Genomic DNA, 144179 nt, shown 5'->3' on the forward strand with positions numbered 1-144179 from the left:
CCTTTAATTTCACTCTCTCTCTGCTATTATTCATCTCTGCAATTTTAGACCGCTCTCAAGCATTTTTAGAGATAGTTATTATAGAAAATATTATACAAAATAAAAACTAAATCATATAAAAAGCACCTGCTTATAATCAATTGTGGCTACAATAATTACACACAGGGCTACATCTACCCACAGATGAAACACTGTTTCAGATGAATTCTGCCTTGATCAGATCCAATTGACTACCGCATGCTGAACAGAATAGAAGTTGTGCATATGCACTTGAGGACAGAATTTTTCCTTTAAACTTGTTTTCACAAGAAGTGTTCCCCTCCCCCCTTTCACCACCTTAATCAACATTAAAGACGCTTTTCCCCACCCTATTACTTCAGCTCCTACTTGTTCCCCTTTGTGCATGTGTCAAAATAGATTGACTTTAAAGCCAATCATAATGCAATCAGCTACAAAAAACAGTTACTCACCTGATCGTAACTGTGGTTCTTCGCGGTGTGTTGCTCTTATCCATTCCAATTAGGTGTGTGTGTGCCGCATGCACAGTCATCGAAAAGTTTTTCCCCTAGGGGATCAGCGTGAGGATCAACATCAACTTCACTCCACCGGTGGTGCTGAGTGACGGAGCATTGCCGCTTTGCCTCGGGACAGTGCCACACTTTGCGGTACCAGAGGCTTGACTTGTAGGACCGGGGACCACGGTGCCGTCATGGCGATGAGGTCCCTCGCCGCCTCAAAGGTGTCTGGGGTGGATGGCAATTCCACCTCCTCAATGACTTGGCTCAGGGAGTCAAATGGCACCGGACTCGATGGTCCCAGCTCCAAAGTTTTCAGCCCTGGGTGCTCCTCTCTGGGATGCACCCCATTGGCTGGCTCCAAAGGGGTGGGTCTCTGGGTCAGAGATCCACTCCTCTCCTGATTCCAGTGCCACTTCTGCGCTGGGTAATGGGACCGGTGCCAGCTTGATCCTGCTGGTTTCGGCGCTGGAGCCGTGGGTCTCTTCCAGAGTCTTTCCACAGTGCCGTTTCTACCACTGCCGCCAGGGTGCTGTGCACCAATGGGCTCGGTGCCGGGTCTTGCTGCATTGATGTGGGTTGCGGTCTAGGTGCCGCCTCCATAAGGAGCTGCTTGAGGCAAAAGCCTCACTCCCTTTTTTGTCCTGGGGCGAAATCCTTTAACAATCCTGCACGTGTCCATTTGGTGCGTTCCCCCAGACATTTTAAGCAAGCGTTGTGGGGGTCGCCCGTTGGCATGGGCTTGTTGCAGGACTTGCAGGGCTTGAACCCCTGGGACTTAGGTATGTAAGTCCCCCAAGGAGAACGCAGTCAGGGTGGAGGGTAAACCCCCCAGCCCAACAGCTAACTAACTACTAACTAGAACTACAATAACTAAGAACTACACAACTACACAATACAAACAGTCCAAGTAGAAGCTAGGGAAATGTGGCAAGACGCCACAGTTCCGATGACTGTCACTGGCGGTAAGAAGGAACTGAGGAGGGGCCGGGTTGGCAGGGTCGTATATTGAGCGCCATGAAGGCACCACTCCAGGAGGCTCCACAGCCGACCCAACGGGTGCTGCTACGGGAAAAACTTTCAGATGACTGTGCACGTGGTGTGCACGCACCAAATTGGAATCGATCTGAGCAATCACTCGAAGAAGAATGTGAGATTTCCCTGATCTGAAGATTTCCCAACTTTCTTTTAAAGGCCATCTCTCCCTGCAGATATCACTACAGCTGAATCAGTCACCTCTGTACACTGGCACAGTTTAGGACAAACTATACCAGAAAGGTTTGGTTGCTAAGTCAAACTTTCCCGATGAAAAGTTCGATAATTATTAATAGTACACAGCACCTACAATATATATGGGATTGAGTCGTGCCAGAGGCCCCACTGCCTTGGCACACCGCGGCTTAAGAAGATGCTTGTTTGGAAGGTAAGAACAGTGAGTTAAGTCCTCCAGGGACTGCCTAGAGAGACCTCCTCTGATCAGCTGTAGACCCAGTGAGTTGGTCCTCTTGTCCCCAGAAGGGCTAGGTGCAGGTGAAGGCCAATCGATCCAGCAGGCCAGATAAAAAGAGCAGGCTGCTTTTACGAGGGATAGCAGGGCAAGTTATGGGTAAAGCCAGGTGCTAAGAAACAGCAAAATTATATCATTTTTGAAAAACAGTGCTGACACAGAATATGGTTTTTTTCCGTCTTCCCCATTCATACCGTACAATTGGTCACAGCCTTTTACATACCATATAAAACAAAGTATCTGTGTATATGTAACCCACACACTTCCTGGGTGTGGTATTCGGTCTCCTCTAATGGCACCGAGACCACTTAGAGAGGGAGTTAAAGGAGTCTGCTCTACTGCTTTAGCGAAGAGTCAGTTGGCTTTTACCTCTTGTGTTAGAGGCTCAAGCTCCAGAGGTCCCAGGTTCGATGCTCCTGACCAGGGTCTGTCTGTGTTACATATATATGCACAAAACTATAAACACATACACAGAGCAATTCATTACTTTGAAGACATTGGTAATAATTCTATAGTTAAACTTGTGTTGAGACTGGAACTTAAAGCAGTGCTAAATACCCTTTGTTTCAGAGTTTAAGTATTGAGTTTAGTCTCCAGATTTTGCACTGTGACTTTATAGAACAACTGATTTCAGAGTAGCAGCCGTGTTAGTCTGTATTCGCAAAAAGAAAAGGAGGACTAGTAGCACCTTAGAGACTAACCAATTTATTTGAGCATAAACTTTCGTGAGCTACAGCTCACTTCATCGGATGCAATTTTTCTGGGGGAAAATATGGAGTAGCTTTTGCAGTGGAAACATTTTTAAATGCTCCCTTTCTGAAATTTTGCACGGCTTTCCTCATAATCTCTTTAGAACATGTCAGTGTTGCAAAGGCTTCGCATTTCACCCAGTGAGTCGTCTTTACTATCTCTCAAACACTGGCTACTGGTAGGTATATGAACATGAAAATCACATTTAAAAGTTATAGCTATAATCTGTCACGGCCAAAATGAGTTTTGCCATGACATGTGAAATCTGGGCCTCAAAGTTAATGAGAGTTTTGCTATTGACTTTGGTGGGGGAAAGTGGGGCGGGGCAGGAAGAGGAGGGCATTATTTCACACCAGAAGTTTAGTTCAGTATTAATATTCTCCAATGCCACTAGCTGGAGTAGTTCTGCAGTCTTACAAAACTTTACTGTTACATCGGACTGTTTTAACTAGTGTTGGTGGTAAGATTATTTCTTATGCGTATGATTACAGGAGAACAATGTGGGGTGTGTGTGGGGGGGGGTCACATGCTGAAATAGTTCAGTTTTCTCGCAACAAAGTAGGAAGGGGCTGTTGACAGTTCGTCAGGAATGTGAATCTTCCTGTCCTAGGAAATGAGAAGTCTACGTAAATGTGACCATATATACAAAGGTGTAAGTTCCACTGCTAGGCTAGGAACAGAGAGAGCACGAAGAGACACACATCAGATATTTCTAAAAACAATTTTAATATGGAGTACGGATTTTAAAAGGCAAATGGAAGACGTGTCACAGAGTAATATGAACCAAACCCCAAAGCTATGAACATTAATGCATTAGTGTCTGTCTGCTGTTAATTACAAGAACATAACAGTAAAAAGTAATAGCAGAAACATTTATGTAGGGTCCTTTGATTCTTTAATTTCATCTGAACAGTATCACGGTAACCACCTTTTGACTTAAAATAGCAACTGGCAGAACTATATTAGATAAGAGCTCCTGGACTTTCAGTAGTCTGCTGGTCCCTGTGGTAGTGGGATGTATTATGGATACAGGCAGACAATTACTCAGGCATATAATAAAACAATAATTCTCTGTTCCCTCTAAATAGATACTTCCTATTCTTTGCTGTAACTTCCAGAAGTTACTAGGCTAACATTCTCTGTATTGTCTCTGCTGTGCCACAGGGATGATTCTGATGTTGTAGCCACACTTTCTAATCTGACTTCATTTGGATGCAGCCCCTTCCTCGATCAGATCCACTTGCCTCATTATCTTTTCTTTCTTCTGAGTTTGGTGCAAATTTAACTCGACCCCTGAACGTTATCCACCAATGTCCAAATGCCACTAATTTTAAAGCATATTTTTCGCAAGCATCAAAACCCCGCTTATTTGTCAACTTCTATGTAGTCTGCAAACCTAGCTACATAGATTTGCACAAAGCAAACATTACATCGTTATTTTACCAAATTATACAACTGCTTCAGAACAAATATAGAACACCGAGCCAAGAATGTTAAAGATCACAGTATTATAGAAAAATAACTTCACATGTTTTTATACTGATGAGAAAAAAAAATCAAAGAGCTTAGCACCAATATTCTTCTTTCTTTAATGCCCGCTGTCAGCGTTAACAATGCGCATTTGCGGGAGAGAGTCACAGAAGACGCATGTGTGTTGTGACAGTGACAGTTGAGTATACCTAAGACAGATAACAGATGTAATGTGAAGGTAGCAGGAGGAGGAACTTAACGGGTGATCTCCTTGATTTTTTTTTAGAAATGATATTCCCTGTAACAGTTCCTCCCAATTTCCAACTCCCTTGCCTGCACTCCACCATTAATCGCTCGCTGCCGGGAGTGTCATGTCATAATTCTAAGCCTCTGAGCAGCTTCAAACAGCTGCCATTTTAAAAAAATACGCCTGCCCCCCCCCTTCTCCCTCCTCACCTCTGGCATGGAATGTCTTCCCAGTTCACACTGATCCAAGGTTCTGGGTTGAGCATCATTCAGTTGTGGACTCGTGACAGGTTTATGGTCCAATATATTGCAATCTAAGAGAACTAGAAAGCCAATCCTTGTAAAGTGTGATATCTCAGACCTTGTTATTGGGACACCATCAAATATTTTAGGCCATTTTTTAAACAGGGACTTCTAAAATGTATGGGTTACATTAAGGCCTGTGCAGTTGCACTCCTGGGAGGAGCTGGGCTTTAGATTTGGGAGTAGCAGAGGAGGACAGTCATTCCAACAACATTTTTAAAAAATTCTACACATTTTTATATAGGTTTCAAGTGAAATGTCACACAAACAAGAAACAAATGCCATAGGTATTTTTTTTTAATTCACATTTGGGATGACTTCCATACCTAGCTCATGAGTAACGCAACCAGCCCCAATCCATACTAGTAACATTTTGTATCCCACACCACAGCATTATGAATTCTCTCTCTACATTGGAGTCACTCTCAAACCAGTCATTTTATCCATAGGCTGAAACTTGCCATCACTTAGTCCAACACCTCAGAAAGCACTCATTGAATTAACTCACCAAAGGAATAACTATATTATTCTGCATTGTACTCCAATAGACGCAACAGACATCCAGTAACTTCAAATGCAGAGTGGTTTTCTTTCACAATCCTCTTATCTGTTAGAGCAACAGAAGTTTGAGTGGCATTCCTGGTTTCCATTCCATCTTTTAGAAGCAGTCATTCCCGAGGCTGTTAGATTCCTTCTCTCGCATTTAGACCTGTTTGTTTTTCACTTCTTGGGCTCTGAGAATCCTAACTACTAGAAGAAGGTCACTTAATAGCTACTCTGTGACAGTACAATCATCCCAGTATTTGCCTAATTTTTCATACAGATTTTTGTTGAGCTGGTTACAAGAAACCTTCCTTCTCAATATGGAGCACTGATTAATGCTTAGCGCATGGGAGCAAGGAGTTCTGTGATCTATTTCCAGGTCTTCCACTGAGTGATCTTGGCAGCTGAACGTGGCTGTGACTTTCCCTCATCTGTATGATGGGAATAATACCTACTTCCCAGGGGATCAGTTAATTAGTATCGATAAAATGCTTTAAGAGCTTCCTGGGAAAGTCATTATATAAATCCAAAAACATTTATCCTACATCTTTTTTTGTGTTGTGCTATTGTTGTGTTGTGGTAGTGTTTTGTTTTTTGTTTTGTTAATTAATGGTCAGGAAAATATCAAGGATTTTTCTGGACTCTCCTGGGCTTCTGTCTAGACCTGGTATGGGTACAGCTATTTTGTCTCCCCTCTTTAACATGACCGGCATTTTCAATCTGAGGTTACGCCATAATTCTTTCCGCTTGCTCTTGCTCAGCACATGCGAGATTTCGGTGTGTGGGGTTAGAGAGGTAAGCACCTCTGTACCCAAATGCCAAACACAATTAGATGGAAAAGCACCAAAACTGCCAGAAGGCCTCTCCGGGTACAGTATTGTTGTTCTTTGTCCAAAAGAAGAAATTGGTAAAGGAAAGGTTTAAACAAAAAAACCCACGGGGCCTTGTTTTAATTTTTTAAGCTGATTTGGCCTCAGTCCAATCTTCTTTGGCAAGGAGTTCCACAGCTGAGATCACACTTTTCCCTGCACCTGAGAGTCTTTACACCCTGGGCCTGTCTCACTCCATTTCTCTCTGGGAAGCATAGCAGATGGTTGTGTTTTGAAATAGCCTGTTTTCAATACATCAATGACATCTCAGATTAGACCAGCACTTTGAATAGTCTGGAAATGAATGGGGAGCAAGCGGAGTTTGGTGAGCACCCATCTAATGAGCTCACAGGGAGCTGTCTGGTGCATAAGATGAGCTGATGAGTGGTGTCCCAGATACAGTCTCTATTTGGTGGTTTACATTCAACCACAAGTAGGATGATTAGCAGGAGTCCAGTCTGGAGGTGACAAAAGTATGAGTGACAGTCCATGTCTCGGAGGAAAGGGTGCAGTCTCCTGGCCAGACAAAGTTTGAAGCCAGCTTTCCTCTTCTGTTTGTCCAGGAGCAGTGAGGAATTCAGCATGAGCCCTGGGCTTTATACCATTTTGACACTCTGTGGTCTGATGCTGTTGGATGATGGGGAGGTTAGAATATGGCCACGGTCCTCTAAGCATTTCCCCTTCCTCACCAATATCACTCCTATCTTTCCCGGACTGAACACGAGCCAACTGCTTTTCAGCGATCTGCTCACGCCATCCAGGTATTGGGGAATCTTAGCGACAGCAGAGGCTGCATTAGCAGGGAGCGATGGGTAGTTGAGTGTGATCTGCATACTGATGGTGCAGGGATACATGGCATTTCATGATTTCTGAATGGATAGATCAGCATTGAAGAAGGATGAGTACTGAGCCCTAGGGAACGGCACAGGACAGGGATTTAGATGCAGCCATAGGAAATCTCTTGGATCTATCTGAAGGGAATGATCCTCTCAGGATCAAATGGATCATTTTATAATACAAGTATTGGGGGTAGCCATGTTAGTCTGTATCCACAAAAATAACAAGGAGGCTGGTGGCACCTTAAAGATTAGCAGATTTATTTGGGCATAAGCTTTCGTGGATAAAAAAACCCCACCTCTTCAGATGCATGGAGTGAAAATTACAGATGCAGGCATTATGTAATGACACACGAAGAGAAGGGAGTTACCTCACAAGTGGAGAACCAGTGTTGACAGGGCCAATTCGATCAGGGTGGATGTAGTCCACTCCCAATAATAGATGAGGAGGTGTCAATTCCAGGAGCAGCAAAGCTGCTTTTGTATTGAGCCAGCCACTCCCAGTCCTTATTCAAGCCCAAGTTAAGGGTGTTAAATTTGCAAACGAATTTTAGTTCTGCTGTTTCTCTTTGAAGTCTGTTTCTGAAGTTTTTTGTTGAAGGATGGCTACTTTTAAATCTGTTATAGAACGTCCAGAAAGATTGAAGTGTTCTCCCACTGGCTTTCATGTGTTACCGTTCCTGATGTCCGATTTGTGTCCATTTATTCTTTTACGTAGGGATTGTCCAGTTTGGCAAATGTACGTGGCCGAGGGGCATTGCTGGCACATGGCATATAGCATATATCACATTAGTAGATGTGCAGGTGAATGAGTCTCTGATAGTGTGGCTGAGGTGGGTTGGGTCCTCTGATGGAGGATAGAATAGGTATGGGGACAGAATAGGCAGTGAGGTTTGCTACAGGGATTGGTTCCTGGGTTAGTGTTTCTGTGGTGTTGTATGTAGTTGCTGGTGAGTATTTGCTTCAGGTTGTGAGGCTGTCTGTAAGCGAGGACTGGCCTGCCCCCCCTCTCCCTCCCCCAAGGTCTGTGAGAGTAAGGGATCGTTTTCCAGGATAGGTTGTAGATAGTTGATAATGTGTTGGAGAGGTTTTAGTTGGGGGCTGTATGTGATGGCCTATGGGCGTTCTGTTATTTTTCTTGTTGGGCCTGTCCTGTAGTAGGTGATTTCTGGGTACCTGTCTCGCTCTGTCAATCTGTTTCCTCACTTCCCCAGGTGGGTATTGTAGTTTTAAGAACGCTTGATAAAGATCTTGTAGGTGTTTGTCTCTGTCTGAGGGATTGGAGCAAATTCGGTTGTATTTTAGGGCTTGGCTGTAGACAATGGATCATGTGATGTGTCCTGGGTGGAAGCTGGAGGCATGTAGGTTAGTATAGTGGTCAGTAGGTTTCCGGTATTGAAACCTCCTCATCTATTATTGGGAGTGGACTACATCCACCCTGATCGAATTGGCCCTGTCAACACTGGTTCTCCACTTATGAGGTAACTCCCTTCTCTTCATGTGTCATTATATAATGCCTGCATCTGTAATTTTCACTCCATGTATCTGAAGAAGTGGTTTTTTACCCACAAAAGCTTATGCCCAAATGAATCTGTTAGTCTTTAAGGTGCCACCGGACTCCTTATTGTTTTTATAATACAAGAATCACTACTCTGTAGTTTGACCAATTGCCCAATTTCATATATAGCTGTTGAGGCACCCTGGTTTTAATCACAATCTTATTCAGTCACTTGCCCTCCAAAGTTAAATAGTCATTTGATTAGCTGGACATTTCAACCATTTGATCAAATGGCTTGTTTGAGAAAACTGCTAACCTGTATATGCACACACAATTGCATTCAATGAGATCTTGTTCTGCTTCTTTCCCTACTCCAGTTCGCCACCTAAAGGAAACATCTCTATATACATTCCACCGCCACTGATGCTTGAAGAAAACAGATGTAATCAGACGTTTTCTAGGTGCCCCTAAATGCCATCAGTGGCCACACAAATATATTGCTGAAGTGATATTCATGTGATTGGGGGTAGGGGAAGGACTCGAAAGAAAGACTATCCACCTAATGTACATTAATCTGAATTGGAGCTGTTGCCTGTACACAATACACTTCCATTCCAACCGCTTTATTTTTCTGCATTATTAAATGAAAGACTTTCCTTTTGGAGTAGGTGGCCGAACGCATCCTCTGAGTTGCTAATGAGCAATTTAGAAGATCACGGATTAAACCTGAAACTTCTTCAGCGGAAAGGAGGAGCGAACAGTCCATGCCACCTTCTGTTTAAATACCGACAGCTATCTACTAACCATGGCTTTTTACAAAATAATTTGCCTGGAAAGACAATTATATGTACAATTGTTGGGCTGCTATTGGCAAGTGTTTCAATTAGTCACATCTAATTATTATGAATTTGTAACAAATTGATGGTTTCTCTCCTACTGTACATTGCTCCCAGACCTAACAGCGAATACTATGCTATTCTATTCAGGTTTTGACACCACGCTCATTACCAGAGTATCTGAGTGCTTTCCAGTAGTGCATTCATGTGACTAAACACTTGCCACACGTTGTTTCTCATCCTCTCTCCAGTGGGAGAAAAGTGTGCAGTGGAATGTCCTGTGCTGGTAATTTTTTTAAAAACATACCTGTTGCTGTATACTCATGCTAGAGAAGGCAAGGTCAAAGAAATGCACCTTCTTCTTGGAAGGGAAAATGGTGAGGTTTGTAACGGCCTTCTGTGCATTGCACAGCATCTGTGTCCTCCTTGCGAGTGTCTTGAGGAACTTTCCACCTCTTTTTGCAAAAAGGGAACATTGTCTACCCACTGATCAACCTGGAAGGATTTTACCTCTCTACTTATGTGGTCCCACAAATGTTTGTCTCTGCCTGAGCTGCATTGCCTGCTCCTCTTAACGCTCACTTCCAATGTCGTATTTAGCGCCATTCTCTTGGGAGTAATGCAGTTTTTAGAAAACACAAAATAGGTGAGTAGTGTATGCTCAGAGAAGGTCAACAATCCATAAGAAACATGCCACAACAGAAAATTTGAGACTTGTTTGAAAAAAAAAGAATGGGAAGACACCTGTAAAATTGAATATGTCACATGAACGTAGACCTCACTGGCCCACATGTACATTGGATTGCTGGCCTGAGTAGTGATGCAAGGATCTGAGCTGTGGTATTCCATTATTACAACACAAACATCCCAGATGAGAAAGATCACCCAGAATCCAGGTGAGTTTGTGGGGCTTGCAGTTAGAAAAATCACCTTTTTACTTACAAATGGAGCAAATGGAATACAGAAAATCAGCCACACACAGTGACTATAGTACCTCACAATCTGTTTTTTCAATCACTTTTTAGGGTAGAACCACACTAAGTAAGAGGGGCTTCTGTATGGGAACTGACCCTGAGTTAGAAGAAGTCTGCGGCTACTAATTTATTGCCATTAATGCACAAATGTTAGATATGAGCTCCTGTGAACTTCAAAGGCCTGAAAACCAGAATCCGTTGGAAGCAATATGAAATCTAGTTGTGCGCACGCGCGTGTGTGTATGCGCGTGTGTGTGTATGTGTATATATCTGGGCCATTGCTCTCAACTAGCTGAAATTATTTTGTGGTTGTCACTTTCTAGTGGTTGACTCTCAAAGAACATTAACCCACTGTGACGGAGCTGGTCAAAAGCTGAACAAAATTATTAGTGAAATTGCATCATTATTTCCGATTCTTCCAGGGTTAGAAATTGACCCGTTTTTCATTTTTTTCAAAATTAGAGTCTTTTTAGAACAACTATTTTTGAAAAAAAAAATCCATGAAAAAAGTTTGAAAAAATTCAGCCAGTTTTAGTGCTGTAACTAAAGCTCGGAGCTTTCCTTTAGCTCCGAGTGGTTGAAGTTGGGGTTTGGAAGAGAGGGTCCCCAAGTTCTATCCATGCTGATGATTGAAGCCTATGTTACTACAATTTAAAGATCTCTGATATTTCCTTAGAATCAAAAAAAAAATTCTAATGTTCTTTCCAGAGTTTACATTTGTTTCCTTTTTGTATGGTCTCAGCTTGGAAAGTGAAGCCAGTCCTGTTTACTCAGTTTCACTTTCTGGGTTTCATATAGACGCACCAGGCTGTTGTGCTGGGATTTCCAACACTGCAAGGGAATACTTTAAAAGTTTTATTTAAAACATTTGTTTTAAGATTTTGTAAATCTATTAACCAAACAAATTGGAGCCTAATTACTTGACTGTCTCTTTAAGCAACCAGGAAAAATTTCACTAACCTATAAATGGTGTTTCTCCAGTGAAGCAAGCTCAGTCCACAACTTAATGTGTTTTTGCTTAAGTCATACTTGACCAGGCACATGCAGCAAATGAAATGGCAGAATTACTCAGCTGTCCTCTGCCATCTCAAGTGCCCAGACATAGCATTCAATTAGCACACTTACAATTTGTGAAGGAGACAAAACGCCTGGATGAACATTAAAGATCAGCCAAGGAAGAACTCTACCCTAAGCAAACAAGCACAAAAGTGAGCATTATACGTCATAGTAAGCAGGGACACATATACATATAAAGAATAAAGCTGAAACTAGGAAAAGTAAAATAGATGTATGTGCTTATGTGGGTCCCTCCACCAGAGTATCTTAGCACTTTAAAAATATTAATGCATTTATCTTCTGAGGTAGTTGGCTTTGTCCTGTTTCAGATAGGAAATTGGTGCTCAGAGAGATTAAGGCCCAGATCTTCCAAGTATTTAGGTGCCTAACTCTCACTGAAGAGAATGGAGCATCTGGGCTTAAGTGACTAACCCAAGATCACATAAAAATTCTGTGGTGAGCTAGGAACTGGATCCCATAACCACAAGTCCCAGTCCAGTGGCGTAACCAGAAATCTATCCTTCCTGTCTGCAAATAAATCAGTGATGTGCTACCAATATCCTACATGGAATCTCCACAATGTTTTTCTGCATTAGCCTGTGATAAAGTCAAGGTCCCAGGGCTGCTCTTGTTGCAAAGAGGAAGGCAGAGGCTATTACATTGTCTTTGCATTTCAGCAAAATCTCTCAACCCATAGCTAAGGTGGAAACCAGTACTACTTGACACATTTGCAGGAAATGTTTATAATTTGCTCCCCAAATCATATTGAGTATTGCTAGCATAGAAAAGTTTGGGAAATCTGAAGTACAGGCTGGGGAGTGAGGCACTTGGGGTGTTGGGTACATCCTCTACGCCAGTGGTCTCCAAACGTTTTGGCTCGTGCACCCCCAGGGTGACCTGCTGCAGACGTGCCGCCGACAGAAGACCTGCCGCAGGCGGGCCGCCGGAGGGGAACACCAGCCCAGGCCGTGCAGAGTTGCCGCCGAAGAAAAAAAACAGTGGAGTGCCGTCCTGCCGCGCTACTGCTGCCGCGCACCCCCTGGGGTCATCTCGTGCACCCCCTGGGGTGCACACCCCCCCGTTTGGAGACCACTGCTCTAGGCCAGGGGTGGACAAACTTTTTGGCCCGAGGGTCACATCTGGGAATAGAAATTGTATGGCGGGCCCTGAATGCTCACAAAATTGGGGTTGGGGTGCAGGTGGGGGTGAGGGCTCTGGTTGGGGGTGCAGGCTCCAGGTCGGGGCCAGAAATGAGTTCAGGGTGCGGAAGGGGGCTCCAGCCTGGGATTGTGGGGGTGAGGGCTCTGGGGGGGATGGGGTGGGGCTGAGGAATTTGGGGTGTAGGAGGGTGCTCTGGGCTGGGACCAAGGGGTTTGGAGGGTGGGAGGGGGATGAGGGCTTTGGGGTACAGGAGGATACTCTGGGCTGGGACCGAGGGGTTCGGAGGATGGGAGAGGGATCGGGCTGGGGCGGGAGTGGGGGTGAGGGCTCCAGCTGGAGGTGCAGGTTCTGGGGTGGAGCTGGGGATGAGAGGTTTGGGGTGCAGGAGGGTGCTCTGGGCTTGGATCAAGGGGTTTGGAGGGTGTCAGGGGGTTGGAACACGAGGGGAGGCACAGCCAGGAGGCTCTGCATGCTGCCCCATCCACAGGCACCGCCCCTGCAGCTCCCATTGGGCACGGTTCCCGGCCAATGGGAGCTGTGGGGGCAGTGCTTGGGGCAGGAGCAGCATGCAGAGTGGAGCCCCCTGACTACCCCTACGTGGAGGAGGGCCATGCTGCTGCTTCCGGGAGCTGCATAGAGCAACCCCGGACCCCGCTCCCCAGCAGGAGATCAAGGGCTGCATTAAAACAGCTGTCAAGCTGTAGTTTTCCCACCCCTGTTCTAGGCTCTGAAAACAACCATCCTTCCACTGTTATCAACTGGTCCATGCCAAAACCCAAATGTGCTCTTCAGCAGTATTTGATGAGCCACAGGGATAAGTCCTCTCTGAAAAAGGAATGCTTCAACAGTAGCCAAAGGAAGGAGTAAACGCCATCCAGTATGAGGCAAATTACTCGAGAGCTCCCATCCATTTAGTGATAAGATTTTCAACCAGAGGCTCCTGGGAGCAGCCAAAAGATTCCTCCAGCTCATACCTGAACTATGTTTTTTGTCACCATTGCAACTGTGCATTCGATTTCACTAGCCTCCTCCTAGGCTTTAGCTGCTACAAAGATTAGAGAGCTAGCATGCTTGGAAAAGTTAACAGAAAAGCAGGAAGAACAGGAGCCCCTAAGGCAACTGCACCTCAGGTATCATCTTGGCCTACTTACCACAGGCAAACTAAAAAGGCGTGCTCCCTCATAAAACCATGTGCTGGAGAGAAGCCAGCCTTTTCACTACCTCAGACCACTAAGGATGGCAGTTCAGAGGTATGGCATAGTAGGTGAAGATGGCAGAGAACTAGAGTTGTATTGCCTTGCCACTACAGGAACATCTGAGTTTTCCTCCTGGCTTTTTCACATTTGTCAGCAAATAGTCTTCATGATACTTCTCCAAAACCACCTCCCCCTCTGGAGGCCCCCTGGGAGAATTTAACCTAGAGCAATCTCTGAAACAAGAAGAGAAAGCTCAGTGCCATACAAGGGGACGGGGACGGACGGACGGGGAGAAGACAGGTGGTTAGGCCACCTGGTGTGCTGCGAAGCTTCTGTGATTTCATTGGTCATTCGAGCTGAAGTGGGTAAAGAGGACCACCTGTTGGGCAGCGGCCTGTGCTGTCTCACTTGGATAAAGTTATTTAGTCCATAGCTTTGCCAAGGACTGCGCAAATCAAATAATCGTGGGAATAATGTTGGTTCCAGAACCATCAGGTGTTCGTCTCACTCTATTCAAATCATTCAAAAGTTTTGGGGAAGAAAAAAAAAATCTTTTCTGCACTCTAAAAACTGCCCCTCAAGTCATTTTCACAGAGCATGTCAAACACTAGCACATACGCCAGACTTCTAAAAAGAATGTTTTGATCTGCAACTAGTTAAAGGAGTAGGAGAAGATGCCAAGAGCCACAGCTGAATATTTCAAGAGAGGAATGGCAGTGCTGCGTTAGGAGAAAAACAGTAAGAGGCAACATTTCACAAGCACTCAACGCTCAGACTTCACACACACAGGGATAACACACCCCATGGCTGGCTTCAGTCAGCTGACTCAGGCTTGCAGGATCTGGGGCTGAAAAAATTCTGTAGTTGTTTGGGCTCAGGTGGAACCCAAGTTCTGGGACCCTGCCAGGGTAGGGGGGCCTGAGCCCCAACATCTACGCAGAAATGTTTAGCTCCACAGTCTGAGCCCAGTGTGCAAAAGGGGCAGCAGGCCCCGGCAATTTAAAAGGGCCCGTGGCAGCAGCTGAAGCCATGGGCCCTTTAAATTGCCGCCGGAGCCCTGGGTGGCGCAGGCCAGGCAGCGCAGAAGGGCTGGCTGGGGGAGGCTGATGCCCGTCCCCGGTACATCTTCTATGTTACTTTCACCCCTGAATATTTCACATGGGAAACAACTAGGCAGAGCAATCAATTACCTAGGATGCATAACTAAAGACCTTGGACATCAAAGAAGATTTCTATATTGGATTGCTTAATTTATCAGTTGAAGATATGGGAGGGAACCACAAATTTGTAACCTAGTTATTCCCAGATTCAGACCCAGGAAGTTTTTCTAATTAGATTAAATACAACTGGATAAAATTAAAGTATTAACTAATAGCACAGGCCACGTCATATACTGCAACAAAACTTGCAGCTATAAACAAACATCTACCAGCCCTTCCAACACAATTCCCTCCCACCTCCCAGTTTGATAGATTTATTTAGCTGGATGTTGAGTAAGATTCCCAGACTTAAGTTTAGGAGAAGGCTGGTTGTAAGTTCAAATCTAAATTTTAAACCAAATGATTTTATAAGTTAAAAAAATCAATTAAAATAAACAATCTGAATAAAAACCAGTTTTTAAAAGCTGTTTTACAATGAATAAAGAGCCAAACACTTTAGCCACTGATGGGATCTGCTGACTTCTTATAAAGAATGGGGAAAATATTATGAAAAGCTATCTAGTGTTCAGAATTCCTCAATAATACTTTATTATATTGTTTCTGAGTAAGTGTGGCAAAAGTTAATGGCATGCCAATCAGTAAAACAAGATGCGTGTCCAGTGCCACAAAAAACCTGCTCTATTTTAAACGAGTTTACTTGTTCTGAAGTTGTTAGTAAATAAAATGGATAGTTTTAATATAAACTAAATAATTCAAAATATTACAATGTATTTAATGAAAAGCCACATCTAGTACTAGATACTGAAGAAATTTGCTCCTGATAGGCAAAGAAGAATATCAGCATATGGTGTACCAGACTAGAATCTCCAACTTTTGGTCAAACCATACCCATTTTGGGAAAGTTGCAGGACAAGTTTAGACACATGTATTAACCCATATTTTTGGAAAGATAGCAATTGGAACTGGTTGAAAATTTTCCAGTGGAACAGTTTTCTTTTGGAAAATGCTGATTTGACAGATTGAAGAGCTTTGTTTCATCTTTATAATGTAGTCAACACAAAACACTTCAATACGTTTGTTTTATCATTTCCTAAATGATTTTTGCACAAATTTCATTTTTGCGGGATATGATTTTCTTTCCGATTTGGGACAAAAGGAAATGTTCAAATGTTGGAATTTCCCAGCAGCTGACTAGCTTTAAGAGCAATATTCAAACAGAGCAACAGTCAAAGTTACTAGTCCTCTATAATTCAGATTATTCTTTTTTTTTTTTTTTTTTTTGGCAATACACACATCAGAAGAGGCTCATGTTCTACAAAAAGTGTGTCTTGGGGGAAAAATTGGGACAGCATGAAGAAGCTTTACATGTATTACAATACAAAGGGTCTTGCAATTCAGATTGCTTAAAGGAAAGCTACACCCATTTTGCAGAGAACAGGATTCTAAATGTTAACATTGCAAGAAGTCACGTGTCATGTTCAAAGTGAACGATAAAAATAACTCAAATTCAAATGGATTCTTGAGCCCTGTTCTGGGTGTGGCTATCTGAGCGAGTGCCACTGACACCAAGAAAAGGGGAATCCTGTGCAAAACCAAACTGGAATAGAAGGCAAAATGACTACTGGATAATACAAGTGACCTTTGTGCAAGCAATTAACATGGATAAATAAAAATTTATTAAATCAATACAATAAACTGGAAATTGGTTTACCAGTCTCATTGCTGGCTACACATGTTCATTTTCAGTAAAATGCATGGAAGTCAAATTGGAGGCAAAAGGTCAGTTGTAATTAAACCATTTGCAAATACATTTCAGTGTGTGTGTCATGAGTTTTCTAATCATTCTGGTTAAGAGGAATGCAGTAGTCAGAATGTCACATGAAAAAATACTCTTAGTGAGGCTCTGCAGCTAACAATGGAAAACTTCTTATCCCAAATCAGGACTAAAATCATTTCACAGTAACGTGTCTGGTTAAGCAAACTGTCTTTAGGATTCTCTTCCCTCATTAAAAAAGTCCCTTCAGGTAACAACTGTTTCCTGCAATGTAGAATAATTTGGGAAATATGCTGCCATTGTTTTTGTTTTTTTTTAAATGTCAACACAAATCTTTCAATTCTTTTGCTTCTATAATGGCAAATAAAGCTTAGTACACTCTCCTGTGTAAAGTTCAAGCATTTTACAAGCTACATGCCACCTTCCCAGCTACCAAGTTCAGTTTTCAGTTTGACTTGCTTACATTTTTAACAAACAGAGGAGAAATCCCAGAGGCTACAGCCATCTCATAGTACCATTAATAACCATGAACACTTCAAACTTCTGGATGGAGTAATGGAGACATACCCATGGAAAATATCAGAAAAGGTGTCTGAACACCTTACTATTTTGGACCATACAAAAAATGCATGACAAGTTGGTGCCCTCTTCTGGATAAGAAGCTTTTAGTTTGCAGTTTCAGGGCACAATCAATCACGTATAGTACTCAGCAACCTAAATGTGATTTATTAGGTCAATAACCCACAGATTGAATGCACTTGTCCACCCCTTAAACTGGGAACCTGATATCTAGACAGACTAAATGCAAAGTTAATTTTTATATCTAAGCATGGTTACACTGAAATATTTCCCATAGTGAGTACTTTGTTATGCAATTCCTTGAAAGCGTATCACACATCAGCAGGTTACATCACAACATTGTTTATTATGTGACTTTTTACAATACAAACAAAAATACAGAAATGCAGTATATGAATACAGCTAAATGCAAAATGGTGACTTTTTCTCAAGAGGCCATGATTCCCCTTTCTAGTAAAATAATGAAAGACTGCACACAGGTAGAAACAGGTTGGTAGTTAACTCCACAATTTTGCCTAAAAATGACCTATAAATGCATTTTCCTGCTACTTACCATAAAATGTAAAAAGGGAGTTAAAGGAAAGATTTACTCACTGGTTCCTACCATATGAAAGAAGCTACATTCTATTTAGCAGGGCCAATATATGGAAAAATATCTAAATTAAATGTTATTACAAAAATGAAGCAGTAATGAAATTCTTCTGGCTAAAGAAGTTAGTAAATGAGGATAGTATATATTTAAAGAATCCAAAACAAAGAAGGGTTGTTATAAAAAGCATTAGGTGCACTGTAAGCCTATAAGTTTGTTTTTCCATGTGTATTTTTAAACAATGGAAGTGTCAAAAAATAGGGTCAACTGTGTTAGACTAAATTACATTATTGTATATGCTGCACTGAATGGAATTCTTGTATTATAATAGAGAAGCATAGTTTGTATCATATTATGGCAATTTATCCTCACTGAAAACCTTCCAGAGTCCTTGTATTTTGGAATATACTGTAAACAAAAAACCACCAGAACATGATTGTACAACAGTAAAATGTTCTCTTTTGCGTTAAATGACATCTGTTTTAAAAAGAAAAAAAGGAAAGGGTACTTAGAGCTGTTATTTTTCCAAGTACACAACATCCTAGACAATTCAAGGCATCTCAATCTCCATCAAAATTAACAAAAAATTTGTCATGCTGTTAAATCCATCGTTATGGATACAACTGGTGCAAAATTGGTCAAACGGATCCAACGAACACTGATGTCCAGGCTGGCATATTGGCAACTAATACAGAACTGGTGGTCAATAGATGTATTTAAAAGATCTTCCCTTTCTTCTTGTTCTTTTCCAAGGTTCTGAGAAAATAAAAACATTTTAAAATAAAAACATTTTATGGACGAACAATTCAGCACATTATGTATATATTTTTAAAATATGCAATTTTCAGCTGTCCTAGTTTAGACACAGGAAGGAATTTTCCTTGGCATACTATGCGCACAGCACTGACATAGCGATAATTTTGTCATTACACTCCTACTTCCAGGAAATGGAAGATCTGATCGCTTTCAGTCAGATGTTTGTGTTCCCAGCCCTTAAATAAAAGCCGAAGAAATGTAAGTAAAATTAAATCAGCCTTCAAATTCTAATAAAGTTTTCCTACAGTGATGAATGGTACCTGTTGAGGTTAGTTGTATTTAGGAAGTACTGAACATGTGTGCCTGCTATGGAAGCCAGGGTTCTCCCCGTTTCCAAAATATGCTCATATATACCAAAAAGCAGCGTGACATTTTGAGCTGGCCAAGCAAAAATGTTGATGGTCAAGCTGTGTAGAGATGTATTAAGATGATCAAATTTTCTTTTAATAATTATTATTACAGAACATGTGGAACATTAGATACAAACAACTTTAGCAAAAATCCTACTTACCTGGAAGAATTCTGTTGTTCCAAAATACGCTGTTGAGTTTCCCAGTTTGCTTTCTCATCCTCAAACTGGCGGCGCTTTTCCTCTAATTCTTTGTGCTGCGCCTCCAAATTCTTTTTCATTTGCTCATGGCGTCGTTGGAGCTAAGAAATTGAGGCACAGTACATAGTCAAAAACTGCACAAACACTGCAACATTAGAAACAAGATTAGGAGTTGTACTGTACAGTGTGCCACATCAGCTACTGTCACAAAGTGAGGACCCAGGTTAGAGACCAAAACTGTTGATTCCACTCTTTACCACTTCTAACCCATCTTCCCTCCAAACTTCTTGAGCACGTGGACTCTACCTCCTGCCTTTATAATCTATAATGCTCTAATGCCTCAAAGCCACAATCCCATTATACAATCATAAAAGTGATGGTCCCTGGCACAGAGAGTTTACAATCCAAGCAGAAGACTAGAAACAAACAGCTGGAGACAACAGACAGGAGGAGCACAACGCAACAAGAGGATTAGAACAGCATTAAGCATTGATCATAGCCAACCAGCCACCTAGCCAATCACAATCAATAGAAGAGTCTCTTCAGTTTCATGCTAGATCTACAGCTTTTGAAGCAGACCACTCCCCTCCTCAGGATTTTCTGACTGATCACCTGTTCTATAATGTCTCTCTGGAGGTGGGGAAAGCATAGGGTCAAGGTGTTAAAACCTCTCTACTAGCTGCCATGTGGTATTTAAAAACCATGTTAAAATGTGTTAGCTAACATGTTGTAAAACACCACTTTTCCACCTAGTTTAAATAGGGCCTAAATGACTGACATCCTCTAGACACGTCACTGGCAATAGCTATTCATCTTCCCTTTCCCTCCACTCCCCTCTCAATTAAAAAGTCCACCATACACCCCCGCATACTAACCCCACAGTGCAGACTGAGCCTACACGCAAAACAGGGGTTTCTCCATCGCTGTAGAAACTCCACCTCCTCCAGTGACATTGGCTATGTCAACAAACATTTTTCCATTCACCTAGCTGTGTTTACACTGGGGACTAGGTTGGCAAAGCTATGGGTCTCAGAGGTGAGAATTTTTCACACCTCTGAGCACTGTAGCTATGTTAACCTAAATAATAAGTGTAGACCAGGCCTGACTCCCTTCACTGGTTTCCGCTCCCCTTTGGTATCAGATACAAGCTTTTAATTCTTACTTTCAAAGCTGTGCACAACCCAATCTATATTTACATTGCTGCTCTTATTTTCTCCTACCCTTCACCTGCTGTCTGCGCTCCTCTCAAGCCTTCTTCCCGAATGCCCCTTGCATTTGTCTCGTCTTGCCTTCACACTTGATTTCACTTCAGAACTCCCTTCCTCTATTTGTTTGCCAAACAATCTCTCAGCATTCAATCTCACTGAAAACAGAGGCGCTTCAGAACTTCATTTAAATAAAGCATTGCAGCCTTGATCTTTAAGCTATATTATATCCCACATACAACACTTGAACAAAGTTATGGTTGCTAATGTACTATCAACAGAGCCATCTAGAGTGCACACGCCTCTCACAATTCACAATCTTTAAGTTAAGATATCTTTGCTGACCGAATGTAACAGCATATCTAAGTACATAACATGAATTCTTCCCAAACTGAAATAAAAGTTAAGGTTAAGGTTGTGTTTTGAATAGGCCTATTAGGAATTAGACACGTGTGTTGTGGGCAGCTGTATGTAAAACAGAGGCCAAGAACATCTGGATATTATGGTATAGGTGGTAAAATGCAAACTGTGGTTGGTTTACATATCAATACTGATGTAACAGGTGATTTTCTTGATTCTACATGACAAGCAACCATAACTATGTTAAAAATGTTGTGGGGGGGGGGGGGGATTTCCAGGACTATTAGCAAAAGTTAAAATATAACTGTGATATAATAATATATGTTCTGATAAGGCCTTTGAAAGTCCAACATAGTAAAACAGCCAATCTCTGCAGGGCTCTCTCCTCTGAAGACTTTGTGGTGATCTGTAGGTGGGTCTGTGCTTTTATCCATGTTGAAAGTGTAACAATGTGTGAAAAGTTTAACATGAATAAAGCATACACCCCTTGTCACTCTTATGTTTGTCTCCTTTTAAGTCAGCTCATGTTCTCTGTAACCCTCCAACCTCTTCCACACATGTCCAGTACAGTTTTCTTCATGCTCCAGTTCTTCTACACCCCTTCCCTCCATGACCTGTGTCCTGAAAGACATATTTTCATGCACCAGACCCATAGCACACTCATCCTAAAGTACTCAGACATACTCCCTGAACCCAATTCAAATCTCCCCGTCTATACCCCCTCTGCTGTCTTTGAACTTGTACAACTTAATTTTGTAGATGTTTACAACTTCAATAGGGAGCAGAAAGCATACACTGGGAAGGCAATATGGTTCAAGAGAGGTTATGGAAGCAGACTTTAGTGGACTGGTTATGTAATAGAAGAGAGTTTAGGTAATGGGGGAGAGCAGCAGGGCTGGACAGTGAAGAGTAGCAGGGTATCACTGTTCACTTCTCTCCCATTGTCCCGCCTGCCTCCATGGCTCCTCCCAGAGTGACTGGCAGGGGTTCTGTTAGTGCTTCTATTATTCCAAGCTTCCTGTAGGTGTGCAAAGATTTTTTTAATTTGCAGCCATGGTTGTTGCACCAGGCCTCTTTTGAGAAGCTGCCTCCCTAGCAGAGCTACAAAATCCACTTGTTTGATTTGTTTTACAATTGTGCCCATAGGTCCCAACAAGGATCAGAACCCCACTGTGTTAAAAACTGTATAAACTGTAATGGCCCAGGTCTACACTACAAAGTTTTGCCAGCATAGCTGTGTCAGTAAGCTGTGTGGTTAAAAAAAACATGCCCCCTAACAGACAGATAGCTATATCGGCAAAAACATCTGTGTAGGCACAGCTTATACTGGCAAAACAGTCAGTATGCCAATATATGCTGTGTCTCCAGGAGCTGGATTTGCTGGTATAGCTATATTGGCAAAGCCGCTGTACGACAGACTAGCCCAACCTGCTCTGAAGAGTTTACAATCCAAGACAACTGACATACAAAGGGACATGAGAGGTGAGTCAAATTATACAATTTTTATAGAGATTTGCAATTTTTAAAAGTTACAAAACTTGAAACAGTTGCAAGCCATACCTGTCTACTCCTTAAGCTAACCATCATGAACTGGTTGATTTGTTACAGGCATTACAGGCAGAGTAGTTGAAGGATTTCAAGAAAGGGCTTTATTATTGTTAACAGATTCACATTAGCTAATTTATGCACTATATAAAGTCTAAAGCAGTGGTTCCCAAACTTTAGCAGCCCATGAAGCCCTTTCACTAAATTGTGAAATCTCGTGAACCCCCTCCTAAAAATGAATATTTCCAGGGATTTAAGTTTAAATTTCCTCCGCACTCTATGGGGCTCCTGCTGCTGGACCCTGTTGATTGCCCTGGTCAACTGAGCTCGGGCTGCAGGTCCCGCTGACTGCCGGGGCTCAGGCTGCCAGCCCCAACTGCCTGGCCCCACTCTCCCTGGGGCTTGGGCTGCCAGCTCCCCTGCTCACAGGGACAGGTCTCGGGCTGCCAGCCCCAACTGCCCGGCCCTACTCTCCCTGGGGCTCGGACTGTCTGCCCTGCAACCGGGTCCACCTGCTGCCTCCAATGCCCGGGGTCCTCTGGCGCCATTAGTGACATTTTTCTGGCGAACCCCCTGTAACGTTCTGCGAACCCCCAGGGGTTCGGGAACCCCAGTTTGGGAACCACGGGTCTAAAGTAACATTTTAGGGCATCAAAGAAAGACATGAGACTAGAATAGAGATTTTTAGCATGCTATGATTACGGAAGTAAAATTAGGGGACGTTTAAATGTGAAAGTTACTTTGAAAATACATGCTTGCCTCCTTTATTTAAATAGTGTAACTTGGGTAATTATTAGTGAGAGTTTCATTTAAATTCTAATGTAAGGTTATATTCTTAACTATGGAGCCATGAGGGAACCTCCAGAACACGTGTATGTTACAGTGTCCTTGAGGAAAGGACTCCCTCCCCATTGGTCAGCACTGAGCACATTATTGGCACTTAATACACATTTTGGTTACCTCAGCTTCAGAGTCCTTCAGTTTCTGAACTTTTTCTTTGACCTTCATCTCAAAGACCTGCTCCATTTCCATCTCCATTTTTTTCATTTTGGCCACATGCTCTCTTCTCTCTTCTTCCATCTGTGCCAGAGGGCTCCTGCCATAAACCCAGAGCAGGTTAATCAATCTTTTTTGCAATACAAGATGACACTGAAAAGCAAGGCAAGCCAAAAAAAAAAAAAAAAAGGGACCGATGTGTCTGCACGTGCCTTTATCTTACGTTAAATTTTCATAATTTCAGAAAACTGCTTCTGTTCGATCAAACCAATGTTAAACTATGGAAAGAGAATTTATTTCATAGTGTAAACATCTTACATTTTTTATATTTAAATTTAAGTTAAATATAATGCAGTCATATGTTGAGAATTCTTTACTTTCTACCTTGAACAGAACCGCTAGGGCAGTGATTCTAAACCTGTGGGCCACGGGCTGCTTTCGGCCCAATCAGCACAGAGCTGCGGCCCATGTGACATCTTCAGGGCAACAGAGGTAGTATTGGATGCAGCCCACAGTGGTAAATAGGTTGAGAACCACAGTGTTTGGGGAAAGTCAAAATATGGAAAATTCAGTAACGAAAACTCAAAAATAAAAGTGGCATTTTCCTTGTGATCTTCCAACACTACAGCCCGTCCAATCACCAAAATACTTGTGCACACAAAAATGGAAAGATGGCCTTAAACTAGAACAGAGCAAGAGAAAAAGAAAGTGTTGCAGGTAGAGAGAGAAACTGATTTTTAAATATTAATTTCTAAGGGAATTATCAAATAAATCTAAGTTCATAATTTCAGCTTTGTGGTAAATACAATCTTTTCCTGTGCTGATTCTTTTGAACACACAGCAGTTTTGAGAGGTTTTTGAGCAGCTGGACTTCAGATATAGTTGTGAAAGTGTTATTAGCATGGGATATTTTGCTTTGTAAAATGTTCCTAATTCAAATAAATGTTTTTAATTTTTTCCAGACACTTTCAGGCAACTGATTTACTAATCTTGCTACTCAGTTTAAAATATCATTTTAGAAATGTTATAGTCTTCGATGTTCTGCAAAATCCAGCATAGACTCATCATATATCCCACTCATTTTACTCTTTTATGGTTAATGGTTAGATAATGTATACAGTCAGTCCCTTGAAAGAGTAATTTTTTTGGTACTCAAACATTAAGAACAACTGGAACAAATTAATTTCAGTCTGAACGTGTAAGTTTTTCAAAAACATTTGAAAAAAAATGAGCTCTAACTAGCATATGGATGTAATAATGCAAACAGATGTATGTATATATTTATTATATCATCACTCTCGGATATTTACATCACACACAAAACAAAAATGATAAACGAGCAGGGAATGTCTATCCATCTAAGATGGTCCAGCCTTCATCTAAGAAAGCAAACTATTTGGAGTTGCTAGGTGTGATTACATCAAAAATAAAGTATTTGCTTTTTGTGCTTGAATGTGTTTTATGCTTTCAGAATTCTCCTAAAAGTATCTGAGGTAGAGTAAAGCATTTCTAATATGCAGTGCCCCTTTCAATTGAAAACTTGCAACTCATTCTTTTAGAAGAGGGAAACCGGGTTTAAAATGTGTAGTCAGTGCAATGGAGTGTGTGTCAAATATGTCAGAATTGCTTTGACTATTCATAGCTCATTTTATACATATAACTCAGCTATATGAAATTGCCACTAATGAAGTGAAAATGAAATGCATCCTATGAAATCAAGGCCAACTGAACAGTTTTTATATTCCATTATTTTCAAATATGTGCTTCAAAAGGTGACAATTTTAGGTATTTTTGAGATGTATCTGAACTGATTTGCAAAATTTAGAGCAGCAGACCAAATGTTAGCAGAATACTAGATTTCAAATGGAAACTGATCCTACTCTAAATGCAGGATTTACTTTTACTGTGCAAAGGTTGATTGTTAGCATCTGTACCTTTTGTTGATGAAAATAGCATGTAAGTTGGTGTATTGTTCGATTACAAGCCCAGTACCATAATACATAAAACCAATTTATGAGAGGAGTGTGCAACATCAGTTGTAATGTTTTAGAGAATTTGAGTAGTAGTGTTTCTGTGTAAATAAACATTGTCAAAACATTACAAAATTTAACTTCCTGAAGATATTAATATACCTCTCTTTGAGAGATATGCAAAGTTTTAAAGTGTCAATTCTATGTAAAGAACTATTGACCTAGAGGCCTAGGTCCTACTGCCACTGAAGTCACTGCCAAGACCCCCATTGACTTCAAATGGGAACAGAACTGGCTCCCCAACAGCACCAGAACCTAAGAATTTAGATAGGTCTACCAAGTCATATTTTCAAGGAAATTATTCAGATTTCCCCCAAAATGTCAAGTTTTAGCTTCCCTGGAGAGTTCAGTAAGTTAGCAGGCTAATATCCACTACGGAGTTCTTTACGAGTGGATCAGTACACAGTTCTCATTCTGATAAGCAATGTCTAGAGAAATCAATGAGGTTTAAGCACGAAGGAAAAGGGAAGTCCAAGAAAGCATCAGGAACACTCCCACTCTCCCCATATAAAATAATATACATGTGTAATGTTAAGCTCTCTCTAAACCTTAGAGTTATGTTATTCTATGTATACAAAAAGTAGAACCTCTGCAAGCCATTTGTATGATAAAACCATAGTCAAATGAATTTGACTACGCTAACAAGTTTGCCAGTTTAACCCCTCCTTAAACAGCTGTAAATCTAGAGACAAAGTTATGAAAATTCCACAAATTCTCAATAAGCACTAATATAACTATTACTCTGAAACTAAAGAGAAACTGCAGAGCCAATCTGGGTGAATTACATAATTTACATATATCTTCAACCATTATAGTGCTCTTGTAGTCTTTGTTATTCTCATGGAATTTGACCAAAATCTTTCAAAAGTAAGTGGGAGTGTTCTATGAAGAATATTTGTCACTGAAAATATTTATAACTTTTAATCTAAAATGTTAGAGCAGTTTTAGAACAAAAAGCACTAAAGTAAAAACAGATGCCAGAAGCTGAACAACAGGAAAACTTAAATTTTGAAACACTTAACATTAAAGGTCTTATGTGTTTTGTCTGAAGTCTTTGGAAAAATTTAAACAACCACTTACATGCCTTCAACTGTGTCAAATCTAAAAAACAAAAAATACAGAGGCTTAGCATGCTTAAATAAAACCACAAAAACTAAAAAGCAGTAATTAAAAAAGCAAATTCATTATAGATTCCTAAAGCTAATTAAAATTTGTTTCCCCCCCCCCCCCAAAAAAACAAATTTTCCACAGTAAAATGAAAGACTGTTAGTTAAAGCTGGTTATGTTTATTTCAAAACTCAGTTAGTAAATCACTACACCATGTAAATATTAATGCAGATTTGATGTGCAGAGATATTTCAAAGACAGTTTTTACCTACAGTGGTGTGACTAAAGTACGCATGCTTTTAAAGTGATTTTACATATTTTAGTGACATTAACTTTACTTGCTCTAAGTAAGCTTTCTGAAACCAAACCAATCCATCTCGAGGCTTATTTGCCTTATAAAATTTGTCACCTAATGAAGGTCATTATATTCAAAGTGAATGACGGATGTTATATTTAAAGAGAAAGACTGTTCAGGTGCTATAGAAACAGCACTTAACTTTACTGGCCAGCAGAGGTCTCACAGGAGGCTATGCTCAACAGCACTAAAAAGCATACAATGTAATTAAGTTTACATGGAGTATGGCATCTTAATTTGAGCTTGTGTTGTGTTAGCATCTCACTGACAGTAGTAAAATCAGAAGAAAAGATCAGCCTTCAGGAACTGGTATTTTTACATTAAATAATTTGCAACAAAGTATGAAGCCATTCATACTATTAGGACTGCTCCCTAGAATTTCCTGTTCTGTCTATAGGAAGCGTAGAATCTTGAGTGTGTGGCAAGGTTATTAACATCCTAGGAACACAGTCAAAAGGAGTTAGAAGCAGTCTATGCTAAGAAGCAGTTAAAAGGATCTACACGTTGCATATTTTGTTACTCTGTGTGACAGTTTATTGAACATATCTGCAGCCAGATAAGGCTTATCTTTATGTCATTTATACAAATATATACCTTTTGATAATAAAAACATGGTTTATTTTTAACCTCACTGAAAATGTTTATTTCACATCAAAAAGTGAATATAGGACTTCTCAAATTAAGAATTTTTGGTTTCAATTTTAATATATGCCACACAGTGCACGTGTACAGTTACACTATTTGCATAGTGTGAAGAGACAAGTTATCCATATACCTGAAGGTTACCCTTTGACATAATATTTTTTAGAGATGGGATGATGTTGAAAATGTGAAGGAATCAGACACTAAACCTAAAATACAAAAAGGCTACGTAATCATGGAAAAAACATGCTTTGGATTTCTCTTAAGCTAATGTGTTATTTGTAGAACAGCTGATTATAATATCAGCCAAGCAAGGAAGGAATTCAAGGGAGTCAAAAGGCAAGAAAAATTGTTTTGTTTTGGTGCATTTGGACAATACAGAATATATCTTGTAGCACACATTACTAATTCTGTTTTCATAGTCAATCACTGTATTTTGTTCAAAGAAATGAGCTAACATTTACTCAAGGAACAGAGCTGCAAAGGTTAATTAATATGTTGACATTACCACCAGGAGGAGGGGGGGGGGAGAGAGAGAGAGAGAGTGTGTGTGTGTCCCGAATAAACAACATTTAATACAAAATATTTGACATCTGCTAACAGAGTAAGAGGTTAGTGTGCAATATGGATATAGAACATACATTTTGGTCAGCTAGTAAAATGCAAGAGAAAATGGTCAAACAAAATGTTGCAAACCCACTCTCTTTCTCTTGGAGCACATTTAAATGTTTTTGGACAAACTTGTCTACCTAAAACAGAGCCCGAATCAGAGGCTAACTACATTCCCACCTTACCAGGCTCAATCATGGCAACTTAGACAATGTTTTCCCTCCTCACTTACTTGGTCCTACAGGAAAGATGACATTCACTATGCAAGATTTTCCTGCTCTTTAGGAGTTCCCTCTTGAGCCCTGCTGTGGGACTGGGATCCCATGGGTCCTGCAGGACCTGCTGTCATAATAGCGGGAGTAGGTGTGGGTATTGGAGGATGAGACAGGAGCAAGATTAAAAATAGTCCCGCATAGGGCTCTAGTTCCCTTGTCTATTTCTCCAGTTTGATTCTCCCTAATCTGAGAGAAATCCATTAGCCTACTCTAACTTGCTCAAACAGACAAGCTTCTTGTCAAGACCAGAGCTTAGTAAGGCAGAAATCGCTGTGGTCTTCAAAGCCACAGAAGAGAGATTAGACAGTAAATGAGAATAAAATGCCTATGACTCAGAATGCAGCTTCACATGCTGAATTCTGTATAGTAGTAGCCTATGAGAAGACTGTCTAGGGAGGAAGAACAAGATACTCTAGGATCCTGAAAGAGAGGGAAGAGATAGAAGGAGAACTTCTCACTATCTTATGGAAGCACTGCTCTCAGCAGCTTACTGTCAAAGGCTGCATTCACAGACACCTGCACATTTAACTGACATAGCATGTAAAAGAGTGCAGGGAATGCCATGTGGAAACTTTGCAAAGCATGCCAACTGACATCTCCTTGACCCAGGCCAGGAGTTAGCCATGCTGTAGTTGAGAGAGCATTAAGTCTCAATGAATGGGCAACCTGAGGCTTCGTATGCTTCCTGGACACAGAACCTGATAATTTGGTCAGGACAAAAATCCCTTCCAGTGCATCACAGTCTGGGTCAGGTCACCCTATTGGAGATGCCTAAATTCATGACTGCCCTAAGGTAAACCAATTATGGACCACATGGGAGTCTCGAGGCATTACTGGGCCCTGCTGACGGTGGTCTTGATTTTAACAGAGGAATTGTTAGCACTTGGGCGAGCATCAGCAGGTCTGTATGCCTCCTATCATCTTGCCCAATCAGAGCAATTAACACTAAAAGTGTCTTATGGAGAGCAGTTTTTTTTCTTTCAGACCCTCCATATGAGGGGGAGGAAATGATAAAGCCATTGAAACGTGTATGGTACACACAACATTAATAGGTCTAGGTACCTGCTCCCCAAAACAGGAAACTTAATTTTGTGTTGGACAAGTCTACAGTGAGGATTCCCCAATTCTTGAAGAATCTGCTGGAATACATCTGCTTTTTCAACTCTCTCCTGGAAGAATCCAATTGGCTTAATCAACTGTATTTTAACCAAAAGTACCATCTGTACTTTAAGATGATCTGAATACGTTTCTTGTGCCACCCTGGTGGTTCAAGTATACAACTACCACTATGCCATCATATTTAGGATGGGCTTTTCCCAAATGTGTCCTCTGAATGCTAAATTGGCTAATCAGATGGCCCACAGTTTCCTGGGTGCTTATGTGAACTTTACTTTCCCTTGTGGACTAAGTTCTTTGAGCTGGGAAGGCATCTATATGAGTGCCCCACCCTGGCAGACTTGAATACATATGAGTTCTGGAGATGGAATTAGAGTGCTTTTATGACTCTATATGGTTCTCTTCAATCTAGTGAATCTAACAAGTGTTTCCCATACCACTTGGGTGCCTGGTGCTGAGAGTATGCCCAAGCAAACCAGCTGTCCAAAGAAATCACCACCAAATTTTGGAAGCCTCCTGCCGTGACCATTTATATAAATGGGTACAGCAGCCCTCCAAAGTGTGTGTGTAACTATTATTTCTGTTTCTATCTACCTATCTATATAAATGAAATGAGAACACATGCTAGCCTTAGGATAGAGGCCAGGCCAAATTGACAGCTGTCAAATATGACCCATAGGTACTTTTGATAGAGAGCATGCTCCATTGATGTCAGTAAATCTCTGATTAATCACTAGCAAGGTGAATGCAAGGTTTCTGAAGTTTTATGAATGGGCTCACCCACTTCAAGTCCTTCCCTAGACAGCCACAAAAGTTCTGAAGTAAGCCAGAACCACAAACTTTAAGTGTCAGACACTTTGCAGAAAGAAGGGACTGCTTTTGTTGGTCACAGCAGAAGAAAAATGGCTCAAGCATTGCCTCAGTCCACTCCTGCCTTTACCTTCACAGGTGAGCTATTATCCCACCCTTAAGAAATCTGAAAGGTTGGTTTTGTCTGTCACAGCCCCAGAAATCACATCAGCCACAGAGAGTAGAGGTTTCTTGGTGAGAGCAAAAATAAGTCAGACTCCTGAGGGGAGGCACAAATGAAGTGTATTTGTTTTCTTTCCCCCCTTTCTATGAAAGAATACACATGGCAGCCAGATGTGGCTACAGAGATCATCTTCCTACATGTTGCTCTAAATCTGGCAGGAATCAAAACTAGAGAAGCACAGTGAGGCAGCTCTAGAGTGGGCGAATGTGGGTGGTGACCGGTTATCCTGCCTGTGAGAATGAGCAAGGAATCCAATGTCTGCGCTGTCAGAGTCAAACAGGAGTTATGCTGTAAACCCAAGTAGCTCCAGAAAGTTAATCTGCATTAAACAGCTGTGTTGCATTAATTACATTCTTTTCAAATCAGTCCCTTGGAATGTATGGTTACTGCTCTAACCTACAAATCTATACATCTTGTACTCTTATTGATGACTGTCCATAATTCTAAAAGTGCCCCAAAATAAAGGAATACACTCTATTAAAACTGTTACTGAAGTGTACAGTTTCATAAAAACTGTATATAATTTGACTCCATTCTCTTTGCTCTTCTTTTCCTTTATTAAAGAGTTATTGGATACAAATATAGACCCTTAAAGATGGTCAGTGTCTCAATTTGTAGCATGACAATACTTATAACACAGATGCTGTGGCTCAAAAGTTCATATGGTTGAGGCAACTGTTCAGTGAGAACAGTGACAGCCGATTTTTAATTAATATAAAAATCTGAAATGTTTGTGTTTTTCAAAAAGGGGCAAGGTAAGAATTTACAACAGGAGCAAACAATTTGACGCGAAGTAGTGGTGTGTGTGTACTTATAAGATACTGGAGAGGTCGGAGGCAAAATGACAGTAAGCAAACTCAGTTTTCTCTATTTGAAAAAGGAGGCAGGAATCTGAGTGAGACTAAAACTTAATAAGGAAGGAACTGGGGTGCTGAAAGGTTATGGGCCTCTAGTCTAGGATCTCGGTTCAATCATTAGTTCTTTCAAAATCTGCAAGAAAATCTTTTTGGTTGTCTCCAAGGACCGAATCAGATATTTGTAGATAACAGTAGCTCCATGATGAATGGAACTGAGGGCTCAAGCTGCCAACTAGCATATAAATTTACTCTTTATTTACCTCAGCTATGCACTAATGAAGTGCTATGATTCTTAACAGGATCCTAAACTGAAGAGATTTCCTACAGAGAAATATGTTCAGAAGGGCATCTTTTACTTTAATAAATACATCCAGCCCCAAAGGCCAAACCAGGTGGGACTGTAGTAAAGTTACTGGGATGGTTTTGGTGGCAGGAGGTAAAATAATGAGCTATGCTTCTGAAAGAGAAGACCATAACATCAGTTCTAATCCAGACACTCATGAGAACTAAAAGCATAGGCAACACTTGCTCTGAATACAAAAGTCTTAGTGATAAATAAGGCTATGTTTTAGTCATGGGTATTTTTAGTAAAAAAAGTCATGGACAGGTCATGGGCAGTAAACAAAAATTCACGGCCTGCGACCAGCCCATGACTTGTTACTATATACCCCTGACTAAAACTTGGGTGCTGGGGGGTGCGTGTGTGCGCGCACCTGGGACCCCTGCTGCTTCTGGGAGGGAGGGGGCAGCTGGCAGGCTCCTTACCTGGCTTTGTGCGGTTCCCAGAAGCAGCTGGCACGTCCCCCCGGAGATAAGCGCTGCCCAGAGCCATCACCCCATCCCGTACCCCAACCCCCTGCCTCAGCCCTGAGCCCCCTCCCACACTCAAACTCCTGCTGCTGCTGGGGGTGGTGGCCTGAGACTGCCCCAGCTGCACCTGCCACTGTAGAAGTCCTGGAAAGTCACGGAATTCGCAACAGACTCGCAGCCTTAGTGATAAATGATAAGTGCAGGAAATGTAACATTGGTTTTGGAACCTCTGAATATTGTACACAAAATCGGTAGCAAGCAGCACACAAAAAAGTTTTCAATATTAAGAACAAAGAATGCAATTGTATATTGCATTTTAAGTATTTACAGTGTTCGGACTACATAACATATGAAAGAGTTTGGGTTTGGAGGCACAGACAAGTAGAAATCTGCTGATGAGGGACAAAACTGAAGTAAGGGTAAAGGTGTGAGATCAACAAAAGTAAAACTTTGGAAGTCAAAGCACATGTAGTGTTTTCCCCTTACTTGACCCTTATTGTAAAAGCAATGGTATTAACTCCAAAATTACGTAACAAAATAAGTGTGATCAGTTTCTTTTGTTTTTGTTGCAACTTTACATGTCATCCACAATCTAACGAGCTTTATAAATCCCATGGAGAAGGCAGAAACTTATCAGTCCAGGATATTATTACCACTTCAAAGAGAAAGCACCCTCAAGGTTTTGCACTTAACTATATTCTTTTCTCCTCTCACCCTGCTACATGCCCAATTCAAATATCAAATCAAACTTTTACATCTCTCCCTTCTTCCCCAATTCTCTTCATAATCACTCTACCCCATAAGGTATTTTCTCACTAAAATTACCTGAGGGATCTGAGGGATGAGAAGAGGAGGTATTATTGGACTCTTGTCTGCTCAATCAACCATGCTATGCTATTGTCAGCAATGCAGAGAAACTTTAAAAAGAAATTTTAAATCTCTCTCTGTGAGCACTCAAGAGCCTCAAAGGATGTGGAGCAGGATGTTGTGACAACAGGTTGGGCAAGGTGAGAAACTCTGTCGTGTGTGTAACAACGTGACTAGTCAAAGTACAGATGCGGTTCTACTTTGGAATTCTCTTCACTCCAAAATTTTACTGTGTTTGAACTTGGTTGTGAAAAGCTGATTTGGTGACATGATTCTATTACATGGCAGTCAATGTAGCAGGGGGCACAAGTTTAGCATTGTGCCAGCTAACTCATTCCTTCAGAACCATATTCAAACAGTAAAAATTTTTAGTGTGGACAAGCCCTTAGTGTGAAACAGCCATACAAATCAGACTGCGACCTGCCCCTGCCAGAGATCAGGGATACCCCTCGCTGAGAAATAGCTGTACAATTGCGAGACAGTCACTGTATAGCACCCCTGCACTCGGATAATATATTGGAATGCTATTCTCAGTCTATCAAGGAAATAATTATACCATTCATGACTAACTTGCCTCAAGAATAATTTTTTAAAACAAATACCTGAAATAATTTGACACTAGCTCCCTCAGACACATTATGTCTTCACTATTACATAGATGAATATACAAAATTTTAAAATGTGTACTGATATCTAACAATTCTTGAAAATAGCCAACTTATGTGTTATATAAACAGAATAGGAAGAACAAACAGAATTTATATTTTATGCTTCCATAATTTAAAATTAACTAGAATAGCATGCAAAGTGCAACCATAAAAGGGACCAAAGTTTTTAGTTCTTTGTTCCTGCACCAGTTGGGGTTGAAATACTGCCCTAGCAGCTTCCCTCTCACAAAGGTATGGAGATGGAAAGATTGCTATGTGTTACTAACAAGCTTTCTACCACGATGAGAGGCTTTGAAAAATACTGAGCAGAGTCCACTGAAGATGGGGAAGAGAATGTGTGATTTTATTCTTAAAGTTACTAAACACAAAGATAATTAAATCCACTCTTCCGCAAAAACAAAGCACTGAGCACCATCAGCAAGAGAAACCACAAAAGCCAAGAGCAAGTTGTGCCCAGAAATAGAAACCTTGATGTCCAAAAACTCTCAAAATGATTAATATGCTTTGAAGAATCACAATGAACATTAAACTTCTTGCTTGTTTACACACAGCAATTGTATAGGTTTAGCAAACATGTTGACTAAATAATTTTAGTGCTCTATTGTGTTTAGATGAGGCCTTCATAACTTGAGGTAAATGACTGAAATTAAGTAGAAAATATAGAATGGTGACATCAAATGTTGATACAAATTTAACAAGCACTTACTTAGTTAGCTGCCCTTTGTTTTTGTTGTTGTCAACTCCATTGTACGTAACAGCTGCCAGTTTTCTGCTCCTGTAGTTCTCATAGTGTACGTTGTTAGTGACATCCTTCAGGTCCTGCATGTGAGTTCTGTCAATAGAAGTACAGGCTATCAGCAGAGTTCATTCTTCATGAATATCAAACATCATCTGAAAATCAGATTAGATCACCTTCATTTTGCAGATTTAATAATCCAATCAAATTTATTCTGTCCTATCGAAACAATGAGAATTGGAGAACTTTTTTTTTTTTTTTAATATTCTTGTTCCTGGGAGCAACAATATAAATGCCTTCATTTCAAACTTAATGAATGATGGCAGGGTCACAGAAAGGACAGCATATTTTGCACAGAATAGCATTTCAAAATCGAGAGCTTACTCACCTGCTAAAGTAACTAGAGTTCTTCGAAATGCATCACCTGATAGGTGCTCCAGTTCTGGTGTGCCTGTGCCTTTGAATATAGATTTTTGATAGCAGAGATTTTGGGCCAGCAGCAGCAGTTTGGGTGTGTGGTAGGGTGCTCAGGGCTAGGGGCAGGGGATTGGGGGTGCTTACCTTGGGGTGGGGGGCTCCCACTAGCATGGTCCTGCAGCTCCTAGGCGGTGGAGGAGTCGGGGAGGCTCCGCCGTGAGCTACCCACAGGCTCCGCCCCTGCAGCTCCCATTGGCTGCGGTTCTGTGGGGAGCACGAGGATGTGTGGGGCACATGTGCAGGCTGGACACTTCTACCAAAAATCTCCAATCAAAGGCACTGGCACACCTGAAGTGGAGCACCCACAGGAACACTACTCCAAGAACTGCAGCATTCCAAACGTTAATATTACAAGTTTTACAAATATAATATATTTTGTAGGTGAACTTGTAAATGAGGAGGACCAATATGAAATATAGCTCTATAGTCTTGTAATAATGCTACATTAGTCCCATCTAAACATTTGTCAGGCAATAAGTTAGAGTTCCAAGCACAAACTTGACTTGAGCTTCCACATTTCAAGCTTAGAAGTAGTGCTTCTTGTGTGTCCAAGGTAAAGGTCAAGTACCAACTATTCACAATATCCATTCAGCAGCTCAAAGAAAATCCTCTGGAGTGAAGCTAAGCTGCCAAACAGCAATTGTTATAAGAGATTGGGAAATAAATCTAAAATTGCCCATGATAAAAAAGGCAGAGAGACTCAATCACCTTTTAACACAGGGAATACATCAAATCCTACTTTGGAAAACACCCATCCTGGAAGTAGGAAACTAAATGCCTAGACAGTATTACATCAGTACGAACAGAACTTCAATTGTCTGTTGCTTTATCAATTTTCAGGAAAAAATAACCACACACAGAGTGGGCAGGCAATACATCAACATTGCCACTTGCTCAGGATTTGTTTAAACAAAATTATGCCCAAGAGTATGTCTATGTATGTTACATACAATAAAAACAAACAAACAAACAAAAAAAACAAAAACAAAAAACCACACCCCACAGGAATTAGAAAAAACTACCTAATCCAGCCCTCTCCATTACAAGATCTTTGTGTTAAATGTAGCTAATACTTTGCCAAGCCTTTTTGAGTTGATCCCTTTACATATCTTCCATTATTTCCCCTGAAAATTTTATAATCAGTCTTTGATTTACTGTCAAGTCTAAATTTTCCTTTGCTCAACTTCATGCTAATTAAACTTTGTTCTTCTAGGACAGCATGGTTGAATTTGTATTGTACTGGGTTTTGTTGGGTTAGAAGAAATTTGGGAGTGGCCTACTTTTTTTAATTATTCCTTATCATATTGCATGACTAAGGTTTTACTTTGGAACAAAGGACTAATATGTTAAAAAGCAACCAGTTTATTCCACAAGTACTCTCTGTAGTAAGACAGTATAGAAGTATTAAGCAATTATCAAACTCTTGTTCAAGCCTAACTTACTATGATTCAAAGTCTGCCCTCACACACATCCACAATTTCTAGTAACTTCAGCAGGAGTTGCATATTTTGAGTCACAGGTGACAGAACTTAGGCCTTGTACTTGAATTGGGAAAAAAACTGAAAAGCAATAGAAAAGCTTGCTTTTAATCCAAATTTCCCTTACTGCCATTCTTTCCCATAGGCTTGTTACATTTTAGCAAACTTTTAAAAAGTTGAAAGGTATTATGTACTAAGAGGGCTTCATTTCTGCATTTCTGTTTTCATTTCCTGCATATTTCACTGTCACTGATGTTAGGATAGAAACAAGGTTATTGGTCCAGCAAGTTCTAATCCACACTATTTAATGTCAGGAGCACTAGCTGCTCAATCTTGACCTATTCAAATAATCTTATAAATATTTAAGGGACAAAGACAAAACTTCCATTGCCAATTAGAGAGGAAAAAATATATTCTGGAGGCTGTGTCAGATAGCCGCATTTCATTGATCGTGATTGATGAACAAGTTATGACATGTTATGAGACTATTATTCTTGTATAATGAAGCAAGAGGTCTTGGAATTATAAAGTAAATATTCTGCACTTTTACTTGAAGTAGAAAGCAGATCAATATTCAACATTTGCAGAGGAGTGAAAGATGTCCTTAAAAAAGAATATACAATATAAGGAGGTAGAGAACATAAGTTTCCTTCTCTTATATTCAACTGAACTCCTTTCACAATAGGTGTGCAATGTTCCACATAAACTACTTACCTTATCAACATGTTCCTTAGAATTGTGAAGTCACAGTGTTCACCATTTTCAACTGTGGGGAAGAAGGTAAAATGTAAGTTAAGACAGTGTAACCAAAACTTGTGCCATACATAAGGTAGAGGGAGATGTTGAGATTGAATATATTTGAGTATTAATGTTTTCCTATGTATAAACCTCCTGTTTCTCTACATGTGCCCCCATATTTTTTTCCCAGAGCGAATTTTATACTTTTCATTCCAGATTACATAAAAAAGCTTAACAGACACATATGCAAAACATATCACTCAACCTACCACTGAAATGTAGTAGCTGTTGGACAGTACATAATAATTCAAAAGCTCAGGGCACAGAGTGAAGAATAATTTCCAAATGAAACAGGTGAATTTAAAGTGTGTTAATTTTTTCAACTATATTGTTACAAATAGCATCTACGATTACTATAACAAAGACGAGAGAGTTCTAAATTTTAGTGTACACTCAAATGAAACTAACTAAAAAATGGCTGTTTAATGTACTGCTTCCTCTACATGGCGAAGTCTCCCAACTTGTGTAAGTCTCAGTGCAACAGAGAGAAAAACATTTAAGATATATCATAAGAAAATATGATTGTAAAATAAATTGGTAGGGGAATTCAGGGACAAATGTAGTACTTTAAATTACACTTAAAAAGCTGATTAGATTTCAAGTTGACAGTGTCTCCATGCAACTAGAAAGCAATAATCCCAATTGCATTTAATCATGATTCTGGAAGAGACATCCATATATATGTTTGCAAAGAGCCACTGAACTCTATACTATGTATCTGAGACAAATTCCATATAGAATATGTTATAAATTTTGGATTGCCATGTTACCACATAAAAATAAAAAATCAATTTTACAAGTGAAGTGACATCAAATTTGGTACCAGGTAAATTCTACCAATTGAACAGATACAGTAGTTAATTTTTGGAAGCTAAAATACCTGAACTTCATAGTACTGGAAGCAGACACAAATGAACAGTTTTATTCATCACTTTTAAAATATTTACATACGAGTAAAGGTATTTGAACAATCCAGGAACTTTAAGACTATATGTTGATTTCGCCAGAGAGCAAGGGTAAGGCAATCAGCACATAACTGACTAAACTCATTTTCCTAGTCCCCAGTGTCCTGATTTGCCAACTTCTTCCCCAAATAAGGCTCCATCACACCCACCAAGTTAGCTCTCCTGAGAACAAAGTCTACCAGGATCAGGAAAATCCTGTTTTTAAAATGTTGGGTGTATTATGTATATTTACTTCAGAAAGACCAAATCAATTTTTAATTACACCCAATTAATCAAAAGTTCTTAAATTAAAAAGGAACTATGTAATCGGACAAAGAATCCTACAGTAAAAGAAAAATGTAGTATAATATATTGACAGCAAATCCCCTTTCAAAAATTTGCCAGTTTACTAAAATCCCAAATATACCAATGCACTCCTGATTTCCAAAGAGAAATTAAATCAAAGTACACAAATACCCACTGAATTTCATGCTAAAATTGATGGTTCTATTTTAATTGCTAATTTACACAGAGTTTGAAAATCAGGAGCCTGTTAACTATTTATAGACATTTATATAGATGAACACTAACCCAGAAGATGTAGGCCATTACATCACTGCTCAAGTGTACGAGACTGATAAGTGACTAAAATGGAAATTACATGTAGTTCTTTGCTTGTGAATCTGAAGTGTAGCTTTATTTACAGAATACAATATCTGGTGAGTTTGTGTTTATAGATGGGATGGCAATGTAAACCATGGGAGAATTCCAACAGGACTGGAATTCCAGCAGATCTACATAACGACCTTAGTGTCCACTGTTAATGGTCCCAGAATCATTAGCAAACACTGAATCAGATCAGAGTTGTTATTGATGCTCACCCTCTTCCCCCCACCCCCCAAACCACCACTCGGATCTGCACATTTAATGGATTCAGGTTAATTCTACACTTGCACTGTGGTCAGACTAACTGAGCAGACAATATCATCAAAGACCAGGACATAAACATAACTTTACTGAGAACAGTTCACTGCAAAAGAATATTCTGCAAAATTGCACCCCACTGATTATCTTTGTAAGACATCAGGTTCCTTGTTTCACCTTTATTTAGTATGTATTTAAATACACAGTGGCTGAGCAAATTGAGGCCATGCACTCGACCCAATGTATTTGCTTATAGATCAAAGAACTGTGAAAGACACTGTGAATGATTTCTCCACCAGACTGAAAGATAAGTAGTAAGAATAGTAGGAGGAATGGGGGAAGAATGGGAGACAATGGTATGGAGAAGGGGACATGGGAGACAGAGCCCCTGGCATATGGGGAGACAAAGACTCTGGCATATGGGAAAGGGGATCACAGAGTCCTGGCATTGGGAGGATGTGAACAGGGAGCTTGCGGAGGGGAATGGAGGAATGCAAGGAGCCCCTGGTGTGTGCTATCTAAGCTCAGTCTAGAAAAGCAACAAGGCTTGTGACCCTCTAATACAAATTCATGCAACATCTATACTCTGCAGTTATTTTACTCCAAATAATTTTAATTTCTGCTTTGACATTCCATTTATATAACATGTGAAATCATACTCCCAATAAAGTATGATTTCTCTGATCATTCTATCAATAGGTGGTATATTCTCATGAGATAGATCAAGGAGACAAGTCTCAAATGAGAGTTATAAAAGTTTGTTTTTAAAGTAAAAACGGTAGCACCATTTAATATTTCAAATGTCTAAACCAAGAGCCTGCCCCCTGCCCCCTCCCCCCTCCCAATGTTCTACTGCAGCTGCTTTATACTCTACACCAAAACCCATTTCCTGTCAGACATGCACTTCAAAGAAGTGCAGCACTTCCTTTAACATATTTGTAAAATATGCTGTTTTGTTTAGTGTTGCATTAACTTGGTTCACAGTTAAGCTGCTTTAAAAAAAATTTGCTTCATAAAGTTTATAGATCAGAATTATTGTGGTAAACACAATGTACAACAATCTATGGTGGTCACTCCAACGTATGTTGCAGTTGGGTGCATACATATGCAAACCAAAGACAGAATAAAACTTCACTTCGCAAAGGCAGCTGTTGAAGGCTCGGTGTTTGGGTTTTCATGTACCATATTTATCACGCATGCAAAGAGGGAATGAATGGTATGTAGCAGGCAAATAATATTAAATAATAATCGTTCTCATAAAAACAGTTATCTTCAAATCTATACTAAAGCAGCAAACTATACCTATTTCCACTTACAACGGGTACAAAAAGCAAATATCAAACTTTAATTAGACTTTACATAGCGGAGAATGGCATTTGGGTTGTTAAATGAAAATGTATCTTTGAACTCAATGCGAGACGAAAACTTTCAGTATGCTCAACTCTAGGGTCAATGGCTTTAGGAAAAACAACAATTTATTATAGTCTAGTGAAAATAAGATGATCTCCCAGGAATTTTAAATTGTATTTATTCTAGCCTAGATGATCAAACAAACATCCCTAATGCGAAAGCCCCTGGAAACAAGAGACTAGGAAACTGATCATTTATGTAATAAACCATATGGACATTTCTGCAACACTGAAGTGGAAATATTATGAGCACTAGTAAACAGCTGAACATCAAGCATAATCTTGTTTATGTAATGAAGTATGAACTGAAATTAAAGTAAGATACTGCAGTTTAATTACAGTTCACTGGAAGATACCTCCATGGGTCTTGAACAGATGATTCACAAGCAAAAAAACTTAAGTATATCTTTTATAGAACATTTAACGTTGGCAAGACTGCATTTGTTCTGAGGCTGGAAAAAGGATGATTTACACAAATTGTAGCATTGCTGAACAAAATCTGCAGGTTTTATTAAGTTTTCAGTTGCAAATACTTTAATGTAAGTTAAAATGTTTGAAGCAAAGACTGCAGATTTATTCATAACCCAATGCACTTACATTACAATAGAAAAGCTACAAATACTGAAAAAAAGTTTACCTTCTGCAACACCCCAAGGATATTGCCTTCCTCTGACTCTCTTGCCATTGACTTCAATGATCGTATTACTTCCTACCACAGCAAGAGGTAAACGGTCCTAAAAGATAAAAAAACAGTATGATTTTTCAATACCAATGTGTGTCTTCTGCCTAAAGATATTGAAATAAAGCATAAGTATAAACTTAATACAAAACAAAGTAGGGTTTTATTATTCTGTAATCCAGCTCACCAAAAGTTCAGGGAAGCTTGTACTATTACTGATATGTACCAGTTACAGGAGATTTATCCAGCTTTGAAATTCCCTGTATTCTGACTGGTCTGTAAGTCTGATTTAAAAATAACCACACAGTTATTTTATAGGCCACAGAGCATGCAAACCATGTACTGATTAACAAGGATTGTCAGCCAGTCTGAGTACAGGCTTTTGATCACTGGTTATTTCTCAACCTTTACAGTGATTATGCAATTCACTATTCTTAATGGCTACTATAATGTTTGCTTTGACTGAATCTTGTACTCATAACTTTTGAGTTTATTGCCATCAAAAATGGCTGCCTTGGCTGATGCAGAACTCAAATTTACACACAAGAAAAGCTGTCAATTACTTGAAAGCAACATCTTACAAAGTTAACCCCATCTCTCCCCTATCTCTATTCTGCTTTTCGTTCTACAGCAGAGGTGGGCAAACTACAGCCCGCAGGCCACTTCCGGCCTGCGGGACTGTCCTGCCTGGCCCCTGAGCTCCCAACTGGGGAGGCTTGCCCCTGCTGTTCCCCTCCCGTGTAGCCTCACCTTGCCATGCCACCAGCGCTCTGGCCCGCCACTCCTGCCGGGCAGTGCGGCGGTGTGGCTGCAAGCTCCTGCTGCTCTGAGTGGCATGGTAAAGGGGCGGGGTGTAGTTGGATAGACGTGGGAGTCCCGGGGGGGGGGGGATGGGTTGGGGGGGATGGGGGTGCAGTTAGGGGACAGGGAATGGGGGGGTTGGATAGGGGTGGGAGTCCCGAGGGGCCTGTCGGGGGGCAGGGGGGTGGATAGGGGTCGGAGCAGTCAGGGGACAGGGAGCAGGGGAGACTGGATAGGAGGCAGGGTCCCAGGGGGCAGTTAGGGGCGGGGGGTCCCAGGAGGGGGCCGGCAGGGGACAAGGAGCGGGGGGGGGGGGGGGGATTGGATGGGTCGGGAGTTCTGAGGGGGGCAATCAGGGGGCAGGAAGTGGGAGGGGACAGATGGGGGCGGGGGCCAGGCTGTTTGGGGAGGCACAGCCTTCCCTTTCCTGCTCTCCATACAGTTTTGGAATCCCGATGTAGCCCTTGGGCCAAAAAGTTTGCCTACCCCTGCTCTACAGGCTAGCAAGATTCATCACCAGATCAACTCCTATATCTGTTTGTGTTTATCCTGGGAGAACCCTAGGTCTTCCCCATTCCAATTCTTTTCAATACACAACGCAAACAAAAATATTACATCTTTTCTAGGAAGAAGAACCTTGTTAAACCATTGGGAATAAAAAGAAATACAGCTGGGGAAAGTGACTGAGGGAAACAAAATATGATGGAATGACGTATGAGAGAAGGACCAAGGGTTTTCAATTGTTTAAAAGTTTGAGCTTTTCACACTTTGAGGGCCCTTTTCGGTTTTCTGCTGCTTTTCTCCTCAATTGCAGTTTTAGCATACCAATCACGAGAGGGTGCTTCTATTTAACTCTGTAGTAAGCATACCCTGTGCTGTTGCATACCTATGCTTCGGGCCTCCAAGTTTATTCCTTATTTAAAAAAAACAAAACCCTATCAATTATTCTATAGCACTGGTTCAAAACACAAGAGTGTTACTGAAGTGTTCTCTACCACTGATTAATATTTTTAAAGAAGGGATTGAGCACAGGATATAGTTACTACATTCTATAGGAAATTCTTTTAAATAAATTATTTGTATTATAGCAGCACTCAGGACCCCCAAACAAAGTTCAAGGACCCACTATGCTACGCACAGTACAGACAAGATAGAATACAGCCATAGTTCACAAATGTACAGGTGGATGAAATGAACAATGGTGACAGATTGGAAGGATAAGGAGGTAATAAACCATCATATAAGAGTTAAATGTATATTGACTATAGTTTTCATTCTAAAATTTATTTTTAAGTAGGGTTGTTGATTAATCGCAGTAACTCACGCGATTAACTAAAAAATTAATCGCGATTAAAAAAATTACTCATGATGAATTGCTGTTTTAATTACACTGTTAAAGAATAGAATACCAATTGAAATTTATTAAATATTTTGAATGTTTTTCTACATTTTCAAATATATTGATTTCAATTACAACACAGAATAGAAAGTGTACAGTCACTTTATATTATTATTAAAATATTTGCACTGTAAAAGTTAAACAAAACAGTATTTTTCAATTCACCTCATAAAAGTACTGTAGTGCAATCTCTTTATTGTGAAAGTGCAAATGTAGATTTTTTTTGGGTTACATAACTGCACTCAAAAACAAAACAATGTAAAACTTTAGAGCCTACAAGTCCACTCAGTCCTACTTCTTTTTCAGCCAATCGCTAAGACAAACAAGTCTGTTTACATTTCCATGCTGATGATGCTCGTTAAAAAAATAATGCGTCAATTAAATTTGTGACTGAACTCCTTGGGGGAGAACTGTATGTCCCCTGCTCTGTGTTTTACCCACATTCTGCCATATATTTCATCTTAAAGCAGTCTTGGATGATGACCCAGCATGTTGTTTGTTTGAAGAACACTTTCACTGCAGATTTGACAAAATGCAAAGAATGTACTAATGTGAGATTTCTGAAGATAGTTGCAGCACTTGACCCAAGGTTTAAGAATCGGAAGTGCCTTCCAAACTCTGAGAGGGACGAGGTGTGAAGCATGCTTTCAGAAGTCTTAAAAGAGCAACAGTCCAATGCAGGAACTACAGAACCCGAACCACCAAAACAGAAAATCAACTTTCTGCTGGTGACAGCTGACTCAGATGGAGAAAATGAACATGCGTCAGTCTGAACCATTTTGGATGGTTATCGAGCAGAACCCATCATCATCATGGATGCATGTCCTCTGGAATGGTGGTTGAAGCATGAAGGGACATACAAATCTTTAGCGCATCTGGCATGTAAATATCTTGCGACACCGGCTCCAACAGTGCCATGAGAACATTTGTTCTCACTTTCAGGTGACATTGTAAACAAGAAGCGGGCAGCATTGTTTCCAGCACATGTAAACAAACTTGTTTGAGCGACTGGCTAAACACGAAATAGGACTGAGTGGACATGTAGGTTCTAAAGTTTGACGTTTTATTTTTGAACGCAGTAATTTTTGTGCATAATTCTAAATTTGTAAGTTCAACTTTCATTATAAAGAGATTGCACTACAGTACTCATATTAAGTGAATTGAAAAATACTGTTTTATTTTTACAGTGCAAATATTTAAAAATAAAGTGAGCACTGTGCACTTTGTATTCTGCACTGAAATTGAAATCAATATATTTGAAAATGTGGAAAACATCCAAAAAATTTTAAATAAATGGTATTCTATTATAGTTTAACAGCACGATTAATTTTTTTAATCACTTGACAGCCCTACTTTTAAGCAGGGTGTTAGATTATTCAAAAGCTCATTAAAATGGTCTCCAAAAAAAAGGAAAAAGTCATTAATTCCCACAAAATTGCCATCTGCAGGATTGAGTGAAGTTTCTGTGTGGTCTATTTGGGGAGGATGGGGCCTGAGTTTAGTGGCCTGCTAAGCAAGGGTAAGAGCTTCCTAACAAGGCTCTAGCCAGCCATCCTTCGTTCCCTACTACCTTTAGCATCCCTTGACAAGGAGGTGGGTCTAATTTAGGGAGAACAGAAGTTTAAAAAGTCAGCTCGCAAGCAGAGGAGCTAGGGAACAGGAGCAGCAAACAGGGGAGTTCAGTGAGGGAGTTCTCCAGGTGAAGGAGGAGTGAGTACGTGATCCTTGGGGTGAGTTTGTTGTGTGCTTGCTTGCCATATGCCTGCTTGATTGAAGTTTATAGTTTGGGCTGTGTGTTGAGCCTAGGCTGAGAGTTTCCTAAAAAGTTTCTAGCCTGCCATCCTTTTATACTTAGAATCTCTTGAGAAGGGGGCAGGGCTAACTCAAGGAGAACAGGGGTTTAAAAAGCCAGCTTGTAATTGACCAGATGAGCTAGTGAACAGGGGACTTTTGCGAGAGAGTTCAGAGAGGGAGCGAGAGAGCCAGAGACGCCTAATAAATATTCTCTAACTTAGGCCAATAATCACCCCACTCAAAAAAAAATATACATACAGAGAACAAAAACAACCCTGCAAAATTAAAAATAATCAAGGCAGAAGTCGAGCAACAGAGTCGGGGGCTATCCAGTTTATTGCACTGAATGCAGCATGTATGTTTACCTGCCTTGTGGGGAGGTGGCATGTTTGTGCATTTGGTGCAAGCAACTCATGGCCCTCAGAGACAGAGTACAGGCTCTTGAAACCAGAGTGACTGAACTGGAGACAGAGAGAGACAAAGTGGTAGACAGACGAGACTTTCCGGGACACAGCAGAACAGTCCCATCCCAGTCTGACAGCCTTTATGCTGCTGAGGAGGATGAAAGTCTTGAGGAAGGAGAACATCAAGCTGGAGTGGAGAGAAATGATCCCTTAGTTGGAACCCTTCTTCCAGATGATGCCATGGCATCCTCTCGCACTGAGGATACCTCTCCAGGGGAGGGGATCCCTGTTATTAGGAAGGGACAGGCAATAGTAATGGGGGATTTGATTATTATAAACATATAGTTGGGTTTATGATGTCCAGGAGAAGTGCATGGTGAATTGCCTGATGAGCGTGAAGGTTATAGATCTCAAGACATTTAGACAGACTTATGTGCAGTACTGGGGAGGAGCTGGTGGTCGTGGTACATGTAGGTGGTACACTCGTTGAGGGTGGATTAAATTATGTTGACAGGAGGGCTCTCTCCTGTCAGCACAGAGCAGCTATACAAGAGATCTTACAGTGGTGCAGCTGCATCAGTACAGATGTGACACCGTATGCTCTCTAGTGTAGACATAGCCTTAGGCTTCTTGGTAGCAGTCTCGGAAACGCCTTCAGTTCCACACGCAGAGACAGACAGACAGGCTGAACTGCAGGGTATCAATGAACGGATGAGATGGTGTTCAGAGGAGGGGTTTAGGTTTATCAGGAACTGGGGAACCTTTTGGGAAAGGAGGAGCCTACATAGGAAAGATGGGCTACACCTAAACCACCACAGAACCAGACTTTTTAAAGCATATAAAATTTAAAAAGTCACAGGGGAGTTTTTAAACTAAGGATCGGAGGAATGATCACAGGTGCAGAAAAGCACATGGTTCAGACAGACACATCCTGTAGTGGAGGATTTATTAAAGGGGATACTCTATATTCTAATAAAGAGGAGAGGATATAACTTACTAAATACAGGTAGGAACTGAAGAGAAGCAGTCAAACAAAGAAGTCCCATTCCATCACATCACATGAAGGCAGACAACTAAAGACTGACAAATTTATAAGTGCTATGGTTGAAGTCTAAATACTAAGATAGGTGAACTTGAATGCCTGGTATTAAATGAGAATATTGATATAACAGGCAACACAGGAACTTGGTGCAATGATGATAACCAATGGGACACAGTAATACCAGGCTACAAAATATACAGGAATGGCAGAGTAGGTCGGGGAGTGGCAGTATACATGTAAGTCAGCAGAGTAAATATCTTAAATGAATCAAACAGTATCACAGAATTTCTATGGATAGAAATTCCACGATTGAATAATAAGAGTATAGCAGTAGGAGTACGCTACCAGTCACTATACTGGTCACTGTGAAATGCTCAGGGAAATTAGAGAGGCTACAAAAACAGAAAACCTAATAATAATGGTGACTTTCAGCTATCCCCATGTTGTCTGAGAACATGTGGGCTCAGGATGGGATGCAGAGAGAAAATTCCTAGACACCATTAATGACTGCTTCTTGGAGCAGCTAGTCCTGGAGCCCTCTAAAAGGGCAAGATCTTCCCTTGCCCCTAAAATGAAATTATCTAGTGGTGAACAATATGTTGCAAAACGCAAAAATTATCTACCTTTATCTTTTTAACCAGCTTATTCTCTTCTTCATCATCTGTTTCTGGAAATTCGTATATTTTAATTTTGTGCTCTTGGATTTCTTTCATAATCTAAAAGAGAAAACATTGAGTTACTAACAGTCAAACAATCAGTAAAATTATTACTGAAGCATGCATTATTTACTTGCTGTTACCTGGTCATTCTACTCCCTCCATTTGGCATTGGGGAATTCTCTTTTTTAAACTGACTTCTGCAATGAAGTTAATGCCTCAGATGACTGCTAGTGTATGTGAAAGATAGGTGTAGTATGCTCAGCAAATCCCCCAATAATCTAATTTTTGGAAACTTGCCTGAAATTTAACCTTGGAATTTTCCATTTATTGCACATAATCTAAACAAACTGTTCTTTCAATAAAACTTTTTTTTTTTCACAAAAGTTTGAATGATTTTCAAGCATAGCTAAATAATACAAGTTCCTACTGTAGTTACTGTTGTCACTCCTACTTCTGTTCACCTCCAGCTCAGCTGAATTGGCACTGCTTGAAGCAGTGTCACCTGCCTGTCCCTCCCAGCAGAATTTGAGGCAGGTGGACTGACTCCAGTGGCAAGCATAGAACAAAAATGAAAATGTTAGTGAAAATTTAAGAGCAGCTGAGTGTCTTAAAAAATTAAGACACTCACTCTCCTAATTTCTAAATTACCTATTTGCAAGTTATTTTTAATAAATCTGATTTCAGTTGTCCAGAATTTTGGAATAGGAAAGGGCTATACCATTTAAAGACAGACATTGCTGTGGCTAGAGGATGTAGTGTTTGGTATATCATTTTGCAGCTTGAGAGAGGTTTCTAGTATGCAACTCTAGTGCAAGGTTTTATTTTCAAGAGAAATTGAAGAATGGCAACAAAAATATACAACATATTAAACAAGTTGCATACTTATTACCAATAAGCAACAACATTCTGCTACCTTCCTCCTATCCTTGTACATGAAGTTTTACATCAGAAAAATATCACAAAATGGAATTCATGTCTGCTCTCCCATCGAGACCAGGAGTTGCATTCCCTATATAGTCCCAAACCCAATTTTTTCACCATGCTGTCTACCTAACTTATATTACAACTGTCTTTTCAGAAGCTGGATCCTCTAGAAACTTGCACTAGAAACAGTACCAAAAAAAACCCAAAAGCTTGCCTCTTCACTTTCCCATCCTGTCTCCCCACACTCCCCCAAAAAGAACAAATTATGCCACTGCGATTATTCACTCTGTAGCCACTGAGGAGATGAATCTTAAGCCCACTCTACAAATCTAATGCATTTAGAATAATTTTGCAGCCACACCTATATTACAATATCACTACCTTTAAAATTTAAATACTGGAGTTCTGATAAGAAGCTTAAGACTAACTGTCACATATAATGTCCTTTAGCTAGCTACTTGCTCTTTAGTCTTGATGGTTTCATGCACTTAATTTGTTACCATTTCCATACAACTAATGAGACTGGTAAAACAGGCATTATTTCACACTTCGTTCTATAACCCTCTCAACTTTGAAAGCTCTCTTTCATGCTGTCACTGTTAAAAGACACAGATTCAGTGAACATATTTCACTCATCAAGAATCCCACAGCACTTAATATTTCTCCCCCAAGGATAAGATCATTCCACCAATATATTCAAAACTAGTGGTATATGTTACTCAGTTTTGCAGCTTTGAGGTACTGCTTCGGGGTTTAATCTTAACTGTATGAAAAATTAAAACTAGCCACATGGAAACCAAAGCGCTAAATCAGGCTATGTTGTAAACATAGATGAGTCTTTCAACTCACCTGTTTTTTAAATTGTTGGCATTCCTCAGGTGTAAGTGTGTCTGCTTTGGCAATAAGTGGAATAATATTGACTTTTTCATGCAGGCGCTTCATAAACTCAATATCCAAAGGCTTAAGTCTGAAAAACAACATTAAGGTCTTGTAATTTAAATTCTTTAAGCACTGAACATTAGATCCCCTAAAAAAATATGCTGTTTTCCACAGCATTTATCAAACTTAAGACTGTAAGAACAGCCATACTGGGTCAGACAAAAGGTCCATCTAGTCCAGTATCCTGTCTTCCGACAGTGGCCAATGCCAGGTGCCCCAGAGGGAATGAACAGAACAGGTATTCATCAAGTGATCCATCCCCCGTCGCCCATTCTTTTGAAAACTCCCCTCCTTGAGGAAAACGCAACCAATTTTAATCCACTTCAACTCTCATGTAGTGTTTAAGGCTAAACTCTTTCAATGTACAGCTCATATGCGCCCGACAGGCAGTCCTGCCTGCGCTTTGGAAACGCTGACTTACTGGAAGTAAAATGGATGAGTGCACTTGTTACTGCATAAGTCTCTTTAATAGTAGCAATAGGATATTGTTCACTTTAATGATATGATGCTTGAAAGAAAGTTCTGGAGACAAGAAGAAGGTGGAATACCACTGAACATTTATATAATGTGGGCTATAGGTTTCTTGATAATGCTACAGGAGAGTGATTAACTGGAGCATGAACTCCAGGTCTGTCAATTTTAAAGTGTTCAATTTTATTCTTTGCAAAATAATTTTCAAGTTATTTCTTCTGACAGACTGAGAAGCCACAGGACTGACTAAAATAAAAAGCAAGCTTCCTTACATAGCACTACCAAAAATCTTCAGATGTGACATTCAGAAATACCCTTGTTTATTCCAAGCCTGGGCCCCTCAAACAGGGAGACCACCAACTATGGTTATGTAATATGGACAAGTATCCACTAGGATGATATCAAACTCATTTTCATTTGTTTCTCCATGCCTGATGGTAAGACCATCATCAAGACTACAATCATGGGAAGAGATGATCTTGTTAGTGATGGACATGGGACACTTCAGACATGATTCACAACTTTGTCTAGCATTTCTGTCTGCTCAGGGTAAAGCAGTTCTATTGTACAAAAGCTGTAAGTTTTTCCTCAGAGCTCTAAAAACTGGCAGTGTCCCTACACTTTATTCTCGTGCATTTTTTCCTAATTTTATCATGGCAGGAATTCATTAATGCCATCCACCATTCTTTAAACCAAAAGACCTAAATACTCAAACTTCTTAAACCTTGCCTACCATAAGGATGCACAATTAGATAATTTGCTGTATAGTGCTAAACCTTCCATCAATCCTATGAAACAACCGGACGTTCCCAATACAGTTTGTTGTAAAAGCACTTAAGTAGTGTTCTGAACCACCATAATGTGAGAGAAATTCAGATGCAGCTGACCCGTGAAGCAGCTAACCTTGTTAAGCACACTTTTCCAACTTCCTAAGCCCTGAGATTATGACTCTCCATGCAGTAAATCAGCCTTTGTGGTTGCCACATCTCAAAAAAGATATATTGGAATTGGAAAGGTTCAAAAAAAGAAACAAAAATAATTAGGGATTTGGAACAGCTTCCATATTAGGAGAGATTAATAAGACTAGGACTTTTCAGCTTGGAAAAGAGATGACTAAGGGGGGATATGACAGAGGTCTATAAAATCATGACTGGTATGGAGGAAGTAAATAAGGAAGTGTTATTTATTCCTTCTCATAACACAAGAACTAGGGGTCACCAAATGAAATTAATAGGCAGCACGTTTAAAACAAAGGCAAGTATTTCTTCACACAACACACAGTCAAAAAAGGACTACATAAATTCATGGAGGATAGCTCCGACAATGGCTATTAGCCAGGATGGGCAGGGATGGTGTCCCTAGCCTCTGATTGCCAGAAGCTCAGAATGGGCAACGGACTGGATCACTTGATGATTACCTGTTCTTTTCATTCCCTCTGGTGTTGGCCACTGTCAGAAGATAGGATATTGGGCTAGATGGACCTTTGGTCTGACCCAGTATGGCCACTCTTATGTTGATATGATCCATCAAGAACATGATTTGAAAAGAAAGCCAATTCCTATCTCTATACAAATAAACTTCATGGTGCAGCAGTTTCCCATGGAGCTGACCTCTGTTCAGAACTTGTCAAGGCCACCCCTATAGTCTAAGGCAGTGGTTCCCAAAATTTTCGGGGTCATGCCCCCCCTTACCCTTGTTCGACCCTCCCCCACCGAAGCTGGAGTCAGGAGCAGGGTGGGCGGCTCCTGGGGGATGGGTAGGAGAACATGGACAAGGTTAAAGGGGGGCAAGGCTGGGGCCACAGCTGTGGCCAGGGGCTGGGACCAGGGCCTCAATGAGGCCGCAATCAGGGACCGAGGCTGGTTATGGAGCTGTGGTCAGGGGCCAAGGCTGGGGCCAGTTGCAGAGCCAGGGCCATGGCCAGAGCAGAGCGGGGCTGGGTTGTGCTCCCTCCCTGTCCCCCATGAGGGCTAGCTCGGGCCCCCCCAAATGTTCCTCCACACTCCCCATAGTTTGGGGACCTCTGGTGTAAGGGCTAAGTTTGATAAGAAAGCAACAGAAGTGAATCTATCTCCCCTTTGACAAGAGATACTTAGCAGTGCGGTCAACCCCCTTTCACTTAGAGAATAATAGCTCAAATTCAGAGTCTGTTCTCTTGCCTGCCAATAACAACACTAGGCCACTTGAATGGTTCTCTCCTCTTATTTATTTGGAACAGAGCACAAATTGCAAGATTTAATTAAAATGTACTCTACAGTTACAACTGTTTCCCAGTTTAAACTGAAACTGACCTACATTTAATTCAATATTCTGAAAAGAGCGAAGAACTTTGAGTGTCAAATGTCAACAGTACAGTGGCACATTCTTCACCTAGATGATTGTTCGAAAAAGTAGAATAACCATTTGGGTATCAATAGGGAATAAAGTTTGTTACTTTCATTTATTTCTTAGATTCTGTGCTTTGATATTCTAATATTTTAAATGTAAGATGTATTAGACAAATATAGAGTTGAGGCATTATGACAAAACAGCTAGACCTCCAAGACTAATAGTCCAGGAATGTATCTTGGAAACGTGCTACTCTGATATAACATGTACAGATATGACTTCAATAAAAAGCTACATTATAAAAAAAAGTTTATACTGGGATTAGATCAGGCCACTGTCAACAGATTTGACTTTGTTTATATTTATACTAGCTTCTCATTTAAATTTCTCCCCCACACTTGAATTTAGCACAGGACTGTTCAGGCCAGATGGCCAGAACTGGAGGTTTTTCGCCTTCCTCTGTAGCATGGGTCACGGGTCACTTGCTGGAGGATTCTCTTCTCCTTGAAGTCTTTAAACCATGATTTGAGGACTTCAATAGCTCAGATATAGGTGAGAGGTTTATCGCAGGAATGGGTGGGTGAGATTCTGTGGCCTGCATTATGCAGGAGGTCAGACTAGATGATCATATTAAGGTCAGAAGGGACCATTATCTATGAATGGATACTACATTTGCAGGGGCAACACAAGCTTCCGCATTCCACCAAAATAACCTACTCCTGGTCTAAAGGACAAACCCTATGGCTGAGAATTCTGTTCAGCTTCCATGCTGATTAAGTTATCTGAAGGGCCAAGACAGTTAACAAGACTGGCAATTGCATGAAGAGGTCCACCATGAGTGGATTTATTCAGTTTATTTCACTTAAGCAGCTGGGAAACTGGATTCAAATCAGCAAAAGGCGGTGTACACTTCAACTCATCTTGTACTTTTAAAATCTGTGAGAAATAGAGATTGTTTGTTCCCATAGACAAATACTGGAATCTTATTTATTCAGTGCTATCGAACCCAGACGGGCTGGCAAAGGCTAAAATTTTCTAAAATGCTACATGCACCTGAATTTCTTTAAATAATATTTATAAGGATTCAAAGCTGTAATCCAATAAACTCTTGTGGAAAGATACTTAATTCCACATATACAGTAGCTAGTGGTAAGTGTTAACTTTTCAACTATAGTTAAAAATCAAAACTTCCATTAAGCATCAAAAACAATGCATATTAAATTTGTTAAGAAAATCTATTTGGCGATGTGATCCCATTTTACCATGTCCAGGCCAAAAGCTTCAAAAATTAACACAAATCGGAGGGGGGGAAATACTGAAGCAGAGAAGTATTTCACAATGTCATCTGCTGTTGTAAACAGAAGTACTGGAGCTAACAGCCTCATAAATAAAAAGGGAGGGGATAATGCCAGGGAGTTTTCCATGAGAGATCCAATCCTGGAACTCAATCCCAATTCTGGGTGACTACAACCCAGTTTGTTAATCTACTGGGCATGCTATCAGGTTCACTTAATTTCTCAAGCTATTGCTGAGGGTGTGCGTGGTCTTCAGTGGAAAGGAGTTTGCTGTCCTTATGTGTATTTTTCAGTGGTTGGGGCGGTCTTTCTGGATTTAATGTGATTATTTTTCATGAACATACAAGTGCTAACACTTCAGTTCAGTTTTATTTTATGAAAATATTTAAGAATTTTACAACCAAGAGGGCAAAGAAAAGACACCTACTCTACACATATTTTTGCCCATTGTAAATGGAGTTTTATTTTATTCAGAATAGAGAGAAAGATGTGTTTCACTTGACAATGACAATTATATAGGCCACAGTGAGCCCCGGACACAAGATCAGACCATGTAACACCATAAAAAACAGGTAGGAAATGAGTAATATTCTTTACAGATAAGGCAACATCTTTAAAAGAAAAAAAAATGAAAAAATGGTAACTAGGCCTCGGTCACTTTATGTTCCCTGAGTACACTTAAGTGTTCGTGATTCAATGGTATTTTGGGGCAGTGTCACATTCTGGGGTGCGATCCAGACCAGCAAAGGGCTGTGTCGTAACCCTGCCCCATAACCATGGGTGCCTCACAATGCTTTGCTATTGGAGCTTCCAATCTAAGGTACTCACAACTAGCCTGCCAGTATGCAAGTCACACCCTGAGTATCTGTGTGCTAGACAACACTGGTTCAGCAGTTCTGACTTCAGCAGCCTATCTACAGCCCCACCCTGGCTTCCACCAGCCTTGGTTACTACTTTGCAGGGTGGCCCTTGCTTTCCATTTCTAGTTTTTAAGGTACAAATGTAACAAGCAGAGAAAGTCACTCACAAATTAATCAAAGTTGTAATACCACAATAAATTGCTGTACACCTCCAATATCAGATCAACATGGCCCAAGATCAAGTACTTCAAAAGTGCAATTTTCTGTCTCCCCCACTAGAGAGAAGTCTGACCAAGTTAAAAGTGAGATGGAGTGGAAAGTGGAAAGTTTGCATAATAGTGAAATCTGTGAATTAAAGTAGAATTTCAGTATCAGGAGTTTTCAATTCACTGAACAAAAGCCATGCTAAGTTCCAATATGAATTTATGGCAAATGAGCTACTTAAATATATAGGTACATTTCCCCTCCCTTTTGAGTTATCATTTGAGTTCAAAGAAAGTTTAAAATTTGTTGGCTGAGTTCTGGGAGCATCTTCTACAGTTCAAATTTTTAATAAATTGCGTGATAATTAATACAGAAGTGGCATTAGGGGAATGAAAGACATACGAATGTTCACAAATGGGATAAACTGACAATTTTTTTCTTGGTAACTAATCCTATTTCTTGGTATTCTGATTTATTACAGGTCTGGTTTGTTAGTGTTTGAGAAGCCAAATTAAATTATCCCATGAAATTAACCATAGCCTGAGTCTATATGTTGAATAATCCTGACCTGGAATTTTGCATATTTTAGGAATGCAAAAGTTTGAAGGTGCATTTGAGATAGAATTAGGGGGGAAAGGCACATTAAAGTATTAAGATACTAACCCATGTCCTGAAGGAGCAATGAAGTATAAACAACACTGCACCCTATTATCTGGCATCTGACGTCGATTCACACGAGATTCTGCATTCAGGTAGTCTTCAAACTTACTGTCAATGTAGTCAATAACAGGCTGCCAACTACAGAGTGTACATAAATAAAAACCCGTAAGACCAGTTATACATATCATATATGCATTAAACATCAATTTATGAGATACACATACTGTTTGTCTGTTTTCAGCAGTCAGTGTATGTACAGTATTGCTAGAGTATCTAGTTTAAAAATACTGAGATATTTAAATGTAGGAGGAGAGATGAACAAATTATAGTCTAAACCACTTAAAATAACAAAACTATTTTTAACTTGAAATGTTAACCAATACATTCCTAAATCCTAGAAACTTAGATTAAGAGCTGCTCTTATAGTCAACAGAATTTTGAACTGTAATTATGTGCATTGCAAGTACATATGAATTGTTATTACAATATAAACTCAAATATGCTAAGTAGTGCACAAAGTAAAAGGGAAAGAATAAAGGATTAAATGTTAAAAAAAGACAAATAGCACCATAGCTTTAAGACAACAGTCCACATGCCCACTGAAAAGCCCTTTAAACACAACTATCCACTGTAATGGTATTAAACTGAACTCTTACGAACAGTAACTAAAGGAATACTCTTTGCAGGATATCAAAGGATTCTAATCCTGTGATATCATAGAAATAATTAGTTTCAGCTTCTTGGGAGCAATGATAATGCACAAAAGGCTAAAGATTCTGTTCACATTCGAGCTAGTTAGAGAGAAGCTGAAAGCATTTTAACCAAATTAAAATAGCAATAGGCAAATCAGCTTTTAAAATAAAATTTCTGGCTAATAGAGAAATATTGCCCATACAAATGTATAAAAGTTTAAGAAGTAAACCTTATGATTTAGAAGAAAAACTGGCATCTTTAAAAATGAGTTTTGATACTAAATGATCACAAGGACAATATTATTCAAATTTACTTTGGGAGATCATAAGAAAGTAATTTCTTACCAATTGCTATTATCCACTGCATCTCCAAATCCTGGTGTGTCAACTATTGTGAGTAGTAACTGAACACCACCTTCTTTGATTAAAACTTTTGACTGTTCAACCTATAAGATTAAAAGGATTTAAATTCTCATATAGTAATTATAAAAACAACAATGATTTTATGTCACTTATTTCAATGCAAAAAACCCACAGACTCAATGTGTCTACATAGCCATTAGAATACAAATTATACATCAACAATTACAGACTTGGGGAACTTCACAGTTCAGAATGGAAGCTGCAAAGACTCATTCTGCCTATGTCATCTGACTTTTTATTTAAGCTTTAAGACAAAGTGAGGAAAACTGGATACTATCAATGTTAGAAAATCTATTTGTAAAGTATGTGGAGAGGAGCTTAATATTTTCAATAGCTGATAGTACTATCTAATATTTTCACTGGTTGGCAGCATTATTTTAATAAGTTCCAATTTTATGCAGTTTTAGAACTCACTTATTTAGAAAAACAAAGTGACCAATACTGATAGAAATTTAGCAAAAAGATCCCAACGCTTGCACAGTCCATGCAACAAGATGTAGTAAGTCAGTATACATATTCCTATATCCATACATGTCGAAGATCATACTAAGAAATTACTCCACTTTATTCCCTTTAAAGGAAGTGACTATCCTTTTTAAAAAAACTGAATAAAGCCTATGATCCCTACTATTTCTATACATTTTGTTTAAAAGTATAATTGTTTTAGAAAATTTAGTGTTTGGTAAAAATCAGTCCCAGAACGCAAAGTCTTCCACTATAAGTGTTTAGGATTTTATTTCTCAGTTTTAAAAGCAAATAAGCTTCCCCGCTTTCCTTTCCCTAAACATATATTGATCCTTATGAATAGTTAGCAACATTAGTGTTGGTTTCTTGGGCAGAGACAACATATAGCTTTTTAAAAACCCAACTGGAGCTAGTTTTGCCAATATCTGTACTACATCATCATCCAATCAGGTTTTGGTTATGTACGCAAAGTCCCTCATCCCACCACGACGTTATCTGTACTAGCCACCAACTTTGCATTAAATTTGAAGCTAAAATGTGGACCCCCTTTTTCATGAAGGCTTATCACGGTTAGACAAAACCAAAGGAAACAAGATTATTAATTTTGGCTTTTGTCTCTGTCTTTTGCAGTAGTCTATGCAGATTGTTTTTATACCCTATGGTAGAATGAGAGGCTCAAGTCCTCACAACCACCTTTCCTTGGGGCATCAATCATATTCCAAGAATGCAGCAGCACTGTTCAATCCTCTGCCACCTTAAGGTGGCAACTGAAGGAATGCACATAATATGCACAGCACTTTCCAAAGAGTAATGTTCCCTACTTCATGGAGTAGCATGGCTAGCAGGACTTTGCTCCAGGACTTATTTAGCTATGTAACATCAGTGACTAACTATAGGAATGAAAGCTTTTTCACGCACATTAACTCTTTAGCCTCTCAAAGTGCCAAGAAGTTTGGTGGTGGTTTTCCTGATGTTGACTAAGACAACCAATTAAGATCTAGCAAGTTAAATGATCACTGTTTCCTAGACCTAGACTCAAAGAGATGTCCTAACGTTAAGAAGCTCAGTACCTTATTACTAATCTTGTAAACCATGCAGTCCTCCAGTCATGTTCATCTGAGTGAGCACACAAAGGCTACAGTTTTAGAACACTATTCCTATATATCTGTTTTCTGTATAAAATACTCCCCAGTCTGGGGCCCTTTCAATTTTAGTTCTTATGACAACTTTCAAGTGGAGTACCACTTTCACAAAAGCCTCAATGACAGACATGACTAAAAGCCCTAACTTTTACAAACAATTTCAGTTATTTGGATGGACTTCCTGACCAATCACATGATATAATACAATTTTGCTATTTTAGGGTACAGAGTATGTCAGTGATACAAAGCTGTTTCTTACACATACATAGCTAATTGCAGAACACAGTGAAATCACCACACTTGAAGTCAGCTGCAAGACACTTGCAACCATTTGCCACATGATCCAACTTAAAGTGAGTCACTAACAAATGGATAAGCACCTTTAATAAAACAATAAATCTAGAATATAAACTTTGTAGAAATAATGAGAAAATGAAACAGTCTTGCTGAGACAAGACACTGAACGTCATTCAAATAAGAGCAAAGAAAGCCAAGTTGCTGAGGAAGATTCAATGTTTAATCCTAAGAATGACTTTTTAGTCTCCTCTGCACCTTCAAAAATATCAGGAAAAAAGTGTGAATTAATGTATGCAATAAACAACCTTCTCCACACCTGAATCATATTGGCTACCAAAAGGACGGATTTTAGATACCCTCACTTGTGCCTAAACAGAAAAAAATATCACTGGCATGGCTAGGCTTAAGTGCAAGCAACAAACACTATTGCTTGGAACCTTACATAGATTCCACAATGTGTGGTCTGATACCCTGACAAATGAATTAAGAGAGGAGGTACACAAGCCTGGATTCTCCCACCCCACCCTCCAAAGGTGGAACCAGACAACGCCCAATCACCGCGTGCTTGCTTAGGACCCTGCAGACTGTGCACATATTTTGCAAATGGTTCTGGATTAGTTGGGATTTATCTTCAGAACACTATTAAATGTTACATGAAAATCAGTGTACAACCGTTCACTCTTCACTTGTCTGAGGTTTCCTGTTGCTTAAAAAGAGTAGCTTCTGTTGATGGGGTGAAATATACATTTCCCTTCCAATACTGAAAAGGATTTTCAAACTAAAATCCTGAGTAGGCTTAACAAACATCTTTGCAAACATGATGAGTGGCCCTAACAATATCCACAGTGCTTAAGTTACCTATTTTCCAAATCCACTTCTGCAGCAGCCAGTGCCTATCCAAAAGTAAATTTTACACTTACTACTAGTATATAAGCCTTCCGAGTTCTATTTAGAAATTGGACGTGTGGATCTTTTGTACATCCTGCCTTACACAATTTTCGAAACCTTGGAATATTGAAATTCTATACACAGGTGGGATACTCAAACCTTGTCCTCCACAGCACAATAAATCAGATTACTTTTCTTAATGTCAATTAGAGATCGATATTAAGAACTTGTGCCATGCAGCCTGTTTAAGTTATTTTTCTTTTGTGAACTAAGTGAATTTGTGTCCATACATGGCCAAAATCTCAGAACGCAGCTACATTTGGAACCGATCCAGACAACTGTAAACTAGTGTCATTCACAGTTAGAATCCAACTGTATCCTATCATCTGGTTTTACAAGTATTCCCGAGAGATTCACGGAAAACAAATTAGTTCAAGTCCTGGAATTTAAAACTTTTCTTAACAAATCCATTCCAAATGACCATTTTCCCATGCACTTTAGTTAAGCAGGTCAGATTGGTCTATTTTACATTATTACACTGGATCCTATCAAACTGAGTACAAGTCTTAGTCTCACTACAGTAGATGCTTATTTGCGGCAACACTTTGTAAGAGCAACCACTGCTTACGAGAAGCATTTGCCCTGGGAACACTTTCCCTACTGTGAATTGTCAACACTCCCCATAACAGCAACAGCCACTGAGGCCTGGTTTACGCTGTGTGTGTGTGTGTGTGTGTGTGTGTGTGTGGGGGGGGGGGGGGGGGGAGAAATCACTCTAAGAAACGCAACTTCAGCTACGAGAATAGCATAGCTGAAGTCGACGTATCTTAGATAGACTTAGAACCACTTACTTAGCGTCCTTGCAGCGTGGGATCCACGGCCGCTGCTCCCCCGTCGACTCCGCTGCCGCCTCTCACCCTGGTGGAGTTCTGGAGTCGACAGCAGAGCGATCGGGGATTGATCGCTACCCGCCAATCCGGTGGGTATTGTAGACGTGGTCTTAAGAGCAACATAGCAAAAGGGCACTGATATGTTGCTACTAATGAGCGTCTACTGTTTTACTATTGGATCAAGCATTCCTATATTATACACACCATTTAAAATATTTAACTGATGATCAAATGAAGTGTATTTCACATAAGATCACTTACTTTATAGCTTCTTTTGAATTCACCTACCTGAAAACACTCTGCATAATCTTTGAAAAACATTGCCAAAGTCCTGACTGATGTAAGTTGCAAAGTGGAAACTGGAAATCTTTGTGTTTGTTTAAAAGAATCCTTAGAATGAAACTTATTTTTCATTTTTTTTAAATAAAACTATCACCCATAATCTGCCTTATGATTATCAAGCACTGCCAAAATTACAGTTCATACTTATGCAGTTAAACTTCTCTATTTTAATCACCTTAACTCCTACTCAATAAATGTTTTTTACATGATACAGAGGAGCAGGAAAAAAAGTATAATTTCTATTAAGAATGTTTCAATCCACATGAACGAGGCTCAGGTATAGGTATTAACTGGGAATGATAAACCATAGAGCCCCTAAACATGCTGAATTTCAATTCACTATTTAAATCTGCCCCAAGAGCACCCAACATAAGCATGAATATGGACACATGCTGGTGACATGATATTAATAGATCAAGAACCTTCTCTACCTAGATATAATATTTGAATTGGAATCACAATTAAATATCAGCCACAGGAGTCTCTAATACATAGAACATTCAAGGTTACAATTCTAATATTTTCCACTATTTACCTACATGACATTTGAATTAAGAGACAATACTTGTTGATTTTTCAGCCATCACAAGATAGTTGTACATGAAAAAGCAGACTGCCAGATAAGGGTAGCAATGACTCCTAAATGGATGAATGCCCTTCATACCATTACAATATAAATTTGTCATCCTAATGACTCCTAATTTAAATGTATGAACAGAGACTGAACAAAGTTAAACAAGTGTGGTACTGTAGTGAGGAGGACTAATTACTTCCAATTTCCATTTGTGTTTCAATTTGTATGAACATAAATCAAGTTAGAACCCTCTTCAACCACAAGATACTTGATTTCACTGAATTCTTATTGGTGGAGCAAGGAAGCAGCATAGTTTTCATGTATAAGGTTAGCAGATTTTAAGGCCAAAAGGGACCATTTTGATAATCTAGTCTGACCTCCTGCATAACAGGACAAAAGAACCTCATCCAGTAATTTCTGTATCAAGCCCATAAATTCTGTTTTGCGCTACAGCACATCTTTTAGAAAGATATCCAATCTTGATTTAAAGACTTGAAGTGATTGAGAATCCACCTGGCCACGTTCCAATAGTTAATTACCCTCACTGTTACAAATTTGCACCTTATTTTGTCTGAATTTATCTAGCTTCAGCTTCCAACCACAGGATTTCATTATAATTTGTTCTGCTAGATTAAAAGAGCCATATACGAAAATCTGTACTCCATGTATGTACTTGTAGACAGTGACAAAATCATCTTAATCTTCTCTTGAAAAAAATAAAATTGGACTTCAGTCTCATTATAAATATATGTTTTCCAGATCCTGAATCATTCTTTTTTAAACCCTTTCCAGTGTGTCAACATCCTTTATGAAGCACGAATACCAGACCGGGCCATTGTATTCCAATAACTGTCTCACTAATGCTGTATTCAGAGGTAATACCACCTCCCTACCCATCCTTCATATTCCTCTGTTTATACATTCAAGGATTGTGTTTGCCCTCTTAGGTACAGCTCTGCAATGGGAGCTCGTGTTCAGTTGACTATCCATGATTAACTCAGAGTCCTTTTCATTGCCACTGCATTCCAGCATACTGTTTCCCATCTTGTAAGCATAACCTATTTTGGTTCCTAAATGCATGACATTGCATTTGGCTGTACAGGTGAGTCGCATCATAAGTGCATTTAACTTACGCAAATTCAACTATACACGCTTGGCAAAAAACACCACCACCACCACCTGTAAATAGTGAGGGTGATTCCGCCGACAATTCCACTCAATGAGTGTGAGTGAGTGTGAGATGGGAGACGTGAATCTGCTGTTCTCTCAGTTGGTCTCAGTTCCCGTGTGCCTCTCACAGTGTGAGCATCTCGCTGTGCTGAGTGCGATTCTAGTGTTTAAAGATAAGTATTTTTCGTACAACATGGCCCCTAAACGCAAGCCAACTACTTCATCTGGTGCTTAACAGAAGAAACAGTGATCTGTTCCAACGCTGGAGGAAAAACTGGCTGTGTTGGACTTGAGAGATGGTATGTCGGTCTCCAACGTGGCGCGTAAATATGGCCGCAACGAATCTAGCATCAGTGCCATCAAGATTCGAGAGAGAGAAATTCGTCAAGCTGTGGTATTAAGTGCTCCAATAACTGCTAAGGGTGACGAGCCAGATGCATGATAAGATTTTAGTGAAGACTGAAAAGGCATTAAATTTATGGCTGGAAGACATGAACCGTAAACGTGTGCCTATCTATGGCAACACACTGCGAGAAAAGGCTCTTAGCCTCTATGCGCTGTTCAAACCTCCCACCGAAGAGGGACAGCCTTCTGATGAGAAGGAATTCAAAGCCAGCCAAGGTTGGCTTAACAGTTTAAGAAACAGTTGTTTTGTGGCAATGCGGCTGGGCATTTAATAAAGCTGGGCTTGCTCTACAGGGCTGCAAATCCCCGAGCCCTAAAAGGAAAGAACAAAAATCTCCTGCCTGTGTTCTGGCAATCAAAAACGCTTGGGTGACAGCAGCATTATTTCTGGATTGGTTCCACAAGTGTTTTATTCCAGAGGTCAAGCGATACCTTGAAGAGAAAGGACTTGACTTTAAAGTGTTGCTGATTGTAGACAATGCTCCTGGCCACGCCAAGGCACTCCGGTTTGCGCATAATGACAGTGAAGCCTTCTTTCCCCCACTCAATACCACCTCCATCCTCCAACCTCTCGACCAAGGTGTGATTCACTGTTTCAAGGCCACGTACACGAGGCTTACGTTCTCACGGATATGTAGCGCTATGGATGCTGATCCCAATCTTAATGTGATCGAGTGTTGGAAGTCCTTCAACATTGCTGATTGCATCACTTATATCATTGGATGCAAACAAGCCTGAAACAGTCAATGCATTTTGACGAAACCTATGGAAAGAATGTGTGAATGATTTTAAGGGTTTCCCAACCATTGACAAAGAAGTGAAACGTATTGTTCAGGTGGCCAGGCAAGTAGGTGGTGATGGCTTCGTCGACATCCTTAAGGAAGAAATTGAACATTTAATTGAGAGCCATAGAGAACATTGACTAACGAAGTGTTAGAGGAACTGATAAAATAGTCTACAGAAGACGAAGATGACGAAGACGAACAGGAAGAGCTAGCAAGTTGGAATCTTCATAAATTTGCTGAAGTGTTCCAAGCAGCGAAACACCTGAATGATTTAATTTCTGAATATGATCCCTCTATGGAACGAGGTCTCAAAATCACACATAGTATTACGGACGATTTGAGACCGTATCAATAAATGTTTGCGCAGCTCAAGAGACAACAGTGACAGTTGCCAATCACCATGTTTTTCAAGGAAAAACAAGCAGCAGCAGATGAGCCTTTGCAATCAACTTCCTGAGCTGAACCAGAGCCAACCACTTAGTCTATGACTCGCTCTCCATCACCCAAGCTCTGTCACCTCCGTCTCCTGGATCAATATCAAGCCCTGACGACCCCCTGTAATTACCCCCATAATTAAAAATACAGTACTGTAAAATTATATTTTACATATATACTCTATTATATACTGTACATTACTGTATATATTAATACATATTACTGTACAGGGTTGTACAGTGTACACAAAACCATGTATAGTATACTGTACTTTAAGGGCAATTTAAGGGATTTTCAACAGTAATTTGGACTATATGAGATTTTCGCTTTACACTCTGACTTTAGAACCTAACCCCCACATAAGATGCGACTCCATTGTATTAACATGTACACTGTTCAAGTGAGCCCACTTTACCAGCTGATCAAGATGTATTTTAATAACTGACCTGTCCTCATTATTCACCACTGTGCCAATTTGTGCATTAATTACTGGTAAAATTTGCAGCTTTTTTATACTATTTTCCACATTGCTGATAAATATACCGAATAACCTTGGTCCCAGAAACATGTCCATTTACAATTACTTTAAGGTGAGCTAATCAGTATTTAATCCATTTAATATGGGATACATTGATTTTGTATAGTGCTTTTTACGCAGAATATCCTAGGGGACTAAGGGCTTGTCTACATGGTGGGGTAACATGCCATATGAAGGTATAATTTTGGAAACACATTAACATGTTTCACATTAATTGGTCCATGTAGACCGTGCTGTGCACACTAAAGGTTCACTAGTGCACTTTAACATAGTGCTGTTTCAAACATGGGCATGTTAGCGTGCTTTAAAAATTACATGCTTGCAGGCTGCATTGCAACTCTGTGTAGACAAGCCTGAAGTCTTTACAGAATTCTAGATATATTATGTCAACAGTATCTTTACCAACCAGATTTGTGATCTCAAAGAATAATATCTAGTTTGACAAGATCTATTTTCCAAGGTCACCTTGACTGGCATAAATTATACTACCCTCCTTTAATTCCTTATGAATTGCATCATAAGAATGGCCCTACTGGGTCAGACCAAAGGTCCATCCAGCCCAGTATCCTGTCTTCCAACTGGCCAGTGCCAGGTGCCCCAGAGGGAATGAACAGAACAGGGAAACATCAAGTGATCCATCCCTTCATTCACTGCCAGCTTCTGGCAAACACAGGCTAGGGATACCGTTCCTGCCCATCTGGGCTAATAGCCATTGATGGACCTATCCGCCATGAATTTATCTAGTTCTTTTTTGAACCCTGTTATGGTCTTGGCCTTCACAATATCCTCTGGAAAGGAGTTCCACAGGTTGACTGTGCATTGTGTGAAGAAATACTTCCTTCTATTTGTTTTAAACCTGCTTCCTATTAATTTCATTTGGTGACCCCCTTGTTCTTGTGTTATGAGAAGTATTAAACACCACTTTCTCTACACCAGTCATGGTTTTATAGACCTCAATCACATCTCCCCTTAGCTGTCTCTTTTCCAAGCTGAAAAGTCCCAGTCTTATTAATCTCTCCTCATACAGAAGCCATTCCATACCTCTAATCATTTTTGTTGCCCTTTTCTAAATCATATCCAATATATCTTTTTTGAGATGGGGCGACCACTACTTCACACAGTATTCAAGATGTGGGCATACCATGGATTTATATAGAGGCAACATGATATTTTCTGTCCTATTATCTATCCCTTTCTTAATTATTCTCAACATTCTGTTTGTTTTTTTGACTGCCGCTGCACATTGAGTGGATGTTTTCAGAGAATTAACAGCTAATTTAGACCCCATCATTTTACATGTGTAGTTGGGATTATGCTTTCCAATGTGCATTACTTGGCATTTATCAACATTAAATTTCATCTACCATTTTGTTGCCCAGTCACCCAGTTTTGAGAGATCCTTTTGTAGCTCTTTGCAGTCTGCCTGGGTATTAACTATCTTTAGTAATTTTGTATCATCTGCAAATTTTGCTACCTCACTGTTTACCCCTTTTTCCAGATCATTTAGGAATATGTTAAATAGGACTGGTGCCAGAACAGACCCCTGGGGGACACCACTATTTACCTCTCTCCATTCTGAAAACTGACCAGTTATACCTACCCTTTGTTTCCTATCTTTTAACCAGTTACCAATCCACGAGAGCACCTTCCTTCTTATCCTGTGGCAGCTTACTTTGCGTAAGAGCCTTTGATGTGGGACCTTGTCAAAGACTTTCTGAAAATTTAAGTTCACTATATCCACTGGGTCCCTTTGGTCCACATGCTTGTTGACCCCCCGCAAAGAATTCTAGTAGATTGGTGAGGCATGATTTCCCTTTACTAAAACCATGTTGACTCTTCCTCAACAAATTATGTTCATCTATATGTCTGACAAACCACTGATGACATACTTTCTCTAAGGGAGGAGGAAGCAGCTGCACTGCTCTCTTTACAGTAAGTGCTGGTTGATTTACAAAGCGATCCTAGACTTCAGAGTAAAAGACTGGCAAAAAATCCTAGAAGTAATATTGCAAGTAAAAAGCTATTACCAATAACCTGCCTCATGATTGTCAAGCACTATTAGCTTTTCCAAGATATTTTCCTAAGATTGGGGTCATGCTAACTGGCCTAAAATTACTGGGGTCATCTCATTTACATGTCTCCTTTTAAATACTGGCATAACATGAACTTTTCTCCCAATCCTCTGGAACTTCCCCAGTGTTCCAAGATTTGTTAAGTCAAAATTAGTGGATCAGAGAGCTACTCTTGTTAGCGTAAGTTATCCAGTCCTCCTATCCTAATCTTTTTTTTTAAATCAGAAGTCACTGTTTAACATCCTCCCTAGTTATTGAGGGAATAAAAAGGTTTTAATTAGCACTATAAGATATGAATACATCATCCTGTTTCTTTTCAAGACTACTATTAGCCAATCATGGTTTTAAGCATATTCTTATATTGCACACATTACATAATTTAAATTCATGTTACATCATTAGAATTTGATTATTGGTGTAAACACACTAGCTGACATTTGCCTTGCATTAGTCTTTCAGATCTAGTAAACCTAAATGTTATTTTTAAGAGTTGATAAAATTCAAAGACAAATGTGATTTAAATTATGGTATCACTTTAAAGCATGATCAATCACTAGCAATCTAATACAAAGAAAATAGCATACAAAAATTAGGAATTTTTGGTCATCATCTTTGGTCTGAAATATTTAAATTTACTCACTCACTGGTAACATTTCTTCTGCCTGAATATAACTTCCCAGTTTTTAAATTTGCTAACTGCACTTTGTTATCTGGGATTCTATTACAGCATGACACAAGCCCTTAAACAAAACAGTATGAAACCCTACACAATTTATATGGCCAAAACTATTACAAGAAAGGATATAAATTGAACAACGGGACTGTATAACTTAATTCAATGCAATGCACTTGAAGAAGCGTTCAGTTCCCCTTAAAAAGGCTCCGACTATCCTGCCTTGGTCAGTTAGATCTTTTGGCATATATTTAACTTTTTTCCACAACAATGCAAAAAGTCTTAGTTACTGTTAAAAAGGTGTCTTGCTTTTCAACATGTATGCCTATCATATTTTGTACACTGCACCTGAATTCTGCAACAGTGTTTCACCCCAGCTCCCACATTTCATCAACACTAAATTCTACAGCATTGTAACATTTTGATGTAATAAGATACAGAGGAACATAGCTTCTTGAATAGTTTTGTAAGAATGACTGCAATTTCAGTTTGTCCAAGATTATCATCTTAACAAGACAACAGCACTCTGATGGCACAGAGGAGAAAAGGATTGGGTTGGATGGTTTGGAATGCGGAGAGGTCAGAAGACAGAGAGGGCTTTTTAAAAAAGCAACTGGAAAATAGGAAAGGCATTTAGGACATTTAACTTTGGAGATTAATAAAAACATGAACCTAAAGCATTTATTGAATCTATACTGAAAAAGCCAGGTATTTACAAAGCAATAGCTTCACTTTTACAGAGATTTTCCTGCCTCTGAACAGAAACAACTGGAATGACTGAAGGATCAGGGACCTACAGTGAGATTGGTGGCCACCAGTCAGATAACTGAGAGATTTAAACCACATCACTGGCAATGGCGGCAACCACACAATAGAAAAATAGCTTATTTATACATGCAAGTTATTGATTGATTGTAAAGAAAAAATATAGACAGAAATATGAACAAGCTTATTGTACAAGCTAGGTTTCTCTTTGGGACACTAACTTCAAAACACTATCTTAAACTACTGTCAGTTTGCAAATTACAAGACAAAAAAAACAAGCTACACACATACCTGTACAGTCTTTTTAATTCTATGCGAAGGACCTGGATAGTCTGGGGAATACAAGTCTGTTAAGAATAATGAGTTGATTAATGTTGATTTTCCCAATCCAGATTCACCTAGAAGAAAGGGTAAAGTATTAGGCCATACAATTAAAATCATCACATACAGTACACACTTTTTATACTCTCACATTTTAAAATTTGGTATGTAAAAAAACCTTTCCTAGCTACAAACATATGCTCAGAGGAAACAAACAGCTATTTTACACTGCAAAATGAGACTTCCATTGCTAACTTTACAAGCATCTACTTTTCACATTGAATCCCATGACAGTCATTAAGTGCTGAATGCACTTTGCTACTTTTCTTCCCCAGTCTTTGCCCCAGTCACAAAATACACACACACACAAGACGTTGCCATGTAAAATTCTAAACAGGCTACCTATTCAGAACTGGAAGTATTGTGTACTAGTGGAACTACCTTATTTAAAATTTTATGCAATGGGTTTATTATAACAAAAGATTGTTATTTTGGTGTAGCTCTTGCGGTTCTAAGTAATTAGAGTGGAGTTCCAAATGTACAGGGTTTGCATGGGAATTATTTTTGCAATTTGCTCGTAAGTGACAATGCAGGCACTACTAACCTATTTTAGAAGTAATTGCCAATTCAAACGAAATTACAAACCCCATAAAAATTCTGCCTATTTATAGATCCACAGAAGCAGGGTATGAGGTACATCAACCACTAAAACATTTTATAAATTAAATCCTTGTCTTTACAACAGCCAAACAATTAAAACTAACCACTTAAGAAACTATTACAACATTCACTCACTGGTATGTGAACAGAAAAAAAAGCGTGCGTTAGTCAGGTTTGCAGCCTGCTTCAAGTCTTGTTACACTGTGCTACTCAAGGGGGGTACTGAAGCAAAGGTGATGACAGAGAAATTTGCTCCTAAGCCAATAAAGACTGGATTCAAACCACTGATGACTTTCAAACCACTTTCTCTAAGGGAGGAGTAACCAGCTGCACTTCTCTCTTTACAGTAACTGCCGGTTGATTTACAAAGCCATCCTAGAAAAATTTCAGAGTAAAATATTCTTGGCAAAAAATCCTAGAATATTGCAAGTAACTGAGTATGAAAATCATCAAAACAAAAGCTCACGTTATTGCTTATTACTATTATGAACTGCAGCAGACAAGGGCTTGTCTTCACAGAAAGTTAGGCTAGTCTGAGTGGAGTAGCCAGAGATCCAGGGCCAGATTATGACATTCTGAGGCCTTAACCTATGTCAAGTGTAAGAAGCCCCATACCATTAAAAAAATTAATTATTTTCACAAAAAGGACATTGAATATATAAACATGAAAGCTTTATATCTGCATATATACAAAGGCAAAGAATAATAAGCTAACTAAAACACGTCTTGCAATATGCCTGTTTGCATTATAAAATAGTTTGAAATTAACATTTTCATCTATGATTTCTTAATTAGTAGATATGAAAACTTTATATCTACAGCAACACAAAAGCAGTTACAATTACACAGATCAGCTTACTTAATGGAAGTAAAGACAACCTGCAATATATCTGTTTTCACATCACATTAATTTTAACACTGAAATTTAAAACATTTTCTTTGGTGATTTTTGGAAAGTAGAGTAATTGATGATGTCCTCAAATGATAAACTACAGAGTTTGTCACTTTTGATTCACAGAATGCTCAGGGCAGATAGCTTGTCTTGCAGCATTTTCTAGGCAGACATGTCTCTTCGCATTTGCTTCTCTCTTCCCCAAGGCCACTAATTATTCTCGAATAAACACCTCAGACACACAGAGCGACAACAAGCTATATACGTGAAAGAGAGAAAGAATTTACCAGAAAACAGACTGGTAATCTCTAGACAGGCATTGAGAAAGTGAGAAAAACTAGCCTATATTCAAGCAAATATAATGACTATTATAGGCTTTAATAGCCTATATATCATATGTGCACATAGTCTGAAATAACTTGCTCACCAAGTACTCAGAATATTTTGGTGTACACACACACACACACACACACACACACCCCTTTCTTCCTTTATCTCAAAACCCTCTATCTTTTCATCAGCACTCTGATATTTACTGTGAAGGTTCCCGAAACTGAAGGGAGGGAAGCTGCCACAAATTTATCCTTGTCAAGTTCCACTTGACCCCAGCCCATAGGATGATCACCTGCAAACTCAATCACGTGAAGCCTGGATAGCGCATGAAGCAGAAAGCAGCATGCACACTAAAATACACAATTGTACATATGTACGGATCAAAAGAAGAACGAACCCATTAACACTTAAGAAAATGAAAAAAAATCAGGAGTGAAGGCACTATACGACTTAGCATGCTGGACCATAAAGAAAAGATGGCTGCCTTCTGGCTATTACCAGCCAAGGGAAATGCTATACATGACATCACTCCTGGGACAAGTCCCATATGAGTATAAGCTTGGCAGGATTGCTTCACAACACTGCTGTCTCCGACCTCACATTTTACCCAATGTCATCGGCAGTGAGATTATTTATTTATTTAAATAAGTTACGAAGGCATGGTCAGAATTTTACCAGTAGCAACTGGCCAACAAAACGCTGCCTTAGAAGCCTGACAGACTTACTTGCAGAAATACTAATTTTACAACTACAATTTTCCTTTTTTCCCCCCCTCAGCCCTGGCCTCCTGCCTATCAATGATAAACAATTAGCGAAGGGTAAGGATATGGTAAGGGTATTTGTGTAGCCAGATGTATATACTTTTGTCATATCTGAATGAAAATGTCTCTGTTTAGAATCTTTTTTCCCCATATCTCCTTTATTTTTATCAACCGATTTTGATAAAATTTGAAATGGAGTCAGTTTTTTCTTTTTTAGAGGCCCCTCATATTGTGAGGCCCTAAACTGTAGTTTAGTTAGTTTATGCCTTAATCTGGCCCTGCAGAGCTCACTATTTTAAGCTAACTTGAGTGAGCACTTGCCTTTACAGAGCAGCAATGTGCCCTATGGGGTGTGATTTCTAAAGCACACCTGCATGTTATGCATGAGTTGATCCATATAGACCGGGGTAGTCAACAGGCAGACTGTGGGCCAAATCCAGACTGCCATTTTGAATGGCCCCCGACATTTTTTTAATTTAATTATCATTGGTTCTTTGATTTTTTCCCTCAGGACTCTGGACCTTGACAACAAATAATTGATTATCCCTGGTATAGACCCTACTGGTGTGTACTACAGGTTCCCGAGCGTGCATTAAAGTACTACTGTTTGAAATAGCATTGAGAGCACACTCGGGAATATTTAGTGTGCACCAGCAGGGTCTATACAGACCAATTAATGTCCAACACTTTAGTGCCCTTTAGAAATCACAACCCGTATAGGTCACATTATCTCACCACATAGACAGGCCACACAAATTACAGATCAGCCACACTGAACCTACAGTCGTGCTACTCAGTGACTGGATTAGCAGCTGAGAAGTAGTAACTTGAGCTTCAACCCACAGCCCCTGATGGATCAACTAGCTCAAGTTTATTAAAGCACCACTTAATTTGATCTATAGATCTGTGTGTGGAGACAGGAGTTGGGTTAGGGGCAAAACTCAAGTTCTATTTAGAGCTAACATTGCAGTGAAGTTTGTAAACTATCCATAAAAACTGAAGTCTGGCAGGCAAACCAAGTCTTAATGATAGGCTAAATCACTGAAGATAGCGATGAGACAGGGTTTTTTTGGGGGGGGTGGTCAAGTTTGTTGTGCATGCAGCACTGTTCTGGTAACTACTGTGCCTGCAAATAAGTATTTTCTACTAGACACGTACTTGTACCCTTCCACTTATAAAGTTTTTAGTACAAGAATAAGTTGCTCAAATTCTCTTACTCATTTTGCAACAAACAGGTGAGCTCTGATCGCCAAATCTGAAGCTGTGATCAAAATTTGAGCTGAAGTCAGAATGTTGCTCATTGTATAACATACAATCATGTATACCAGGAAAGTTGAGGAGTTCTGTTCTACCTTTTGGCTTCTCTCTACAAAAGAGCACCACTTCACTTTCTGATGTATAACTACTTTGAATGTTATACCTCTAGGTCACTGGAAGAATCTCAAAATGCTTTGTTCTTTAACAAATAGAGATTGCATGGGTTGCAGAAAGATGTTGGTATGCTATATTCTGGGATCCCTTCAGAGTCAATCATATATTTTTTTTAAGGTTAGTCAAAATGTACTGCTGTTCTAAATGCCTCAACAGCTTTTTTTAAATGGGAACATTCAACAGAAATCTTTGCTAAACTATTTGCCTTGGCTTGCCAGGTCAACGTGAGACTGAACATGTGGAAATAAGATTCTGAAGTTTTAAGGGATCTGATGGGACACCACAAGCTCACCCTATATATGGTAACGTTCTCTGAACTTCCACTCCTCAGTTACTAAAGCTTTAGGTCCCTGCAGGTCTGGTCTTTCCATTACTGGAGCAGGGCTGAGGAAAAGGTTTCTTGAGTTGAAGCTGCTGGAAAAATAAGTCGGCTGACATCATTTGTGCACCACCCAGTTTTTCTATATACCTTTGTTCTTCACTAGATGATAGACTTGGGTAGAGAGAGGAGCCAGGGAAAGGCGTGAATAATAGAGTTAGCTAGCCCTGGCCACAAAGCAGAATGGATAAAGACAAAAAATAAAAATAAAAAAAATAATAATGGGATAAATTAGGAAGAGATTACAAGAATACATGATAAAGTAAGATCATTAACATCTGACAACTTTGTCACAGGCTTGGAATCACCGACAATTGTATTTCTGACTGCTTACTTCCTCGTACCACCCCTTTCATTTAGGGATTCTGATTACATCATCAGCCCCTCTCTGGGATGAGAAAAAGTACAGTAGACCACCCTGCTTCCCCAGCAATTAAAGAGAATCAATACAAGAGTTAGAAGCATGTTTAGTCTGCAAGCTACCAGCTAGCCCACCCATAATATATACTCTCCCGCTCACCACTCAACACCACTTGCTTTCTTCAATACTGCTCATTGAGAAGTCCCTCCGTGAAAGGGAAGCAACATTGTTTTTCTAAGTAGAAAACAAAGGATCCAAGAACATGAAAGTGTAGTAAAAAGTGAAACTACAACGATGTCAGGAAAGAGGTTATACAGTTAAGATGTGAAATTTCACCCAGAATTTTTTTATTCTGGAAGGGGTTTTTTGTTTTCATTAAAATCAAGACAGATCAGTTAAGGTGCAATGGTTTTTGCCATGGCTAGCTGATGCTCTGCTACATTAGTGGCTAGAAACAAGGTAATCTTTTTATGACTTAAATCTTGAATATTCTAGGTTACACTAAAAATGCTGGCTGGGATTTTCAAATGCATACAGGGCTGGTCTACACTAACACTGTAAATCGATCTCAGTTATGTTAGTTCCATTATGCAAGTTACGCAACTGAAGTTGATGTACCTTAGGTCGACTTACAGCGATGTCTACACTGCACTGTGTCAACAAGAGACGCCTTCCCATTGACTTAGCGAGTCTTCACCAGACCCACTAAATCGACACCGATGCATCTATTGCAGCGGTGCCAATTTAGCCGGTAGTTTAGACATGGCCTTGGTGTTGTCCTAACTATGCCTCTATTTTAGTCAGTGGTAAAACTCCCATTGCCTTCAATGGGATCAGTTAGTTCAGCTCTGAGCACTACTGAGAATTCCAGCCGTTATTTCCCTACTTTACCAAATAGCTTCAGTACACCTTGGCATTTTATTCAGTATTGCAGCCTTTCATGAAAGCCAGTCTCAGTCCAATTTCTAGTAAAACTTAGAACAGAACATTTGTTATAGCCTATCAAGGTTCCTTCCCCACTCTGAACTCTAGGGTACAGATGTGGGGACCTGCATGAAAGACCCCCTAAGCTTATTCTTACCAGCTAAGGTTAAAAACTTCCCCAAGGTACAAACTTTGCCTTGTCCTTGAACCGTATGCTGCCACCACCAAGCGTGTTAAACAAAGAACAGGGAAAGAGCCCACTTGGAGATGTCTTCCCCCAAAATATCCCCCCAAGCCCTACACCCCCTTTCCTGGGGAAGGCTTGATAAGAATCCTCACCAATTTGTACAGGTGAACACAGACCCAAACCCTTGGATTTTAAGAACAATGAAAAAGCAATCAGGTTCTTCAAAGAAGAATTTTAATTAAAGAAAAAGTAAAGAATCACCTCTGTAAAATCAGGATGGTAAATACCTTACAGGGTAATCAGATTCAAAACAGAGAATCCCTCTAGGCAAAACCTTAAGTTACAAAAAAGACAAAAAAAAAGGAACATACATTCCATCCAGCACAGCTTATTTTACCAGCCATTAACAAAAAGGAAATCTAACGCATTTCTAGCTAGATTACTTACTAACTTAACAGGAGTTGTAAGGCTGCATTCCTGATCTGTTCTCGGCAAAAGCATCACACAGACAGACCGACCAACACTTTGTTCCCCCCCTTCAAGATGTGAAAATATCTTGTCCTCTCATTGGTCATTTTGGGTCAGGTGCCAGCTAGGTTACCTTAGATTCTTAACCCTTTACGGGTGAAAGGGTTTTGCCTCTGGCCAGGACGGATTTTATAGCACTGTATATAGAAAGGTGGTTACCCTTCCCTTTATATTTATGACATAGCTACTCACTGTTTACTACCAGATTACTGCGATTGACTTTTTTTTTTAAATGACTGATGTAAACTCAATGTCACACTTCAGAAAGATTCAGTTTTGCATACAGAAGGGAGTACAACTTAAGTTTGACAAAACAGGAGTCACTATTGAGATTTTTGAAATTGTGTTCTAAGACTTTTCAATGGTCTTCAAATACCTCAATCATAGTAAACGAGGGGGTCTCTAACTGGGGATTGGGACCCCTCAGGGGGTCGCAAGCTGTCAGCCTCCACCCCAAACCCTGCTTTGCCTCCAGCATTTATAATGGTGTTAAATATATTAAAAGGTGTTTTTAACTTATAAGTGTGGGGGGCAGGGTGTCACACTCAGAGGCTTGTTATGTGAAAGCGGTCACCGGTACAAAAGTTTGAGAACTACTGTAGTAAACCAAGAGAATTTAGATCACTATAACTTAAAGAAAGTTAATCCTCAATATAATTTAATCCTCCTTGGGGGATTATTACTGAATGAAAGCATCTTAGGGGAGAGAGGGAGAAGAGAGTTTACACGCTTTAATTTATGCTCACTGACTTTAACAGATTCATCTTAACTTTGAGTGCTCATGTAGACATGCCCTTACAAATTTCAAGTGGAGAATACACCACATCTACTGGTAAGTAGTTCCAATGAGTACGCTGTTGTGTGTGTATATAAATTCACATTTGAATGTCAGCTTCAACTTCCAGCCTTTGAATTTTTGTTTTGCCTTAATCTGCTATATTACAGATCTCTCCTACTATATCTTCTCCTTGGGTAGGTCCCTATAGATCAATCAAGTAATTTTTAAAGTTTCCCTTCAAAAAGTTAAACTGATTGCACACTTTAAGTCTCATTGTGAAGTCATTTTTATGACTTCTCTGAACTCTCCCCAATTTTTCAACATTCTTGTGGCAGCATGGATACAAGAACTGGACACAATACTTCAGTAGGGTTCCCACCAGTGGTGCAGTATACAGCAGTAATATAACCTCCATACCTTAGTTTATACATCACATAAGGCCTTTTGGCTACAGTATCACATAGGGAACATATGTTCTGTTGGTTAATCCCCATCACTCCTAAGACCTTCATATGAGTCACTGCTTTCTATAGTTCCCTGTCCTGTAAGCATGGCCTATATTCTTTATGCTCAGATATAAGACCTTGAATTTGACCATAACAAAACACATTTGATTGCATCCACCTTATAAAGTGAAGCAGATCACTAAGGCCTGGTCTACACTAGAGGGGGGGGGAATCGATATAAGTAATGCAACTTCAGCTACGTGAATAATGTAGCTGAAGTTGATGTACTTAGACCTACTCACCGCAGTGTTTTCACTGCGGTTAGTCGACTGCTACCACTCCCCCGTCAGCTCTACCTGCGCCTCTTGCATCAGCGGAGTACAGGAGTCGACGGGAGAGCGCTCAGGGGTCAATTTATCGCGTCTACACTAGACGCGATAAATCGCCCCCCACTGGAGTGATCAATTGCTACCTGCCGATCCGGCGGGTAGTACAGACATACCCTAAGTGACGTATCATTAACCCCACTCCAATGTGTCATCTGCCAACTATTAGCAAATATACATTTTTTAACCATATCATTCGTATTAAATAGTGTTGGGTCAAAGAACTGAATCCCACAAATTCCACGAGAAATTCATTTAATGATTCCCCACTAAAAGTTATTGTCTGAGATCAGGTAACCAGTTTAATTCATAGACTATATGCTATACTGATTTTGTATGACATTGCTTGCTGCACAGTTGGTCTTAAAATTCTAATATATGAATGACATTAAAATTGCTTTTTCAGTTCCAAGTAGTACTAGAAAATTGGCTAGGAGCTACTCATCCCCATAAAAAGGGTGTTTTGTTTTGTTTTTGCAAGCACTGGCATTTAAGCTTCTATAATCAAAATATAAAATAAATTAGGGTTTGATTTTTTTTAAAAGGTATAAATTAGGTAGTCCCACTAAAAATAGTGACTAATTTGAACCACACTGTCCAGTCTAGAATGATTGGAAATACAGGTTCAAAAACATTTAAATTCCTCCTGTCCATTGCAGTATTTAACGTTTAACTTATTAGCTTTTATTTCACAGTGGCCACCATTTTGTAATACTAACCTACTGGAGATAAAAGTTTATTATGAATGCTACAGAGCAAAGTTATACTCATTTTCCACAAAATGTGCAATTTTATCAAAGCACACCACCACATTTTGAGCAGAGAACTGTATTTAGACCTAGCTGAATTTTAGTTAGATTGTTTTTTAGTAAAATGCTTTAAAATTATAGGGATGGTAGGAGCAGCTCACTTTCATAAATCTCTTTTCTCAATGCTGTAAAGCAGATAATTTTGCTTAGTGCATTTCATAATTTTGGTATAGTGTGTATTTGGTGCTATTACGAAGCAATACAAATCCACCGAATATACTTTCTGCTAACGCGTCTTTAAAATCAGCTGTATGTGTTCCATTTTTGGCAGGTGTCACTATAGTTTTAGTTTTTTGTGGATAATTTTTCCATTAGACAATGTTTTTACATGAGAGATTTCCCATCAATATAAAACTTGTACTTATAAGCCACAGGAAAAAAAATTATATCAGCCTGTCAGACTGTATAGAAAGTTATGTATTTCGTGTCTTTTCATCCTTACACAACTCACCGTACATGTATGCACACAGTACCTGCAGCTGTATGGAAATGCCTGACGTCTTGAATAATGGCTCTGACACAGCTGCAGCACACAGCAGGTAGTTTTACACAGGAATGAAGCTGCACGCATAGGTAAAAGTTCAGTAGGAGATGCTACATTAATTTTTTGGTGTAGGTTCTGAAGTAGATGAGAAGCAGAAGAGACCGAATAGGTACCAAAAGATAGGATAGAACAAGCCACCTCAAACAGGTGGTAAATGGTGCTATGGTAAGCAAACCAAGCCACTATAGGGGACGGCAGGGTAAGACTGCAAGACCCTTTCCATCCCAAGACTTATTCTGGAACCTCTCCACAGAGATTCATTCATGTTCACAAATACATTTTAAAAGACACAGGAATACATACGTTGATGTCACTGTACTGGTAAATTTGAGTAAGATAATTTGGACTTAAATAATGTGACGACAAACAACAAAGGATCAGGCAGTGCCACATTTTAGAGTTTCCCCCATACATAGTTCCATACAGAACACAGGGCCTTGTAAAAAGTCTTGCAGCATTTTAGATTAACATTCTATAAAAATATATAAAAAAGGGCAAGAACAATCTAAACCTTCATTTAGTGATCTTTGTTCTTAAATTAACAGTTTCAGAGAAATCACTTCGGCTGGAGCCAGGATTCCATGAACAATTTTCTGGTACAACACAACAGCAGGGAAGCCTACGGCAGATGAACTTTGCTTTTGCCTATGGGCAGCCACATTGCCAACATCAAGGTTCTGACATTCAGTGCACACTGAACAGTTCTATCAACCTCTTCCAGAGCACAAAACTTAACTTCAAATTCAAAGCAAGGCTGGTGTTAGACACTTGGAAGTCACTGTAACCATAAATACCATTTAAATAATTCAGAGAATCCATGAAGCGGTGAGGGTTGGTTAGCGAAATCTCTTTAGCAGCCATTAGGATAGCGTTTTAAAAACGGATAGTGCTCTCTCCATAGTAAAGATTGAAACAGGACTTTCATTTTACAGACCAATTTTGACATTATACCTTTGCCAAACTAACCAATCTGTCTGAAGTTTTGCAGATGTAATCTTAGGCTGGAATAGAATATTTTATGTAACAGCTGAGGCAAACCAGACAAGGCTTTTCCATACAGAAAACTTCAGTCTTCCAAAGAAGAAGGGAAACTGAAGCCTTAGGTGATTTCTCTTTACTTTTTTCTTGGCTCAAGTGCCATGTTTCAATGGCATATGAACACTATTTGTCTAGTGCACAAAAAAAGTGTCAATGCTAACCTGTACGCAAGTAAAAACTAAAAAAAACCCCAAAACTTACCTGTGAAGTATTTTAGGTTTTAAACTGGATATGGGATAATCACTACCTTAGCATTCTGCATTATCTATATAGAAAAATCCCTTAGTAAGCATTGTCCCTATGATCCTACTCTTGGCTTTTCAGCAGCAGTAATGCAGAGAGAATAAATTCAACAGAAGCTTATCTATGGGAGCTGGAAAAGAGAAGGGAATGGGCCAAATGGAAAAAGAGTAAATCAATACAAAAAAGGGTAAAAATACAGAAGGAGGGGCCCTTCCCAGAGGTTTAAGAGCTTATCTGATCTGGGACAACTGCTGCCTGAGTTGAAGGAATTAGGAACCTAAAAAGAGTAAGCAGCAGAGTTCAAACTTCCTTTTCCCTGTGCAAATGGTAGTATTGAATGCAGATACTTTAATTGCCTGCACAGAGTGAATTAGAGAGAAAAAAAGGGACAAGAGATGTGGTCACGAAGTCCTCCCCAATTCTAGGGCACCCTTCTTATGTCTCCTGGTTACAGGGATGTAAAAATATAAAAAAAAGAGACTAGAATTTACAATAACTTTACAGTCTTTCCTGTACATTCAGTCATTCCGAAAGAACGCAGAAAGATTCAAGATGGCTGTATCTGAATTTACAATTTGTAAATCAAATGAAATTATAAGTCATAGATGGAGGTCCATATTGTCCACTCAACACTACTACTGTCTGACAGCTGTGAAAACCTGAAGAAATACAGGTCCATGAATACTATGTCCTTTCGGTTATTCGTGACGTTAAAGAGGAAGCAGCAGTAAAACCTAGACTTTGTAAACATGGGAAAGTTAGACAGTCTCTTGCTATAATTATACAGATATAACAGAATGTATCCAGGATACTTTGCCATGCTTTGGCTACTTCCCTTGTGAATCACAGCATTCACACAGCACTGGACTCTTTCACAATAAGAACATAGCATTCTGGGCAAGTATCCCAAAATGTAATATTCTGGTGCTAGGCTCAATGCATTATGAGTTTATTGTTGTGGATTGTGGGATACCTACTGGAATTCTGGGACTTGGGGGTCAAAATCCCATGGATATATGGGATATAGGTATATATGTATGTATGTTAGCCAGCACCATTTTCAAGGGAGTGCTGCCAATCCAAGGTGACCAGCAGTGACTGCAGAACTTCAGGATGTGGAAGGCCACTTTCCTGGAAATCTGCAGAGCTCACCCTGGAGCTGCAGTACGGCCCATCATGAGACACCCCCTCAAAGTGGAGAAGCATGTGGATGCTGCCATCTGGTAGCTTACCACCCTGCATGGCTACCACCAGTAGCTGCTTAGTTTGGTGTTGGTAGAGCAACTGTTGGGGCTGTTACCCCAGATCCTCAAACTCAGTTACTGACTTCTTTGAACACCTGTTTTCCCCAAATTGTATAGGGGCAATTGTTTGTCACCATCCGCTGCAGGTCTGAGCTAGCCAAAACAAACAAGTATTTCTCCATTGTCATGGAAGTCCTGGTTGATCAGGTTCACTAAAACTAACGTGCACTGGTTTGGTAAGGTGCACGATGCCAGGATCATTCCATTTTGTGCAACAACAAAAAAAATGTTACTTCTGTTCACAAAACTAACCACAGACAATGGTGTGGTTCCAGCTGTTATTCTGGAAGGCCCAGGTTACCATCTGCTTCCTAGCATATTAATCCTTACTTGAAGCTTGGAAAGAAGATGGGAGCTGTTTAACTATACCTTGTGTAGTTGCAGGAGGACTGCGGCAGGTATATTTGCAAAACAAAGAAAAGTGGAGTTGTCTCCTTACAAGACTGGAGGCTTCCGAGAAATCTTCCTGGTGCTATTGGCACTTGCTGTGTTTTGCAAGACATCAGAATGCAAAGGAGAGAACCTCAGCACTGGGTGGGAATTGGAGGTGAAGAGACCCCGGAGCACTGACAGCCAGAAATAGGGACATTTAATAGAGGCACCATGGGACAGGAAACCAGAGTTAGGAAAGCATTTTGCTTGTACTAAGAGCATGATATAGGAAAGGGAAATGAATATACTGTAACAAATGAAATGAATTTAGATGAATACAACATAATACACATGCTTGGTGAGTTGAATTTTTTTTTAGGAATGTGTTAGAGCTGTAACAATGAAATTTTTCAACCATGTGCAGTTGTAAATAATGTATTTGACAAGCTAGTGCAAACTTAAAACTAAAATGGTGAAGAAATACCCGAAGTATAGCATGAACAAGTTTGTGCAAATGGGGGGCACAAAAACATGCAGGTGGGAATGTAGCTGTTCTTGTCTTGGGGGTGAAATGGCATGGGAACTGTCTGTCCCTTGCAGTTAGGGGAGAGAAAGGGGGTTCCCAGCATCCTATGGTCTCAAGAGGCTGCAGGACAGAGTTAGGTTGGGGTGTTAGACATAAGCACTACTCTTTCTACATTACGTCAAACATCCTTTCCTGCATATGCCATTCTCTGTCCAATCAGTCCTTACACTCCCTTAACTTCTCAGCATGCTCCCGGTCTTCTCTCATTCTTGCCTAGAGGGCCTCAATCAGGATTTGGCCTTGTTGTGCTAGATACTCCACAGACTTAGACATGAAAACTCATCCCTTTTTAAAAAAAAAAAAAAAGCATGGAGTCCAAGCACTTTCTACACCAAGGGTTAGGCTGACTTAACTACATTGCTCAGGGGGCTGTGGACTTTTCACCCCCCTCAGCAACGTAGCTGTATCGACTGAACTTTAGTGTAGGCCTGGTCTAAGACATGCAACAGACAATTGACAGTGCTCTAAATTAGTTGTTACACACAGTAGCACTACTTATCTTGGTATACAATTATGCTAAGGTTAAATGATCCCATAGAAAATCAATTGGAATACTGTGGAAAAAGGTTTTAGGCAAAATGTTTTCCTCTCAGCTACATTAAATTGACATTATAAAATACATCAATAAGCCTTTTGACTTCTCTAGAATAACCCTTCCAAAAATATACTCGCCATAAATCTGAATCCTAATGCTATGTGGCCTCCTTTAAACGTACATTTTATGTCAACGTAAACTACATGTGACTCTGAATTGAGAGTTTCATGCGCACCTATAGTATTGACTTTAGTTACACGCTAAGCTTGATTTTCTGTTACCTTAGAAACCACTGTTACTGGACAGAAAGAAAAGAAAATGGTTCCTCTATTTGGAACTAAACAAGTTGCATCTAAATTGCTTCAGATGTGGTTCAGATAATAAAGTAAGAATGATTTACAGATGTAAGAAAGTAAATTGGTCATTTTTAAAAATCCTGCTGAATGATGCTTATTAGCCAGAGACAGATTAAGTAGAATAGGAGTCTTCCACTAGCAAGGTCACAGGGCAACACTCTGATGAGAAGCCTATCCACAATATAACAATCTGCTAGGGAGAGCTGCAGTTTCTACCGCAGTGCTACATTAATTTCTTGCTTGGGAGTGCTGCGTTTCAATCAAACAGCTGGCTATTAGGTGTGATAAATTTGAGAAATACCTAGCCACACCCACACTCCCAATCCTTTTAACGGCTGGAAGACAAAGAGGAGCTCTTTCCTTCAGAGTCACCTGACTGCTATAATTTCCTCTCCAGCCTTTATTTTAGAGTGTAACTAAGGGCATGGCTACACTTGCAGATGTAGAGCGCTTTGAGTTAAACCAGCCTTCGTAGAGTGCAGTAGGGAAAGCACTGCAGTCTGTCCACACGGACAGCTTCAAGCGTACTGGTGTGGCCACATTTGCAGCACTTGCAGCGGCACCGGGAGCGGTGCATTATGGGCAGCTATCCCAGCATGCAAGTGGCTGCAATGTGCTTTTCAGATGGGGGGTGAGGTGGAGTGTGACAGGGAGTGTGTTGTATGTATGTGGGGGGAGAGAGGGTGAGTTTTTGGGGGGCTCAGAGCATGTCAGCATGCTGTCTTGTAAGTTCAGATAGCAGCAGACCCCCCTTCCCCCCCGCCTCTTGCTCTCTCACACACAGCATTCCACACGAATGGTTGCTTTATCTCGGAGCAGATAAGGAGCCGGCTGTCAGAAACGGAGCTTTCAAAGCGCATTTCCGCATTCCTACAGCCAATTCCAAACAATGTCAAGAGTGACCACTTGACTTAAGGGGATTATGGGATGTTTCTGGAGGCTGATCAGAGCGCAGTAAAGCAACACCTCGTCCACAGTGGCGCCGTGGTGCTCCAGCGAGGGCGCAGCAAACGTTATTCCACTCGGCGAGGTGGAGTACCAGCAGCGCTGTAGCCGCGGAGTCAGAGCGCTCTATGTGCCTTGCCAGTGTGGACGGGTAGTGACCTAGTGTGCCCGGGGCTCCTTTATTGCGCTGTAACTCACAAGTGTAGCCAAGCCCTAACACCCTATCACCATCATTGCCTGCCTCTATGTGTAAAAGCTTTCCTAAACAGCAGTATGTAATTAACATGCTTATTGACTGACCAATCTTGCTAAATGCACACTATTTAAAAGAATGTTCTATCAGAAATTGTCAAGAGTAGTCAATTTAAGATTTAAATTCAGTGTCCCTTTAAATCCAGTCTTTCCATTACCATTAGCACTGAAGTTCAGCTCCTTCTATAGTCCCAGTCACAATACCGGGCTGACTGCATTTCCAGAAAATACATGTGGAGACACACTTTGAGTTTTTGTTTAAGAAAAAACCATCCGTCTATTTTGCTGCTGCAAAAAGCTTTACCAAAGTAGAGTAACATCATGCCAAATTTGCCCTTAGTCATACAAATGCTACGATACTGAAGTAAATGAATTTGTACAAGTAAAAATGAGGACACAGTTTCGCTTTTTCTTCAAGTCACTAATCTTTTTTGTACTGGTCAGACTTAAACTATGAATTTCATATACACTCATTCTTGTGAGGACCAATTTATTTGTCTTGCATACCATGGGGTTCTATTCCCATACTGGTCTGTAATGAGTGAACATTTGGAACAGTTGCAGATTCTATTCTGGATTTTCCATATTTCCCAAGAGAACTCACTGTGCTACAATGGCCATCTTTAATGGCATGAACAGGAACAAATAGGGAAGATTAAAGACCCACAACCCACAGAAAGGAAAAAGCAGAAGTACTGCTGGTTTTGCATAAGGAAAAAGCAAACAAAACACCTATCTACACTACATGACTAAATGCTATTGTGTAGCAAGTGTTTCCATATGAAAACTATAATTGTATTACCGGTTTATTAAGAGCCGAAAGAGCTGCTGCCTGTTACTGCTGACAGACCTGTGAGAATTCTAATTGACAAGCCAATGAATTATTCACTGAGAAATGCTCAAGGAACTATTTTAATCAAGTTCAATCTAGCAGTTTATGTCAGTTACATGAAACTATGGGATACTCAGACTAGTTATCTCCCTCAAACTAAATAGTTTAAGTGGTTTATCCTATAGTTATCATTTAGTGTTGTGACCTCTTGAGAGCTTACAAGACAAGCAGGAATCAGGCCAAGTCAGTACTTGGGTGGGACAACTTTAAGAGCCAGAGGAAGAGGTTCAGTAGATGACACTTCCTCTGAAGTTGACACGAAACCAGTGACCATCTTGGCCTTGGGGGTATGGGGATACTGGGAGGCTGAGTCAATCATAAGAGACTGGTAGAGGTCCTGAATCATTGAGATCATTAATAATTCAAGAGAAAGAAGGTTAACTCATATCCAGCCCACTTTCCAATTAAGGTAACTGCTCTATCCTCATAAAATTCCTCCTTTTGGTTTCAAAAGATTACTATAGCTAATCATCTTGATTTCCTATGTAGTGTTGAGCATTACTATTGAAATGGTATTTTACTCCCAAGATAGCTGAATGACTGCATGCAGTTAATTACATTGGTAAGGCACTTTGGGATTTTAAGAATTAGAATCACTCTACAAATGGAAGATTCTGAAGTCTGTTTACCAGAACTCACATTCCTTTTAACTTTTCAAGGAGTTAAATATTGACAAACATGGTCTTGCGACAAGTTATAGTTAAACATGGTCTTGCGACAAGTTAAAACTTTGCTCTTACAGTATTATTTCCTATTTAAGAAAAGTTGACAACTATCACTAAGGTCCTATCTACACGAACTGGAACCTTGCTTGTTCAGAATATTGTTCTTGCTAGCAGGATGCTAACATGGGCTTCATGGCAAGTACAAACAGGTATAAAAAGGCTTCTAATAGTTTTACAACTACGTGTGACAAGGTGGAAGACTGAGCTCTCAGTTCCTAATGGAAAGGGGGCAGGAGGGAGAGTGGAATCTTTAGAGACATTTTTTATCCTGTTTCAGTTACTTGTGTTCAACAGGTATTAACTAGAAAAAACCACCTTTTAAAGAGTTAAAATAATAATTTTTCATCCCTAATGGGGTCTACTTGCATGATCACTGATTCACTATTCCTACAGTTCTCCAATCATCTGAAGAGTCTTTCAAGATAGAGTAGAAAGGACCTGAATTTTTAATATTAATAGTAAGACCTTTAAGTCTCCAATAGATCACAGAGATGAAAAAATAATGAACTCATCTCATTAGAAAGCTTTAATGCCCTTTTTTGACCAAGGGAGAGTGGATCTGTGCACAACCCTCACCCACCAACTCCCCAAAGTTTGCTCTGTCCATCTTTTCCCCAGCCCACATTAACTGTTTGGGGCTCCTATCCCCTTGTACATGTCTTCTATTGCTAGTCTTTGTATTCCTGCTCTCTTTGACCTGCTGCAGCACCTTTGTTTCAGCAACAGCGGAGTAGGGCTTCCAAGCCAATACTTTTCCCTCAGACTGTCTGAAGCTGCTCTCACTAGCCAGAGCCAAGACAAGGGCGGTCAGCAGACTCTCCTCTCCACTAAAAATTATGTTGCTATAAGTCAATGAAGGAGGCAGACTTTGAAACCTTGGACTCCCAACACAGGGATCAGATCATATCAGCTAAAAAGTTCTACTTAAATTGAAAAATACACAAGCGTTAAACTGGTAACATTCTTAATTCTCAAAAGCACCAAGAAAAAATATTTATGCAATAAGAAATTGCTTGTATTCTACATACTCTTCACAATATGCACAGCTGCAATTTATAAAATACGGAAAAGCAGACATTTTATTACATTGTTTTACCTCCTGATAAGCTCTGAGAAAAAGATTCTGGGAATTCTATTCTGAAAGGTGAACCAAAATTGTTAGAGCAAGTTTCTCTTGCTGAATCAGTTAGACAAGTCACAGCTACATTCTATAAATGCATATAGTACTCACACAGTCAGTTTTAAGCTCAGTGTAGAAAATGGAAAAAACTTATCCTAAATAGCTTATTGTAACAACCTAGTCATTGTAAATAAAATTCCATTTCTTTGTAATTTAGTGTACCTTGTACTGCATTTCTTTGAATATTCAAACTATCAAATTTAGCCACCAAGTAGCAGAGTTTCTGACTTACCCAGCAGTAGTCAAAGCACATGCTCACAAGGTTTTATATATCAAGCCAAGTTTTGTTTACATGAAAGGTCTGGGTCAATTTTTTGTACGGTTATGTAGATAACTGGATACAATAAGAGAATACACAAATTTAAACTAACTGCCAGGAACACATGGGTTTAGAAACTATTGTGTATGTTGCTACAGTAATCAGTTCTTTCCAGTGGTTCTTAACTTGGACTGACTTGAGAAGGAGGAGGAAGAGAACAACATTATGTTCTGCTCTTTCAGAGGATGGATAACTTAAGTCTTTCCCACCTAATTAATATGATAATTTGATCTGAACTGAAAGAGTTTGACTATCTTTTATTCATGTCAGGCCAACATCCTTGCAGGTGTGTCAAATTTAAAAACTGACCCAACTGTCTCAACATGCCAGAAGGCAAGTTTGAGAAAAGTCTTTAGAATAATTGTGCTCAGATATGCTGTGGAGGAATCATAAATGTATCAGAATATTATGGCTCTGCATAACTAAATTTTGTACATATTTTATGGAATCCTCCTTTGGTTGATACGAATCTCAGAAAACATGTTTGACAAAATTACCAATTGAATGGCAGAATCTACCTATATAGTAAATTATGACCAAGGTTAGGGTGGGACAAGGAGTTGCACTTAAGCCTTCAAGATCATACACTCAATAACCAAAGGTGTAGTTCACAGAAGGGAGAAAACCACTAATCTAAAAGTTCTAAAGAAGATGTTTATAAAGGCAGAACATCCACCCTGCAGGATTTTGCCTAATTTCAAAAGGCCAAGCAGGATATAGACAACTGAATAGAAGTCACAAGGGAAAACTTCTATTTACAAAAACTTCTCCTGCACAAGACTTAACAGATTTGTTTTATTAGAGATGAAGACATCCCTCCTCCCCAAGGCAGGATACCCTGACAAGGACAGAATACTTAGGAGCGAACTACAAATAAAAAGTTGCTTTTGCCTTTTAGATATTCCATTTTCCACTCCGATGTTTATGTCTCTGCCTTTTAACATCAGCAGGTCCTCACTTTCCAAAAACAACTTAAAAATCATAACCAAACATTTTAAGAAATGAGCAACTGCATAAATTAGGAACAAAGCTTTTAATATATACATTAACATGCATGTTGCCTTACACCATTTAGTGAAAATATTTAAGAAAGTTACTAGATAATGTTTACAAGTACGTGACAGATTTCAGAGTATCCTTCGATATGAACTAGACAGCTAGCTCCTGGGAGTTTAAGTGACAATGCCAACATGAAATACAATCTGATAATATTTATTAAGGCAGCAATATCAGAGACGTAGCCAGAAACAGAAACAAGAGCACTCTCTCTCTACATCTTAGTTATGAAACAGCGTGAGACGTACATGCACTTGAAAGTTAAGTTGACAAATTCATCTCCCCTCCCCAGAGCACAGTAGTTAAGCTAACTGAACTCCCAGGGCAAATGCGGCTATGTTAACGGAAGAATTTTTCCATCAACCTAGCTGTCACTGTTTGGGGAGGTGGATTACTTACATCGATGGAAACCCCCCTTCCATTGCTGGAGAAAATGGAAGCTATACTATGGCGCTACAGCAGCAGCACCGTAGTTGTTTCCACAGTAGTGCCTATAGTGCAGTTATGTCCTCAGACTCTGATCCTGCAAGCTGAGCCACATGGGTGGAAGTCTGCACCTGTGAGAAGTCTCAGTGGGGATCTGTACAGGAGCAAAGGTCTATTTGCGTAGATCAGGGACTAAGCCCGGGGGGGGGGGGGGGGGCGGGAATAGTTTTACTACAGAGCATCTGTGGAAATACCACAGACTCTGCATTTCTGGCTGTGACACTGATTTTCCAGTCTGGATACATGTAAGCAACCAGACAATATGGATGCTTTGTTGCTTCATATTTATATTCATAAGGAATTTTAGTTTAGTAACTGTACATAGAATCAAGAGAAAATAGAAGCTATTATATTCCACTGCAATTTTACTTTAATGGTACATTATAAATCCTAGGACAGAATTTAAGTTGAATCATAAGTATTGCCACAGTTAAAAGTTCATCAAACAAAACATCTGAATTAGAAGGAATATCCCTGAAAGAAGATTAAAAAAGGTGAATGGGTGTATAAAAAAAAAAAAGTAAAATCTTATGGCAAGTCTGCAATTAAAATGCTACAGCTGTGCTGCTGCAGTTCTTCAGTGTAGACACTCACTACAGAGATGGCAGAGGTTCTCCTGTTGCTGTACTTAATCCATCTCAGAGATGCAGTACCTAGTGCGGTCTACACTGGGAGTTAGGTCAGCATAGCTGTGTTGTCTCAGGCTTGTGGATTTTTCCACACCCTGAAAGATGTAGCTATGCTGATGTAAGTTTTCAGTATAGACCAGACCTTATTTTATTATAGATAGAATTAGTGAAGTGTTCAGTGTAATATGTGAGTTTACTGGGAAATTGACTTTTTATAGCAGGTATGCCATAAACAAATATTGTACATGAAAGAAGGCTAGCACTATTCCCAAACTATTCTAGAAACTTTAAAAATTGCAGGAGAAGGGAAAAGAATGAAAAACTGCATTAATTTTAGCATGCCAACTTAAATGTAGTGTTGGCATCACTGTGTGCAGTACTTCCACCTTTCTGTTGGAGCTACGACTTCAGAACTTTCCTTTTCTGTGCTACTGAGAGGTCTCAGCTCATGACCGGGGGAGTGCTAAGAGCTCAAACTTTTACAATCACATGCCAATTAGAGGATCTCTATAGTAATTTGAGTTTACTGAGTTGAGAGCTCTGCAGAATTTCTTTTTTTTTTTTTTTTTAAAAATCTCCTTTCTAGGAACAGCAGTGGCCCAATTTTATAGTATAGCTCCAGAAATTCTGGTTGCCTATAGCTACCAAATCAACAGACAGCCTTATTCTTCTGGAAATAAAAGGTATTTTACACACAAAAAAATAGAGGCTGCTGTCTTACAACTTCTCACTGTACAACTGAAGTTCTACAACTAAGAACATGTATTCTAATATCCTAGTTTCTAGGTATGAGATCTGTGAGTTAAAGTATTTAATCATTCAGGGAAAAACAAAGTTCTAAAAAGATAAATGAAACTTTATGCACAATAGTGAAGAACTTCACATTCACTGAACTTGTTCTGTAGATTCCCTTCCAAAAGAACAAAGACTAAAACAGAAAAGGATAACTCGGGAAGAGACTGAAGAAGGGATAAAAGGAAAGGAAATGATTTTGCACTCACTTGAGACACTAGTGAATCTATTGTTTTGGTTCAGTGAGTTAGGGCATGGCTACACTTGCAGATGTAGAGCGCTTTGAGTTAAACCAGCCTTCGGAGAGCGCAGTAGGGAAAGCACTGCAGTCTGTCCACATGGACAGCTTCAAGCGTACTGGTGTGACCACATTTGCGGCACTTGCAGCAGCACTGGGAGCAGTGCATTATGGGCAGCTATCCCAGCATGCAAGTGGCTGCAATGTGCTTTTCAGATGGGGGGTGGGGTGGAGTGTGTTGTGTGTATGTGGGGGGAGAGAGGGCGTGTTTTTGGGGGGCTCAGAGCATGTCAGCATGCTGTCTTGTAAGTTCAGACAGCAGCAGACCCCCCTCGCCTCTTGCTCTCTCTCACACAGCATTCCACATGAATGGTTGCTTTGTCTCAGAGCAGATAAGCAGCCGGCTGTCAGAAACGGAGCTTTCAAAGGGCATTTCCGCATTCCTACAACTGATTCCAAACAATGTCAAGAGTGGCCACTTGACTGAAGGGGATTATGGGACATTTCTGGAGGCTGATCAGAGTGCAGTAAAGCAACACCTCGTCCACACTGGTGCTGCGGCGCTCCAGCGAGGGTGCAGCAAACGTTATTCCACTCGCCGAGGTGGGGTACCAGCAGAGCGCTCTACGTGCCTTGCCAGTGTGGTCAGGTAGTGAGCTAGTGTGCCCGGGGCTCCTTTACTGCGCTGTAACTCACAAGTGTAGCCATGCCCTTAGTTTATAAAGATTTCAAGGCAGGAAAATTTTATCCAGTTCTTACTAGCCTAAGGACTAACTGCAGCTAGCAAGGAATAAAAACACCAGTGCTATCAGAGCTGCTATACCTCCTTTCTACCCCACCCCAAAGCCACAACCCCTTGCTGTACTACCTCATTTCTTTAAATTGCAACTATTTATTGCATATCAGCTTTTTATTTAACACATTTTTAAAATGCTACTTCATAAGGCTGGTCAAATTACAGAAAAGTACTGGCTCAATATATTTGACTAATTCTGCTATTAATGTAATATATTTGCTGATTAATACTGGTTGGCTAGGCAGTTGATTCAACACCACAAAGCAGTTTTGAGTAAATTTTATAAATATCTATAAAATATTTTCGTCAAGTATTTTACCAAGCTACTTTATCCTTTGCCTCTAACTTTCTCTTCCTGTCTTCACTCCTTTTCCCAGTAAGATCATTATTTTTCCTCCCAGAGTTTTCAACTGAGCTTCCTCTCTCCATGCTCCCTCTTCCATCTATGTCCACCCTTATTTTCTCTCTTCTATCCTCCGCCCCGCCCCCGCAAAAAAAACCCTTTTCTATAGCATAGCTTTAACTTGTCCCTTCAATCATTCCCTCCCTGCCACTGGACCCAAACAAAGGCTTGGGAGTTGCAGCAGATTTCTAATCATCAGAAGGTTAAGAATTAACTACACACTATGGAAGACAAAGTCTCTACTGCCAAATGTACAGTCAAGCCGTTCCAGCTGCACATATTCTTATTAGGGACCTATTCAGTGGTTCCAGTGTCCATGTCTTTCCTGGCCAGGTTGGATAAATAGAATTAAAAAGATAAATCTGGATTTATTTAAATCAGTTAATACATCTTGCTTTAAAATAAAGTTATTTCAAAGTAAATTTGAAAGTATGACAAATCATGTTAAGACCTATGTTTACTATAATTTATTAAAATCAGTTAAATTACATAATATTCAAGCAGTACATGTTTGCTGCCAAAGTTTTAAAGAAAGTCAAACCACTGAAATAGTGGGAAGTCATTAACCAACAAACCATGTGAAACCAGGAATTTGCTGAAGGGCTAAACCAGCTTTTGGACAGCAGTAGCCTCTTCCGCAGGTACAGAAGAAAATATTTTCTTCATTTGTTTACTCAACTGGTTTAATTCAATGATTTTCATTCAAATTTGAGAAACCAGCTAGGAGTTGGAAAAGGAAGAGCTTTCCTGCTTTTCTCTATGAATAAAAATGCAGTGCAAAGATGAGATCTACTTCTTGTAAAATCTTGAAAATCATAGTGACCAGAAACAATCAGTTCAATTCACTAACTACAGATAACACTTCAATTATTTTTAAATGCAAAACATATTGTGACTTACGCAAGGAAAAAAGTATCCAGCACATTTAAGGTAGATTTAATTTTTTTATTTGTTGTCTGTGCATTAATTGAACTCCAATTTTCATTCAAATGCAGTAAATTTCAGTTAATTTACTGAAGAAAATCATTCATCATTTTCTAAAATGTAAAAATTAAGAATCTGACCAGTATATGATAGGCTACAATTGCTTTAAAAAAAATGGGTAGTGATAATGTATCTTCCTGGTTATCAACAAGCAGTACCAACTTATATCAACCATTGAGTATCAGCCTCTCTTTAGGTAAGCGGTTCTCAACCTTTTCTTTCTGAGGCCCCCCAACTCCACAGCCCAGTTGGGCCACAACAACTGTTTTTCTGCACATAAAAACCAGGGCTGGTGTTAGGGGGTAGCAAGAAGGGCAATTGCCCAGGACCCCCTCACACCACAGGGAACACTGCAAAGCTAACTTGCTCAGGCCCTGGGTGGTGGGGCTTGGGGCCCCAGGCTGCAGTCCCATGTGGTGGGACTTCCACTTTCTGCCCTGGGCCCTAGCAAGTCTAATGCCAGCCATGGTTGGCGGACCCCATGAAACCTGCTCACGGCCCCCCGGACCCCTGGTTGAGAACCACTACTTTAGGGAAATAACTAAAAAGTACAAACGCAAAAGAAAATTAAAATAGACCATTTAAACCAAGGTTTTCTGCTTGCTCATTTAAAACATGATTAAAATCACTGTTTTAAATTCAGTCCACCCCTGTATCTGGCTAGGTTTCTGATTTACTTGAAGTTCTTGCGACTAGCTGTCCAAAAAGCAAGAAGAAAAACCCAAACCCCAAAAAACGCTGAACTGCATTGATGTTTTCCAGCCTGTTGGTTCAGGAATATTTTAGCATTCTTTACAAACCGTTAGAGTTGGAACATAATGTCTTGTGCTCTTTGAAAGTTTTGATTCCAAGCTTATACCTCTAGAATTTCTTGAAAGGGAAATTGACAAGTCAGAAATTTCACATGGTCAAGAGAAAGCTACACAACGAAATTACTCAAGTCCAACATCTCAATCAGTTAATGAAGTCCCAGTTTTCAAATGGTGTAAATTATTTCTAGTCCAGATAGTTCATGAGATATTTAGATTACAAAAATCAAAATACCCTTTTGCTGGCACATCAGTCTAGTTGTGCTTTTTTGCCACAAGTTCAGGATTCATACAAGTACCAGGCTATAGCAAACAATATTTTTTCTTCTTGCAATAGATAGGTACACTGGACAAAAATATTGCATGTCCATGAGCAATAAAGAAATGGTGTAAATGTAATACAAAGTATGTGTCAAGTGAGCTTCAAGAAAACATTAAATGAGCTACCCTGGAGATTTTCAGACTGATCTATGGCACAGTTACTGAGGACGCATGGAGAGCTGGTTGGTCATGTAATGACAGCTTATTTACAACTACCAAATCATTAAAAAACCTAATATAATTCTACTACTTTTCCACAGAAATGCTGATGTAATTACAAAACAAATGTTATATTGTGAGGAAAATGGGGGTCCATGAAACAGCCAGCAGAAAATGTGGTCTGTACTAGTAAAAGTAGCAATTTGGTTGAACAAAGCTACTATGTAAACAATACAAAAGGTCTGATTGCCCAAGTTAGTACCATTCACGTGAAAATGAACATTATTTTTCCTTTAAAATTTACTTACCAAAAAACAGATCCCATTTCAAACCATTATCTAGTACCAGTTTGTTTACACTGTACAAAGTTTTAGGCCAGCACTGGTCAATACAGGGTGGATAAATCTGATTTTTAAAAGATCAGTTATTTTAAATCAGTTTATTTAAATTAAAATTAGGTTTAATTTTTAAAAATTAATTCTATTTAAAATTAAAATTGAAATTATGACAATGTTAAGCCCTAAACTTACTCTCATCTTTTAGACCTTTTAAATTGAAGAATAAAATATTTAACAGTGTATGTTTGTTGCCAAAGTTTTAAAGTCAAACCACTGAACTGGTGGAAGTCACTGGCTAAGCACCTGGAACCAGAATTTGTTGAAGTGTTGAACCTGATTTTGATAGCAGTAGCCTCTTCTGCATATACAGAGAGAATATTTTCTTCATTTCAGTTTAGTCAACTATTTCAGTTTAATGACTAAATTCATTCAAAGTTAAGAAGCCAATGGGGAGTTGAACAAGCTGAAAATCTATGAATAAAAGCTGGGTGTGAGAGGATGAGATCTATTAGTTCTAAAATCTTGAGGGACACTGTGGCCAGAAATAATCCATTCACTAATTACAGATAAGGCTGCAAATCTTTCCCAGAGGTCACGGATTCCATGACTTTCCAGGACCTCCATGACTTCCACAGCTGCAGCGGCTGACCCCAGGGCCACCCCGGCAGCTGGGATGGGCCCAAGCAACTAGCTCCGGGGAAGTGCCCGGGACAACGGTCCAGGAACAGTGGTGGGGCCCCGGACTGCTCCCCCGGCTCGGAGCAGTCGTAGCAGGGCCGCGCCTCCCCCTGCCCTCCCCCAGGAAGCAGCAGTGGTGGCAGGACCCCAGGCACCCCCACACCCGAGCAGCAGTGTCCACTGGAGCACTGTACATCCCCCCCCACCCCCCAGGTAAGATTTAGTTAGGGGTATTTTTAGTAAACGTCACGGACAGGCCACTGGGCACGACTTTCTGGTTACTGTCCGTGACGTTTACTAAAAATATCCGTGACTAAATCATAGCCTTAATTACAGATAATGCTTCCATAACTTAAAATAAGATTTAAATGTAAAATATTGATAAACATACTTGTGTGCAACACATTTGCCAGTTATTTAATAACTAAAATGCTTTGTGAATTTTTAATTGTTTGACTATCCATCCAATTATAGCTTTACACAAATAAAAAAATTAAAGAAATGCAGCATTCACTATCACTAAAAGTAAAAATCTGAATAATGTAAGTTACATAATTGCTTAAATGTGCATAAATGTATTCTCCTGGTTAGCAAAAAAGCACCAGATTTAGTGCAAAGGCTATATTTGGTGGAAAATCATCATGCGTTAATGGTTACCAACCAGTGAAAATCAACCTTTCTTTAGGAAAATAACTAAAACATCTGAATGCAAAACATGATTAAAATAGATGTAAATCAAAGTTTACTGCTTATTGAGTTATCCAGAAAAGCCACTAACAGTAGTACATCTCCAGAGCACAGGGATACACAATGGAAGCTGCCTAGGAGCACAACGCCCACACTTCTTCAGCTATTCACAAGTTTATATTACTTTTTTTTTTATAACCTTAAAGTTGGTCCTCTCCTGGATTTCTGGACTTTCCTTTTTATTTTTTCTACTTTTAATGCCACTTCCTTTTCCATAGCATTCTCTATTTGTTGGGGTTTTTTTCTTCAATTCTGCTAGATGCTTCACTCATTTGCCCTGCCTACCTCTCTACTTGGATTTTCCTTTTGATTCTTGTATCAAACATATGAAAGTTCAAAATAAAGGCTCTTGAACGTGCATAAAAACACTGTACAGGAAACATACAATTAATCCCAAATTTTTTGCTAGAGTTCTTAGGCACATCTGACACACCCTGTATCTTATATTAAAGTAGTAATAATGGGTATGGAAATGTCACACCTCTGCAGACTGGCACCAATAGACAAATATGAATTGAAGCTACAAGATGAGAATCAGGAGTGCTGCTATTTTTCTAGCATTCCTCCCTCTCTTCCATGTTACTTTAGCTATTAATCCGCTAAGTGGATATAGCGAAAAAATAGGATTTCATTTTCTTTCCAAATACAGTATAAAGGATAATCACGTCTACCATATCTCAAAACACACCGATAAGCACATATGCTTTCAAGAGTAGTTGCAACAACATTTTAAACAGGCTCTAAGAGTATCTTACTTCTAACAAACTCTGCAGATAACAAGTATCTTTCTAGCAAAAAGCCATATAAATACAGATCTTTAAAAAGATGTATCACTTTGTCTAGCTAGTATATGCAAAGCCTTTGTGGCAGAGTTGGCTTACTGTCAGAAGCAAATTGGTTACATAGTTTTCTGTGTTTTAGACAGGTACACTCATCTTCTCTAACTGTGCAGTGGTATAAGATGCATTGTAATTACTCTAATCAACTATGCTTATGCAGACACTTTACAACTTTCTATTACATGTACTTCTAAAATTAGTTTCTTCTAGTAAGTTACAAGTTAAGCCTTAAGACTCCTTTTTTAAAAAAAGTAGGCTTAGCAACAGTTGCAAAATGCCCTCCTGAGCCAACTCTCCTCAATTATCTTAACATTTGAATTTAATTGCTTCTGAGGGCTTATGTCAGATGACAGAGTTGAGGATAAAAACCTCAGCAGACGCTATCCTTAATTCACACCACAGTGCAATAGCACATATGGTACACAGGATCACATACACAGATCCCTGTACTAAGTAGGAAAAACTGATAATTTAAGACTGGATTATCAGACCAGATTTTAGCCTCAACTCCAAATTTCCTTGCTTTTGTGGGTTCACCATATGCACAGCTATTTTTAGTAACTTTATTAAAGATACACAACTGTTGACATTGTGAATACATACAGTGAGCAGTAAAAAGAAATCTAAATTCAACTGCATAAAAGTTACACATTACAGAAAGCATAGCCTAATGAATTATGTTAATGATTTATTTTCAACCAGTTCACCCCATTTGGTCCATCTTTAATCAAATGAATCAGTTAATCTCATTATGAAGGAAAATTTAATAATGGATGTAATGTGTACGGAAAAGTAATAAATTCAATTTTAAATTCTTGTCAAATGTATTGATGAAATCCATCACTGGCTGCCGTCACTAGAACAGATATTTTTGTTCAGCTTCAGCTAATTAGAACATTTCTCTACCCTGAGAAGGGAGAAAAGAGAGAACATATCCTTGAAATAAATCTGTTTCAATCCAGAAGTTTAACAGTCTTGGGCATTCCCAAGACATGAGCCCCTTTATCATAGTGTTTCCTTGAGCATTTTGCATTTATTATTTTGAGACTGCCATGTGACAATAGTTTTCCATTTGTATTCTATCCATTCGCAAGACGCAGTAGGAGAAGAGACAGACTATAGTAAGCATCTCTGTCTACACTAGGTTTACTTTAGTTGACTGTCTGTTACTTTAAGTTAGCTAACATTTGTATGTGCTGGTCTGAACACCCCACAAATCATTGTGGCAGGACACAAGTTGTGTTTCTAGACTGAGTTCTGCATTTGCTAAATTGTGTTAGCTGGCAAAGTTTTATACTCAGTGGTTAGCATTGTTTCAAGCTGTATTTCTTTCAATATAGAGAAGATCATACTATGTGAATTGTCCTTGGGACTTTCAGAATGATGAATAATGAAAAATTTGATGTGTCAATAGAAAAACTTCATAATTCAGAGCTGTGAGCAAGGAAAGGGAAGAGAGGTTATTCAAAAGCTAAAACAATTCACAGAAAAATGGAACACAATGGAAATTCTTAACACTTTAGGTCAGGGCTAGTCAATAGGTGGATCACAGGCCAAATCTGGACTGCCAGATGCTTTTGAATGGACGAAGAAATTTTTATTTACTTATAATTATTGTTATTGCAGTACGAAAAATGTTTTTCTGGAGTCTGGACCTTGACTATACATTGACCAAGAAATCTGGACCTTAACAAAATACAATTGACTATCCCTGTTTTAGGTAAATCTGGAGATGTTCTGAGATTATGTTCTGCCACTGTGATTCTAAGGGCTTGTCCACACTTACACGGCTGCACCAGGGCAGCTGTGCCATTGTAGCACTTAGTGAAGACCCTACCCATGCTGATGGGAGCGCTTCCCCAAAGGGGGGGGGGTAGTTATGTCAATGGGAGACACCATCCCGTTGACATAACACTGTCTACAGAGGTGGTAGGACAGTAAATCTGTATCACTCAGGAGTATGGATTTACCACATTCCTGAGCGACAGAGTTATACCAATACAAGTTGGTAGCGTAGACCAAGCCTTAAAAGCCTAACAATGAAGTCTCCTTAAAAAGAGTTTCATTACAGTTTATCGTAAGTCGGTGAGCTGAGGAGAGGAGGAAAATATACACTAAGATAAAGGGTAGGTGGCATTATTTAAAAAACAAAAAAAACCAAACAAACCACACCAAAAAAACCCACCAAAAACTAAAGTGACAGTCTCAGTGAAGATTTTAAAAGGCAAACTCAATTTAAAGTTCCTCTTCAAATCCTTATTTGTAGAATCTATCATAATGGCCAATGAAAACTTCTGACTTTCAAGTCTGCTGTTTATACTTCAGCTAAAGTGGTCAAAGGGCATTGGGAGTGGGCTGCTTAATGTCTTCTGGAAAAACAGCTCCACACCTATGAACATCGAATGCAACTGCTGAATCAGGAATATACTGACAAAAGATAAGAGATGTGAGTAACAGGAAACGTGCTGCAACATTCTGGTTCAGTTCTGTAAAACTAGTAGAAGGGTGAGAAAGCACTGACTTCCAAGTCAAATTCAAGATGAACACTTGGCTAGTTTGATGTAAATTACCAATGATACTCTGAATCCAAACCAACCCCCTTTTTATTTCAGGTAGTTTTTCATTGCAGTCTTACAAACTCCACTCTTAACTCTCTTCTCTAGGGAGGTGAAGTGTCTGTATTGCAGTTGAAATACTTTGAACACTGGTTCATTTGACAGTTTACCACTTGAAAGTGGTACTTGAAAGCTGAATAAGACACTACCAAGTCTTGTTCTATAAGCATGTCTGTGAATGTTTTCAAATAGTCTTTTGAAAAAAAATAACTCTGTTGAAGTTCATGTCATCAGGACTAGAAAGAGAGCCTGAACTCCAGCACTGGTACACAAATTTAAAATATTCCTGTCTACCCATGTATTCGTTTAATGATTGGAGATTGCAACTATTTTTAAAAAGCATTTCAGTTCACAATTAGAGAGTGGAGATCTGGGAATGCTTCAGATTCTTTTCAAATAAGTAGGTTGTCACCAGATACGAAACACAGCCCTGTTCCACGTGCACACGGAAGTAAAAACCACAAGCATGCAAATGTACCTCCTATGACTAGCACATGCTCTTAAAATGAATTACCATACTTTCTGTAAAAAGAAAAGGAGGACTTGTGGCACCTTAGAGACTAACAAATTTGAGCATAAGCTTTCGCGAGCTACAGCTCACTTCATCGGATGCATTCATTTTCCACTGAATGCATCCGATGAAGTGAGCTGTAGCTCGCGAAAGCTTATGCTCAAATAAATTTGTTAGTCTCTAAGGTGCCACAAGTCCTCCTTTTCTTTTTGCGGATACAGACTAACACAGCTGCTACTCTGAAACCATACTTTGTGTTTTACTTGTTTAATTCTATCCTATAATTTGTCTTTCTGAAAAGTTCTGATGGTTTAATAAATTGTCCCAGGTCCTATACTTTTTTCACTCTTCTGAAAAACAGTCTGTCCTTGTGAAGTCTGCAGTGTTGCTGCAGCCATGTTCGTTCATCCCATGATGTTAGAGAGAGAAGGTGGGTGAGGTAACATCTTTTACTGGACCAACTTCTGTTGCTGAAAGAGACAAGCTTTTGAGCTACACCTGGGAAGGTACCTTTCCTTTCCCAGACCTGAAAATAACCTCTGTGTAGCTCGAAAGCTTGTCTTTCCATCACCAGTAGTTGGTCCAATACCAGATATTCCCTCACCCAGATTGTCTCTCTAATAGCCTTGTGAAGAGCATTCAGTCATGTGCCTCACAGCACAATTTTATCAAAATCATGACAGAAGGATATTTAGGATCAGATCCTTAATTATGTAAATTGGAATAGTGTTAGTGACTCCTTCGGAGCTATGCTGACATACAGCAAGTGAATTTGGCCCATGAAATATTGTCAAAGTAAGGAGGAAGGCTAAACTTTAAACTCATCAAAAGAAGCCAAACTGACTTACGACATTCAAACTCACAAATTATTAGAAATCTTGTTTCCAGTAACCTAAAATTAAGACACTATTACACATGGAGTAACTTCACCCAATAAAGCATATATATACACACTCCTATTTATCAAGGGATGAGTCAGGAGATATTTGCAAGAATTCTTTTAAAAAGAACTGTCAAGGATAGAAGTGTTGCAGAATTATCTGCTGCAAAGAAGATGGGCCAAGGGGTAAGTCAGCAAGAGATGAACATGGAGAAAGGAGATGTCGAGAAAAAGCAAGAAAGCAGCCAGCAGCTATAGCGAGACTGGAGCAAGGTTTTTCCCAACTGCTGGGAAATCTGCATGTTTTGAGAGAATGTTTTCTCCCTCTGCATAATGCAACCAAAGAGACAGAGGGGGTCATGAAGTGAAATGGAAAAATTACTAAACAAATTAAAGGTGACATGCATATTCTTCTAAAAAAGGATTTAAGACTAAAAACTTGTCGAGTTTCCCAGGACCTATCTGGGATATTCCTTAATGTAGATATCAGACTTCCTACTGTAATCTAAGGTGCCAGTATTTATGCTCAAACCCCAATATATTGAGAAGACTATCCAGAAGCACTGAAATGAGAAAAATTCACGTTCCTGCAGCATATTGAAGGGACACCAAGATAGAGATATTAGTTTCTTTCTGTGTAAGCTAATCTATGTAGGAGAGAAGAGAAAGCAGGGCAGATGAGCGATATTCAACGAGAGCACTGAATGGATTCACAGTTTAGATCAATTTGCACTGCCAGTGTTACACAGGGGAGAAGCATCTGTTTATTGAATCAGAGGCATAGGTCATATTTAAGAGGTCAACGTGACTTTACTACAACAGAAAGGTTAGATCACAAACAGTCCCTCCATGAATATCAAACCAGGATACAGAATAATCTATTCTACGGGTTGGCAACCTTTCAGAAGTGGTGTGCCGAGTCTTCATTTATTCGCTCTAATTTAAGGTTTCGCGTGCTAGTAATACGTTTTAATGTTTTTAGGTCTCTTTCTGTAAATCTTTAATATATAAAACTAAACTATTGTTGTATGTAAAGTAAATAAGGTTTTTAAAATGTTTAAGAAGCTTCATTTAAAATTAAATTAAAATGCAGAGCCCCCCGGACCGGTGGCCAGGACCTGGGCAGCGTGAGTGCCACTGAAAATCAGCTCGTGTGCTGCCTTTGGCACATGTGTCATAGGTTGCCTACCCCTGATCTATTCTAACTATGCAGTTTTGTTTATTAACATTCCTTGACACTGTTTCTATCAAATCTGCAACAAGCTTGTTTCCTAGCACTTTAAGAAAGGGGACTACAAAATCGGCTTTCAGACCCATGAATGTTTGTGGGTAAAATGTGACAGCAACATCAGACTCTGGAGTTCGGCAAATAGGAACAAGAAGCACAAGAATGTTTCTGGTGTGCAACCAGCCAGCAAGTGGCACAAACAGAAAATAAACCCATAAAAGACACCTCCTAGTTAAGCATCTGCTTTAAGATGTATGTTGTTTATAGACTAGTGGTTCTCAAAAACTTTCCAGACCACTGTACCCCTTCCAGGAATCTGAAGCCTGAGCCCCCCAGCTGAAGCATGTAACTTAGCTTCATGGGGCCCTGGGCAACTGCCCTGCTTGCCACCCCCTAATGCCAGACCTGTACTTGCAACCCCCGCGGGGGGGAGGGGAGGGGAAAGGTCACAACACCCAGGTTGATTGATCTAGATCAGAGTTCATGTACCCCCCCAGAAAATCTCTGTGTACCCCTAGGGGTACACATATCCCAGTGGTTCTCAAGCAGGGATACGGCATTAAAAACATAAGAACGGCCCTATTGGGTCAGACCAAAGGTCCATCTAGCCCAGTATCCTGTCTTGACAGTGGCCAGTGCCAGGTGCCCCAGAGGCAATGAACAGGCAATCAAGTGATCCATCCCTGTTGCTCATTCCCAGCTTCTGGCAAACAGAGGCTAGGGACACCATCCCTGCCTATCCTGGCTAATAGCCATTGAGGGACCTATCCGCCATGAATTTATCTAGTTCTTTTTTGAACCCTGTTATGGTCTTGGCCTTCACAACATCCTCTGGAAAGGAGTTCCACAGGTTGACTGTGCATGGTGTGAAGAAATACTTCCTTCTATTTGTTTTAAACCTGCTGCCTATTCATTTCACTTGGTGATCCCTAGTTCTTGTGTTATGAGAAGTAGTAAACACCACTTTCTCTACACCAGTCATGATTTTATAGACCTCAAACATATCTCCCCTTAGGTGTCTCTTTTCCAAGCTGAAAAGTCCCAGTCTTATTAATCTCTCCTCATACGGAAGCTGTTCCATACCCCTAATCATTTTTGTTGTCCTTTTCTGAACCTTTTCCAATTCCAATAAATATATCTTTTTTGAGATGAGACCACATCTGCACACAGTATTCCAGATTAATCAATTTGGTGTCTGAGTACCTCCCATTGATGCTTGAAATGATGTGATCAATCGGTTACATATGGGGAATGGCTTTCCATTAGATATTATTATGTCTGGCTGTGCTATAGTTACTTGGTAGGTTGTTCAGTTTTGGAAAAGAGAAAGGTGAAAAAATCTTTAAAACAATTTGGAAAGAATCCTTGGCCTTCAGTCATGGAGCTGTACAGTATGAAATGCATCAACTATTCACTAGCCAAACGTGGATCAAAAAAACACACCGTGGTTGTTGACATTTTTAACGGACATTGAAATAAAGCATCTGTAACCATGTATCCAAAAGGAACTGATGCCAGATTCAAATAATTGTTTTATCATAGCAACCAAAAGCACACTGTGTGTTCATTACCAACCAGTATAGACAACACATCCTCCTTTCTCGTGTTATTTCATCTAACAGTTCACTCAACGATTCATTAGTGAGCTAGCTCAGGAGGACCATGTAGAAAATCATATACTTACACAGGGGAAAGTGGTACAGTATAAACTACTGCATTGAAGACAGCAGGTATTGTTTAGTAACATTGCTGATGTTCAAACTACAATTTTATAGGTAAAAGTACAAAACTAGTTGTGTTAAATATTGGGGCGCGTGGAGAAGGATAATAAACACCACCTAACCACATTATGTAGGGTTTAATATTTTATGACATCGCTTTCTGTGACTCTCCCTGAATCAGTTCTCCAATTCAAAATCTGCAAAAAGGTGAGGCAATTTATGCTGCTTCTCATGAGGCCAGTGAGAATGAATGTAGTCAGAGTTGACAAGTCAAGTGGACAAAGCAACAAAAAGGGTTTTAAAAAGGAGAACATTTTCACTTGTTTTCTACCTGAACTGAAAACCAAGTGAATTACAAGTAGCTTGCTGCCAACATTTCAATTAACTACCATTAGTTTGCAGCCATGGAGGTTAGTGTCAATTTATGTATTGCAAACCCATTGCTAAGAAGCCTGACAAAAAGGTATATTTAAAATTTAGAAAATTGGAAATACTGTATGATCTCAAAAGAAGTTATATTAAAAAACTAGTAGTTATATCAGTTAGGGGGAGTTTAATATCACACCCAAACTTTTAAAACCCCTTTTTCATCTTCCCCTTAAGTTATCCATACAATATTTATATACAATACTTACGCACAGCTATATACTTCAAGTTCACTGTAGTTATCTAGAATTAGGATATAAGATACATAAATTTGCGTCCAGATGACAGGGAGTTTACCACAGATTTTTGCCTCCTCACTCTGATGTGTTAGCAAGAAGAGATACTGTAGTTCACTCTTTATATACACTTCCTTATAAGTCTGATATCAGTATAAAAGTTAAAAATGCAAGTCTATTAAAGAAAGTTTTGAGAAAGCACTAAAGCCCAACTATAACATTTATAGGAAGTTACCTGAAAGCAGTGAAACACTGAGCATTGAAATCAAATCTATTTCAAGCCACACTAAAGCCAATTTTTAAAACTTCCATCTTAAAATGGAGAGTTAAAAAAATTGGTTTTAGGAACTAAAGAAAAATGTCTCATTCCCTCGAAACTACAAAATCTAAATGAATTTTATTTTCTCCTATGCAGGCTAAACATTCTCTCTTTAGGCACAGCTGTTAGAGTAGATTCACTTCATTTATTCAATTTTTTTGCCCACATCTGGATGACTGAAAATGCAGGAAGTTTCCACCCACACCAGAGAAGCCTAAAAAGATAAGAATCAAGAAAAACTACTAACTATTGAATGAATGTGAATTAACAGTTTTTACCTAAACGAATCTCAATCAAGGCAAGGGGACGATAGAAGTCAGATTAAGTCTGACATGAAGATGCAGGAAGTCTTGACTTTTCTGTGTAAGTTAAAGGACCAAATATACATGCACAGATCCAGAAGATATAACTGTGGGCAGAATGAGGCTGTTTATTTTTATAATTAGGAGGTATACCTAATCCTTTACTGCAGCAACATATAGAAAGCCAGCATGTATTTTAGTGATGCTATGAAATATAAAACCTCAGTTTAGAAAACAGTAAAAGATTACTCATTTCTTCTGTTAGGAAAATATTTTATGAATGTATTTTTAAATGCCTTTGTTATATTGTTAATGTATACCTTTTGTTTTCAGTCTTTAAATATTTCTGAATTTGAATACTGAAATTTTTGCATTAGGGTATGTCTAAGCTTTCGCAGATGTAGCGACAGAGCTGCAGTGTAGGTGGTGACAGGGAAGTGAGCTGGGATTTTAAAATAGAACGCGGTGGAACAAAGTGAAAAGGGAAGTCCATTCTTTCAAGTGGCACATTCACTTTTTAAAATAGAGTCAGCCTGGCAAGAAGAAATGGAGACAATCTTGAGTTTATATGGACTACTAATCCAATTAACTAGGACATTTGACTGACATCTGAAAACTCAAACACCCATCCTAAAATTCTCTTCTTGCACCATCCTTTGGATTTTTCACAATTCTCTTTCCCCAGAACTCCCAAACAGAATGAAAGAGGACTTAAGGAAAAATTCACAGTAGCAGAAAGGAGGCTAAGTCCCTTACTGCTTCCTTTTTCAGATAGGGATGTCTTCCAAGTTCATTTGTTCTTCCCCCTCACAGAGAATCTATACCACAGCACTACCTCCTGCAAAAAGGCAATGGTGTTCCTTTAGTCAGATGTAACTAAAGCAAACCAGGGTCCTTCCAAGGGTATGTGGTACCTCCACAGTCCTACCAAGCACAGAGAGAAGACTAAACTGCGTCTCTACTAGTCAATATAGTAGAGTCACTACTGTAAGTCTATTTTGGACTCTAGCTTCCTCCTGTCTCCTTTCCCTTTGCAAAAAGAAAAGGAGTACTTGTGGCACCTTAGAGACTAACCAATTTATTTGAGCATAAGCTTTCGTGAGCTACAGCTCACTTCATCGGATGCATACTGTGGAAAGTGTAGAAGATCTTTTTATATACACACAAAGCATGAAAAAATACCTCCTCCCACCCCACTCTCCTGCTGGTAATAGCTTATCGAAAGTGATCACTCTCCGTATAATGTGTATGATAATCAAGGTGGGCCATTTCCAGCACAAATCCAGGGTTTAACAAGAACGTGGGGGGGGGGGGGAGGGGAAATAGGTTACCTTGAATAATGACTTAGGCTTGAATAGAGACTGGGAGTGGCTAAGTTAATTGTATCCAATTTGCAAATTAATTCCAATTCAACAGTTTCTCGCTGGAGTCTGGATTTGAAGTTTTTTTTGTTGTAATATAGCAACTTTCATGTCTGTAATGGCGTGACCAGAGAGATTGAAGTGTTCTCCGACTGGTTTATGAATGTTATAATTCTTGACATATGATTTGTGTCCATTTATTCTTTTACGTAGAGACTGTCCAGTTTGACCAAATGTACATGGCAGAGGGGCATTGCTGGCACATGATGGCATATATCACATTGGTGGATGTGCAGGTGAACAAGCCTCTGATAGTGTGGCTGATGTTATTAGGCCCTGTGATGGTGTCCAGGATCTACAACTTATCCTGAAGGATGACCCAACACTCTCACAAATCTTGGGAGACAGGCCAGTCCTTGCCTACAGACAGCCCCCCAACCTGAAGCAAATACTCACCAGCAACCACATACCACACAACAGAACCACTAACCCAGGAACCTATCCTTGCAACAAAGCTCGTTGCCAACTGTGCCCACATATCTATTCAGGGGACACCATCACAGGGCCTAATAACATCAGTAGCAAGAGTCAGAAGTGGAATATGAAGAGAGCAATGAACATCTCTCCCTCAAAAGCCAGGATCTCTTTGGCATTAAGGACACTGAGGCCTGCTGTGCAGGAATCAAGCCCAATTCCCAGCGAGAAACCCAGCTCAGGATTTAGGAAACAGATCCTATCAAGGGAACCTCAGTGTGCAAGTATCTAACTTTACTATTTACTGTGCTAACTTCTCTTCCAGGTGCCCCACTACTGCAGCCATCTTTGGCAGATATGAGCTTGGAGACTAAGGGGTTGTCTAAACTTGAAACGCTACAGCGGTGCTGCCCTCGCGCCTCAGGGTGTAGACACCCACTATGGCAGGGTTCTCAGACTGGGGGTCGGGACCCCTCAGGGGGTCGCGAAGTTATTACAGGGGGCGTCACGAGCCTCCACCCCAAACCATGCTTTCTTTCCAGTATTTATAATGGTGTTAAATATGTGTGTTTAATTTATATTGGGGGGGGGGGTCGCAATCAGAGGCTATGTGAAAGGGGTCACCAGTACAAAAGTTTGGGAACCACTGCACTATGATGACAGGAGGGGTTCTTCCACTACCATCGCTAGTGCGGTCTGTGCCGGGGGTTCGGTCACTCAGGAGCGCGCGTTTTTCAGCCATAGCCAGCTTGGCTTAACTTGAGTATAGACCTAGGAAAGGTCCCCAATTCCTGCCTCCCTTGGGTCCATGCTGTCCCACCTTGATTCACTTCCTGCCCCCAGCAGATATTTTCACAATGGTGTCTTGAACAGCTGGGCAACCTGTCTTCCAACATTGGTTGTGCCTCATGCTTCAAAGATCATGAACAGAACAGAGCAGTTATCAAATGATCCCTTCCTTATCATTCAGTCACAGCTTCTGGCAGTCAGAGGTTTAGGGACACCGGGAGCATAGGGTTGTGTCCCTGACCAGCATGGGATGGAGAGAGCAGAGTCATGGGATTTTTAAAATATAAAAATTGACCAAGATCTAGAATTCCACTAGCTTCCATCTGACTTCCACTATATATGCCACAGCATGCAGTGAGAAAAAAAATCCAGAATACACACTGTTCAGCATCAAAGCAAAGGCCCATAGGATACAGTCCCAGAATGACATGTGCTTAGTGTGCCCCAGCTCTATTGTGTACACACGAGGGCACAGCTGAGTCATGTGCATGCAATTATTACAACTTAATACTGTGCACCAACTAGTGGGTGTCACAGTGCAAATTTAATGCCCTACGTAGACAAGGGGCAAGGTAACAACACAGTGGTGCAGGGACTAATGTAACTAAAATAAAGTGTTCTCAAGCAAGAAAATATGGAATCAGTTCTGATACCTTCCTTATATATTCAATAAAACTTGTATGTAAATATTTAACTTTTTGCTTTTATTTTTATTGCAGTAGGGTCCAGAGGCCTCCAAACAAGAGTCCCATTGTGTTAGGCATGTACATATACTAAGAATCCCTGCCCTAAAGAGTCTAAACTTTATAGTCTAAACCAGAGGTGAGCAAACTACGGCCCGTGGGACCGTTCTGCCAGGCCCCTGAGCTCCTGAGGCTTGCCCCTGGCCCCTCCCCTGCTGTTCCCTTTCCCCGCAGCCTCAGCTCACCGCGCTGGTGCAATGTTCTGGGCGGTGGGGCTGTGAGCTCCTGGGGCAGTGCAGTTGCAGCGCCCAGCCTGACCCAGTGCTCTGACCTGTACGGTGGCATGGCTGGCTCCAGCCGGGTGGCACAGCTGTAGCACCACTAGCCACCAGTGCTCCAGGGAGCACAATAAGGAGGCAGGGAGCGGGGGGGGAGGGGGGGAGGGTGTTGGATAGAGGACAGGGGAGTTCGGGGGGGTGGTCGGGGTGTGGATAGGTGTCGGTCAGAGGGCAGGGAACAAGGGGGTTGAATGGGTCGGGGGGGAGGAGTCAGGCAGGAGGGGGGGGTTGGATGGGGTGGCAGGGGGTACTCGGGGCAGAGGTTCTGGGGACAGGGAGAAGGGGTGGTTGGATGGGGCAGGGGTCCTGCGGGGGCAGTCAGGGGACAGGGAGCAGGGGGGCAAGAAGCGGGGCGGGGGCCGGGCCACGCCTGGCTGTTTGGGGAGGCACATGGAGCATGGAGGGATGCTCAGATACTATAGTGATGGGTGGCGACACAAACCCCAAGGAAGACAGAAGTGGACTGACTTGCCCAAAGTCACAGCAGGTCAGTGGCAGAGGTGGGAACAGAACCCCCAATCCAGTGCCCTGTCCACTACTATCCTCTTCATAGACTATTTTCCCACATGATTAATCCCCCTGACCATCCCCAGAAATGTTTTTAAATGGTTTTGTTTCTAGATTTAGAATAATTCTATGTGGGCATCAGCAACACAACAGTAGCAGAAAACCAGCAGAAGCATCTCAATCCTCCATTTCTTCCAGCTCTGATGTATCAAGCAAAAGTCCCGATCACATGAGCCTAGATGTAGGCTGTGGCAGTGACTGTCTTTGTTGTGTGTGTTTGTAAAGCACCTAGCACAACAGGATCCTGCCCCAGGACTAAAGCTGCTACAACAGCACAAATAGGAAGACCAAAAACTTTCAGTCCTCGATAACTATTTCTCATCCGCTTATTCCCAAACAAGCTCAATTAAGCTCTTCACACTGGGCCTTTAACACAGTTAGCAGAACCATTTTAAAACCTGGTTTTTAAAAGTATTTTAAAGTGGTCAAGTGTTAGAGATTTGGTGTAGACAGGCATGGAAAGTGAATTAATTTCAATGTAAATTTTTTAAAATACTATGAAATGAATAATCAACAGCTAATTTTAAAAGAATATTTCAGCAATTTAAAGATGATTTAAAACACCCTGAAGGTGACTAGCCAAGCTAAAGCCTGATCAGTGTTGAAATGACAAGCTGAACCAAATTTAAATAGACAAGTTAAAATTTAAAATTCTTATTAATTGGGCTTAGCTTAAGACCTTTGTTATACTCATCTCTTGGTATAATAGCTCCTTTGATACACTTGCTGGCTTCCATTAAGAAATTGTTCACCTTGGTGTGTAGCTTCAAGAGGGCAGTTCTAACCAAAATATGGACAGGTACCAGAAGAACCTAACTAAATTTACAGCAACTTTATGCATCTTCCATTAAAAAGACACTTTAAATTACAAATGTGCTGTTTTAAAAATCAAGACTGTACTTTGGCTCTTTTCAAGCCTTATACAAAAGAACATGTGCAGAGTCCAAGCCTAAAATAGTCAAATTTAAGTTTGTGACTTTGAACTTCATTTAATTTTTAAGTATATTCAATACCCACAGTATGGGGTACATCATCTTTCCCACAAGCTGGAACCCAAAAATTATCTACAGAGCTAGGATAAACACAAATGCAAAGCAATACAAGAGGCAGATATATAGGATGAGATTTGAAGTGAGTGTTTAGAGTCATTAGACAAAAGCTACAGAAAACCTATTCAGGAAACAGGAACTGCAGAGAAAGCACTTGCAGCAAGTCACATGACTGTACGCAGAAAGCAATTTACAACACATATGCTTGTAGCTGCAAAGATATGTAAGAGCCCTAGCCACAAGCCATCCAAACTCACCAAGTCTGAACATCTAACATTTACAATTGTACATATAACTAAACCAGAGGACAAGACAAAAGTCATAATGAAACTCTAAGCAAAAGGTTTCAGAGTAGCAGCCGTGTAAGGTGCCACAAGTACTCCTTTTCTTTCTAAGCAAAAGGTGTTTCTAGCACTGGAAAGAACTATGAAGCCAAGATTTTGTTGCTCATCATAGGTACAACTAAAAGGAAAATATACTGCAATTAGGGCTGTCGATTAATCGCAGTTAACTCATGCGATCAATCAGGATTAATTTTTTTGAGTTAAAAAAATTACGTACTGTTAAATAGAATACCAATTGAAATTTATTAAATATTTTGGATGTTTTTCTACATTTTCAAATATATTGATTTCTATTACAACACAGAATACGAAGTGTACAGTGCTCACTTTATATTTTTATTACAAGTATTTTCACTGTAAAGAACAAAAGATAGTATTTTTCAATTCACCTAATACAAGTTATGTAGTGCAATCTCTATCACGAAAATTGAACTTACAAACGTAGAATTATGTACAAAAAGTAATTGTATTCAAAAATAAAACAATGTAAAAAACTTTAGAACCTACATGTCCACTCAGATCTACTTTAGCCATTGGGAGGAAAAAGAAATCATGCTACAAACAAACAGTCGGAGAAAACTGGAAGCAGAATTCAGTAACAGCCTGTAGATTATATTAGATAATGGCAAACTTGTGGTGATACCAGACAACCGGTCTAAGGCCATGTCTACACTACCCGTCGGATAGCGATCCGTCTATCGGAGATCGCTCTGCCGTCGACTCTGGAACTCCACCACAGCGAGAGGCGGAAGCGGAGTCAATGGGGGAGAGGCGGCCATCGATCCCACGCCGCGAGGACGCGAAGTAAGTGATTCTAAGTCTAAGATACGTCGACTTCAGTTACGCTATTCTTGTAGCTGAAGTTGCGTATCTTAGATCGATCTCCCCCCCCACCCCAAACCATGTAGACCAGGCCTAAGGCAATGCTAGTCTCAGAGAATCTAAGAATAGTCTTTGAGCTGGATACACTTTTCTCAGAAGACCGTGATCAGGTCTTGAAGCCATGTGCCATGGTTATTGGTCAAATCTGAAAATATCCAAAAATGATCCACCATGGCCTCCACAACCAGAGAGGCTTGAAAATGATTACACCCCAATGCCAGAATATCACAGACTTCAAAATGGATTTAACAGGGAACACAAAAGAGCACACCATGTTCATAAATTCAAAGACTCATCCTGTCCTTTCCCCTAAGATTTTTTATTTATTTATTTATTTATTTTTGCGCCATTGGTGGAGGTGTGCAGAAACCTGCCAAGCAAACCGTTACCAGGGTAAGTGAAATACCTCACAGGCAACGAGATACTTAACCAACTAGGTTATGGGATATCCTATAGTTGGCTGGAGGAAAATGGACATTAGCCAATTTCTCTAGATGAATGGCAATGAGGACAAGGCAGATGTGGCAATACCATCCAATGTTCTGTCCTGCATTCCCACCTTCGGAATATAACATCAACAGACTTGGAGACACTCAGTAGTGCAGGGACATCACACAGAATAAATGGTATTGCAGTGCAGCCTCAGGTACCAACTACTGGACAACCCAATAAGCTTACACATGCAGAGAAAGTATAAAACAAAACAAAAACAAAAATCACAGCATCACTCCCTCCACCACTAATGCTTCCTCCTGATAACGTCTGTAACCAAGCTGGCCCTCCTGGGATGGAACCAGTGGGCACAAACTATGAAGAGCCCATTCACAATGCTCAAATTAAGAACCAAGTATGGTCTCTGGTCAGGCAAACAAATGTAAGTGACCAGATGGTCAGCTCCTGGACTGGCTTAACATCCATGCATGCGCAGTGAGACTCAGATCAGTGTTGGATATTTGAGAACCAGTAATGTGCCAGCAATGGAGAGGTCTATGGTGTATGAAATCCTGAAGACTGAAAACACTGGAAAAATTTGACTTGAAAGATATAAACGTGTGCCTCACCAGGCACTGTATGCCAAGGCTGCAGAAATACTGTGGAAGGATGACAAACTCAAGTCCACAATCAGAATGGGAACATTTCACACATATGCAATATGTCTCTGATCATTGGGAAAAGATTTCAGGATGTTGGTCCCACAGTTGAGTGTAGTATTACTGCTGAAGGTTCCATCAGCAGTGTACTGGAGGGACAAAAGTACAATTGAGCTGTCAGACTACATAAATCAGTGTACGAGGCCCTGCTTTTATATCTGTATGAACACCACCTGGTTCACTTAAAGCCTCAATGACAATAATCCAGATGGAGAAGTTGTGCAGCAACACTACACGGCAACAGCTGAATGATGTCCAAACACAGGACAGATGTTTGATCATCTTTCAGCTTTTAACACACACCTGAACTTCTTGAAGCATGAAAATGGCAAGATATCAGCATTTTGGATGAACTACACTGATATGGTTGAGGTGGCTCTTGGGCCTATTTGTGCATCCAGAGAAGGTGACTGGCTTCTTCACCTAGCAATGGTCAGAGCAATGACACCCTAGTGCTTTGCTTAAGACAAGCAGAATTATGCAAGATATCTGTTAGTATACTACACAGAAATGACATGGCTGAAATAGAACATCCTGACGTGTATGATAATTTTTTTAAAATGGAGGCTTCTCGATATAGATGAGGTTATCAAACCTCTGTGGATCAAGCAATTGAAGAGACTGTCAATAAGTGCACACTGACAGTGGGCGAAACCAAAGGATTCAATCTTACAGCTGGGGCAGGGTGCAGAAGTACTTGTCTGAGGAAACTAAGACAAATGATCAAGGTCTAGACACCTGGCATATCTCATGCAAAACCATCAGCCATACAGAGAAATGAAAAAGATGTGCAGTCACGGACGGATACACTGGAGAAGACTGGGTCAATCCCTGTTCAGAGACAAATGAATCAGGCTGTCTCCACTGAATAACTGTAGCTCCTGCAGCCCTTTGAGAGGATCTGTTACATGCAAACGAGAAAGGAGAAGGTGCATACACAGCATTGACATGTAACTGGCTAGAAACAGTGCAGTCAACCCAGAACATCTATGACAGTCTGCCAAAGCAAAAACTGAAGACATGCAATGATACAGAAATACAGTAAAATAAAAACCTCAGAGAAGGTTATATTAAAGGCGGATCACAAGGGTTTTTTGGCCATATGCTTTTGGTAGCAGCAAGGAGAAATCTGGACACGAGGGAAGTGTTGCAACACCCCTTAGGACCACTGCCCTGGGCTCTCCAACTTTGACAGCACCATGAGGAAGACAAAGCAGCCTTGGCAAGCAATCTTGAGGGGGAAAAAAGAGTAACAGCTGACAATAACTAATCATTCTGCCTGCATCATAAATGGAATGGCTCTTGTACAGAAAATAAATGTTGAGAACAAAACATACAGTGATCTGTCAGAGCAAGTCTGTCAGTCTTGAAGACTGGAAGTGACAACAACAGCATAGATATTATCTTTGATGTGTACAATAAACTCCATTAAAAATTCAGGGAGGAAAAACAAAAGGTCTGGCCCTGGAGGACTACTGAACAACATTATATCTGGTTACAAGATCCAACGACGGAGGCACAGCGTCCTTGGAAGTTATACCAGCAAGACTGCTCTCATCAAGTTCTTATGTGATGAATTGAAAAAGCCCCATTTCCTGGAGAAACTAGATGAGAAAACAGTGTGACATGCAAGAAAGATTGTAACAAGTTTAACCAGAGAAGGGGCAGCAAACCTTCTGAATTTATAGTCTTCACTAGAAGAGAAAGACACTCTGATTATGTTACATGCAAAGTGTTCATCAAAGAATCATGAATGAGTTGTTATTGTATCTGAGGACAGTGATGTGGTAATTCTTACTCTTCCTCTCTTCAGGGACATCAGCAAAATCTACATAAGATGTGGTATCAAAAAAAGTGCATGAAGTATATAGAAGCAAGCAACCTAGACACACTAGAATGTCTGAACACCCATGTTAGGAATGCATGCATTCACTGGATGTGATTCCGTTAGCACATTTTGCAGAATGTGGGGGAGGTGACTGGCCTAAAGCTGATCACCAGAGAAGAGACTCTTTCAGAGAGCACTGGCAGAGCTAGGGCAACACTGGGTCTTGTCTGCAGATCTCTCTCTTCTTCAAAAATTCACTTACAGAACATATGCAGCTTGGTCAAATATCACAGAGGGGAATGAGTTAAGATACCAGCTGTTCCATACTAAAAAGGGAGATGCTGAATCTGGCTAGCTACCTCCATGGAAAGACTTCCACTAACTTCACGTTTTATGTGCCAATTACCAGGCTGCTGTCTGGTGCAGGAGCTAGAGAAGTATCCTGTCATACCCAGCCCTGAAACAGGGCATGGCTGGGTCATGGAGGAGTGTGAACTGATAACAGAATGGATGAAAGACCCACCTGCCCCAAGGCAGTGTTGCAGCTGATAGCTTGTAAATGCAATATAGAATACAAACTCCCTGTTTTCCAGTGCCTTGCAAATAGACTCAAATGCTCTCCAGCATGTAGGCTACAAATAAATGAGAAGGATACGAAAGTTAGTATGGAGGACAATTCAGATGACGACATTCCAGATCAGATGTGGAACACTGGATTGTTAATAGGTTACCCATTTTGTAGGCTTGATATGTCACTCAATGTTATGGTAGAACATACAACGTTAGTAGCACTGAAAAAGCTTAAAAAAACCATTGTGTGGCATTTAGATGGCAGAAGTGGTTTAATTATATATTTTGTAGATTTAAATTTGAAATTAATATCTAACATGATACCAAAATACTTTTTTCTTATTAATGAACAATGCGTCAAATAAAATATAATCAAAGTAAGTTTCCTTTCATTTAAATTATAACACAAAAATTTGCATATAAGGAATTTTTCCAACAAAAAAATAGGCTCAGTTCTATCACTAATCTACTCTGCAGGAAGCTCCACCGTAATTTTATCATCTATTGACATGGAACTATCCAAAACTCAGGATGAGATTTTGCCCACCTAGTGATACCAATGGACTTTTTTTTTTTTTTAGGGTTTAGCTTGTGGACTATTGAAAGCATATGGGACTTCTGAAGATTGGGGTCTGCAGAGACAGCGGGTATTGTTCAGATTTTTACACCTGTGTGCCTCAGTTTGTGGAATGCTTTTATTCCTGACATTAGACGTAACCCTTCTGAAACAGTATTTATAAACCTTGATTTCAAAGACAGCCAGCACAGAACATTAATTTGATTATGAGTTTACATTTCTGTTTTTAATATGCTTTAAGTCTTAGGCCTAAGGGATAAATGATGGATGTCTAATTACTTTTGTTCCACACTGAACTGAAATGTAACATTTCAGTTACATAACCTTGCAGGATTGGAACAGGATAGCACAGAGATCACCTCAATTTTTTTTTTCTAGTTTTCCATGCAGATGCTTTAACTTCAGAAAAAATTTCAAATGCAAGTGGTAAATTAAGGAGAACAATTTGGCTTACTTTTGTCTAGCTTACAATTAAATGTTTTTAGAGCTGCTCTAAAAGGAAACAAATACAATTGTACTTATTGGGAAAATACAGGTAAGTTTCAAATAACTTGTCAACCACCTAGATATTAATGTTAACAAAGGCCAAATACAATTTAAAAAATTAGTGACTTCTTGGAAGTATATAATAATTCTACTTTAATTTTAAAATGTTACTAAAAACAGTAGAATATGAAAAGCTTACACAGACCCTACTTTCTAATCATATATACTTCATAGTAAAAATTACCATTTGTGGGATGAAGTTATTCTCAGTTACTGCACAGTTACATATTTTAATGCAATATTTTCTGTAACCTTAAAGAAACTGATTCCACACTTACACAGAGTTTGAAATTTTTTTTAACACCAAGATGCCCAATGATTAAACCCACTCTCCTAGCTGAAATACACCAGTGTCCTAAGCCACATCCCTCCCAATTTACATCTACCCAGTCAAGTATGTCCTGCTGATTGGGCCTAAAGCCCTCACTCTCCTGTCATTAGACACTCAAGGTTTGTAAGCCCCAAATGACCTACTTTATATCCTTGTGTCTGTTTGGCAAGTCCACATTGCGTTTTTCACTCAAGAACAAATGGATAATACACTGACTTTTAAGCACCTATAAATAAAATATAGCCAGCAGGCCAGCACTTATGTGCAACCCCACTGTAACAAATCAGCATGCATTCATGAGGGAGGAAAAAGTGAGGAAATATTTTAGTTAAGCTTCCAAAGGGCCATTCTAAACAATAAGACAACATTATGCAGCATATACAATATCTTTTCCAAATGTATCAGTTAACACTTGGCCACAAACGAATCTAAATATATGCGAGTTGCTCAAGTTTCAGAATCTCATATTAGTCCAACATATTCCATGGATAGATTTTCTTCTTTACTAGTAATCATTTACATTGTGGTAGTGACTAGATGCTTCAAATAAAGTCAGTGCTCCCCTGTACTAGACAATCCGTATTTCAAGATTATTGGAGTCTGTCATAGTTGAGTTACAAAACAAAATGAGATGTTGCAATGGATTCATAATCATCTTTATGTTTAAAACAGATACTTGGAATCCTTCATATTTGGAAGATCCAGAGGAATCTCTCTCAAATCAAAAGCTTTCCAAATGCATTGCCTGGAAATCTCAGAATGAACTCCTCTCCACCTCATATTCTATTTAAAAGGCTTAATACATTTCACAATTGTTACTATACTTCTTAAAGCAGTTAAGTATTCCTAATTTTATTTGTGACTAGAACTGTTGGGGGGGGGGGGGGAGCTTTACCTTTCTACTACCACTTGTCTAAAAACCTCTTATTCTATTATTAAAAAAATTAAAACACATTCTGTTTCAGCAGTCTCTCTTTTAAAAGGCTCTAATGGTCTTCTACTACATTGAGTCAAACATGGCAGGAAAAGTGGAAAATATGTTGTAGCTGTGACATACAGATGTGTGTACTATTACACATGAAATACTGACCTAGTGTTATAAGGAATACGTTCATCCAATCAAAGACTAACTTCTGACATTCAGACTAAATTAAGTCTATGAAACAACTGGTAATTTTTTTAAAATGACCTCTCATCAAGGAAATAATTCAAATGTTCACAGAGCATAAGTGCTCTGTGTACAATAATGTATTAACTTCCTGCCAATGGAAGTTCTGATCATTTGCCAGAAAGGAATGGTGAGTCCATACTAGGAAGTACTAAGATTTGATACTAAAAACAAAGCCAGTAATTGCAAGGCTTCACTTCTTAGTTTTCAGGTCAACCTCCAATTGCAAATCCAATTTTTAGATTAAAGTTTCCTAACTAACCACCAATATTTTTTTTTTAGCACTCCTCTGAATGCATCTGCACTGAAAACTGCTTTAGATGAAGATTTCGAGACATGAGGAACAGATAGATATTAACAAAGTACAGCTTGCGGTTCTTAGAGATTTGTTTTTCATGATATTTAAAAGTTATAGTTTTAAAATAGTGACTACAGAATAAGCATATCCCATTTTGTTAAATGAATTTGCCAATTTTCACCTCTCAGCAACTACAAACTTATGAAGACAGTCTCTGTATAGCGTGATTATTTTCTGAACTCATCCTTGTTTAAGGACAGCATGATTCCTAACTTTACATGTTGAAAAATGAATAATTTTTGGTTGGTAAAAGGTTAAGACCAAATGGGGTTTTGTGCTTCATGACAAGTTATGCAGCTGAGTGTATGTTTATAATGGAACTTTTAAATAAGCCCCAAACTCAAATTATTTTATTCCAACTCACATTCTTCATTTCCCTGAACAGTGATTTGTAATGAGTTAGACCCAATTTGACCTAGATTTGTAACTCAACCAATGGGTACTATACTTGTGCAGTCTCTTGTAGGGACACAATGATTACACAACCTATCAGTTCAATTGATTACATAATACCGAGACACTTATTGGTTAATCAAGCTACAAGTTAGATAGAAGTATTGATGAACAAGGACAGTTGACTATTACAGGATGTGCCTATTTGAAAATTTCTAATCATTACATTGTTCATCACAAAGTTGCAAAATTCAAGCAAGCTAAGTAGTTTTTGATCCACTTCAGGATTTCAAGTTCAAGGAATGAGGGCAGGACTGAACAGCTAGCTGTCACTAAAGCATACTTTTTTTTTTTTTTTTTTTTTTTTTTAAATGTACCTGCCCTGTTAACTCAGTTAAGACAGCAATTTAATTCAAATCTAAACAGCAAAAAAGTAACACTATCTTCCATCAAGTTAACAAAGGAAGGGGCCTGGCCAATGCTTTCTGTAGAAAACCACCTGTTGTGAGACAGCTTCATTTAAATTCACAAGCTGGGATTTTTATATAAACATTAAAATATAATCAGTACAGCACTCCTGGTTTTATTTATTTTGATCATTAAAAAAAAAAAAGAAACCCCGCTTTACACTAGCCCAGAGGTGGGCAAACTATGGCCCGCGGGACCATCCTGCCTGGCCACTGAGCTCCCAGCCAGGGAGGCTAGCCCCCGGCTCCTCCCCTGCTGTCGACCCTCCCCCGCAGCCTCAGCACACCATGCCACCAGCACAAGAGGGGGCTGCACTGCGAGGAAGGGAGGCTCACCTGCAGCCTCAGGGGAGAAGGTGGGCGGTGCGGGTGGCAGGAGTGCGGCGAACGACCCAAGAGGAGCACTGGGCAGCCGCGCAGCTGGCCAGAGAGAAGTGGCGCTTTGAAGGGGAAACCGCCGCTTCTCTCCAGCTGCGCAGCTGCCCCTCCTGAGTCCTCTGCTCATGTTCGCAGGGCCACATTCCGAAAGGGGCTTTAGAGGGTGGGTTGGATAGGGGGTGGGGTCCCGGGGGGGGGGGCTGTCGGGGGTGGGAGTGTGGATAGGGGTCGGAGCAGTCAGGGAGCAGGGGGGATTGGATAGGGGGTGGGGTCCCAGGGGGACAGTTAGTGGCAGGGGGTCCCAAGAGGGGCGGTCAGGGGTTCTGAGGGGGGCAGTCAGGGGGCGGGAAGTGGGAGGGGGCAGATAGGGTTAGGGTTTGGGGAGGCGCAGCCTTCCCTACCCGGCCCTCCATACAGTTTTTGAACCCCGATGGAGGCCCTCAGGCCAAAAAGTTTGCAGACCCCTACACTAGCCTCATATTTAGTTTCCAAGAAACTGCAGATTTTTCACTTTCATCACACAGCTACATCATACAGGGGGAAAATGAAAGTTTGACACCCAAACAGCATGGATAGTAATTTAGCATTATGGGATAAACTCATTAGCAGAAACATTCATCTAAAAGCGACCAACACAAAGTTAACTCGTATGCCTAACAACCACCATTAATTTTAACATCCCAGTGTAATGAGCAGGATTAGTCACACATCTGTGGTTGTTTCAGGATCTCTGAAGTCACTGGAAAAAACACTACATCTGCTTATACAGTATTTGTTTTTGTTTGCCATCATACAAACTATAAATGTTTCTTTACATGAAGGCTTGGATTCTGTAGCAAAATTTTAGTGCCACAAACACATGATACACAGGGTCCTGATTACTGATGTGCAAGAAGGAAAAATCTAACTAGACGAGGGATCGGCAAACTTTGGCATGCAGCCCACCACGGTAAGCCCCCTGGCAGGCCGAACCAGTTTACCTACCTGCCACGTCCACAGGTTCGGCTGATTACTTGCGAACCACGGCCATTGGGAGCTGCGAACAAACCGGCCCGGCTCGCCAGGGGGCTTACCCTGGCAGGCTGCGTGCCAAACGTTGCTGATCCCTGAACTAGACTTTCAGATCTCCAGCTGAAACTGTTCCATTGACAACTACAAAACATTTTTACTTGTAGACTGAACATGATTCATAGATTCATAGATTGAGCTCTAGACCTCAATGACTTCCACTACATCATTTTTGCAGTCACTTTTCAGTAGATCTACATTAATGTTTCTCCATAGGCTAGCACAACACCCCCTCTCTGCTGAAGGCTCTTTATCTTCCCCATTTTCCATCCTTATTCATCTGCCTATGTAACAGAAGACAAAAAATGAATGTCCAACTGAACTGTATGCCCTAAAAACACACTTTAGAATTGTATAACATTTTAAAAAACAAAAATGGTAAGTAAATATGTTCTAACTAGCTTACACAAATGAGGCAAACACATTAAAAGATAAAACTTCAGTTACTCCAAATTCTTTTAGTAAAGGTGAATCACCAATTAAATGCATAAAGAAAACAACTCACCTACTACCATGAGTGTGAATTCAAACCCTCTCTTCACTGACTTTCTGTAAACTTGATTTGGGAGATTTGCAAACCCCACATATCCTTCAAGGTTCTTCTGTTGCTAATACAAAAACAAAAGACATTTAAATAGTCAAAAGAAATGCTTGTAATTTTCTAATACACTTCAGACTAATCTTTGTTAGCTTTTAACATCTGTACAACTGTTATGCCACTCCTGATTAAGTCAAGATGTTTATTCATTAATTGTAGACAATTTAGTAAACTGCAGGAACAGACAGAAAACTGGAGTGGGGGATAGCCAGCCATTGTCTACAATGGGATTTTGCATAAGTATAGTTGTACCATTGTGGTGGGTATTGGTGCAAACTCCGAGTATGCATGGCATTGCAACAATGTAAAAAGTGACTTAGGCCACATCAGCACTATAGACTTCTGCCAGCACGCTATGTTGACAGAGTGTGAAGAGGTGTGATCCCTGTCTAAAATAACTGTGTCAACAGAAGTCCCTACTGTGGATGCAGTTATACCAGAAAAGATGCACTTTTAATGGTACAAAATATTTGCTTGCGGGGGGGGGGGTGGTTTGATACTGGCAAAACTGCACTTTGCATCAGTATATCTGCATCCATAATACCAGCACTTTGCTGATATACTTTACCTGTATTCCTATAAACAAGGAAAGCACTCCTAGTATAGACATGCCCTTGTGCTGGCACAACTTAACCCAATCTGAAACGGAGGCAAGTCACACAAATGCACCACTTCTACATGGAATCGTCACTAGTGCAGCTAGTTCAGTGTGATTATACTGGTACAAAAAAAACCTACCGTAGAAGTGACATGAGTCTCCTTTTCCTCACTAATAGTTCAGAAGGATGCTTTTTGTGGGGAGAGTTGGGAAGGATGTGGGTGTTGTCAGTGCCTATTTTCTCACTCATTAATAAAGGCTTTTGCAGGTGCTTAATCCTACCCCTTCTTCAAACTAGAAGAGTGGTTTTCAATCCACAGGCCACTTGCAGCCCAATCAGCACACAGCTGTGGCCCATGAGACATCCTCAGTGCTATACAGGTAATATATATATTGTATGGATGTGGCCCACGTAACAGAGAGAGCTGCATAGGAGGCCCACAATGGTAAAAAGGTTGAGAACCACTGATCTAGACCCAGTAATACCCACATTGTTGGTAAGCAGTGGCATCATGTGCTACCTCCTGCTATTGCTTTAAGGGAACCTTAGGATTGTCCACTTCAGATGTGTGCGGGGTGGGGCTTGTTTTTAATGGATAGAAAGTTTAGTTTATTCCTTTATGGCAATGGTTTTAAACTGTTTCTCTCATCGGGGGGGTGCACGCATGCTGAGAGCCTGTTTCATCACTCTGTGCTGGGGTATTACACTTTGATGGTAAGCTGCTGCATCCACCCCTATGCTATACTGTAGAGGAGAAGTTGCTTGATCCCCACTCCCACTGGGACCAGGGTAAATATAGCTTCTACATACCACACAGTGGAAAAAGTCTTTGACAGCCCTGTTGCTATGAAGAAACCCTAGGTGGAACAGTAGTTTCCCACAGAGAGTGGAGGAATCCTGTGCTGCCCCAAAATAATTAAGAAAAATTAAAAACCAACCTATACTCGACTATTACCGACTACCACTTTTCTGAATCACCAGTGGGTCAGAGAGTAATATTGTCTTCAATACCCGAGAACAACAACAACTAGTAAAGTGAATATGTGCAGTGTTTCAGAGTATTCAAGCACAGAACTTCCAGATTTAAATGGGAAGAAGCTCGTGATGGATTTTTCAGTGACAGGTCCTGAAATACTGGATCCCACTTCCCCATTTGATCCAAGGGAACCCAGATCTGTTGATTTCAGGTCATGCTGCAAGGGTTATTTTTTCAGTTTCCCTTTCCCCTTTTGAGCTATAAATCCACAATTAAATTGCGTGAAACAATAGGATTTAGCCCAAATCTACATTATCTTGCAAGTATACTGTGCACAATATTTTTACCAACAGTTGCAAATTAATGTAGTTCAGAGCAGTTCTAGGTTATTAGCGTTGCCATGCTTTTGCAGTAAGACCCTAGGCTAAAAATCTTTAGTTGCTGGAAGAATGCCTCAGTGCATGTGCTGCAGACATTTTGTAAAACAACATTATGGGTGTGTTTTGGTTTTTGTAAACTGAAGTGGTTAAAGCAGTAGGCATTATCATCAGTTTTTATTTTAGGAAAATGCTTTTTATAGATATATTTTAAAGAGAACATAAGTTAAAAGCTTTGCTATAGTGCATTTCACACTTGTATCTTTTCATTAGTACTGTCTACACTCAGTAAAAGTGTTGCTGTGATAATCATTCCTGTAACAAGAAACAAAAACACTTACCTCATACACATCCTGAACCTCTGGTGGAATAAATTACTTTAAAAAGCCAGTTACTCTACAAGCTTTGCTTAGATGCTGTGTTGTCTTTTTAATTAGGGTGGATAAAGAGTTTTTTAAAAATAAACCTGTTCATAACCTATTACAATCATTTAAAGATATGCTGCATCAATGAAACCTCTCTTTTTAATGAATTAAACAGCTTTTAATGAATGAATTAAATTATGAATTAAATGCTGCTTTTTTCATTACACAAAGAATGGAGGGAAGGGAATGCCTAACTTTTGAGGTTAACTCTAGCTTTATAGGTATAGCACACCATCATTGGCTGCATTAAATATTATTTTCAGTCTTTAAAATGGAGTGAATGTCGATATTTATATTTTTCCAAATGTAAATACTTTGTTAGTTGTGTAGTAAAGCTTTTGCATTCATTATTTTTGGTTTCAAATTAGTTGCAGATGCAAAGAATATTTCCTTCACCTCAACTATTTCAAAGTTGAGAAGTTTTCCTCTTCCAAACTATGAATTTAAAACTAGATGAGAGGATGAGATCTACCAGTTCTAAAAACCTAACTGATACAGGACCAGATTTGCGAAGGTATATAGGTATCTAATGGCATTTCCAAAACTGCCCAAGCAGATTAGGCGCCTAAATAGAGCGCTAATATCTGTAAATGTAGTGCGTTTTAAATGCAAAACATGTCTTGGTACTTTTTTCCTAAATTTCTTGTGTCCTGTACATTAAGGTAGTTTTATTTAACAAAAACTTTAAAATGCTGGTTTTGTGTATTTTTATTGAATTCCAATTTCAATCCAAATGCAGTATGACAAATGCTGAGTAAAAATTACTAAAGAAATGCATCATTCACCATTTTCTAACATAATAAAACAAAAATAATTATCTGAATAAATGCATGTTAAGCTATATAACTGATTGAGGTGCAATGACTGAGTGGTTAAGGTGCTCAACTACCATCCTCAACATCATGGATTCGCATATTGCTCGTTCTCACACTGGAAGGTCACTTCCTGTTCACCCAGTTGTAAAATGGGCACCTGACCATCGGGTTAGGGCAGTCAAAGGCGGTGAGGCTGGCCACATCACTGTCTTGTGTACCACTGGCTATGAAACTGACGTGCCTTAAACTGCATCAGCCTGATGAGCCATTGGCTTGGAGGAACTTTGATTTCACTATATAATTGCTTAAATAAGTGTACAGATGCAGCATATACTCCTGGTTAGCAAATTTAGTACAATGTTCATTATAAATCAACATCTTAATGGTTACACACATTAATGAGAATGAACCGCTCTTCAGGAAAATAACCAAATGTTAAGTGATAAAAATCAAACTTAAATCAAGGTTTCCTGCTTGCTAATTTAAATCATGATTAATCCCATTCTGCTTTTTATAACTTTCTATTTTCCAGCAATTTACTAAATTCTTAGCTTTTGAATTCCTCAAACGGTTTTTAAAAGCTGTTTTTGCTATTATTTCATTGATTTACTTCCACACTGTGAATCATTATACCAGCTCAGAACATCAAGTTTTAAATACCTACAGTAGCTTAACTTTTTATCCTTAGCTTGATTTTCATCCAACCGTATTCTATAAAGTTTTAGTTCAACGCTTACTCTAACAAACCAACACTGTTTTTTAGTCTAAGAGTAATTGTAAAAGTAATGATACTCACAGCTACTTTGTAAACAACATATTTCCATCATTCCAGTGTTCCAGATATTGAGAGAGTACATCCAAGGGTAACAGTAAAAAGTGATGAATTCCAAGCATTGCAATGACAGGTCCAGCAGCATGCAGCAGAACACAAAGGAAGGGGAGGAAAAATATAAAGTTACTTACATTTGATCAACAATCATTTTAATAGTCTACAGAATTGCTTATAATTTGATTTTAAAAAAAACCCAGATGTTTATTCCTTCATAGTACAGACTATACTAAATTTGTACAACCATAATTTGGCTTCCTGGAGCCTATGATTACAATGCAGTCTTAGTCCATGATCACATAATACTTTTTCCAACACTACCAATACCTTTTTTAGTGAACAGGATAGATGGGCTCTTCAAATTTGTTTCTCATTCAATGTGCAACCCAGGCCTTTTTAGCAAACACCATCCAAACCATGGATACAACATTATTAATTTCCCCATGATCTTTTCTGTGGTACTCTGACTAGTATCCAAGTGCTATACAAACAATACCTTCACAAAATCCCTGAAAGATGAATTGATACCACCGCATTTTACAGTGGGAGAACGGAGGCATAGTGATTAAGGCTAAAATTATCAAAATTCCCATTACTTTTGAGTTTCCAATTTAAGATACCTATGGCCTGATTTTTCAGAATACTTAGTATTTTTCTCATATTTCTTATGTTCAATGAATAGCTCCAATTAACTCCATCTGCAGTTTGTGCACTCAGCACTTCTGTAAATCTAGCCCCAGGTGTCTTGAATTAGGTGCCCAGAAAATGAAGAACACAATTAGTGGCCACAAGTGAAAATTTTGGCAAGTGTCCTAACTAGCATCACATAGCAACTCTGTGGCAGAGGCACAAATAGAATCCATTTCTCCAGGGTGGCATTTAAGTACCTTGACCACAAGAGCATCCTTTCTCTTCCTGCCATTCCTTGCCCTGTCCACAGCACACCTCTGCAACAAATGAAGTAGGGGTCCTCTAGACAACACCTTTATTCACTACAAAAGCCTAAATTAAATCATGCTCAGTGCACCAGCCATGCCATTCACTGTATGAGGAAACAATAGTATTTGATCATATAATTAAAGACGATCGGAATACACATTTACATGGAGGCCAAACTGAAGCTGCATGAGCAACCACTATTCTGGTATTTCCTAACCTTTGAGGACTTGGTTTGGCAACTGTAATTTTTTTTTAAATGTAGTTTTTATATTTCTTCATTTTTTAAAAAATAAAGTAGGCAAAAACACACCTATCGTGCAGAACCATACTGACTCCCACATGAATTAAGCAGCAGGTTTGAGACTACTTGAAGTAAATGAGTAACTTGTAGCACCCTCCAAGTGAGCCAGTAACTAGAGGGGGGATGAGACACACTTTGCTAGTGGCTTTCCCAGACACCTACAGACATGACGAACCTGGATTCAACTGCACTTTCTGGAGGGAAGTGTTCTTTACTGGTTATATACTCTCTTGTACCATCCCTCAAGCTTGTCTGTACCTCTCTGCTCCTATCCACCCACTGCCAGTTGTGTTTCAGCCACCCCACCCGCCTTCTCACACACAATTCATTCATGGTCAGCTGCTTCCTCTTCCACACTGCCTAGCAACCAGCAGCAGAAGCAAAGGAGAAAGTCTTCCTTGCTCTCAGTTCTGCTGCCTGGTAGCACAATGGTCCCCATACCTCCCAGCTGCTAAAAGGAGAAATTGCAGATAAAGTCCTGCTCAGCTCCTGCTGCCCCAAAACAAAGCATACTGCGTCGCTCTGTAGGTGTTAGTAAATGCACAGTCTGACTGACACACAGCAGCTGTTTGGAGAGGTAGCATGCGCAGTGCTGAGAATCTTTTGAGACTTTAGCTGCCAGTCTCTAACACATCTCCATTGAGCATTGTGAACTTCATATTTTTCAGAGGCTTGCAACTTGGCATGTAGGCATTCATGGGATTAGCAAAAGGAACATCTTTAGCACGCTGGTGACCCCCAATGCCCTTCCCAAAATGTGGAAGAACTACTTTTAAAAAAAAAAAAAAAAAAAAAAAAAAAGTCTTATTCTGTCACTAATGTGGGCAAAAAAATTTCCTTGGTTTTAGTCTAAGAAATGGCTGTACTGTACCATTTTTACAGAAACTTTCCCAAAAAGTTCAGCCTGAGTCAGACACCTATCATGGAAAATTCAGCCCAAACAGTTGACATTTGGCATAGTTACAAGCAGCTGAAAGCAGGGTTTGAAAATAGAAAGCATTAGGCAACCTTATGCACATTTGGGAACATTTTATAGAATGTAATGTGCCAAATTGGTAACTTGCTCTTGTAAGAAATCCAGATAAATGGAATGCAGACTTTTCTTTGTATAAAAAAAACCTTTGTAGTTTGGCACTTTAAGGAACTGCACTTGCTGTTATCTATTTTTCCCCCAGTAAAGAAGTTTAAACAGCTCCCCCTCAGAACCCTATCCCACATTCAGTTTATTTGCCTCTACATTTTTACTCAGCTGGCTACTGGCCCAAGATGCTGTGAATAGGGTCAATAAGTAGAATTTCTAGTTTTAGGTTAAAAGTGACTTCTGCCGGCATGCTATGTTAGGTTAAATCAATAAACCACAATTGAAACAAGTAGTTTGTTAACTTATGGTATATTTAAAGAGTTACAATTTTTACAGTGTTCAAAGATTTTGGTGGACCCTTGAAGTCTCCCACACTTGCTGGAATCTCAAGGCTTCATTGGGGATTAAGTTTCTGACAAAAGTCAAAACACCTCTGAAGACTTAAAGAGTTTTTACTCTAAAATGTGTTATAATTTTCCTAAACATTAAAAACTAGAAAAATATACTGCTGTTAATAGGGTGTATAATACTATTTCTTCCTGTCACTATCATCCCACACTCCTGAGACATCCCAGAAGCAAAATGACCAGGTAAATCCCTGCACACATGCTCTGCAACTGGCAATTTCTGTTATAGTGATATTAGGTGTGGAGTACTCGAATGGGGTCATTTAATACCAAGGTGTATAACAGGCCTGTGCAAGGCCCTAGCATCTGCTTTTAGGCAGCACTATCAATCTTGTTTTTATGAGAACTACAAAAATTGGCCAAATTCACATAACAAAACTCACCCTGAACAAGTGTATAGTAGAAATAGCATAAAAGGGAAAACAATTTATTCTGTTTTATCAAATTATGCTTATCCAAAACTTCTGCAAACAGGAAGAATTTTTCCTTTCAATATTCAGAGTTGAAGGTAGAAACATCTGCTAAGTCAATAATGAATAACTGTTATGAACAGGGTAGCAAAGGTTTAGCACCGACAGAAAGGAAACCAGTACAGCTACTCTCACCAGTGGGAGTCAGCTGCAGCCAGCAGAAATAAGGCTTTTAAGAAAGTAGGATAATTTGGCCTTAAAAAAGGAAAATTTAAGGCTCTATCCACACAAGAAAATTAAGCTAACTTTTCCACCTGAACTGATTGAAAGCACCTCTGAAGAGAACAACTGCAGATTTCTACTGAAATTTCTACAGTATGCCCGGAGTCCAGCTGACTGAGTCTCAAACCTACACATCCCATGCACTGTCAACTCAACTGTCATCTATGCTCAGTTAAATTTGGAAGGAGAGCTGGAAACCCAGAAGCTGTGAGGAGCATAGCGACTCACTGCTGCTCCTCTTGCTGCAATGCCAGACAGTGATCATCCATGGGTATTGCTCACTAATACTGATAAACCAGCTGTTGTTTATCAAAATAAATTAATAAAGGAAACTAAGTTGGAACAGAAGTTTCTCTCTTTATTAGAAGTGGACAAATTGAGTTTGGTACAAAACTGCTCATTGAAGCAATACTCAACAGCTTTAAAAAAATCAAACCCCTCCAAATATTTCATGCACGTCTTAGAGATTCCTGTTCTCGTGTTGTGTCTTCCACCCTTGTACACATGCAGACAAGTGGATGTTACAAGAACACCTCTCTTTGAAGAGACAGAAAAATAAAGATTCTAGAATAAATCATTTTACTTACTTCTCTGTAAAAAGAGTGAAAATGTTGAGGTATCAAAAGCAGACCAACAAGAGAACAGAAAAGCAGCATGATATTGGGAGAGAGCTCAGTACAGAAATAGGGAAGAATAAAAGGAGAGTGAGGCAAAGTAGTATGTTGTTTGTCAACATTCGAAACAGCCTAAGTCCGTAAATATTAATTGTATTTCAAATAGTTTATCCAATAGACATTTGCATTTTATTCCTTCTTCCCACCTCTTCACCTACAGCAGATATTCTGGCAGACGGTCAGGCAACTACCAGCATTAAGCTGAAGCTGCAAAAGCTAGCTAATTATTTTACCCCTAAAATTAACAAAAAAGAAATCAACTTTAAAATGTCTCTTCCAATTTTCACAAGTGACATCTCAAACTACTATAACTGAAAGATAAGTTTCTCACGGGTTCAGTTGGTGCATACACAAGTACTGTCAAATTCAGTTTCTTCAGGTTGTGTGGAACATGTGATTAGAACAAAAACAGATGTGGCGATTTGGGATCAAACAGTATATGCAAATGCTTTCAACTCCTTTTATGACATCAACTGGATTATAAGCTAACAATCCCTTCAAAAAGAAAAAGGTGATTTTTCCCAAATAAGATTGTTTGTCCCAGAGTTCACCTAGGCCGTTTTTAAATATATTTTCCATATCTACACAAGGTGAGTAGAAAAATATCTTCCCCTCAGAATATGCAGTTTGATTAATTCATCCTTTATAGCAAGTGTCATCAGATAGTATTATTACCTTACGAATTCTTAAGGCTGTAAGCAAGTTTTAGTCTTGGACGAATGTGTGACTGTCTCTTGCAAATTTCTAGGAAGAGCTGTGGCAAGCAGTAAGAGTGTTTCCATCTTAAACTCTCTAATTAGAGAGAATTCTTGAGGAAGAGAAGCTTGCTGTAAGCCAGGCAATGGTGTCCGAGTTGAAAGGGAGGAATTGCATGCGTGCTGCTTGTGACCACTGCTGTTCCAAGACTGTATGTTAGTGTAAAAAAACCAAACAAACTTCACTGACAATATACCCAGACTCCATGTTGTGTATTTCTCTTCCGACTGGAAGCCACCATACAAGGCCCTGACATCTACTACAGCTCAGCAGAGGAGCAGTATCTTTCTTAAAAAATATTCCTGTACTCTGTAGCCTCTCTAAAGGCTTTATCCGCTAAAATAAAGACCAAATGTTTCAAATATAGGCACAACTGACATATTGGCAGACCTTCAAATTCCTTCTGCAAACATTTAACTCTGGGAGAAGCTACTGTTAGAGAGTTCAGCCCACTTACTCTTGAACATTATTTTGCTTTTGATATTTAAAGTAGTCCTAATTTTCTTTTCTATAATTTTAAGAATGGATCATTTTTATACTTGCTGTAAACATGATGAATTCTCATTTTAGATCACTGAAGATGGAAGAGCTCTTTAAAGAGGTCTATTTATTCTGACCCCCTCCCCCATGTTTTGGGCACCAGTGATTCCCAAAGTTGCAAACACCTAATTCTTTATCTTTCCTCTTATTTTCCCCATACCAGTTCTGGGTGCTTTTAACATTGTGGCTTATATGAACTAATCCTACCTGAGTTTAACTAAGAAACTCTCTGTTTGAGGCAGGCTGCGTTTCCAACAACCCCTATTCTTCACTATGTACAACACATTTTAGATACTTTTAGAAGAAAAGAGAGATTGTGAATTAGTAATCATTTTAATAGTGATGTCAATTAAAAACACCAAAGTTAAGCAATGAATTGGAAAAGTTTGACCAAATGCACTTGAACTATGGTCTGTGGACCACTGATGGTCTCGAGCACAGAGCTGGCTGGTCACATCATGTTGGTACTTCTTGTTTTCCATTGGAGAATTACAAGACAGCTAAATAAGAAATTTTAGTGAACATAACATTTTCAACATAAACAACTGCTGTAGATGTCAAAGATGTTTGCCAGTATAAATGGGAGGGAAGTAGTCTACAAGATTCAACGGCTGCATAATCCACACTAACAACCCAAACTAGACTAAACTAAATGATAAAATGTACTGTTAGACAATGATTGCAAATGTAGTGATCATACAACTACATAATTTATGTACTGGAAGCTGCAAACCACTAAAATTTAGCCCATTTCTGATGCTGTTCACTCTGGGGCTAAAAATTGACTTTAGTTGCAATTGTTACTACTCCAGATGGTGAGAAAAAGAATTCATCCAACAGTGTACTGATTACTAGCAGCTCAAGTGCTCCAGATGGAAAAGCTGAACAGAGTGAGAGGACTAAAAAGCTGCAATACTACAAAAAACCATTCAGGTAGACCAAAGCATCAGCCTGCCAACTGCGGTTCTCTCTACAGGATCATCACTGCAGTCATTTTCAAAGCTTGCCCAAGACCAACTCATAGCTGTGAACCATTCGTTTGGATAATAAAAATTTAAGAACTCTGTAATGACCAAAAACACCCAAACATTAGAACAGTCTACTTTAAAGTTAAATAACCAAATAGTAATGTGTACAGATCACTTACTGAGCATTTCAGATGTGTAAAGATTTGCTGCTTTTAGAATTCTAGCAGAACATCTTAAAAGAACTGTTTACGTGAATAATAAATAAAATCACCAGATACCCAACCCAGTACCTGTAGGTAAATACAAAGACAAGAAAAGGAGGCACTACACAAGCAAAGTCCTGGGGCAACTCCCTGATCAACAGCCCAGCTCTTTTGCCACTAGCTACTAGGAACTGGGAGAATGCTGGGATTTCTGTTACTCGCTCCCACTTGGGAGACTCCAGTCAAACCACCCTAACTAACAGATGGCAAGTCTGAAGATGACTCTTCTTGAGCTGTATGAAAGAAGACAGCTTCCTGTCTCTTCTGAGAAGAGACTGGAGAGATTTCTACTATACTCCCTCCTCCAGTGATAAAATGTATTGCTTGCCTCTGCTTTACGTATCAGTAACAGCAGCTTGAAACTTACAAATTCTTGACACTTTTGCGGATGCCAGAAGATTCTGAATAGTAATAGCGAAACCCAGTACTTGGTACAACTAAAAACAAAAGCCATCACCAGAACTATCTGCTGGCAATTTAGGGAGACGTTTCTTCATTAATGTACAAATTGTTCTTGTAAGGTTTTCCTCAACCATAAATGCAGAGATACATATTTTTAAATGCAAGCTTATATCCGGCAGAGGTTAATTGTGTAGTTTCTCTCATTTTCCAGGGAACAAATCTCACTTGCCTAGTGACAGTAGATTTTTCAAATCCTGATTTCACATTCCTTGGCAAAGCCTCCAAAAGGCAACAAAATATAAATCTCAGTGTTTTTTTCCCTTTGCTTTATTAAAGTGTATCTGAATTTAGCTCCTAAATAAGTATTATTTGCATTTTCAGAGACAGAAAAATCAAGATGGGTTTCCTAGCCCCTTTCCACTTTGGAAATTTCCAGTGTTCCAATTAAAAATTAGTTCTATTTAAGCCTGCATTTGGAGCCCAAATGTTTGAGCCTTAACTCAGAATTCTACCATACCCTAATACTTTAAAAATCAAAAATTAAATATACATTTACAGAATCTTTCATTCCAGAGGCTCTCCAAATGATTTAAGCTTTATCCATCACTGAAAAGCACTAACTTCTGTAGCAGCTATTTAACAGTAGACAAAACTACACAAAAAATTTAGGACAGATCAACTACAACTACAAGGTGAATTTAGCTAGGCAAACTGCCCAGGATTAACACTCCACTTATGAAAAATGCAGGGGAATCTTTAGTAGATGCCAGTTTGTCAGGATCTCAGTTTTACATCTTATTCAAAAAACAGCATCTCCAGTAGCATACTGCCATGTCATGCTAGGCCACAGGTTCAATACTGCCAGACTGAAGAGTGTTACCTGCTTAACCACCAACAGTACTGACTGAACCTTGTGAGAGTATATTTTGTCTTTCAAAAGTCTTAGGCTATGTATATACTACAGAGCTTACAGTGGTACACCTGTACTGCTGCGCCAGTGTAAGGTCTCCCATATAGCCACTCTATGCCAACAGGAGAAAGCTCTCCTATCAGCATAATTAAACTGCCCCCAAGAACTGAGAGTAGCTATGTCAGTGGGAAAGCATCTCCCGCCCACAGCACTGTCCACACTGACAGCTCTGTTCACATCGGTGAAGCTTATGTCGGTCAGGGGCAGTTGGGTATTTTTTTTTTTTTTAAACATCTCAGCCAACAAAAGTTTTACCAACAAAGTGCTGGTGTAGACACAGCCTTAATGTTTAACATTAGAGAGACAAGGTGGGTGAGCTAATATCTTTTATTGACCCAACTACTGTTGGTGAGAAAGAAGCTTTTGTGCTTACACAGAGCTCTTCTTCAGGTCTGCGAAACATACTCAGTGTCACAGATAAATACAAGGTGGAAAAGAATATTTAGCATAAGTGGTTAACACATATTTCACTCAAGGTGAAGTTAACACCCCTCCAGTCACGGGAGGAAAGGAAGGCAGGGGAAAGCAGCTGGGAGGGGAGAAGACAGTTAGTGGCTTATAGATTGTTGTAATAAGCCATAAATCCAGTGCCTATTCAATCCATGATTCGGTGTCCAGCGAAGTTATGAATTTAAGCTCCCAACCTTATCTTTTGAAAATGCTGTGCAGGTTCCTTTGAGGATGAGGATCGATATGTCAAATATACAGTGATTGTTTTGTGAAAAGCATTCACCCACGTTTAACACGGTGGAATGAAAGTGAAGTTTTGGGACTACACCAACAGCAAAAACCTCTTTTGCCCAGAGCCTTCTGCCAAGGCAATTAATTATTCTGCCCCTGGGGGACTATGGGTCAAAGACACTCACTCCTGAAATCCCTAGACTGCTACCAATTTTCAGGCTTATTAATGTATAGGAAAGTGTATATATTCAGCAGTGTGGCAGTCCAAAATAGGACTTTATCTCACTGTTGCTTATTATATTGCACTCATGTGGCTTAAAGGGGGCCAACTGAACTTCAATTATTGGTTTTATAATGCCTCCCAAAAAAAGAAACAGGTAAGACCCAAAAAGTCCAAGTACTAAGTACTTAAGTCATTTGTTGCACTCCAAGTAACCACCTCTCTTAGTAGCTGCAGTTTGTGAGATCACTTTGCAGATGGACCACAAACTCCAAAAGCTGTTTGTTGCAACCCCCAAGTTTCTCTGGATTCCACCGTGGAACCCATTTCTGTAATTATTCAGGATTAGAACTAATGTTAGGTACTTAGGGTGGAATCTCCTAGAGGTTAAGAGTGGAAAAAATGGAAAACAAATATAGCTGATTTGAAAGTTCAGGAAGAGAATACTAAAACTTTCTGAAAGTCCTTGCAGAAGGACAGAAAGATAGATGCTAGAAGGTCACATTAAATCAAACACTGGTACATTAGGTTTTCTTCTGATGCCCCACAGGGACTTTAGTGTTGTTCTTGAATGCTCTTGATAATTGTGACCCATTACGTCAGATATTTTTAATTATTAAAAGTGTTTACTTCTGTGTCTGTATCAATTACTTTTTAAAAAGCTATAAGTAAGGACGGACTAGCGAAAGCAGCATGGGGAAAAGGTAATATTTCATACATTTTAAGGTCAGAGGTGACTATTAGATCATCTAGTCTGACCTTCTGTATAACAAGCCATAAAATTTCATCATGACTAAAAAATACTTTCCAGAAAGGCATCCAGTCTTGATTTGACAATTTCAAAATGAAGAATCCACTCTTCCACTGGGAGTTTGTTCCAATAGTTAATCACGCTCAAAAATTTGTGGCTTATTTCTAGTTTGTCTCTCTTTTCCATGTACTGGTTCTCATTATGCCTTTCTCTACCAGACTGAAGAGCGCTTGAGTACCCAGTATTTTTTCTCCATCAAGGTACTTAAACACTAATTAAGTGACCTTGATCTCTTTGATAAAGAGACTGAGCTCCCTGTAGTCTGATTGTGGGGCATTTTTTCCAGCCCTTGAATCATTTTGGGCTCTTCCCTGAATGCTCTTCAATTTTTCAACATCCTTTTATAAATGTTGACAGCAAAACTGGATGTAGTATTCCAGTATTGGTCTCACCAAAGCACATTTTTATTGTTTAGATGCAAAACTTTCCCCATCTAGATATAAATCATTCCCCATGGTACCTGAGGCCATTATCTGTTTTACGACAATATTTTTCAAAACTGGTTGCAATCATCTATACACTAAACTTTTGCCCTTAACATTTTGTCACTTTAAGAAACAACAGTGCCATTTTCCTCAGGAGAAAATTTAGAAAAAGAAACTTAAAATGAGTCAAAACAAAACCACAAGGAAACAAACTCAAGTCTGTATTCTCATTCCCTTCCTCCCCCCATGTGAATAAAGTGATTTACAGAGACTAAAATATGCAGAGTACTGGTCTTTCTGACAGCACCAACGTGTTCTGTCAAGCATGTGATCTGAATGTTAGTCTTCCAGTATCCAGGGATCTCAAGCTGATCCTATCAGACTTTCAAATGGGATATAGTAGTGACAGCCAAGAAGAGAATGTGTCAGTATGAAAAAACTGGGCGATGGTGGCACGATAAAAACTACGTTGTATGCAGTGTAATCTGGTTCTAGAATGAAATCTAAGTGCCAGGATGTGAGTCAGAACAAGGTTCATTCTTTTATATACTACAGACAAACTGGCCACTTTCTTCTTGAGAAGTGCTATTTTCTATGTTTAGCAGCATGGTATCTACATGCTCTATTCTTAGGGATAGCTAAGAGTACCCTAAACAGCAATTTTTCTCCTATCCATACTTGATCAATGCAGTAAAATAGGTTTTGCAAAGCAGCTGCACTTATCTCTGAAAGTGAAGCTACAAAACACAGAAATGCATCCGATGAAGTGAGCTGTAGCTCACGAAAGCTTATGCGCAAATAAATTTGTTAGTCTCTAAGGTGCCACAAGTCCTCCTTTTCTTTTTGCGGATACAGACTAACACGGCTGCTACTCTGAAACCAGAAAAAATTTGATTAGTAATGCAAAAAATCCCCTACCAAAAAAAAAAAAAAAAAAAAAGCTTCCCCCATCCTGGTACAAGACATTAAAAACAGTACTGTTAAAACTGTGATTAAAACAGGGGTTAAAAAAATTTAGTGATCAACTCACCATTGGCAAAAGGGAAGTTCTCCAGGAGAGTTGGAAGAAGAGGAGAGATCACCAAAACTATCAGATTCTACAGAATTTAAGCTTTCATTAAAATTAAGTTTCTAGTCCTTGCCATTGTGAAAAAGCTTCACATCACCTATGCTGACACTCCTCCTCACCCACAACACCTTTTTGTAGCCACATCTGGCTAGGTATCCACAGACCAATAGGTAAGTACAATTTATACAGTAGCCCACAGTTGAACACCACTCAAAATTCAATTACTAATTTAAACACTGCTCAGGCAAGCTACTCAAGTCATGACTAAAATACCACTACTTACAGAGAAAACACTTGCAGATAGCTTGTGTTATTCATGAGTGAATAAACCAAGTTTCAAAGTCAGGAACATCTGTAACATGCACATGACTGTGTAGTCTCAATGGGTTAAGTGGACATAAGCCCTATAATAAATTTAAATTAAAAAAAAATGTATACCAGAATAACTACTATCCCAATCACATCAAGCTACAAGCCTCATCCTATAGTTAGTTCTGTGAGTAGGCACTTGCAGGAGTGATTACAACAAAACTTACTAAATGTCTATCATCCCATTCAGACCTCACAGGTACAGTAACCATGGATCTGCTGCTCCTTTTGAACGAAAACATCCAATTATTTCTGTAACATTATGACCATATGGTTTACATAACCTCAGTTACTCTATTAATAACCTGCCCACCCGACAAAGGACAAGTCTGACCCCAACCACAGCAGGTAATAGAAACTATCAATTCAACAGCTGTACGCCAGTTTTAAAGATAACACACAACTTTTTTCCTACAATGCATGATCCGAACAAAGTTTTCAGATGTATACAATCAAAATCCAAATACGGGACTACCAGGAAAACGCTTGTTTTTCTTTATTTAGAATTTAATGTCTGATGGATGTTTTTGTATACTCTTTGAAGATGGTCCATTAAAATCATTTAAAGAACACATCTAAAGCACCATTTTAAGTGAGATAAGTTCTAAAAGAAGACAAGTTATTTGGTTTTGTGGGTAAACTGAAGGAAACGCTGTGGTGTTTTATCAGAACATAGTTTAGAGTTCTGCTGTGTCCGTCTCAGTCCCAAGAGGATGAACTCCCAGTCTTCTTTTTTACAGTAGCAGATATAAATCTAACAATTTTGTTTTATATTAACAAATATATTACATATACATATTACATGCTTGAACCTTATCACAGAACACCTGCATGTTTACAGTAGCAGTGCATAAATTGAGTAACAAGTTACATGCATCCAAAAATGAAGTTACCTTTGGGGACACCTATATAAGGTGATCAGTTTAAAGTGACCAATCCAAAAATTACTGATCTATTTCAATTTGACCAGAAGACGACAGCATGCCTACAGTTACCCCAATAACAGGATGAGCTAAAAGGTAGTTAATTTGTCCATTTCAGGGATTATAAAGATTCACTCAGGCAGAAGCAATAGATTCTGACATGGTCTAAGTGGATACTGATATTTCAAAGTGAGGTCCTAAAATATCCTATCAACCTCTAAATGCAACATCTGGATGATTCTGTAACTTATTTTTCAGCCACTTTTCAAAGCCTGTATTCACACAGAACTTTCATTTATTGGTGCTGGTTGTTAAAGTGTCTGCTACAAAAATGCAGATAATATTGCTTTAAGCTAGAAAACAAATGCTGCTCTGCTTTGGATTTCAATGCTATCAGCCCCAATCTGCTTATCAATTTTATACTAAAGTGTAATGCAAAAGTGTTACAGGATAAGGAGACACGGAAAAGTTACTCCAAAAATGCTTAACACAGTACTTCACATATGCACAAAAAAAGTGCAAAAGACAACTATCCCATTCATTCACTAATACTTTTAGCAAGTAAATGCTGTAAATCCCACCTACATATGTTTTAAGGGAGAGGGAGAAGTTCCAAGTTACAGGGAAGTGTTACGTTTCCCTTCTTCCCTAGAATAAAGTACTATGTCTGCACTTAAAAAAAAAGCCACCTCACTACGATAACAGTTAATCTAATATATGGTCTCTCTCATCTGACAATTTACTGATTTTCTTTAACTTAAATATTATACTCCAGCTAGACTCTAATTCAGGGTTAACTGGGAAGAGAGAGGAAATGTAGGGAGAAAAGGGCTGAATATCAAACAGGCTAAGTTAAGATACCTTAAAATAAAATTTAAATCTCCTTGAACAAGTACTGTCATCTAGGAACCACCACAGTGATCCAATTGGTGTCTGTTATTCTTATGATAATCCTAGCTTCAGAGCCCCCAGTGAAAAAAAATCAGTTTATATAATTCAGCCAACATTCTGGTACTTTAGTACCAATAAGGCATTGTTACAGAGTTTAAAGAGGTATTAACTACCTTCAGTGAAATGAAGAGGTGTATCCAATTTTCAAAGGTGCTGAGTACACATATATACACAGCCAATACTGATATTTCAGGCTTGTTTTTTGTTTTAATTGGACAGGGTTTTCACTAAACAATACAGAGCTTAGACTTTTCAATGTACAAAAGCATATATCTCCTCTGTGAACTTAACTTTTCAGGTATAAATCATTACATAATTGAGAACCTATATATCACAGTGCCTCTCAGACGGAGATTATAAAGGACAGTAATAAAAAACAAATTATAAACAAGTATTCTCAGATAAGACATTACTCCCCTGAGCCTCTGCTGTGTTATTGGGTCTTCACAAGGAAACATGCCCAAAGCTACATCCAAAGATATGTACATGTTACACTTTACATATTTTTACCTTACTTTCCTATGGACTGAAGTCCTATTGCAACATAGTCACAGTATCTTAAAGTGACTAATACTTCCCCCAAAGTTGCCTATTAAGTTTTGAATATCCTGTCACAACAATTATTTGGTCAGCTGTCTTAAAAAATTAGTTAAGGCTTAGTCCCAAGCTCTTCCGTAGGTTTCTTTTTAAAAAATTAATAAAATAGAAGTTGTGTGTCTTACATTTATTTTAAAAAAATCTTCCAAGGGACAAAAGGTACATAGGTGGACTAGCTGTAAATGAATACCGAGCAACTCATTTACTATCACTTCAATTACAACGAAAAATCAAATACATCATGAGACCCAGAAGTCTAACAATACCGCAAGCTCTTTTGGGGTGTGACTGGATAACTCAAGCGAAACTGAGCTCTCATTTACAATACAGGAGTGGGGCTTTGGGGGCGGGGTGGGAAGAAAGAGGTTAAAAACGTGTATATATATATCTACTATGAAAAAGCTTTATAAAACACTCACAGCTCACAGTAACTAAGAGGGGAAACATGCTGCAATTTCTCTCGTATCTCACGCTACCAAACACACTTTCATTTCCTCTCCCCCCCCCCCCCAATGATTTCAGTCCCACCCGCTTCTCTCCTGCGTATTTCTCCTGCTTTAACTCCTGCTGCAAATGCCTCCCTCCCAAATTTGGGCGCAAACTAGAGGGGAGGGGGTAAAAAAAAAAAATCTCTCGAGCATTTCCGATTTTGCACCGGTTTAAAAAAAAATTACAATGCAGGAAGTGGGGGGGGGGCGCGTTGGAGCCAGTCCGGGGAGTGGGGGGCCTGGAGCCAGGCCCACGTTCGGGGAAGTGGGGGGGCTGGAGCCATCAGCTCTGAGGATGCAGCGGGGCGGGGTCCCGCGGCGGGCTGCGCCTGGAGCGCTGGCTGCGAGCGAAGTCTCTGGGGCGGGGTGGCTCCGGCGCCTCGGACTGGAAGGGGGCGGCGGCTGAGCCATGCCCGGCGTTACAGCCTCGCGGGCGGCAGAGAGACCCACCGTCCCCCCTGCCCGTCATGGAGACCCCGAGCCGCCGCCGCCGCCCCCCCGCTCCAACTGTCACAGTCCCGGCTCCGAGCGCGGGGCGGGCCCCGGGCTGGACACTCACCCATGGCGCTGGCGGCGGATCTGCTGCTGTTGACGTTTCTCCACCTCAGCCGCGGCGGCACTGACCGAGCTTCCCCCTCCCCCCACCAGCCAACCCCCAGCTACTGCTGCTGCCGCTGCCTCCGCCCCGCCGATTCGTTAACGTCCCCTACGCCGATTCCGCAGCGTAGCCACCCTGCACCACGCCGCCCCTACGCACGCGAACAGGCGGACTTGCGCTTTCCCCACGCCTCTCCTCGTACGCAGCAGCTTCCGGCCTTGCGGCCTGAGATCCCGGACACTCTCGAGAGATTTGACTATTGCCCCGCCCCGTGGACGTGCCCGGGGGCCATTTTGAATCCGGGCAAATGCGGCCGATGAGACGCTGTAGCTGCGGCGTTCGCTGGGCTCAGCGTCAGGAGGAAATCCCCCTCCCTCCGGACTGAGCCACGGTGATAGCAAGGCATTGGGGGGGGAAGCGTTGCCCAAATCAAAGATGGCTGACAAGCAGGGCTGCGCAAGGCGGCTACTCCAACGCTTTCCACGGGTATTCTGGTAGGGTCGTTACTCTCTACGCCGTATAGAAGCTAACGAACACTGTGCTGCGATACGTTTTCTAGTCCCCCACAAGCCCCGTAAACTGATGTCACCGATTTACGGAATTAGCGTAAAAGAGGCCGAGGCTGCGGAAAAGCGCGGGCAGCGAGGAGGAGGCGGGAGGGGGGACGGGACGGGGAGGTGAAGTAGGGGGCTGCCGGGCGGCGTTGGCGGGACGGGCTCCTGGCGCAACAGCCACACACTCGCCTTCGCACCTGCGCTTGCCCTGCCCAGCGCGGACTGGATCAGGCTGCTGCTGCGCGGGGAGTGTCAAGGAGCGATCGGCTCCCTCTCTGTGCTGTGTGTGACTTTCTTCAAGGAGATGTTTGGGCCCAGGGGTAATCTCTTGCTCACCCGTGGCCGTCCTCAGTCTGGGGAGACCTTCGCTTTAGTATCAAAGTGCAAACACGCCTGCCTGCCCCCAACCATGTGGCCCAATAACAAGCCATCGGCTCCTGTACACGCCTTGCTCCATACTGTGTATTTTACATTCATGTAGAGCGCTTTTTGCACTCTACAAATTGAACATACTGCCCTGCTGGAAAGCAACTGCTTCTGGGGTGGAGAGCTGCAATCAAATACACAGCTAGAGCGCTCCACACTGTGAGGGGTAGGAAGTGGGAATCTTGCCCAAGAACATTTGGGCAAACCCTTCATCTTATGAAAAGTGTCATGAGAAACTAAGTTATTGTCCGGCTATTTTATTTTTTGTCAAAATGACTTTCCTAATTATGTCCACGTGAACTTCTTCAACTATAATTGTAAATACAAACAAAAGAGATTTGAAAGAACTAAATGAAGCTGTCTAAGAAGTGGAGGTTGTGGATATTTAATTATCAATCTTCCTCTGTCAAATTCCTGAAGTGTAAATAATGGCCAACCTTTCCTGCTGTCAGCAAGTATTAGTTTGAATCCTGTGTCCCAGGAGTGAATGAAATCTTTAAAAAACAAAGTAAAACCGTGCTTGTATGTGGCAGTTTTCAGAAGGAAGATAAAACCTTTGCAGGAGACTCAAGGTGTATTCCATCTGCCCCTTTGGAACTGTTCTGATAATATGTGCTGTTTAGTTCAGTCTGGTGCATTCCAAAGACAGTAAATTGGCTCTTCAGAAATATCATTATGAGTCAGAGGTAAATGCCATCACTTGCAAGGACGGAGTAGCAGTATCTGAGAAGAATGAACACCAGTAAAGGCAGACAAACTAATTCCATATCTCACGCAAACACTAAGCTCAGAGTTGAGAATATTGCATTTTTTATATTTGGGCCAAAAAAGCCTTGGAACCTTTCAAAATCGTGTCTTTCAGTGCCAATGCTGAAGGCTCGAAGGCCCAGATCCTCAAAGGTATTTATGCTTATAACTTCCATTGATTTCATGGAAGTTAGGAACATATGCCGCTTTGAAAATCTGGGCCTAGATGTTTATATGTGTGGTGTGCAATTGCAAACTATTATATTATTATTGTGCCAGCGGTGTACAAACATGGACTAAAAAGATGGTCTCTGCCCTAAGGAGTTTACAATCTAAGTGCTTTCTTTGTGCTCCACATAATGTTATAGAGGTCTGTGCTTTCCAGTTCTCATCACGTTAATTATCAGTGCTCTACTGTAGCGGGGAAAGAGCTAGCAGAAAAGAGGGAATATTCATAGTTTTAACAAGTCTTATGGTGTTATGTCTGAATGCAATTGATTTCCTGCCATTTTGAGAATGAATTTTTAAGTGCAGAACTGTTACTGTTGGTACAGAAGGAGCTAGTTTGATGTCTAGTAGTGATGTCTCAGTATCATACATTGTTGTAGAAGGCAGAGAATACTTATGGGTATTCTCTGATTAGTAGTGTTGTTAGAAGGTATAAATGAGCAATGAGAGAGAGAGACATAGATGAAACATATTGTCTACCCAATTTTATGTCTTTCCTAAACTCTGTATAAAAATACATCTAGTTGGTAGTTAGTTACTTTTATTATGATAACATAGAGAGCAAACACTTCTTGTGAAAGCACTGAAGGCACATACTCTTTAGACTTATATTAGAGAAGATATGCATCACCATTCTTTGTGGTTCTATCCTGCTTCAAGAGCTGGAACAGTTACAATATAATGTGGTTCTGAGATGCCCAAGAGAGAGAGAGACTCTTATTATCTTTGGCCACAAGGCTGCCCGATATTGTCTACCATAAGTTTGTATCTTTCTTAACAGATGAGAAGAAACAATCCTTTTCACTGTAGTTGTTTTGGATGGCAATGTCCATGACATTAAATTATAAGTACATGGCTTTTGTGGTCAATTGATAAAATAAATAAATAAATAAAAAATTTGATAGCCATAATAGTTGTTTATTGCACACACAGTATACACCAACAACTAATCCATAAAAAGTACAACACAGTGGAACAAACAATAAGACAAAACAAGAAAAATAAAATAAAATAAAATTATTTTTCTCTTGTAAGGGTTTCAAGCTGTTGTGCTTCATTTTTCCATGGTCTTTTCAGTAATATCACATTGCATACCATATCTAAAATAGGTAATTTATTGGGAGATGTTCTAAAAAGAGAATAAATTGTTTCAGAGTAGGTCTTTTAAGTGAGAAATTGCTTGATAGATTAACTGGTGAAAAAAAAGTAGTGGAATGGATACATCATCCTGCTCTCTCTGAAATCAAAGGCAAAATTGCCACTGACTTAATCTGAAGCAAGACTGAACCCAATCTCATTAAATCTCATTTGGTTTTTGTGAGAGGTTAATGACAGGTTCTTAAGGGCTGCAAATAGCAATTTTTTTCTCTTTTCATACAATAATTAGGAGCATAATTAGGAAGGTCGGTAAAAAAAAATAGTACATTTTGAGAAGAAAGAACAAAAAATGCTGATGTCTGAGGCATTCTGTGTCCAGTATAATAAATGCTGTGTAATTTTAATTTTTAGGGCAATTTACTCTTTTTTTCTCAGGGTAAGGACTTTGGCCTGGATCCACAAAGGGACTTAGGCATTGCAACACAGTGTTGTAATGACTAACTCTGTGGATCACAAACAACTCTGTGATCCACAGAACTTGAGTTAGGCTCATAGGCTCCATAAACAATGAACTGAGGAGAGACAGGCTACGAAGAATGTGATCAACAAAGCCAGTATGCTGGGAGGGAGCCACATAAGCATGGGTAGCGAGTGAAGCTTCCCCTGCTGGAGGCTAGCTCACAGCCCCGACTCTTCTGCCTGCGGCCTCACCCACACTCCACTCCTGCTCTGCCACAGGTCCCACCCCACTCCAGCTTGGCTCTCTCCCCTCTCAGCCCCCCTCCCTCCGCAGCTCAGAGTGTTCCTCCTCTCCTCCCTCCCGCCCCCACGAGACCCTCACCGCCTGCCACTCTCTGTGTCCCTCTTCTCCTCCACCCCCACAAGGCCTTCACCACCCACCACTCCCGGAATTCCTCCGTCTCCCCTCCCCTGTGAGGACCCTGTCACTTGCGCTCTCCCTGTCCCTCCTCTCCTCCACGTCCCCCCCCACTGCTCACTGCATCCCTCCTCTTCTCCACACACTCCCTCCATGAGGCCTGCACGGGAAAGGAGGGACGTAGGGGGTGGGGGACACCTCATAGGGAGAGGTTGGAGAAGAGGAGGGACTTGAAGAGGGGGCGTGGAGGAGAGGAGGAACACAGTGAGTGGCAGGGACCTCCAGAGAGGGAGGGTGGAGTGGAGGAGAGGAGGGACTCAGCCAGGCAGTGGTGGATAGTGGGGACCTCAGGGAAGGGGTGGAGCAGGGACGGGAAAAGGCAGAGCGCAGGCAGGGCCACCATAGCCCAGGCATCTGGTGTCAGGGAGGCAGCAGCTGCGCCAGGAGAGGTTTAGCCTATTGTATCTGCCACCTGTTCACATATGGGAGAGGCTGACAAAAGGCGTGTCCTAAACCCCGTTTCCTAAACCCTGCCCCTCTCCAGGAGATAGGTATTTGAGTCAAGGCTGCAGGGAGGCCGCTCTCTCTGCTTGGGAACCGTAGCGGGAAACCCCTCTCCTGGAGTTAGGCACTTCAGTCATTTCTTGTGAGGTGGGAGACCTAGGGTCCAGTTCGTCTGCTCCAATGACTCTTAATTATTTAATCCAAAAAGGAACAGCTGCAGCCTGAGGGATTGAAGGAGCCCCATCTCAGAATATCCCACAGGCTTGTGGGAAGTGCACTCTCCTGAGAGCTGGGGAACCCTTGTTCAAATCCTTTCTCTCCCTGTGGCTGAGGGGGGATTTGGATGTGGGTCTCCCACATCCCAGGTGAGTGCTCTAACCTCTGGCTTAAAAGTTATAAGGTGGGCAATGGCATCACCAACTCCTCCTCCAGTGGCTGTTTTGTGTGGAGAGAGGCTGGTGCCTAATTCATTCCCACAAGAAACACCTTTGGTACCTAACCCATATGACTCCATATGGCAGGTTCCCAGTTGTGGATCGCTAAGCAGAGATAGACACCTCCCTGCTGCCCAGACTTAGTCACCTAGTCTGTGAGAGGGATGGGGTTTAGGACATGCCCCATTCACTGGTCTCTCCCTTTGGCTAGTTTAGGCAGCTCCCCACCTAGTATTCTGGCTTTTGTGGATCATATTCTAAGGCGCCTATGTGTTCCCATTGATTGTATAGGAACTTAGGTGCCTAATTCAGGCTTTGTGGATTGCAGGGTTGTTCCTATGATTTCTGGTTATGTGCTGCAATGCTCAGTGTTGCAACACCTTTGTGGATCCGGCCTAAGTACCTTTGTGGATCTGGGCCTTCACTACTACACTACTAGAATTAGGAAAAATTAACTTGGGAAGGAAATTTCAAGGCTGCTGTATAAATTGATTAATTTAAAGAAAAACTGCAATTTGTTTGTAAAGTGACCAGCACCTCTTGCTAGAAGCTGGGTTGAGAATGCTCAGCACCTAAATAGGAGGCACATTGTCCTCCTCCAAATCCCTCCTTAAACCTCTCATTTGCTGTGATGCCTACAAAAAACATCTTGACAACAGTTAGGCTACTGGGGTACTGAGACCACAACCTATCATGCTGATCAATATTGTCTCATAGTTTCCTTGCACTTTCCCATCTATTTGTCTGTATCCATCTGTTGT

At 40.0% G+C, this 144179-nt stretch overlaps 1 protein-coding gene across 2 annotated transcripts; it reads right to left on the reverse strand.

Moving 5' to 3' along the window:
- Positions 1–17599: 17599 nt before the first annotated feature.
- On the reverse strand, positions 17600–119414 carry SEPTIN7 (septin 7). Of its 2 annotated transcripts, XM_074945347.1 has the most exons (13): positions 119312–119414; positions 67776–67882; positions 55966–56066; positions 54932–55066; positions 49021–49138; positions 47212–47304; positions 41107–41203; positions 37109–37160; positions 34410–34535; positions 26445–26465; positions 23299–23434; positions 19190–19329; positions 17600–18618 (listed from the first exon to the last, which is right to left on the reverse strand). In XM_074945347.1, the coding sequence occupies exons 1-13, from the start codon at positions 119319–119321 to the stop codon at positions 18579–18581; spliced, it is 1176 nt and encodes a 391-aa protein (XP_074801448.1). In that variant the 5' UTR covers positions 119322–119414; the 3' UTR covers positions 17600–18578. The 2 variants fall into 2 exon arrangements, with proteins under 2 accessions (XP_074801448.1, XP_074801449.1); XM_074945348.1 differs by lacking the exon at positions 26445–26465.
- Positions 119415–144179: the final 24765 nt, after the last annotated feature.

This window comes from Natator depressus, chromosome 2, assembly GCF_965152275.1.
Source record: "Natator depressus isolate rNatDep1 chromosome 2, rNatDep2.hap1, whole genome shotgun sequence".
Classification (NCBI taxonomy): Eukaryota; Metazoa; Chordata; order Testudines; family Cheloniidae; genus Natator; species Natator depressus.

What these genes read in the sequence shown, in the direction of transcription:
- SEPTIN7 (XM_074945347.1), bottom strand. An exon ending in CTAAGGAACATGTTGATAAG is followed by an intron (nt 34,536 to 37,108) that starts GTAAGTAGTTTA and finishes TTCTATTGACAG; the next exon opens with AACTCACATGCAGGACCTGA. An exon ending in TGAAGGACTCTGAAGCTGAG is followed by an intron (nt 19,330 to 23,298) that starts GTAACCAAAATG and finishes TCAATTTCTTAG; the next exon opens with CTCCAACGACGCCATGAGCA.